Source organism: Tetrao urogallus, assembly GCF_951394365.1.
Source record: "Tetrao urogallus genome assembly, chromosome: 12".
NCBI classification, from domain to species: Eukaryota; Metazoa; Chordata; class Aves; order Galliformes; family Phasianidae; genus Tetrao; species Tetrao urogallus.
This window is the reverse complement of record NC_136825.1, coordinates 2,984,054-3,094,434: the sequence shown is the minus strand read 5'-3', so window position 1 is coordinate 3,094,434 and position 110,381 is coordinate 2,984,054. Positions and strand designations below refer to the sequence as shown.

At 43.0% G+C, this 110,381-nt stretch overlaps 3 protein-coding genes across 3 annotated transcripts; all 3 read left to right on the top strand.

The window, feature by feature from the left end:
* Positions 1-2,456: 2,456 nt before the first annotated feature.
* KLHL36 (kelch like family member 36) lies at positions 2,457-14,260 on the top strand (the record flags this gene model as incomplete). Its single annotated transcript, XM_079541664.1, has 4 exons — positions 2,457-2,516; positions 6,651-7,724; positions 8,544-8,701; positions 13,705-14,260. 4 exons carry the CDS (start codon positions 2,457-2,459, stop codon positions 14,258-14,260), a joined length of 1,848 nt encoding a protein of 615 aa, XP_079397790.1.
* A 7,492-nt stretch (positions 14,261-21,752) lies between these two features.
* On the top strand, positions 21,753-65,356 carry USP10 (ubiquitin specific peptidase 10; the record flags this gene model as incomplete). The annotated part of the gene is made up of 14 exons (XM_079541652.1): positions 21,753-21,773; positions 37,931-37,999; positions 40,545-40,594; positions 44,529-45,574; positions 49,832-49,923; positions 50,288-50,397; positions 50,829-50,884; positions 52,291-52,394; positions 53,094-53,193; positions 54,190-54,370; positions 58,304-58,469; positions 61,596-61,740; positions 62,715-62,780; positions 65,169-65,356. 14 exons carry the CDS (start codon positions 21,753-21,755, stop codon positions 65,354-65,356), a joined length of 2,394 nt encoding a protein of 797 aa, XP_079397778.1.
* A 10,115-nt stretch (positions 65,357-75,471) lies between these two features.
* On the top strand, positions 75,472-96,129 carry CRISPLD2 (cysteine rich secretory protein LCCL domain containing 2; the record flags this gene model as incomplete). Its single annotated transcript, XM_079541518.1, has 14 exons — positions 75,472-75,714; positions 80,780-80,898; positions 82,603-82,735; positions 82,844-82,959; positions 84,494-84,594; positions 85,725-85,883; positions 86,808-86,868; positions 87,474-87,540; positions 88,447-88,577; positions 88,724-88,767; positions 89,431-89,503; positions 89,888-89,963; positions 93,872-94,005; positions 96,075-96,129. 14 exons carry the CDS (start codon positions 75,472-75,474, stop codon positions 96,127-96,129), a joined length of 1,512 nt encoding a protein of 503 aa, XP_079397644.1.
* Between the last annotated feature and the right edge of the window lie 14,252 nt (positions 96,130-110,381).

Genomic DNA, 110,381 nt, shown 5'->3' with positions numbered 1-110,381 from the left:
AGGAGGAGGAGGAGGTGGAGGAAGGAAGGAGGAGCGCCGCGCAAGATGGAGCAGCGGCGGGGCCCCGAGCCGGGGCGGGCGCACGGCAGGTAGCCGAGCGGGAGGCACGGAGCGGCGCGGTGCGCAGGTAGGAGAGGGGCTGCCCGCCCGTGCCGGGGGATGCCGGCGGTGCCGCCGCGCTGTGCGGGATGCCGCAGCCGCCCCGGCGCGCTCCGGACCGCTCGGCACCGCGGTGAACGGGAGCCGGGCTCTGCCCGCTGCCGGCCGCTCGGGGGGACGGGGCCGCAGCGCTTCAGGTGCGGGCGGCGGGGCCGCTGCGAGCGGCTCGGCCCCATTCGGATGCGGAGATCTCCCCCTGCCGGGCTCCGCTTCCAGTGCTGGAAAGAAACCCGTGAGTCAGTCCGCTAAAGGGAGACGGCGATTTTGGGGCGCAGTGGTGAGGACTGACTGCACTGTGCACGCACAGACGGGTCCTTGGCGCAGCGCTGCTCGGCTTGGAATAGATCGCACCAGATGTTGAGGACCAGAGTCTTAAAAACCACTCCTTGCACGTCTCAGTGAGAATCCACCAAACCCGGGACGTTGGATTTTGCAATTTTAATAATAAAAGAGACCATTCCATGATAAAAGCATCCCATCTCTTTCAAATTGATTACAATTTTTTTACAGTTTTGGGGGATTATTTTTCTATTCGACGTATTGTCTGTATAGTCTGTAAATGGAAAGCCTGAACCGTTTAGAAACCTCATTGCCACTCAGCATTTCCAGAGTCCTCAGGGAGGATCACCTGTGTTACCTGTGGGATACATCACTGAATGCCACACAGTGTGAAGCCCCAATCCTGCCAGCAGTCTCCTCCATGCTCTGGAATGACGTGAGCTTTGCTGTGGAGTCGGGGCCCCAAATATGAGCTTATTGCTGCAGTGCATTGCTGTGATGAAGGTGATGTCATTGGGAACAGAGGAATCTTTGGGAAGGCAGCACAGGTGTAGCACACAGCATGTGGGTGCGTGGCACTCCATACTGTAGGCTCTGGATGATGCTATCACCACACATTAATAGGTCTGAATTTCTATCGATTTCCTTTTGGAACACATTTTCTGTACATACATATTTTTAAAGTCTTTGTGCTGACCATGAGCTGCTCATAAAAAATAGGCTTTTTTCTTAGTCTGCATTCATCATCCATTGGCACTACTGCTATTTATACACGTCCCAGCTGACTGTCCTTGTCTCATCCTCAGCTCCCCGCGTTTCCTGGGGGACGGTGGGTGACCAAAATGGCATTTCCCATAGAAGGAGAAAAGCTCCATCTCTATCAGCTCTGCTATGGCCCAGGAGCTGGAATGTTCCAATTGCATTCACTGGGTTGTATTCAACCCCTCGTATTCAATGCTTCCTCATAGGACCGACCCTTTCCCTTTGCTTCTTTTCCTTTAACACATTTTCACGGATTATTATTTTTTTTTTTCCTTTTAACGCACGGAGGGGGAAATACCCGCATTTCTGGCTTCAGCGAGCCCTGATACAGCTCCCTGATACAAGGAGACTTCCACCTTCTGCACATGGCTCTTTTCCAGCTGGGCAGGAAGCCGTTGGTTGGACTGGATATCGTTTCCAACCCTAACGATGCGGGCAACGGCGCCGGCATTCCGAACATCCGCGTGTCCCTTGCGCCCGGCAGCACCGCCGGCATCCCGCACCGCCGGCACCGGGGCCGCGCTGACGCCTCCGCGGCCGGGCTGGATCCCGCCCCTGCAGCACCCCGCCGCCATTTGCTCGCAGCGCGGTCTCCCCGCCCGCTCCGGGGTTGGAGCAGCCGAAGCTCTGCCTCCTGCCCGTCCCACTCCCGGCCCCGGCCTGCCCGCAGCGCCCAGCACGGCGCCCGCGTTTGCTGGGCGAGCCATGGCCGCGCGGGGCGGCTGCGCGGCGGCCGGCGGAGCGGGTTTTCCCCGCGGGAGCGCCGAGCTCTGGTAATGACCTCCTTCCTCCTCCCCTTCCCCTCGGCCCGGCGAGCCCAGCTGGCCCCGCTGCTCTCCTCCCCTCTGCGGGCCGTGGGAGCGGGGAGGCGCGGCCGCTCCTCCCTGGGGCTCGTCCTGCCGCCGGTCCTTCGCGGTTCCTCGGGTCGGGGTCGGCGCTGCTGGGGCTGCCCCACCTGTGGGCGTCGGGGTCCGGAGCCCGGCCGTGTTCCCCAGGAAGGAGCGGTCCTTACCCCGGGCAGCCGTAGCGGGGACGGGCGGTGCGGGTAAGCGCTCTGTCATCAGTATTTCGTGCACCGCTCTTCGGTTGTGCCCTATGGCGCCCAACTTGTTGACGCGATGAGCGTTGACGAGAAAGGAAAGAACACCCGCCGCGAATGGATCGTATCGGTGTATAACGTTGTTACGGCGCTTTGAGGTGCGCTGCTGACCGCTTCTTTCTGCCTTTGTTCCAGAAGCTCCGCGGCTCAGCCCGCCATGGAGAGCACCAGGCAGACCAGGATTTGCCGCCCGCACAAAATCAGCGAGTCCTCGAAGGTTGGTTTGTGTTCTGTGCCAATAAGTGAGGGGAATCTCCTTTCCATGCGCTGCTGGGATGGAAAGCGAGTGTTCTGAGCTGTTAGAAGGACGTGTGAGAGCAGCGGTGTGCCTGCACACCAGTCTTTGATTTCAGAAGCAAGTTGCTCTCTAATGGCTTTGTTTTTAAAAGAAAAAAAGCAGCAGCAGCGAATGAAGAGCTGCTCATCGTGACTCATAACTTAAAAAAGAAACCCACACCATCACAGCAGTGTTTGCTCTGCGCCAAAGCTTCACTCATTAATTAGATTTATTTTGGGAATTTTACGTATTGATCCATCTCACCAAATCAAAGCTAGGATTACTTTTCACATGTCACCTTCATTCTGTAGATGAGAGCCTTGATCCCACAGGCAGCTATTCTGAGGAACTCAGGGTTTCCTTAGGTTTGCAAAGGTAATTGTTTTGGTATGAGATCTCAGTCTGAAATAATCCATTGGCCCCAGTTGGGAATCTGCAGAAGGCCCTTGCAGGTGAGCTGAAGACGATGACCTCGGCTTTGCAAGCTGTTAACACAGCACTAATTACTGCGTTCACTTTGTTTCCTACCAGTGACATTTGGTTCTGGTGTGAGCACTGAGTGCTGCAGGCAATGAACCTTTCACTGCCAGCAATTGCTACAATTTCCAGTGCCCAGATCTGTGTTACCAAACTGGAATGAGACAGATCTCATGTCCTTCTGCGTCCCTCAAGAGTCCTGGTGCTGCTTTAACAGTCTGGAGGACGTTAATTACATCTTTGAATCCAAAAAGTTAACATTCTAAAAGCTATAATAACAAAAGATAAGGGATAAACAGAACAGATCTTTAAATGCATCCCTAGCAATGTCTTCTCCCGGGTGCTGGACCTGCCTGCCATTTTCGTGGTTTATTCTGAACGTACCAATGATTCATCTTATTAAAAATCAATTAACTTGACAGCACTGTTTTGTTTTCTTGTTTAGACAGCAGCTGTCACTCTGTTAAACTTGGTGTTACGGATGATGCTGAAGCTGTCCTGGGGCGTATATATAATATAATATATAATAGCTTGCAAGCTGCTTGTATTTATCATAAAATTTGTCTTGCTTTAGAAAAGTGCAGCTATCAGCTTCTGTCATTTGCTCACTGTACGAATGGAAGTGTGAAGCAGCTGCAGTGTGGTAATACATTCCGAGTCCCTCCAGAGCCACACGCAATTTTTATGCTTGCTTTCTGAAGTAGCAGCAGTTCCACACAGCAGCACGGGTTTGAGCAGTACAAGTTGTGATGTGTGTTTGTGGTCAGGATTATTGCTGCTGACTGCACAGCTGGTTTAGTCAATAGGAATCTCTGGCGACTCCTGCAGCCTGGTGTAATCTCGTTATGCACAATGGTGCCGTTAGGGAATATCAGAGGAATGATCAGCCACTTGCAAAGACTTATAAAAACATACAACTGTGCTTTAATCCGATAACTTTATCCTGTGAGTCAGACTCAGAACAGGGCGATGTTTATTGTCTCTTGTCCTCTGTCCTTCACCATGGCTGCTGCAAATGTATGGTCTGTCCTTTACTGCTTTTATTCTTCCCACCTCCTCCGCTCCCTGAACTCTGCTTGAGCATCTTCATTTCTCAAGATAAGAAACACGAAGATAAAACTTTCTAAAGCTTAAAACCTGTGTATTTTCTTCTGGTGCCGCTCTCGGGCAGTGTTACTGTTCCCTCAAAGTTACCACCTTAAGTTCAGAGAATATGATGAGGCAGAGTGTGAGAAAACTGAAGAGTTTAGGCCCAGAAAACTTAGAGTTATTGTAGCCCCATCACTTGGGTTGGTTTAACTCTGTGTGTTTGTGTGTAGAAAGTTACTCCAACAGAAGCTTTGTGGGAGCTTAGCCACCATTATTTAGACAAGAACATAAGCAAAACCCAAGGGAAACCACTTGGCTGTCACTGAGACATCTGGTAAGAGTTCCCTATAGTCGAAGTCTAAATAGAGAAGCAGACAGAGGTCTGGATGTACTGCACTTCCCTCTGCCCCGAGTGTCAACAATGACAGTGTGATTATGGAGAAACCCTCAAGTTTTGACATTTGGTGGGGATGTGAAAAGCAAATTCTTATATGAAAGTTAAATAGTGTGGGTTGGTTTGTTTGGATCAGCTTCGAGGCGAGAAAGTTGAAGCTCTCAGGGAGCAGCCATGGCCCTCGCAGGTTCTTGCTGAGGCTGCCAGGTGTATGTGGAGGGCTGTTCCATACACTCTGGACCTGAATTTGGAAGTAAATGACCAGGGTCAGTTTTACCACAGATGCCTGCTTCTGGGTATGTCATATTAGGGAAGCAAGCTTGCTGTTTAGCTTGGAAATGCTGTTGCACGGCTGAACAATCTCTATTGCAACACATTTGGTTATTAATTTGGGTTTAATCTTTGGCAGCCTGCCTGCTGCTGTACCACAGCTGCTAAAAGGCAGATGTAGGAGGTCAGGCTCCCAAAATTGGCATTAACTTTGGACGATTGGCTGCTGCCGTGTCTGGACAGTGGTGAGCTATGCATGTTAATCCTGGTTATCGTGTAATTTGGTAATCATCCTTTTGTACATACAAGACTGAGTATCTAGAGTAAGGTTTGAGCACAGGGGAAAGAACTTGGCCCTAGGGCTTGAACTTTTCTCATCCAGGTGGGTAGAGAAGTTGTTCCATTGCAATTGTCCCACATTAATGGCTTGGCCTAATGGAAATAATCATGTGATTTCTGCTTAGGATCAGGGAATGCCAAGGATATTTAGGATTTGCAGAGCAGAAAGTGAGAATCCGTAGCCTAGGAATGGAAAGGCTGAATGCCTGGGCAGCTTGAAGAGACCTCAGTCCATGTGTGACCACTTCCAATGTAGATAAAGGCTGAGGCACCTTTTCAAGGTGTCATTTCTATGAATGCAGGCTGAAGAACTGGGCAAGATCCAGCTTTACAGCCAGTGCTGTTTAGAACTCATGTAGGTACAGTGTAAAGACGTGCTTCCTTTCTACCTCCTTTCATTTATTTCACATGTTCTCACAACCATCTGTTTTGGAATTGGTAATTAAAGCTGTGAATTTGCTTTTAATTTAACCTGGCTTTTTTTAAGAGAGCTCATAAGGTAACTGACTGTACCATAAGGCATTCTGCTCCTTCGCAAGAAAGAGCCCCAGAGTGGTGTCACTCGATACAGCTCTTTCTGTAGCTGTTAGGCAGGGCATGCAAGGGTGACAAAATAACTCTGATTTGGTTCTTCTTAAGACTGGTGAGAAGGAAGGGAACGCAGGTTGCCTCCAAAGCTCTGTGGCAGGTACAGAGCAGTGGGAAGAATGCCTGGGGGCAGAACATTCCCAGATGGGCACTTAACAGATGTGTTCTGAGGGCGTTTTCCACTTTCTTTTTTTAAAAGAGAAATATTTAGCCTTGTTCATTACAACAAAAGCTACCTGGCTTCTGGAAGCATGTAATAGTCTTATGGGAGTAAGTTACTCATGTGTGCATCTTTGCACATAAATAAACAGCTATTCAAAAATGCAGTGTGTGTGTTTGGGATAATAAGGAAAGAGAGGAATCTTACCCTAACGAGCTTACCAGTGCACAGTGCTGACAAGGCTTGGGAGGGGGCAGCTGTCAAGCAAACACTAACCCAAACAGTGCAGGGGTTGAGTGAAAATTTGGCATACTGCTGTATGCGTGTCGTCTTTAGGCAGTAGCTTAGTTGTGAAGAGCTCTGTAAGAAGTCGTTTGGGGGACAGGAAAGAAAGGAAATGTCAGCATCGTATCTTGAAGACAATGAGTGGAAGAGTTTCAGAAAATTGTGCCCGTGTGAATCATCAGGGAGGCTGTTTGGATGCAGCACTGTGGAGGAAGCAGGAGTGAATTATAACTGAAATGGATAGTAGGACGTGGGCAGAGCCTGCATGGGCCATTCCAAGTGAGGAGAGGCACCTGGGCTTATCGTGTGCTGTGTGCCAACAGTTTCAAACCAGAATTTGCTATCAATGTACAACAGAAGTCACTTTTTCTTATGTGTGAATACATCTAATGGGAAAATGCTTGGTGAATGCTGAAATTCTTCTTGCTGAGGATAACACACCTGAGACTATGTGTAGTTTTTTTGATTCCAGGTGTACAGATGGGATGACCACTCTAGTCTGGTTCTTCAGAGTCTGAACGAACAGAGGCACCGAGGGCTCTTCTGTGATATTGTCCTCGTTGTGGATGAGCAGAGAGTCCCTGCCCATCGGAACCTCCTGGCTGTTTGCAGCGACTACTTCAACTCTATGTTCACCATTGGTATGAGAGAAGCTCATCAAAAAGAAGTTGAACTTTTTGGAGCCTCTTACATTGGTCTCAAGGCTGTGGTGGACTTTCTTTACGGAAGTGAGCTGTCCTTGGATGGAGGCAATATTGATTACGTGCTCGAAACAGCTCACCTGCTGCAGATCTGGAAGGTTGTGGACTTCTGTTGTGAGTATCTCGAGAATGAAGTCAGCGAGGAGAACTATTTGTACCTGCAGGAGCTGGCCTCTATCTACAACCTGAAGCGCCTCGACTCCTACATTGATTCTTTCATCCTGCAGAACTTTGGCACGCTGTCTTTCACTCCAGACTTCCTGCAGAACGTTTCCTTGCAGAAGCTGTGCCAGTATCTGGACAGCAGCAATGTGCAGCAGGAGTGCGAGCATGATTTGCTGCAGGCTGCCTTGCAGTGGCTTACCCAGTACCCAGAAAGGGAGAACGAGGCTTACCAGGTTCTGGATAACATTCACTTTCCCTTGATACCTAAAAGCGATCTCCTCCATCGAGTCAAGCCTGCTGTGTGCTCCCTTCTCCCCAAAGAAGCAAACTGTGAGGGCTTCATAGAAGAAGCAGTGAACTACCATAACAACGTCACTGCTCAGCCAGTGCTGCAAAACAAGCGGACAGCCCTGCGGACCTACGAGGAAAGGCTCCTCTTTGTTGGGGGGGAGGTTTCCGAACGGTGCCTGGAACTGAGTGATGATACTTGTTTCTTGGATGTCAGAAAGGGGCAGTGGGTAGCAGAGACCCCTCTGCCAGCCAGACGAAGTCACCACTGTGTTGCAGTGCTGGGAGGTTTCATCTTCATAGCCGGAGGCAGCTTTTCAAGAGACAACGGAGGGGATGCAGCTTCAAATCTCCTATATAGGTATGATCCCCGCTGTAACCAGTGGATAAAGGTGAGGCTTACGCTGTATTATTTCTCTGTATGAAGTTCTTAATGTTCAGAGTGTTTTCATCTTTTTGGTGGAAGGAAAGGACGTGTTAAAATAGCTAATGTGACAACCCTTGGAAATGGAAAAAGAGAGTTATTTTAGTGGAATCTTTGGTGGGAATGTTTAAATTCTGCCCTGAACTCTTGAGCTGCATACATATTTTCAACTTCACTTGGAATCTGGGTGTCTAAGCAGTAGAATTCCTGGACAGTATCCACCTGCAACTCTTTAGGTAACCTGTGGGAACAACGCTAAAGTAGACTTAGAGGTGACTGCACAGCTCATCTGAGCAGTAGCACATGTAACTAAACAAGAGATGGGTCCGATGCAAAGGGAAAACATCTCTGATATTTGCCAAACGTTTCTGTGCTGCTTTGGAGTGACTTATTCCCTTACAGTCCTGCCATAAAACCCTGAAACCAGTGCAGTATCTGTAAAACGCGATATTGTTCCTACGTTTTGAAGCAATCATCCTGTGAGGTTCAGTTGGGTTTTTTGGAGTGCTTCCAATGTACACTGCTTGCAGAGTTTGGGCAGGTCATCCATGTAAAACTGAAACGTTCACAGAGTGAGCTCAGGTGCCTCCTGCTGTCTCCTGTTTTGTAAAGAAGTGCAATGTACCGTGCTCCTGCAGGAAGAACCACAAGTGTTTTATGAATGTAATGGATAAAAAGTAGTAGCTTCTCAAATAAAGGGGAAGAAGCAATTATCCTCAGGCAGGAATGTACACTGTCAGCTTGCTTACCAGGTGTTTGAAGATGTCAACATGTTATTTCTTGGCAGGTTGCCTCCATGAGACAACGTCGTGTGGATTTCTACCTGGGAGCTATAACTGACATGCTGGTAGCTGTTGGTGGCAGGAATGAAAATGGGGCTCTTTCTTCAGTGGAGACCTATAGTCCTCAGAAGGATTCGTGGTCCTATATAGCAGGCTTGCCAAGGTAACAGAGATATGTGGAAGGCTGTCCTGTGTTTGAAGGATAGAGGGAGCTTACATGATGAATGGCTATCCTTAGAAGGGAAGCGGGAAGCAAGGGGCAATATGACCAGCATGTTACTGCAAGTAACAAACTCTATCAGCATGTGTTATTTGAGCAACCATCTCTTCCAAGCAATGTGTGCTTTCAATTTCTGTCCTGCGGAATATCTGAAGGACAGAAGAGATCTTGTAATTTTGCTCCAGTGTTCTTGAAACGTTTTTCCCAAGGTCTCTTGGAGTTGAGTTTCAGAAGGCACTGATTAGATGTTGGCTGAAGCCTTTTATAGTTTATTTGGCCTTGCTTTGTCACTTTGGAGTGGTGGTTGTCCTGTCAGATGTTTCTCTCTGGCTGCTTAGATTGGCTGTTGCAAATGAACCACATTTACCTATATTTCAAATACCAGATAACTCTGGCAGATGTGACCCTTCCCCCATGTGTGCAGAGTTACAAACTTAGCTGGTTTGCTTTTGGAAGGCTTTAGTAGTGCAACTCTTACTGTAAGTAACACCAGTTCAGGATATTGAATTGTTTGTGTGATAGAATAGTGTTTCATTTGCAAACAGCTACTGAGGTTTTGTAGTATTTCAGTCATCAAAGTTATAGGGGTGTTGCTGTATGGATGGCATTTTTGTGATGTCTGCAACCTGCAGTACCTGCTTTCTTAGAATCACTTAGAATCATTTGAATTTAGAGTTCATTTTTTTCCCCTATTCCCCTTGTTGCAGAGCCATTGGCAGCCACTGGAGGCACAGAAGCCTGCTGCCCAGTTCTGTTTTGGGCAGGTGCTGCAAAGCAAGTCTGATCCAAGCTAACAGTTGGGCTTGAGTGCTTTTAGGAAGCAGGATGCTTTCTGTTTCCTTCTGCTCACACAGGCAGATCTAGCAGTTGAGACTAAACACCACAGCCTTTCCTGAGAGGCTTCACTTGAGGAAAGCCTTCTGGTAATTGGGATGACCTGTGAGATCGCAGTAACATCTCATAGAAATTGTAGCACAGCTTTTTTTGTAACATTTTCGATGAAATGTGGACATGACCTGAATGCATTTTATGTTGCTGGAAAAACACTTTGTAACAGACCTGGGTATGTTTTTCCCAGCATTTAGATGGTCTGAGGGAAGCTTGCATGGCTGGTTTAAGGCAAGCAGGCTGTCTGAAAAGAGGCAGTCTACGTGTTCCTACCAGTACCTCTGTGTTGGCTTTGAGAATTTTGCAGCTGCAGCATTTAAAAGTGAACTTTGGTTTGGGGAGGTTTTCTTGGTTTTGGTGTTGTTGTTTTTTTTATATTAGATTGCCTAAGCAAAAGTTCCCCTCATGGGAGACATCCCACTTATGTTGATTTAGCTGGTTGATAAACTGCTGTAGTACTGCAAATATTTTAAGTTATTGCTGCATCCCAAAGTTGTTCTGTGTTTTCTCCTGCCTGCTCTGTCCTGTTCCTTCATGCAGGTTGCAGAAAGGAAAGTCAGGATAGAAGTGAACAACACAAAGATGCATTTCTTAAGGGAGGGACAAAAATATTGCTGGAGCTCGAGGAGAGGTGTGACTGGCAGTAGACTGGCTGCAGGAAGGGTTCTGGGCAATCCTTTGCTGATGTGCTTCAGATGCGTTTGCTGACAGCGCTGGAGGGATGAAAGACTTGTCTCTGCACAGCCTTTTGTTTCCTGTGTTCTTCTGTCATCTTCCCTTTGAAGAAAAAATCCGCAGGTTTTTGTCCTCTTAGGCACATGGCCAGCAGAAGCAGGCGCCCTGCCCATGGCTCTGGTGTTGTCTCTGTCTGCTCTCAGAAGAGGAATTGTCTTCCAGGCAGTTGCTGGAGGGAAGTGTTAAATCGTTCTAGGGTATTGGCTTACATTGTTTGCTTTGAGCTGTGTGACGTTGGACTCTCATAAGATATATTTGTCAAAGGTTCTACTCTGAACATACATAAAATGTAGGGGTTTTGTTTGTCTTTGTGATTACTTTTTTCTTCTTGGAAGGGTCATAGCTTGCCATGGCAGAGGTTGCATCCTTGGTACACAAGTCTCCATTTCCAAGTTCCACATCCATGTTACTGTGTGCAGGAACTGCAATGCTTCTCTAAGGAAGACCTTTCCAGGCTCTTTTTTGCTTCATATTTCTCCCCAACCCCCTTCCCATCCCAACATGGTCAAAACGTTTTCCCTCACCACGTCCTTGGAAGGAGCAAAGTTGTTTTGACTGAAGTAGTGCTGTCTTATGGAGAAGAAAGCACAGCATCTTGAGGCAGATGCTTGACATAGGAAGCATTAGCCACGCTAAATGATGGACCTTGTCCAAGTCTGCTACAAGTGAGACCTAAGTCTGTTCCAAGTGAACGTTGCCTGAATCTCATTAGGGTCTTGAGCTTTCCCATTCGTAGGAGAGGTCTCTATCTTTTTATGCACTTTCCCAAGCTCTTTGGAAGCAGTTGCTGCCATAGTTTCTAGCCCACGAGGGAACGGCGGTGACTGACGAGTTTGGCAGGGCAGAGGTTTGTGCAACGTGTTCTCATTTTGAGTAGACTTTGAAAAAGTCTGCTGTAGACATCAGTGTAATTAATTGAGTGGCTCCAGGTTAAACTTTGGCAGAACAACTGAAAGCAGTTGTGTGAGGAAATGTGTTGGAACAGGTTAATAAATGTTGGTGTCTGTTCTACTAGTCGTGTCGTGAATAATCTTGCATGGTTGCAACAGGTGGACATCAAGATTCTGAGCAACCACAGCTCACCAGGGCTTTGCTTGGAGTAGGGGATTCCCAAAGCTGTATCAACTTAGGCCAAGTGCGTGGGGTTTCTTCTGCCTAAGAACATAAATTGTAGATAGTGCTCACCAAATGGTGTTACTGTGACAGAAGCTGTAATTTTTGCAGCATTATGTCTGGGAAAGATTCAAAATTGGCAGTTGGCTCTAATAGATGTTCTGAATTGAAACTTCTTTCTCCTTAATGCCTTTATCTTTTTTCTGGCCACTCTTATAGATGGTGCTGCCAAAACACTCACTGCTTTCTGTCAGGGGATGTCTGGACCCATGGCATTGAAGTGTCCTGTTGTGCTGCACGCTTAGAAATACTGCTGTTGAAACCACATGGCTTTTAGAAAGGATTCTTACTGATTGTTCTCAATTTGTGCATTAGGTTTCATGCAGTTTCTATTAATGTAAAGCTGTGTATGTACAACTTTGAACGATCTTTTCATACGTCAGGCAAAGTGAAAACACCTCTAAGCTATTTCAACAGTACTATTTCCCTGTACTGGAAAATAACAAGTTGATGGCCAATTTTATGCTTCAGATATGATAGCCTTTTTCAAATTACTCTTGTAGCTATTGCAGTTCACTGGACGTTGCTTGATGGAGGCAAAAAGGAAAGCAGAAGTGCTTTTTTTGTAGCTGTCATTGCTAGACTGCCTTCATGCGCTTGAGAGTGGAGTGTGCCTGTTTCTTATTTGCATAGAATTCCTCTTACTTGGTACAGTAGGAGAATATTTATCCTACTTCTCTAAATGTCACTGGTTATTTTCTTAACTTATGGTCTTCTGTTTTTTTTCCCAAACATTGTCCATCCTTACTTCCTAGATACTCTACCTTTTAAGACCCATCCGTGTGTATATAGAGAAGCATCTGCAGCAACCTGATTCAATGCCACTGGAAGCTTATGCTGCCAGTTCTTGTCCCTAACAGACCACACACAAGGCAGAGATGCATCTAATCTACATTACACCTGCCACAGCATTTCTGGCAGGTGCAAAAGCAGGAACGTGTGTGCGCAGGGAATTTTGTGTCAAATACACATACCAAGCATGAGTGCTATTCTCCCAGAGTTGGGCAGATCGTGAGCTGTGGCATTTTTGAGTTGTCTTTTTGCATAACACCTTAGTCCTGTCCTTTTTTTCTGGGTGGCTAAGAGGCAGTATCATTCTGAAGTATCAGCCCTTGTTAGCTGTGGCATCTGTCCTGGCCACTCAGCATTCTTAGGTCAACGATTATTCTGTGTCTGTTCTGTAGGAGCTTACTAATATGTCTGATTCAGACACTGGTCAGGGATCAGAACTTTTGGTAGACGTACAGAATAATAAGCTTCTTGTAGCTGTTCTCCAAAGTATCATGCTTTCAGGGTAAAAGTGGGCTTTCTTTCTATTCCACCTATTCTCCTGGCATAACAGCACTTGGCATTTATACGTGGAAGAAGTTAGTGTAGCTGAGACAAACTCTTGCATTACAAAATAAAAACACCTTCAGGTTCTATCCACACTGAATTTTAAGCGTGTTGAGGCACAGTTCAAAAGCATTCCTGGCTAAAGTAATGCTAACATAAGTTTGTCTGCCATAGAGGTTGAGTTGTTGAGACCATGACTACAAAGGATGGTAGCAGAGGCTCATGAGTGCAGGGTGAAGTATATATTGCAGCCTTGGGTCTGTTAAATTGTTTGGGCTCTTCTTATCAATTTTGCCATGGCTGGTACCGCAGCTACTTCTTTTAGAAAGAAAAGAGAGAAAAAAGGCACGTGCAGGAAGGGTATGTTCAAGGAAGCCATGGCTGTCCCTCACTTAGCATTCTTCTTCTAAGAGCTCAAAAGGGTTTGGTTAGAAATATCTGAGTGTGAAGTTAAGAAAAGGCTCAAGAATTGATTTTGCAGCAGCTTTATTACAGCTGATCAAAGAGGTTTTCTCTGTGCCCTGTGGAAACAGCACGTCTGAAGTTGGTTTCTGTCATCTTGTTTCGTCTTACTTGAAAGGTGGTCTGTGATTGAAGCTTGTTGCCTTGTCTTGGGGCGACCAAAGAAGTTATCACCTGCTTAGCAGAAGTGGTAGAGCAGCAGGTAGATAGCTCATGTATCATGCCCATAAATAAAAGGAATTCTGTCTTTAGTTACTGCCTGTTTTCTTCAGCGCTGCTTCTGGTTGAATGCTTGTGCATTTTGCTAAAATCCTTAAGTACTAAGTCGGGCTGTTTCTGTTTGCCTGTCCTAGGTTTACTTACGGCCATGCTGGAACAGTCTACAAGGAATTTGTGTACATTTCAGGTGGCCACGATTACCAAATCGGCCCGTACCGAAAAAACCTGCTGTGCTACGACTACCGCACAGATGTCTGGGAGGAGAAGAGACCAATGATCACTGCCAGGGGGTGGCACAGCATGTGCACCTTACAGGACAATATCTATTCTATTGGTGGCAGCGATGACAACATAGAAACCATGGCTCGTTTTGACATTCTGAGCGTGGAGTCGTACAGCCCTCAATGTAACCAGTGGACCAGAGTTGCTCCTCTGCTGCAAGCTAACAGTGAGTCAGGGGTGGCTGTCTGGGAAGGCAAAATTTATATACTTGGAGGCTACAGCTGGGAAGAAACGGTCTTCTCCAAAACAGTCCAAGTTTATGATAAGGAGAAAAATAAGTGGTACAAAGGAACTGATTTACCCAAAGCCATTGCTGGTGTGTCTGCATGCGTCTGTGCACTGAAACCCAAAACAGAGGACAAAAAGAAAAAGACAAAAACAAAAAAACATCAGGATCGGGGAAGATGACTGCTTCTGGATAACCACCCTTTAATGGTGGACTCCCGAGGACCCTTGTATTTATCATTTCTTTCTAACCTTGATTCTTTATTTTTCTTTTTAAATAGGGGGAAAAGGTATCTTCTGAAGCCTCACAAACGTACAGTGAATGTGTTTTTTGGATTAAGCTCACATTTAAGGTCAAAAACAAGAAAAAAAAAAAACCAAAAATCTCTTTTACTTTTAAGGGGTGATATGGCAAGAGAGGTTATGCTAATCTCCTGAATGTTGAGGATTAATTTTTGTCACCTGTGGTTTTTGGCATTCTCACACATATTCTGTTATGCTGACATTTTAAAAATAAGGTTGAATCTTTGGCTGGGGTTATAATGACAAAGGTGAGAGGCGGAGTAGAAAGTGATGAGCTTGAAGTTACAGAGCAATTCAAAGGAGCTCAGAAGCTAAGAAGAAAATGAAATGGGTCTTCAATGTTGTAAATCTTGGGTTTTTTTTATTATTTCTTTCAGTAACATTAGATTCCATTTACAGTACATTTTTGAGTTTTCAGTATCAGATTTCTGGAACACTCGAGCATTCAAAGAAAGTATTTCTTTAGGTGAATGCAGGTCAGATCAGCTTGAACAGCAACTAACTCCTCTGTAGTCTTTAGATTAAGAAGGCCTTATTGTGTGGCCAAAGAATAGATGGGAGCTGACTGGGACTTGGATTGATAGCGTTGTGAACTTTGAAATCTGGGGAAGGTGATATGAATTTTGCACGCCTTGTTGCAACATTTTCCCTGTCTAGATACGAGAGCTGGTTTTTCTTAGGCTTTGAAACATGCCCTGCAGTGAGGAAAAAAAACTATTAAAGTAGTAGAAAAAAATATTTGAGGATTTGGATGGAAACTGCTGTGTTTTTACTGAGCTTTAAAGCAGTTGGGATTGGAAGAGTTCACCATGAGTTTGGGGATTCTTGAGTAGCGTTCCAAGGGGTGGGGAAATGACAGAAGGATTCTGTAGGTGAGCACAGAGCAGGAGTGTGTCCTTCCCCAGCCCTGCCAGCCTGTATGAGCTGGGATTTGCTTCGTTTGAATGGAGCTCGCAGTGGTCACGGCCAGTAGCCAGTGTGAGCAGGGGCCAGATTTGCCTTCTGACAAACAGCAGACCAACCAGGATGATGAATTGGGGTTTGGTAATCCTGTGGAAGAGAAACTTGATTATTTTTTTTTTTACCTTAGCTGTCAGCTCATGCTTTCCTTGTCTTTCAAATTCAAACTGGCTTTTCCTGAGAATTGCCTTTTCTGTTAGGCTTTGTCAGGATTCCAAGCCACATTTCATCAAGCTTGCAGAAGAACACCTTCCCCAGCGAGGCAGGTCCCATAGGAAGAAACCTAAAATACTCTCAGGACTGCATTTGGGATCTGGACAGTGGGACCAAACTGAAAATTGTCTGTTAGATCCTCTGTCTCACGCTGTTCTGCATACCAAGTGAAGAGATTTCTGACCCAAGTGTTAGTTCACCCTCTACAAACACAGCTGATTGTGCTGTAGATAGTAAAATTCCCCAACTGTCTGGCCGGCTTTCAGGCATTCACCCTGGGGCATTTTACAAACGCACCTCTGATTTACAAGGAGTTGATCACCAGCAATCTGATACAACCACTTCAGTTATTGTTATAATGCCAGGCCACAGATTAACATTTCTCCTTCCCAGAAGAGTAAGTTTTTAGAAACTTTTTAAAAACTTTTATACTTTTTATAACGCATTTTGCTAACTCAGTCTTGTTTGCCATGTAATATATGAGTAGGGGAACTACTGCTCTGTAATTGTGGCTGCCGTCGAGAACTCATAATTGGACGGCTCTTTTAGTCTTTGTGTAGTTGGTTGGGATGTGATGCAGCTGTCAGAGCAGCATTTACATTCCCAGCATTGTCAGGCAGTCAGCTATAATTGTAACCATTGTGTGGCCGCTCCACTGATAGTCCAGCTCACCAGACATGTTAATAAACACATTTTCTTTTCAGCCATTGGGGATCTGCTGAGTGGTTTGGTTTAAAATTCTGCTGGGGAAGTATTGATTCTAGTTTTTGTTTGTTTGTTTTTTTCCTCCTCACTTCCCCTTTCACATTATTCCCGTGCACCATAACCACGTATTTCGGATTTGCCTTTTTCTTTCCATACAGTGTACATAGAGGTGATATCCTGCTAATATCCTGCTTAACTCCCTGGTTTTTGTTCATGGGATTTCTGTTGGTTGCTCTTGGTTAGTTGGTTGGGCTTTGGGTTGTTTTGGTTTTTTTTTTTTTTAGCAACTATTTACCTCATTAATTGGAAAACACTAAGAAAACATTTTTGCACTTAATGTCATTTGAAGCTCTTGTAATTTAGAGAGCTCTTAGTTATATTACAAGAACTTCTTTGCATTGAAAGATGTACTTCTGAATGAACTTCTGGAGTGCAAGGAAGTGACCGGTGTCTTCTTAGGTGCTCAAAAATGATTGAGGAAAACTAGCTTAAATGACTTTTTGGAAACTCCTTGAGGTTTTGTTTTTCTTATTTGTTTAAAAGAAAAAAACCCGAAGTAGTTAATCTCATTTGCATTAATGAATTTCTTCTAAAGCCTTTGTACACTGCATGAGGTAATCATTTTTTGAAATTCTAAAACTAATTAAAATTTGGTTATGACAAACATTAATGAGTTGTGAGGCTTTTTTTTTATATATATATCTGAGATCCTAGCTATGTTGACTGAGAGCTATTTAACTTTAGGGGACATTTTCATGTGTAAGTAAAGAAGAAATGTCAAGGCCTTGCTTTGTTTTTGTTAATGGGTTGCCTGTTCCTATATTTCCTCTGCCCTCCCACCCATTTAATTGTGTTTGTGTAATACATTCATGTCTGGAAAAAAAAAATAAACCCAGCTTAGAATATTGTATTCATAACTGTCTGACCTGTGGATTGATTTAACTGTTCTTTTCCTTATTGACAACTTGGAAACAAGTAAATTTGTAAATATTTGAGCAATTATTTTAGGTGGCATTGGTAATGATGGAAACATTTCAGCAGGCAGGAGCTAAATATAACAGTTGGAAGTAGAAATGTAAATTCCTTGGCTAATCCACCTTTTCTGCATCGCGCTCCAAACCAGGCAGTCAGAAATTACTTTTTGCATCTTTTGCAATGCTTACAAAAACCCAATGCATTTTATGGTGCTTTCAAAGATTAGTGTTCAATGGGGATTAGGTCAACACGTTTAGGACTTCATAACACGACGCTTAATTGCATAGGCAGAATCTAACCTCGGTTCTCATCAAAGTAAGCTTTACTTTTCCTGGTCCATTTATCCTCTTTTCAAAATAAACAAAGGCTATAGATGAGTGTATCTGATACTACCAGAGGTCACTGGGGTATCCTACCTGTTGTTGCTGTAAATTTCATCACCGTTTGTACCTGCCAGACCCAGGGCAGTCTGCAGTGCTAAAAGCAGAGCCTGGCAGGGTGCCCCTTCGCTGTGGATGCTGTGTGCCTGGACTTGGCTCAGCATCACTGGGGAAGTGGTAGGAGCCTGTTAACTAAGAGCACATCATGCTTTACAGTAACTTCTGGTCCTGAGTGCTGATCTGCTTTGTGAAATCGGTGCGCTGCAGTTTTGCACCAATGAAATGGAGAATATGGATGAATGAATGAATGTCTGCTTTGATGCTCACAGTCCAAGCAGCCCTCTGTGCATGTGTAGGATGGGCAGAGCAGAGGCAGTATCCTACTGCTCTTACAGAATCAGCCTGGCTCTGGCACCTGAACATTCCACAGCCTTCATCCATAAGCTCTGTACAATGTTTCTGGTCAGGAAGCACAGCTTTCTTCCTGCTCTGGGGGCTAAAATTGCTGCTTTACCTCATTTTAAAGAAGGCTCCCGTTGCCAAATTCTGATGAAAACACATTTTACCTGACACAAAACATCAACCAAAACCCTCTGTTTCTCTCTTCCTACACTTCCACCACGCGTGCATCTCAGCATCAGCACGTCAGGGAGCTGCTGCCTGTTAGAAAACAATGCTAACGTTAGATAACAAAAATCTCTTGGGATACCCTGAGGAAAAATGATGTGAGATGCAGTTGTTTTGAAAGCTTGAGTACGAAGTATGAAATATTTTTGTTTTCAGGCTGAAATCTTACATCAAGAAAAATGTGCCTAAGTGTGTCTTTCCTCTGTAGGAGATCAGACTGCTTGTTTTTTCAAGTACTGGTGTATTTTACTTGCTGTTTGGGATTCAGTATTATTGAGTGGCAGCAAAAAAGGTCTCACTTCTAGAGAATGTAGAGAAAGAATTGAACACCTAGCATTCTTTCACAGAAACGATCTACCTTGCAGAATAAAAGCCCAACTTTGTAGATTCTAATTGCGATTATTATCATGAACTTACAGCTTTGGTTTGTCTCCAGACAAAGTCAGGGCAGACACAGGCCTTGTCCAGGTGATGATGCTGTCTCTGCAGTGCAGGTTTGTGCATAAACCAGCTTCAGCTCCTTTCTGAAGGTTTCCTTTCTGGCAACTCCACTCCTGATGAGAGAGGCACAGTCCAGTGTCAGGTTTGTTGATGCCACGTGCATTTTTTTACCATCACATGGGCTTTTTCTGGATCTCCAGTTTTGGAGAAAACATTTCTTTGTTTTTATTCTGGTGAGTTCAGTGACAAGTGTTGAATAGAATTTGAAAGGAAGGTAAGACAGAGAAGTGCAGGTCCTTTGGAGATTGCAGCCCTGAAGTAGACTATTGCATGAGAGGGCAGAAAGCTTGTATTTAAGACAAGGTTGGACAAGACACAAATAATGCAGCCAAAGGGTCTGCATAGGTAACTGAAACACAAATATATTGAGTCAAGCATCTACATGATCTGTCAAAGACTTGCCCAGGCTTGAAAATTGTTTCAGGCTAAATTGAACTAGTTTATGCTTAAGTTCCTTCCATCAACAAATGAAGTGCATTTGTAGCAGTTTTCTATATTCATGGGAATATGGATTTTGGAAGCAACATTTTGTTACTAAACATCCAGTAATAAATCATCCAGTTTTGTTCTGAACTTTATTCAGTAAACTGGTAGTTTACTCTACCAGTAACCATTCCTGCTCTGCTGCTATCTTGATTTCCTTTGGTAAACCCTGGGTGCCTGGTGCTGGCCCGTGCAGTTTAGGTCATGGAAAGTTCAAAAGTCATAATCATTCAGCTAGCATGTTTCAGAACTCGTGATATTCTGAAGCGTGATGCTTTGGGAAAAGCCTCAGGAGTGACTGCCCAGTAGAATACCATCCAGTGCACAAGCTGCTGTCCAAAAAAAGATGCTTGCCAACAAGGACCTAAGCAAGTTCTACAAGGGAAGAAGAAGAGCTTTATCAGGTCTGTCGGAATGTTTTATTATCACCATTAGCAGCAAAAAGGATCTGGTTTGGCAGAGACTTCTGTTTCTTCTTCATGAAGCACTATATCATGTAATTAATTTTGTGCCCCCGTGACCACTGTGAAAACAGATGGATTTACCTCTGGCAAAGTTCATGAGGTCTCTGTGGACCTTATTCTGTCTGGGGAAGGTCTGTCACAGCTGCATTTCACAGACCATACCAATGACATCTCTGGATAGTGACCTAGGGTGAGCTGATTTTCTATTGAAAACTTAAAGCACAAGGAGCGAATGGACCTAGAAGCAGATGAGAAGAGGTCCAATGAAAGTGCTTTATGCTACACAACTGGATGGATGGAACTGAAAGAGCTTCCTTCCCAACACTGTTTCTGTGCCAATTAGAGGCATGAGGCTGCTACCAGTATGAAACCTCACTCCTGGCATTTTAAGTAATGTTTCTAATTTTTAAAAACAAAGCAGACAATCCTTTCTGATTACCATAGCCATAATCTTCATTTGTGATTAAAAAAAAAAAATTAAAAAAAAATAACAAAATACTGTGATAAAATTTCAACAGACTTTACACCAAGCCTGTACTAAGATAAAACTGAGGGTGTTTTAGGTGCTACTGAACTGTCAGACAGTGACATCCTTTCTGCCCACGTCTCAGCGTTCACTGTCAGCAATGGCTTTCAGCAGTGATGGTATTTGAAATAAGCAGTTTCCAGGTGGGAGGCTCTGTGCTCATTTGTATTTTCAGCCGTTGGAAGGGGCAATCTCTCCAGCAAAAACCATCCGTTTACTCAGGCAGCATTGTGGGCAGAAGGGAAATTTTGCCTTCAACCAGATAAGCTCCTTCTGGATTTTCACTTATTCCATTATTCCATTATTTACCTTGTAAATTAGACTCCTGGGAGGGTTACAGATGTTGGAAATGCTGCATGCAAAAAACCGTGCATGTTTGTACGTTCGTCTCCTTTTCTTGTTTCTCCCTTTTAATATTAAACAGCCATTTTCACTGCTGGTTCTCTGCCTTAGGACAGAAAAGCAACACTTGCTAGAAACAAAAGAAAGGGAGTGGTAGCAGGGCGTGTCAAGAAAAAGGACAGAAACCGATACAGAAAATCATTGAGCGTGGTTCCTTCCCATTCCTGTCTCAAGCACGCTTAGCGCCGTGCTTCACAAAACGAGAGACAAATTTGTCCTTATTGAATAAAGAAGGGGTGATGTTTCCTTTGCATTTCTGGTCAACCTCAGCCAAAGCCACAAGTTTTACCTCCTCCAGCTTTCAGCCCCGTTAAGCTTTTTCCAACACTGCAGTGGACTTCTGCAGGACTCCAGGAGAAAAGTTAGTAAATTAGCGATAAATTTTGACAGATTCTTGCCTGGGGGGGAACCCAGCATTCACTTATGACTCAGCCTTGTCAAAATCACGCGATTAGCTTAGTCACTTGGTGATTTTTTCCCAAACAACCGCTGCCCTCATTCCCTGTGGTGATTTGGGATGAAGCTTTTGCTGCTCACACCTCTGGGGCGACGCCAGGCACGCGGCCTGCAGCCAAACGCAATCTGACGTGAACCCAAGCGCTTAGCTATCGAATTTAGTCCTCGGGGCAAGCCGGCTGCTTTAGTAGCTGTGTTTTTCCAACGCCGCTCCCCGTAGCAGAAGACTATTCAGCTGTAACCGCTCCTTCCCGCACGGACAGGACCGAGCGCCGCCCGCAGCGCTCAAGCCACGAGGCGCTGCGCTCCCCCCTCAGTTCCGGCCCGCCTGCCCCCGAACGACGCCGAAGGGCTGAAGGCAGAGCTTCGTCTCCATCTCGCTCTCACAGCGCCCACAGACTCCGCTTCCCGCCGCCCGCACCCCTTCCTCGCGGCCACCCCGCGCTCTCCTCAGCATCCACCGCGCATGCGCGCTCACAACCCGCCACCACCGCCCGCCGAACACGCGTGCGCACAAGCCGCCCCGCCCCGCCCCTCCCCTCCCATCCGGAGCTGTGCGCAGGCGCAGTGCGCGCCGCCTGCCCGCCCGGCTGGTGCGTGCGAGAGAGAAGATGGCGGCGGCGGGGGCAGCAGCGTGAGGCGCACGGGAGACGCTGAGCTCCCTAAGGAAGCGGGCCGTCATGGCCGTGAACGGCGCTCAGGTACCGGCAGGCCCCTTCTTTCCGGTTCTGGGAACCTCGGGGCATCCTAGGCGGCTCTATAGGGCGGCTGGGCCCCGCGGCGCGGCTCGCCGAGGGGGGGAGCGTGGTGGCCGGGAGTAGGCCCAGGGTGATTCTGCAGCTTCATTGAATCTCCTCGGCGCGGCAGGGGGCTCCGCTGGCGGCCGGGCCACGGCGCTCACACCGCACTACCGAGCGGCCCCGCGTGCTGGGGGCGGCCCCGGGGGGGGAGGGGGGGCGGCAGTGCTCGGGGAGGGGAAGAAGCGGGGCGGGGAGCGGGAGGCGGCCTGGCGGAGCTCTGGGCGGGATGGAGTCGGTGCCGATCCCCACCTTCGGCCACGGCGGGGAGGGGGATGGGGGGGACGACAGGCGGTAGGGAAGCCTCCGTAGATCGGGCTTTTTTTCGGAGGGGGGCAGAGAGGAGGACGGCAGCCTGGAAGCCATTCTATAATGGGAAGGGAATAAGAAGATTTGTAAAGTAATCCTTCCCCCTCCCCCCCGCCCGAACACGCCGCGCTTTGGGGTGCAAAGGGCCGGGAAGGGGGGTGGGGCCGCTTTCCGCCCCCCCCCCCCCCCCGCACCCATTGAGCTGCGCTGCCGGCCGGGACTCTGCGAGCTGCTGGGTGTGCGGCCAGCATGGCACGCAGCGACCGGGTGCGTTTCCTATTGCCTTTGTAACGCTTTTTTTTTTTTTCCCCCCTTTTTTTTTTCTCCACGCAACCAGAGGCAGCGTCTGGTGCGCTGCGGTGCGCTTACGGTGAACTCGCAGCGTGTTTGGTTTCGGTGAATGGTAAAGTTTAGGGAACTTGGCATGTAAAATGAATCCTGCTGTTAAAGCACGTGCTTTCCGGTGGGGAATTCTTCTGTGGAATCGGAGCGTTTGAAACATATCGATGCATCATCTGGTATTCTGTGTTTTAACCCGGGGTGACTGCAGTATGCACACAGTGGATAGCAGCAGTGTGTTAGCAGCACTGCCTGAGTTTTTTCCTCAAAAGAAAAACGTGTAATTGGTGAAAATTGTATTCGTGGTATTTCTTGTCCAGCTTCCTTCATGCTTGAGCAAGGAAGAAGGACCTGGGTCTTGTAGGTGGGTGTTTTCAGGGCAGCTGTGTGTCTGGAGTTTGTTTCAAACACAGTGTGATGGCCTGGAATTACAACATTTTGTGTCCTTTAGCTTTTCTTTCAACCTGGAGGAAGCACGGTGCCGTACATTGTCTGCCCTAATTAATGATAATTAGAATGCAGCGTCTACCAAAAAGATTGAGTGTCCCAAGCAGAGGCTCTTTTGCTCACTGCCTTCTCTCCCTTCAGTACAGGCAGCAGTGCCTGTATCGCTTCGATAAGACTGACATCTTTGTTGCAGATTTTTCTCGATTTAGAAGAATAAATGAAATTTTGGTGTCTGTACTTAATTAAGTTGCTGTACCTTAGATTGATAGAGGAGAGCTGAGCTGATGATTTGGTTTAGTGTGAAGCACTGCATAGGCGCAATTAAAAGTAGACGGTATGTTCATCTTCAGTAGCAACTTGCTGTGTGCTATTTGAAATCGAAGCACTTTCTAGGTAAAAAGAGATATTTTGGTCTTGTGAGGATTGCAGTTTAAGTTTATAAATAATTCAGGAAGTGAATCTGCCAGTTATCTTACAGTTAATGTTTTGTGTCATTATTTTTCTTTTTTCCCCTCTAATTTAAACAGCTTATTTAAGTGGTGCAAGAGGGGTTCAAATGGATATCTATACTAGAGCAATACACTGCTATTCTACTGGAGGAAGGTAGTAATGTTCTGGTCTCTGGGATGGAGAATCTGAACATAAATTTAGCAATTTTACATGTTTCCTTTTATTTTAGGATGGTAGTATTGAAGACCAGTAGAAAAAATGAAGTTGTTTTGCTGATGTGCTATATTCTAAGCACAAGACCACGTAGTTTTTTCTCTCAGAGGGTGGTGAGGCACTGAAACAGGTTGCCCAAGGAGGTTATGGATGCCCCGTCCCTGGAGGCATTTCAAGGCCAGGCTGGATGTGGCTCTGGGCAGCCTGGTGGTTGGTGATCCTGCACACAGCAGGAGGTTGGAACTAGATGGTCGTTTTCAAGCCAGGTCACTCTATGATTCTATAATTTAGTTGTTATGTTCGTGTCACAATGCTGCATTCTGGGCCAGAGTTTTCCCATGTGATTCATTGGAGCACACCGTTGTGGAGACGTTTGCTCTGCCACGTGAGTGAAAAGTCTCTCTAAATAGTTAAAGTGCACTGTAGGGTTTCTGCCAATGGATGGGTTCGTGTAACAGTATGCAGAAGCACTCGTCGGTCGCTTTGCACATTCTAAGAGATGATTCATGGAACATGACCCTATAGTATATTTTCAAAGGAGGGATTAAATGTGGACGGCCAGCTAGTCTGCAGGCGCATCAGAGTGAGGTAACACAGTTCAGATAATGCCGGTCGCTCGTACCTCTGTATTCCATGCCATTATTTCATAATCATTTAATGAGATATTTAAGTGTTGCTGTTGGTTTTCTGGGCGTATTCTGAGCGTATTCAAAATTCTGGAGGCAAGCAAGACACAAACCAGTTGTGTCACTACAGGTTCTGCGTGGTGCTGCAGAGGGGGAGCTGATTAACGCTGAGCGTAGTGGAGACCATTTCTCATGAAGGACATTTAAGAGAAAAACTGAAATGTTTCCCTGTTTGGAACAGTAATACTGAAGAGTTGTTTTAGCCTCTCTCCTATCGTTTTGATAGAGTGCATTAATGCAGACACTTCATTTGCAAATCTTGTGAAAACAAGGTAAGCAGAAGAAAGGATACCGTAGCAGAATGAATCATTTATGCTTGTTTTGCTCTGTCACTGTTCGGGTGGTGTCAGATTAACTCGGTGTCATTTGAAATGCCCCATGTTGCCCCCAGAACCAGCACCAGTAAAAACCAGTAGGACTTGTGTTCAGAGGGAGCCGAACGAGCTTGAGAGCTGCTCATGCTCACCCAGGCCTGGCAACCAGAATAACTGGAACCTGGCTCCTGAGTGCAGCCAGCTCTGCACATGGTGCTGTGGGATGCCTGAGGCTGGAGCTCGCTCTGGAGGGGTGAAAAAGTCTGCAGGCATGTATCATCTCTGCAGTGTATGGCCTGAGGTTTGTGAGTGGTGTTGATTGGGAAATCAGCATCCCTTCCCCCCCCCCCCCCCCCCCCCCCCCCCCAAAAAAAAAAAAAAACAACCCGTCTGTTCTACAGCTGGAGGAGTTCCTTGTGCTGTCCTTGTGTCTCTGCAGACGTGTCTTGTGCTGTGTGTCCTTGCAGGCAAAAGATTGGAAGAGAGGGCAGTGTGCATCCTGTCAGTTGAGTTCCTAAAATGGATGGAAAGCTGTGGCTTGGGTGGGGGCACTCGGAACACTGTGTTGCAGGAGGGGCATTGCCTTCTGCTGTCACAGCTCAGCTGAGTTTTGGTATTCTGAAGGTCTGATGATGAAGTTGGATTGGTGGCTCCTTTTTTCTTTTCTAGGAGCCTCTCTTCCATGACACAGGACTGGTTGGGAAGGTCCTGCTGCCAGAGCTGTTGCTGATGGAACCATCCTGGGCTTCCATGCTCCCAGAGCTCAGGCTGCAGACGGAGCTGAGTTAGGTAGCCAGGAGGTATCAGTTTTCTCTCTGAAATGTGAATGGTGAATCCCCGTAGTACGGCGTGGGAGAGTGGGCTGGTTGGCTTTAAAAAGGATGTCTGGGAAACCTGACATAGAGCTTAAATTTGGAAGTGCGTGGCGGGTGTGTGGCTGCATGCAAATAATAGCAAGGAATCCACGCTTTTTGTGAATCACTCCTATACATTCTGTGAGATTTCACTTACAGCACTAATAGTGAGGCATTTTAGAATGGAACCTAGTACTTGCTTATTAATAAATAAACTTTTGTTAGCAGTCGTGCAGTCAGGCTGCTTTCTCCATTTGTATAGCTGGTAAAATAGCTGTGAACTTAAGTGGGGTTTTGCTTATAGGTAAACTATGCTGTCTGATTGCTGCTCAGTGCTATATGCACAACGTGCTGTGTAGTACAAAATGGGCAAAGCTGTTGTAATAGAACTTGCTGGCCTTGGGCCACTGGATTATAGTCATTTGTCACTCTAATGCCATTTCAGCAATGTAGATGTTCATTTCCAAAGAATTAAACATGCTGGAACTGCAGTTTTCCATGGAGGTGGTTTATGTGTGATCATGCAACATGCAACTTGGGATTATGGAACAAAGAGTTATGCTTCATGGTGAAAAAAGTGTGTGTATGTACGTACATATGCACAGATGTTCCATAATGAAGAAGTTAATAATTTCAAATAGGATTTATAAGCTTTGATTTATGAAATTGTGATTTATAGGTTTAACTCTGTATTTTAAGCATTATTGCCAATAGCGGTGCCATGTGGATTGTTTTTAAAACACTTAAAGGATTTTGCCAGACCGGTGCTCATGGTGATATATTCATTAAGTCTCTCACAGTAAAACGTTGAAGTACGAGTCCTTTTCATTCTTTATTTGACTCCCTAACGCTTAATTTAATTGCAGATGTTCGTGACATTTTAAATACATTTAAGAACCTTTTTCTCCTTGTTTGACAGCGTAAGATCTGGGGGCCTCAGGACAAGAAAGATGCAGAGCTGTTGGAGTGAGTCCAGAGGAGGGCCACTGAGATGAGCAGAGGGCTGGAACACCTCTCCTGTGAGGAAAGGTTGAGGGAACTGGGCTTGTTTGGCTTGGAGAAGGCTCTGGGGAGACCTCACTGTGTCCTTCCAGTACTTGAAGGGAGCATATAAACGAGGGGGAACGGCTGTTTGTGAGGGTGGATGGTGACAGGACAAGGGGGAATGGTTTTAAACTGAGACAGCGGAGGTTTAGTTTGGGTATTAGGAGGAAGTTTTTCACACACAGGGTGGTGAGGCACTGGCACAGGTTGCCCAAGGAGGCTGTGGATGCCCCATCCCTGCAGGCATTCAAGGCCAGGCTGGATGTGGCTCTGGGCAGCCTGGTCTGCTGGTTGGTGACCCTGCTCATAGCAGGGGGTTGGAACTGGATGAACATTGTGGTCCTCTTCAACCCAGGCTGTTCTGTGATCTATTAATCCTCAGTACACATCACAAAGTCAGGTTCTTTCACCTATAGCTGGGCAATAGGTGGCTTAAATCACAGCAGTGCTGACCAAGTGATTGTGTGAGGCTCACTGTCAGCAAACACCTCATGGAAAAGCATAACAAAGGTTGACACAAACTGAAGAAAATCATTCTTAGGTTTTCACGATGGTCACAGAAGTTAGTATGGTATAAACTGAAATTTACAAAGGTGCATTTGGGAATTTGGCTGTTTGCAGTATTGTTTTTGAATTAATGCATGGTAGTTTTAAGGAAGCGTTGCGTGTTGTTTGTCTCGGGATTTGGTTTGGGAAGAAAGGCACGTGGGTCAACTTTGCTGAATGTAAGGTTAGCATCAAGTGGAAAATCACTTAAGGGTTGGGTAACAGTTTGATACAGTGATAGGGGTTTGGCTTGGAGATGGAAGAGGAGGATGTCCTATCTGTGAAGAGCTAGATAGAGGAACATCTCTAAAGGCTCTGAGAAAAGATGCATTTTAAAAAGTCTTTTTTCAAAGAATTCTGCGCATGGAAGACTTTTTTTCCCCTTTTTGTTTGAACTGAACTGAGCATAGCAGCAGAAATAGCAGTGCTGCATTCCCTCAGTGCAGCAGGCATGTTTTTTTTGTACATTCAGAGCCTGCTGCAGTGATTCACGGGCTGCCTGCATCGCTTCTCCCTACCAAATTTTCAGGCTGGCGGGCTTACAAGTGTAATTTAAAACCCAGAAATCATATATCCTTCATGCAGAGAGGCAGAGGCTTTTGTCATGAAAATGTTTTGTCTTGTTGGAGTCAGGATTCCTTCATAGGTAGTGTAGCAACATGTTTCCCAGTGGTCTTACAGTGTCAAGGTAATGTTAGCAGTGTTGTGGGTGCTCAGTAGCTTTGCCATATGCACATAGCTATCTCAGTGGGGACCTCTATATAGTTTGCTCTTTAGACTGTTGCAAAAACACACGTGTTTGAGGTTGGCTTAAAACCAGCTGATATTAGCAGCAAAGAGCCCCGAGATGCAGAGTGGATCCCTGCTGTCACGTGGCAGGAGCGAGCCCTTCGCTCACACTGACCTCTGTGCAAAGGCAGTGCTCAGCGCTGTGGTGCCAAATGTGGGATCCTCTCTCCTGGTTTTCTGCCGAAGTTCCTGCAGCACCTGCTGCGTGGTTGGTCAGGATCACATGAGTTTTAAAGGGGGAAATGAATTCAATGCTAACTCTCTTCACAGAGTGGGAGTAGGGGAACTGCTGGCAGGAACAAAGGGGAGATGGAGGTGAGATAGTGACCTTCTTGTATCTTGCTGCAAGAATTGGGATGGGTGAAGAGGCAGATGGAAAACACTGTGTGGCTTAAAGGTAGCAATAGACAATTAGTTTGATTATACTCAATGTTTTTGGACCATGGTGAGATAAAAAGAGAGGGGAAATAGAGCAGAGAGGGAGAAAGAGTCATGGTCAGCACAAGCTAATGGCTGAATTGTAAGAGCAATCTATTTCTCTTGAGTTCAGTCAACCTTGGTCTACCCATTGAATCATATGGTCTCTAATAATAGCTGGTTGTTACTAAAGAAAGAACTGCTGTAACTGTCCATAAAACATGGAAAACCTCAGTTGCTGTTCTTTTGCTGCCTTCAGGATACAAAACCAAAGCTGCCACTGTTCAAAAGTTTCTATGGAACACAGTAGTTAATGGTTATAAAAAACAAAGTCAACGACAACTTATTTAAGCAATTCTCTGTGTTCATTTTCTTGGCTATAAGCTGTGATCCCTTCACAGGTTGAGCTTCTGTGAATTGCAGATAATGAAAGGTCCTCATGAAAATGAGACACGAAGGCGTTTGTAAAACTGTTTGCACTGTTAATATACTTCAGTAGTGAGATACATAAAGTTATCATCCTGCATTTGCAACTGGCAAAGAATGTTGGCAAGGCAGAATCCTAAAAAGGGTGAAAGAGGAATTGTCAGCTTTCAGAGCAGAAATAAAGCTGTTGGCTTTGCCCATGTTGACAAGTTGGCATTGTCAGGCTTTTGAATTTTACCCATGTCCCAAGCATCACACTGCATTGAGGTAGTCGCTCTTGTTGCTGTGTGTCAAAAGGGACTGCAAAGGGCAGAGCTGGTGTTTCAATGTGGTCTTAAATGGGGTGGATGAGGGTGATGGGTGTGTATTACACTTAGAGCTAACGATTGTCATCTAAAGGCCATTATTTGCCATAATTGCATCCTTAAAATAGAGATCTCTCAGACTTTTCATCGGCACTGACTCCTGGAATGAGGAGGGCAGTTGTGCATGATGTTTTTAGCGTGCTTTGTGGTGCTGCTGGTAATGGCTGGTACTGTGCTTGGAGGCTGTGCTGGGCTGGGGAGATCCCACTGCTGCCCTAAGCAGCTCGTGGCTGTTTGCTGGGCTGCCTTCAGTGTGGGCATGGATTCCCATGGCAGCATGACTTCAGTTAGTCTGAATTCTGAGTTTTGTAGCTTAAAATCTTCAGGCTTAGCTGAGAGCTGAGGTGTTTAATAGCAGTTTGCTTTGCGTGCCAATTTTTTTTTTATTACTGTTTGTGCTTCAAATTCATTTTATGACGGCCCTTAAAAAATGCCTGTGATTAACGCACAAAAGCTTATTGTGTTATCTTTGAAGGCTGCCTTCAAGTTTCAGAAACCAACACACTGATCTGCTCACTGAGAAGCCAAATTGCAATATTTGATAATGGTAGCCCAGTAATTGGAAACTTGGTTTGTATTTTCTGTCTGTATTTACGAAACAGCCCATTCAGACAGTAGCGGAGTGCCTAGTTGTATTTACTGAATGCTTTTATGATTTCCAAGCATTCTTTTTTACTGCATTTGGCACTGAGGAAGTCAGTGTATACTCACGTTAGTGCATTCTTTCTAAAACTGCTTAAATTGATGCTGTTGGGAAACGGAAAGTACAATAAATGCACAGCGTGCAAGTTGCAGTGTGAGGGTTGGGCTTCAGCGTGCTGCTGGGCTGCTCCAGCACTGCTGATCAAGTGGCACCCGCTGCTCTTCTTGTGGGGTTCCTGAAAGTGTTTCACCTCCTTTGAAGTGCTAGGGAGAGGATGGAGATGCTGAGGTTGCAGAGGTGAGGGCCTGAGCAGGGCTGTGGGGGTGCTGGGTTGGTGTTCTGCTCATTTGTGCAAAAGGGAAGCTGGGCGCTACCAGGAGACTTCATGTAAGGGAAGATGTGATGGCTACATCACTGCCAGTGATGTTCTTTTGATACAAGCTACCTAAAAATGGTTTTAATATCAACAGTGTTATTATCACTCAGTAAAACTGCTGCCATAGTTGCATCCACTGGATAAAAAAAAAAATCCAGTTTTCAAGGCTGCCATTTAAAAATAAGGCTGTTTCACATCCCTACAATCCGTGATTTAGTTGTAGTGTTATATTAGTCTGTGAATTTGTTTTAACAACTGTCTTGTATATAAAATTGTGCTGCAAGTACTTAAGCAGTTAAACCGTCCCTGAAGGAGGTGGCACACTCATGGTGTCCCAGTTTTCTTTTTAACTTCGGTACTCCTGCAGAATAGAAGTTGCTGCCATGGGCAGTGCTGCATTCTCTCAGGTTTCTGCCTGCCACTGCTCACATGTCAGGATGGGAGAGGAGATGGATGGCTGCATGTGCACTGAGAATCAAAACAATAGTAGTGTCTTCAGTTTCTGTCTGCCAGCAGCACATTTGTCACCTGATGAGCTGATGGAAGGGACCTGAGCTCCTGCAGAGAGACAACCGAGTAAGAACCTCTCTGCTCAATTACTGTCAAACGTCAACAGTTAGAGAGCTTAAAAACACTGGAGAGGTAACATTTTTAATGTGGTTAGTCATGTTTTACTTTTATAAACACCTTGTGTCATTTACTGATTTTTCTTTTCTTTTTTTTCCCTCCACATTGCTGTTTCATTTTCAGCTGTTTCCCTGTAAGGTTACAACCTGTTTTTGGCATTGTGCAGCTGCAGAGGGCAGAATGTCACTCCTTGCTCCCAACCTCTTGGGTCTTCTACTTTGTACAGGCTCCTCACCTCTGATCCCCAGTACGAAGAAACAGCCTGGATAGCTTTCTCTGGCTGAGGAGAATCATCTTGCTGATCTGTTCAGTGTGTGCCAGGGCTGGCTCAGGAAAAAAGGTTGGATTGGGATTGTGGCAAATGGAAGAGGAGAGCAAAAGCTGTGCCTATGGAGAATGCAGTGCAGCAGATGGTACTTGGTTTTGATGGTCAGGCAGTGCTTTCTCTTACTGCCACTGTTAAATGCGTGGTGCCTTGCCAGGTAGTTACCCCTATGTAGGCTCAGTATCATTAGCTTCTGCGTTGTCTACTGTCTTATTTTTGGTGGCCAGTGTGGTTTTGGTTGGACTTTGCATGGCGTGTGTAGGTTCATATTAAACTTCCCAGGTGAAGTCTCACACAACCACAGTTGCAAGTGCTCAGCATCACAGCCTGCATCACTGAATGCTATGTCAGGCCTTTAGAGGAGTCCCAGCAGCCCTGCTGGGTGGGCTCAGTTCCCTTCTGAAATGCTAATCTATGTTGCTTGTCAGGTTAGAGTCCAGACAGCTAATTTTTACCTTGCCTAATCTTAGCCACCTTAAATCCTGCCTTGAGTAATTGCTTGTGAAAAGCGTTGTGTAGGTGACTTGTTCAGTTCTGCTGCTGTTGAGGATAGGTTGTAGTTTTCCACCACAACAGTTATGAAGAAGCTGTCCATTCTTTTCCCACAGTTCTTTATTTCCCTGTGTGTTTTTTAGCTTGCTTGACAAATTGGAAGAGCAGTGCCTGGTGTAACATCATCCCCTGGGATGAGTCCGTATCGATCCTGTGAAGTATTATTCCTTTGAGAAGACGTGAACGGTAGAAATGAGCAAAGAATGTATTGAATGCACATAAATGAGTAGGACTCAAGATACAACCTGTCTTCGTTTTTATGCAGCTTTGCATTTGAGCACTCTATTTGAGAAGCGTAACCTTTTGGTGTAATTTCCTTACCTTAAATAATAGTGTGCCACTGGAGTCCTACTGGTAGTGTTCACAAGGTTAGCACCTGTAACTGCATTGTAAAGGGCATCGGCTGTTTGAGCTCATAGAGCAATTCACAAGAGAAGGAAGCACGAGCTGAGATGCAGGCTGCTGTGGTTGAGTTACAGGCACTTCTGACAGTCGTGCCTTTGTGCAGTTCCAGAGTTTTGGGTGATACTTCAGCTTTTGGAGAGGAGAATTTCTGGCAGGCACAGATGAGTTCTTTCCATTCTTCTTCTGTGCTGTCCCCACTGGTAACTTCTGATCCTGTGATCCATTTAACACTTGTTTCCTCCTCCTTGGCCTCATCAAGCCAATTGTAATCTCCTTAAACCACTTCAAAATGTGCTTATATCCAAACACGTTTAATTTCATAAAACTAGGGAGATTTTCCTCCCATATCTCTACCTTAAAATTCTTTAGTAACCTTAACAACCTTGCTCAAGTTTAGAGGTATCGAGTGTTTGTTTTTTTTATTCTTATTTCAAATTGCAAGTTTGAAGGATAAGAGTTGCCTACGAGGTAAGAGCAGGTACAATAAGCACAGAAGAAGAACTTTCTGCTGCCTGGGTGCTGTCAAGCATCTTTGATGCTGGCTGGCTAGCAGCCCTTCCAGGGTAGCCTGCCTTTGTTCTGGTAGCCACGGGCATCCTGCCTTGCCTGGCTTGGAATGTGCTGCTTCCTCCATGCTACAAACTTAAGCTGGTAGGAGGGAGAGCACATGTGCTGCTTGTTCTTCCACAAGTGGAAAGAAGCTTGCTGGAAATGATCCTTCCAAAAATCTCAGTTGCTAAAATACCTGCTGAATAAAGCTTTTGTAAACTTCAGGGAAATACCAATTTATATCGTATGTCTGGAATTTGGGTGGGCTTGTGTGAGCTGTTCAAAGACAGTTTGCTATTTAATGTGGCCAAAACATCATTCTCCAGATGTAAAACCAATTTTACTGTGCGCTCAGAGCTTCGTTCTGCTGTAGGTATCTTGCACAAAGGTTACAGCCTTAATGATTACAGTCTGGCAGAGAAGAACAAGGGCTAACACTGAGGCATTTCTGCTGGGAAATATTAGATAAAATTAGTAAGAGATTGTTTTGACTGTCTCACAAGAAAATAGTAGTTAGGCTGGCTGTGTTCTAGAACAACTTCATGTTCCAGCTTCACTTTGCAGTGCTTGTTGTGCTGTAGTAAATCAGATTATTTTTTGTTTTCATTATTGGAAAAGTTCAGAATTTGCATGCTCGTGCAGTAACATGTTTAGTGCAAGCAGAGCATTGGACTCAGTGTCTGCTAATTGCTAGCAACCAGCTTGGAGCTGGTGTTAGCAAAGGAAGAGCTCTGTGAAGCTATAGCTCTCCTGTCACTGGGTGATTGCTTTGGGTTCCCAAGTAAATGATAAAAGCGCATTGCTCTCATTAAAAACAAAATCTTCACCTCTGTTCTAGCATTACTTAAAAAGTAAAGTAGTGGCTGTTGGTTCGGAGCCTCCTCCTTTTTTGCAGAAGGAAAATCTCCAGAGGGAAAAGCTGTGAATGAGAAATATGGAGGTGGCATTGCTGAAACTGCCCTGCTTTGGAGGATGGAAGATAATGAGTCTTCCCATGGGCGTGGAGGGTATGCTGCTCTCATAAAGTAAATGATGTCTGTGGAAGGTGATGGGATGATTTTTATTCTGCTCCACCTTTTCCTCCCTAACTATAGCCAGCTTCTTCAAGCCAGTTACTCTTTGTGGCAGCTGCTGTTTGTTTGAAATGGAAGAATTCCAGTAAATACCTTATTTTTGGTAACAAAAAGAGGAGAGTACATAACAGAATTGGTTTTGGTATAAGGTGACAGACTTTTGGCAGATATCTTTATGATTATTGATCAGTGCACTGTTCTCACTTAAAATGGTCCATCGTTGATGAAAGCTAGTGGTAATGGAAGGGCACAGCCTGTTCTGCTTTTGTGCATATTTGAAATAGAGTCTTCATGATAAATTGGTCTGCTTGTGTTCATACTAGTCAGAGATGTGTGAAAAATGCCAAGCTTCCTTTAGCTGTAGGGGTTCTGTAATAAGGTCCAAGAAATCCTAACTGACAAAAAAGGGAGAGCAGAGTCATGCAGTGTTGGCATTCTTATTTATTTATTTTGTTAAGCCTGTGATTGCTTAAATGGAAGGAAGGCAGAGTTGCACTGACTCATTGTCTGTGCTGACCTACATTTACCTAGCTCAGATCTGTCTCCAGGCACTGCCTGCATTTGTTCATGTTCTAGTTCCAAGCTCCAGGCTAGTGATAAAGGTCTCAAAGCTGGGCTAAGTTTGCTCACAATTCATTGGGTTTTCAACTGTTAAAAGCATTTATGTGCTTCCTCCCCCCCCCCCCCCCCCCCCCCCCCAATCAACCTTATTTCTGTAGTTCTTTTTTACAAAAATGGACAATTTAATATTTAGTAGTTTGGGGGTTTTTTTGTTCAGTCTTTTTAGGGGATAGCTTAGCATTTTTCTTTCCAGAAACTTATCTGCCTAAAATACTGCTGTTTTGGCTGTGATACAGCCGTGAAGACAGCCAGTGGTCGATCTCAGCTCCTGGATATGGGAGCTTGCCCATTTTGCGTTGTGCTTTTTAAGCACCTTAGCAATATGTTTCATGGGGTTTGAAAGACCAGAAGGCTTCGTGTCAAACAAGCGATGGTCCATGTGCTAAGGTAAGACTTAATGGATTTCAGCCTCAAAAGGAAGGAAAGCTGAAGAAAGGTTGTCTTTCCCTTTTCAAGGAAACTTAACCAAGTGTGAAGTAAAGGGTGTGAGAGAAGCACTTGATGTGCTGCTGGGACGGCTTTAAGATTTAAGAGTATTTTCTCTACTGATGACACCCAGGTGTGCTCATACGCACAGCTTTCTGTTGCCAGCACTGTCTGCAGGGGTCAATTCCTTCCTCTACTCCAGCTTATCCTGAGAACTTCCACAAAATATGCTTAGACTTAAAGACATCTTCATGAGCAAGATTGTGTAGTTCATGGTATACGTGAAATAGCTGAATAGTTTATGTATATGTGAACTAGTCTTTACTCGTTATGCCTTCTGCTTAGATAGAGTTGAATTATTTCTTGCCACCAGCAAGTAAAAACTGCATTTTTTATTATTATTATTTTTTTTTACTCCAGTGGAGAAGCAGTTGAAGTGGGAGCGTTTGCAATTGGAAAACTAATTTGACTGCAAGATCTGAAGCTGTTGGTTATCAGATGAAAGCCAATTCAGTGCTGCTTGAAAGCAAGAGTTGACACTTCATTTTCCTAGCTTTCTTACTGCACAGGTGATGCCAAGATAATGATGCATGAGCAGTGCTATTTCTACCCACTTTTCTAGGACAAGAGCTGTGTAATGTGTTCCTCTTCCTCATGCTCCTCTGGAGAGGGTTCATGTGGCTGCGCTGGAACAGCAGCAGAGATTGCATTGCAGGCAGGGGGTAACATTTTGGAAGTGCTTAAGGGAGAGCACAGCAAAAACACCCGACAGTCCACATGGAACGAGCTTGCAGGTCAGGCACTGTGATCCTATGGGGTCCTCCGAGAGTATTTTTCCCCTTGTTGCAATGAGTTGTGTTTCTGCTGCTTTTGTTTGCTTAGTTAAGATGTTGGTTAGTTATGGTAGAGCTGGAAAAGTGCTTCTGCTTTTATTACTGTGCTATGGAAAACAAATTTTTTTGGTGAGGATTTATTTGGTTAATTGTCATTCTGTAATTTGTGGTACAAACACAGGCAGTTAGCATTGAGGATTTAAAGATGATGTCATCGATGGAACTCTTTGTTCAAAATGGCATAAAATTTGCTGGAATGCAGACATATTTCACACTATTGTAATCAAATTATAGGGATTAATTTAAAAGGGCATTTCAGTTTTATTGTCGATTTTATTGGTGTTTCAAATGACTGTTAAGAAATCCTGGGGGTGTTGCTGTGAAAGAGGTGTTTGACAGAACTTTGGGAGGCGTGTACTTGACACAGGGGAATTCAATCCCTGCCAGCTTCAGTGGGCTCATCCAGTACTCTCAGCTTGTAGGAAAGAAAAAAGTGCACTGGGAAAGTGGTAGACACTGCTTTTGAAAGAAACTGCATCTGCAGTGTGTTTGTATAATGTTCTAATGTGTCACAATTATAGTTAAGAGGGAGGCAAAGGGAAGGGTCTCTTTATATTGTGATAACAGGAGCTCAGAACTCCAGTTGTATCTGATTCTGGTGTGTAGCAGCTTTTTTATATTACATAAGGATGTTTTGAGTTTAGTTCTGGACCTTTAATTACAACATTTGGATAGGTTTAATAACGTATTATATGTGTCTGGCATATGGTCAGATTTGGTTGCAGTTGTGAATTGCAAAATGGAACGGATCATCAGTACTCCCCAGGTTTACTGCCTTGTTTTTCCATTCTAGGCAGAGGTCTGGAAGCAGTGGAAAGGTGATAGAGATGGATTTGTTTCTCCCAAGAGTTCCCCGAAGTCTCTTCTTCTTCAGCCCCCTGCAGGAGAGCCTGTTGTTTTCCATCTGCTTTTCTATTATTAGCTACAGGTGGAAGATAGTTGAAATTCATAATTTGAGAGTATTTTCACACTGTTCTTTATCTGTGGCAGAAATGGAGCTCACCGCCAGGCTTTCGAGTTATTTGAAGGATCCTTGAGTGCTCTTAATGCCAAGTTGATGGTTGTTCTTTAAAGGTGGCTAATCTGGAGAGCAGCAGGAGAAATGCAATGCGAAATTCGTACTGCTGGAAAGAGAGAGGATTGCTTCTTGGGAGCTGGAGCAGGAAGCTTGTGCGTAGGTTGCAGGGTAGTTGGAAGGTAGATCAGATTTAACTCTGAATTAAGCCTCTTGGGGATTATATATCTTCAAATGTAGGTCTAGGGCCAACATTACAATAGGAAATTTTCACAACTCTGTGATGTCATGACGGAGCTTTATTCCCAAATCCAGTGTTTGTAGAAGACCAGGCTCTCCTCCAAGCATTATTCCTGCTCTACCTTGTGAGTTGCCATTGACATCATTGATTGCTGCCTGGCATGCTCTGCAAGCTGATGCCCATGTTTGTCAGGGGGTGTAGATTTATTGATTTCTGAAAAACAAAAGCGCTTAACTGTAACTTGCTGTAATTTTTAGGTTGGATGTCAGGGGGGAAGTTCTTTACTATGAGTGTGGTGAGGTGTTAGAACAGGCTGCCCAGAAAAGCTGTGGATGCCTCATCCCTAGCGGTGGTCAAGGCCAGGTTGGATGGGGCCCTGGGCAGCCTGGTCTGGTATGAGATGTGGAGGTTGGTGGTCCTGCTTGTGTCTGGGGGGTTGGAGCTTCGTGATCCTTGAGGTCCCTTCCAACCCGGGCCGTTCTGTGATTCTATGTGATTCTGCTTGGAAGCAAGCTTAATTTTTGTCCTAAAAAGAAATTTTGTGAATTTCTTGGAGTAATGAAGTTTAGCTTTTCACTACTGTAATCTTGTAATTTTGGGAGTATTTTTACATTGCCATACGTATTTTGGTTTATGTAATATCCATACTAATATATGTGGATAAGAAAGCAAGATCCCGTCTCATCTCCACGTGACTCTTTCATCGAAACTTCTCTCAGTAGTAGTATTGCTCAGGGAAGTGATGTGTGGGTATCTGTGCTGTTCTAGAAGGTAAAACTGATGGTGTGTGGGGCTTATGTGAGCTGACACCACTCCAGTGTCTCACTTGTTTGCTGGCTTAGAATTGGTCACGGGTTGCGCTGGAGCTCATGCTGTGGCTGCCTCTCTTGTCTGAAGGAAAATGCAGCGTGTAGAGTTTTGGTGGCTGAAATAGTTTGCTAAAGACTTAGGGAGAGTGAGGGCTGGGATGCAAACAGGTACGTTTCTGGCTTTCAACATATGAGCCATTCTGTTTGTCAGTATCTTAAAATACAGGGTACTTTACTATGGATATATGAATTGCACAGAATGTGAGTCCTTCTTTAACAAAAATCTTTTTTTCTCTTTCATTTGTAGTATATTTTTGGAGAGTTCAGCCCTGATGAGTTTAATCAGTTCTTTGTGACTCCACGTTGCTCTGTTGAGGTAAGATCTACTTTTCCTTACCAACATTTTAAAGCTGCACCTCTTGGCATATATTTGAAATATAACTATGCAATTTTTGTCATTCTCTTAGCTTGCTAATTTACAGACTGAAGGTATCGAACAGAAGTCTTCATGTATGTGGATGTTAACTCAATTTTTAGAAATAAGAAATGGATTATTCTGCCTTCTTCCTGTCATCTTTCAGAGCTGCAGTAGCTGACGTTGTAGCGATAAGATGTGGAAAATGAGTTATTCATCCCTACCATCCCTATTACCTCCATTTAATTGCCTTTCTCTTTCCTATTTCTTAAGAGGTGAATGTAGGTAACTTTCAGCAGTGTTCTTAGTTGTGAGTAAGGTGCTCTTCTAAATCTTTTGAGCCTTTTGAAGCTGTTTTTTGTGTGTTTTAAGTATTTTCAAAAGAAACTCTAATTATCAAACCTACTCTAAAAACAAAAGGGCTGGGCATGAGATCTGAGAAATGAGAATGTGTAACTGGTGTAGTATACCTCTGTCAGCAGTAAAGATGCTTAGAGACTGTAGGCAGTGGGTCAGAAATTGAAAGATAACTTCTACTCGCCTTTAGGGATAGTTTTGTATCTTCTGTGGGAGATGGGAAACAGTGTAGAATGGATTTTCAGGTAAAATGTTTCTTCTGGTTTTTATTATGTTTCCTCACCATTAAATACAATAACAGCAGGGTGATGCTTGTGTCACACAGCAGGTATCCTAACGTGAAAATGTTGGATTTCAGCTTCTTTAAAGCTACTCTCACAAAGCATGTTGAGGAAGCATGAACCTTCAGTGTAAAACGAAGCAGGACTGCTTCAAATACCTGTCTCAAGAGCGAGCACTGCTTGCTGGTTAGCTGTCGAAAACAAAAACTGATGAACAATGTTCCTTAAATTTGTCCTTGATCTGGTTCACTTCAACGTTTTAATTATCTGGATGATGGAAAAGAAGAGCTAGATTATAGAACTGAGGTGGTATTTGACATACATTCTGTTTGAGGACAGTGCCAGCCCGGGGAGTCCCAGCACCTGTTGGTGCTGGTGTCCTTCTGAAGTCCCTTACTTACCTATTGTCGGAGGCAAGAGACTGATTAAAGCTAAAAGTTGTCTGTAATTCTCTTCTGAGGTAACTTTTTGAACATATGTTCTCTCAGATATCAGTTGCTTGAATTTATTCAGATGACCCGGTTGCATGAAAGAAGTAAACTCAGAAATCTCTTCTGTACACGTGGTGGTGATTAACCAGGTGTATATAGTGACCAGGAGGTGGGCTATTGTATTTTTTAGTCTTTTTTTCCCACTTGCTATTTTAGTAAGCCATTGGAATCAGAAAAAGGAATGGATTACAAGTTTCATCGTGGACTGAGGAGTGTAGATTTAAATGGTAGTTTTTTTTTCTTAACTGTAAAAATACATATAATCTGTGTTCAGTGCTAATTTAGATTATAGATTCTTAACAGCTTGGAGCCTCTCTTCCATTTTGATTTTTGATGTGGAAATTTGATGTACTGATAAGATGTTCTGTTGTTTACAGATGGATTTTACAATATATGTCCTTGTTATGTGCATTGCTAATGATGTAGTCATATAAGTATTTTCTAGCTAGCTCTGATAAATCACTGTCCACATTGCTTTAAATAGGTAGCATGTAAGGATTTTTAGTTCTGTGGAAGCAAAGACTTCACTGGATGCCCTTGAAACTTGTTGTGCTGTTAGATCAATATTATAGCCCCATCAAACTGCCTGATGTCTCCCACTGGAGAAGGAGTTCAGCTGTTCTCCAGGCAGCTGTGGGGCTCCTATGTAGCAGTGGCAACCAGTGTGTGGCAGGCACAAGAGAAGGAAGGCATTCAGCTGCTGGGGAAGACTAGGGAGAGGCAGTGGAGGAATTAGAAATTGCCCACCTCTGATTATACAATAGGAAAGGTTCTATCAATCTTTAAGTCCATAAAACGGTGCCAGTGTTTTATACTGGAGTAGTTTACAATCCAGATGGTTTCTGTGTGCTGGGATTATGTTCTGCTTAGATTGGTCATCAGAAGTACTTGTTTTTGTTAAATGTAATTACTTCAATGTTAGGTAGAATGTTACCCTTGAAGCATTTCAGCTAGTAGCTGAACCAGGTCAAGAGTCAGAAGATATTCACACCTAAACTTTTTGTATAAAGCTCTGTTTTTATTCTTTCTTGAGTGATATGGTCTATCTTTGCTTCAGCTTTTACTTGAAAGGAAGATTTTTTTCTTGTTTTCAAAACTGCAGTGAGTTGACGAAGGAGGATCTTGATACTGCGAGGTGAAGTGGTTTAGAAGTTGATGAGCCTATGGTGTGTAACCAAGATAATCTTTATCTTTCAGTAATGGTGGTAATCTGCAAGGACACTTGAAGCTACAGTAAAGGATTTTCTAAATATAGAACCATGAGTTCAAGGCACACTCTCAGAAAATTAGACCTTAACAGCGGGGTTATTCTTGAAGTATCCAGATGTTTCAAATGGAACTGTTATTAATGAGAATTTATTTCATTTCTTTATACAGCTTCCCCCTTACAATGAAACAGTTCCATGCGGCATTAAGTCCACAGGTAAGTGTTTCATCGTGGTGAGAATTCAGCATCCACTTCTGAAAACGTAGTTTTGGAACTTTCCCTAAAACTATGCAGGTTCTCTTTAGTTTTTTTCATTAGAACTCAGCAGTGTATCATCAGGTTGCTTTTTTTTAAATCCCATATGTTGTAAGGGACTGTTTGAAGATGTCGTGTTAAACATCAGCTGATCAGCGTGGATGTACTTCTCAGTTGTGCTGCCACAATCTTAACATCTTGCTCAAATAGTGTAGAATGTAACTGTAAAACTGTGAAGTGCTGGTCTTGCTGGTGAACTTGTACAGAAGGAACTACTGGAGTTTCTTTTGTGAACCTTAGGGAACATAAAGGAAGCTGGGATTTACCCAGACATAATGAGAATGACACAAATGTCATCTAGATCTTCTTCCATTTAATCCAGATGTTTAACTGGACATTTCTCAGAAGTACTTACAAAGACCCAAATGCACATTTTTAAGAATGAGGTATTATGCTTAGCAACTTTGGCCTTGCATTTAAAAGCAAATAAGATAGTTATAAAAGGGACAAGAGGCCTTGCTTGAAAGCACTATTGGAAATCAGGCAGCTTTATATGTAGTGTAAGACTAGTTTTAGGATCCCGAGTAATTTTAAACAGGAGTTTGACAAGTTCATTAAAAGGGCTTTATGGTGGTCCAAACTGGTACTGGTGGCAGGGGTGCCCAGTTCTTTTCCCCTGCTTTGTCTAACTATGGATTTAAACCATAGATTTTGATGTTAACAAGCTGTACAGAAAGTTGGTTTGTACAAATGTTTTTCAGATCATTCCTAGATCCTGAGAGAGTCCCTCCCAACCTTGAGATTAGGTAATGACAGTGAATTAGGTTTTGCTTGAGAAGTGTCTTTAATGGGCTTGCACTGTACTGTGCATGCATGTTATCGCTGTGGTGGCTGCAGAAGAAACTGTGGCAACTAAAATGGAATGCTGTGCTTATGCAGAATATTTGTAATTACATTGAGACGACACGTACTGACCACGTTGTCACTCCATAGCCTAATTTTTTCTACTTATCTCAGCATTTAATTTTATTACATAATTAGAAGACTTGTTAATACTTACTAGGAATAATCAAATCACAGCTGAAGCTCTAATATTCAGACTAATTAGTACTAAGTGTTCACAGCTTTGGTTATTGTACATAGACTTTGTCCTGGAAGCGTTTGCTGATACTTGTTTCAATATGCTGTCATGTTGTTCCTGACAGATGCATCTGTTTCAGTCCATTCTCCAATTGTACTGTGAACTAGATTGAAACAAAATTGCCCAGAAGCCAAGTGGAAAATCAAAACAAATAGAAAAAAATCACCTCATTTTTCAGAGGAGTTTCACACGATCTTTTGGCAAATGAGCTTCTGCCAGGCAGCCTGTAGACTAACTGTAGGGTAGCTATTGCTGCTTATTATTTAATTCCTGCTTTAAGGTGTGAAGTTAAATTCCTTGCTTGCGATCTCCTAATTTGTATTTAATGCTGGAATATCAGTTGTGCTCTTGGCTAGATTTTGTCCAATGGAGTTCATGTTGTGCCTTCAGCTAAATTAACCTTCTGCTCAGTGATAAGCCGTATTTTGTTTTCTGCTCTCTTCTTGCCCTGGGTTGGCTCTTGTGATTGTCTAGTCCATGGTAAGCTGATTAGTCCACCAGAACAGAAGAAAATACTCTCTTGGACTATTTTTCACCAGGTTAGTTTTGGGCAGCGCAGGTATGGAAGCTTACAGGAGGAGCTGGCGAGGAGGATATACCTGAGACCTCTCACTTTGGGCTGTGGTAGAGTTAACTCACAAAAGGAATCCACTGTCTTTCTTTCAAAGCAATTATTGTTTTTTTTTTTTTTTTTAAACTGAGATTTTGAAGAAGAAACAAGTCCCAGATCATTTGAAATTGGTAGGAATTTGAAATGTGCAGCCATTCGTTCTTACCATCGTTGAATATTACACGTCACCAGTGGTAGAGAACTAGCTCTCAGTTTATATGTGAGCTAACAAGTTACTACAGAAGCAGATGAACTAATCTGCAGTAGTGTCCCTTAAAACCTATGCCCTGCATTTGCAAGCAGACAAAGCAGTAAATGGTTGTGAGCAGAGTCACCCTGTGCACAACCCTGGTGAGCCAGTTAGTGCTGCTGCTGAGCAGAGTGAGGTGATGCCCGAGATCTCCCAGCCCTTCCCTGTTAGGTGGATAGCAGCAGCATCTTTCCACCTCCCTGCCTCTGAGCCGCTGATTTTAGAGAGAATTGAGCCCTCTCTTCTGGTGACAGGCAGTGACTGCAGAATTAATTGGTGAAAGGTGGCTTGACAGGTGTGGTGTTGGAAAATGCATTCACTCAGGTGTGAGGGGAGAGCTGAGCAGGTCTGAAGTTCAGGCTCTTGTTAGCACCCTGTAGGAAAGTAATCAAACCATTATGATAAGAGACTTTTCTCTCTGTTTTCAAGTTTCCTTCTGTCTAACTGGCAGCAAGATTGAGACATCAGATGTGTTTACTTCTCATTTGGTTAAATAAAGCATTGAGAGAAAAGCAATTAACATCTGTATTTACGTTTTTATATTGGCATGAAATTATATTTGGAAATTGTGTGAGATATTGATCATGTAAAATGTTTATTATTACTTGATTTTTTCTGTTTGTTTGTTAATTTGTAGTATTGTTACTGCATGTATCAGACCTCAGCACACGTTGAATGTGTGTTACTCTTCATTTGGTGTTATATAAAGCTGTGCATTTCACTTTTTTTTTTTTCTCTGGTTAATATTTTTCCCAGATGATTTCTCTAGATTGCACTTGAAAGGTTTTGGAACAGTTTTGTTGACAGTTATGTATCAAAATATTCTCCAGACACTGTCCTTCCATAGGAGGATAACAGATAACAGCCTTAGATAACAGTCTTAGAAGTTTGAGATGTGCCTTTTAGCTTCACATCTTTTGAGGGAACATAGGATGTAAAAATGTCGTTGAAACAGCGACCTTTGTATCATAGAAAAACCTGCAAAACTAAATGACCAGCAAGCACTACGGTGTGGACTTACCTTTAACAATTCTGAGGTGCCAAAATTTCATTGATTTTTATCTCTTCATGGAAGTAGTTATAAGTTAGGCAGTAGCTGGAACATGTGCATTGTAAAACTGAATTCCATGAAATTGCGACGCTTCGTGACTGACAATATGTAGTGATACTGCAGCTTACTGTGGGAGTATTTGTCTCATTTCTTTAAAGAATAAAATGCAACCCACCAATTTTTCAGCACTGGCTGTACGTATGAGTTGAATGTTGACTTACAGCGGGGTTTATCTGTTGTATGAGACTGATCTCAAGGTGAGAAATACATCACAATGTCATAGCTGTGGATTTGGCTGTCATAAAACGTGGTAAATTATTGATGAGCAGAGAGTTCAAAAAGCTGCAATCACATCGTTTCCATACAATTAAAAGTATTTTTCAATTAGTGTTGGTTATAATAAACCTTTACATGCCAGGGAAAAGAAAAATTGTGAGATAGCTTTTAAAGACTTGTGCTTTCTAGGTTTCTGTGGAAAAAGCTGACTTTGGAAGAAATGTGGGGTTAAATATTGCACTATATTCTGTACGAACTTGTTGAATAACTAATTTAATTCAGAATATTTCTAATGTCATTGGGTTTAAGTTGCTCTTAGTGGGTCAGTTTAACAGGTGCTCCTTGCACAAACAGTGCAGCAGTTTTGAAAATTACAAACTGCTTAAGAAGTGCTCCATAGATTTCAGGAAAATGATGTTTTGGAAATGGTCTTTAGGCTTGATGCAAAGAATAAGAATGGTTATTGTTCGAGAGAGGGTTGCTTGTTTTCTGAGTTGCAGGAAAATAATTTTTTTTCTTGATTTTTTTTTTTTTGTTTTTTTTTTTTTATGGATGTCATTCAGTAACTCAGGTTTACTTTCTTTTATTCAGGGGAGGAATATCAGAGAATTGAATTTGGTGTTAATGAAGTTATTGAAACGGAATCTTCTGTCCTAAACAACACCGACTACAGTATTTCAAGCACTCTGAATCCTCAGGCTCCAGAATTCATTCTCAGTTGTGCACCTGCTCAGAAAACCCCTGATGACAGCCTGGGTGAAACAAACTACAACTCAATTGACTGCCAGTTCTCTGAACCAACCCTCACTCTGGATAGTGGTTCTAATGCTGAAAATGACGGCTTGTCTGGAGGCCTTGGACAGAGGGAGCGTAAAAAGAAGAAAAAAAGACCCCCTGGATACTACAGTTATTTGGAAGATGTCAGTGATGGCATGGCTCCCACAGAAGCTCTTGTAAATGGCCACGCAAATTCCTCGGGACTTAACAGTATCAGCACTGAGGATACGGAACTGACGGGGGACATCCCCTCTCTGGCCACCCCAAGGACTTGCAACAGCCCGGACAATTCTGTGGACTTTGTTCACGAAGCTGTTTCTGATGATTCTGTTTCTAGCGCACTAGACAATACCAGGACTGCAGGGCAGCCTGAGGTATGCAGGGTTACTAATTCTGAACAGTTTTGCATCCCCTCAGAGACTGGCAGAGATAGCCCTTTAAGGACAGCTGTTGTACAGCCTTATGCTGGTACTGATACTACTGAAAGTCATGGCGTTACTAATGGACAAACACTTGAATCCTCTGGTGAGGACACAGCTGCCAATGGGGTAGAATTGCACACTGTGGAAAGCACTGACTCAGACCAAGCTAAGCCTGAGGAAGCTTCACCTACTACTGAGGCAACAGCCACGGTTGCAGGATCAGTCCCTGTTAATCAGCCTGCGAAGTCGTGGGCTAGTCTTTTTCACAATTCCAAGCCCTCTGCTTCCACATCTGTGGTCTATGTTGAGACTAAGTATACCCCTCCTGCCACATCTACTCTGGTCCCTGAAAAACAGGTTGAAGTCAAAGAGGGGCCTGTTCCAGTTTCAGAGGATCCTGTAGCCATAAAGATTGCAGGTATAGTTATTACACACGAGTGGATGTTACAGTTAGAAGAGTACTATTAACTTTGCTTGTGAACAGGAGTGTACAGTATTGATAGGGAAGGTTCTTAGGGTGACTGTTAGAATGCAGCTATGGCAGGTGTAACTTTAAATGAGCTGTTTACCTTAGTAAATATTGCAAGGTGTTATCATTTGAGCCAGGTGCAGTAAAAATGCTGCCGCTTTTCAAACAGTGTGTTTAAATGATCTGTGATTTCTAAAAAAAAAAAAAGAATAGTTGCATCCAGCTGTGTGATATTGTAGCAGGGAGGGCGTGTTAGAAAAGCTTGTGTCATATTACCCAGTACAGATCGTGTATAATGCCTTGCAGCAAAATGTGTTAATGTATTTATTCCAAAGTAGCTGAAATTGTTGATTGCTTACAGTAGCATAAGTGTGATGGCTAAACAGGTTCTGCTTCAAAAATTCCAATTCAGGAGACAGTCATTGGGTTTATTGACATGCTGTTGGAATGATCCGTCTTCCAAATATTGAGGAATTGTCTTTAACCATTTGAAAGTATATTATTTTATTCAGAAACAGTGCTATCATGGCCTATTAAAAGGGTAATGATAAGAAACTGTCCAAAGGGTGCATTTAGAAAGATTATGTGATATAAAGGCTTGGACTCTTGGTATTGTCTGTGGTTGTTATGAGAAATACTAGAACACGAATGTGATTGTTTTCCAACTGAAACTGCAAAAATATGAAGAAAAATAGCCTGTTACTTGTGCTTTGTCACTACACAAAAAAAAAAATTATTTAGAAATTGTGAAATAGTCAATGTGGAAAACCTTGTGTGAAATCCCACTGATTTATGCCAGAAGTTAATTTACAAGCACAGCAACAGCTCACATGTGACAACATCAAGATGAAGCTCATTCTTCTACTGCAACTGGAAGCTGATGGGGAGATTTCTGTTCAGAACAGCCTGCAGCGTGTACCTGCCTCTCATCCACTTGTTCACTCAGTAGTGGTTTCACAGCTTATGACTGTCTATTGAGGGGAAAGCTAATTCTGTGTCTCTTTCACTTGGGTGTCACAAACACAGTTGACTGTATCAAAGTATGGTGGTTTGTAAGAACCTGAGCGTGCAGAGTACTTTGTGCTTTCAGAAACTTCAGCTGTCAGATGGTGATGAATCTTAAGACTATTTTGTGGCAATCATAACAGTAGAACTGCCTACCACAGTTGTAGGCTTGTCTGGGCTGCTGCAGCTTTAGCTTTGTAGACATTGACTGTTTCTGTACAGTTTTTTGCCACCAGGTGGGAGCAGTGCCTTTTCTTCTGTCTCTAGTATATTGACATAGCAGTATTCCCATGCAGTTTTCTTTTACACCTTCACTGATGAAGAGGAATAATATGATTATCAATCCTTTCTCAGTGGAAAGGAATCCATCTTCTCACCGTGGTTAATTTAGGTAGGAGTTACACTCTAGATCACATGCACCTGATTTCACTATAAAATGGTTCCTTGATGATCTGTGTTCCATGTATACAGTGCCTTGCTCTGTGGAAAGAGGGGAGTTTCTTCATTTTCTTTTTTTTTTTTTTTTTTTTTTTTTTTTAATGTTAGTCTTGCTTGGGAAGAAGTACATCAAGGGCTTTGCTTATACATAAAGAAGTACAAATCAGATATAAATTGAGTTCAACAAGCAAAAGGAGCAAGTCTTCTGCTGGAGCTCTGAGGCCCTTCTGTACAGCTTTTATTTGAGAACAGGTGCTTGAGACACAAGAACAAAAATGTCTTTTCCACAGACAGATTAATTTCACCAGTGATTACATGGGGATTAATGGTTCACAGGCACCTTGAAATTAATTTGCTGCTATTTCGTTCAGCCTGCAGAAGCCTGTGGCTTCTTAATCCTCAAATGTGAATGAAAGCTCACAGGATAAAGAGGTGAGAATCAGGGCTAGTAGGTAAAATACTTGAATAGACTTCATGTTACTCAGTTTTAGTAAGTGGCTGAGATGTGCTGTGTGCATCTGGCAAGGAGTCAAGGGATGGTCACTTAACTGAAAATGCAGGAAAATTCAGTGAGGGAATCTAAAAAGATATTTGAAGTCCTGTTTCCTTGCAGTGCTTCTGTTGTGTAGGTGATGGAATCAACAGTGCGTATAAAGTTTGTTGTGCTTCAGGCAGAATTTCTCATGAAGAACACAAACATTAAATCTTGAATTAAATCTGGAGTGCTTTTAAATTAGGAGGTAAAATCCAATAAAGATAAGTGTGGAAGGATGTGTCAGAACAGAAATCAAGTGCATGCAGACAGTATGAAGGAAAAGTAGTTGGGAATAGTAGCAGAGTGTAAGAGGATCTGTAAATTCTAGAGAATTCATACGTGTCCCTAGTAAAGTAGAAGAAGGCTAAATGATATTTCCAGTTTGTGTTAATACCAGCTCATGTAGGAAAGATTGAAGATGGCTCTTAGAACTCTGTTGTTACTGCTGGGGACTTGAAGAAGTTGGTACATCCTCAGGCTTTAGTTCTGTAGGGAGATGCAACTGTGGTGGAGAGAAGTAACATTCAAAAACCATGTTGTTTCAGCAAGCATGGGAAATTTGGATTTATTTGTTTCAGAAGAGACCGTAGGACTGACTGTGGCTCTAATGTCAAATATCTGAAAGAAATTTGTGAAGGCTGCAGTGATTCATTGCTTTCCCAAGACTGTAGCAAATAAGGCAAGAATTGCTTCATTTGTCACAAAGATTCAGTGCTACAGTAAACATGGAAACATTGTTCTAGGTTTGTTTTCAAACCAAAGCCATGTTTCATAATTACGTACAAAACAAAAGGGATGTGAATTCCTTCTGGTTGGTGATTTGTGCTTTATAGTCAGTCCTGACTTTAAGAGACTTTTCTCGTGATTGTAAGTGTATTTTGCCTTTTTATGATGCTCCTGTAAATATTACTGCCTAATTTTAGATGTGGTATAAAAATGTGGTATGGAATGTAATCATGAAAAACAAACATCTTTGTGTTGGAAGAAAACTCACTGCAGTTGCTTTAGACATTGTTTAGTTTTATGACCACAAGAGGATGCTAAAATCATGGTAATATTTTTATTCGATGTGACAGGAGATGGGGAAAGATACATTTAACCTGCAAAGCTATTGGTTGATGTTAAGTAAGAGTTATTTTCACTGTCTTTGTCCTTATTTTAAACAGTGATTAATTATGTTAAGATTGAATGGTGTGGACAAGATATTTAAAACTTTGCTGCATTAGTAGTGTATTCTGAAAAACTTAAGTTTTAATAACTTCATGGCAAATGTGTCTCACTGTGGAAGAGTTCTCATATGTAGCTGTGCTGTGTGCCCTTTCAGGTGCCAGGTTCCATGTATAACAGAGCACTGAGAACTGTCTTCTGGTTTTAATTAGAATTACTGTCAGCAGGGACCACGGTGCAGTGTGTAGCATGATGGCTTTAGAATCACAGAATGGCCTGGGTTGAAAAGGCCCACAGTGATCATCAGCTCCAACCCATGCTGTGTGTAGGTCGCCAACCAGCAGCCCAGGCTGCCCAGAGCCACATCCAGCCTGGCCTTGAATGCCTGCAGGGCTGGGGCATCCACAGCCTCCTTGGGCAACCTGTGCCAGTGCCTCACCACCCTCTGGGTGAAAAACTTTAGAAGCCCTTGTGTTTATTATAAAACCAAATAATCCTCCCAGTAGGGAGTTGCTGTGATTATTTGATTTTTTTGGTGTGTGTGTAGTTGCACATGCTGCTTGTCCATCTTTCCCAAACTTTAAATGTGCCAAATCCAATATTTTCCTTGAACAAGTTCTATTTAAGTACCCAAACAACAGGTCAAACTTCTAGGAAAAGCTCCCCTGGTTGCTTTCCACTTCATAACTGCGACAGACTTAAACTTAGGTGCTATGATTTCTCATTTTTAAACTTGCATTGCTGATCTATTCAAAAGTGTGAAAACAGTGAGAACTATATTATCATATAATCCTGTCAGTTTGAGAAGCAGTAAATAAAACACTGTTCAGAAAAGTGTGCTAATACCTGTCTATGCTGTTTGCACTTAAGATATTTGTGCCATAAGCTAATGTCTACTGAAATCTGTAAGCCAATGTTTCCATATCAGCTTTACTTGCTAAAGTTTCTGGGAATCTTGTTGACTGATGTGTATTATTTTGTAATGCCTCAGCAAATGTTTGTTTTTGATTGCTAGCATGTGCATTTAATTGCTGCTAAATGTACCGTTTCTTATTCTGCAGAATTACTGGAAAATGTAAAACTAGTACATAAACCAGTGTCTTTGCAACCTCGAGGGCTGATCAACAAAGGAAACTGGTGCTACATCAATGCTGTATCCTTACCTTGAGAAAATGAATATATAAATATATAATGTGCTTAATTTTTCTAATTTTTTTCCGGGTTGGATCTGGTAAGCTTTCTAGAAAAGCCTTTGTCTTCACATACTGTGCTACTGTTCAGGTGTTTAATGTCAGCATCTACAAAGTCCAGGGGCTTGTTGGATCACTGAGCTGAGCATCCAGGGTTCCCTGCAGCTGTTGCAGTCTTCTTCGCTGTGAAGTATTCCACCATCCAGTGTTTCCACTGTAGTTAATGGATTAAGAATTAAGTTTGCATATAATCTTTAATATTACTTGAATGTGATTTGGTTGATACACAGGTTGCTTTCTGAATATTTCCTTAATGCCACTGCATAGACCCTGCAAGCCTTGGTTGCTTGCCCTCCAATGTATCATTTAATGAAGTCCATTCCAATGTATTCAAAATCACAGCGGCCGTGTACGTCAACACCAATGATAGACAGTTTGTAAGTAGCTCCTTCTTTTAAACAAAATCTGTGATCTGATTAAGCTCATTAAGAATTATTTAAGAAATTATTGCTTACTGTAGTTGATGAATGCTATTATACATACAGAAGACTGTTTTTTTTTAATGACAGTTGGCTTTCATAATGAACTTAGTATTTTATGTTTGAGTTGTGAAGGCAGATACTTCCTGTTGCTTTAGTATAGTTTTTAATTAGTGTTCTGTGTGCAAAAGTGAGCTGTGAGAACTGGTTTCCCATCTCAGCATGTTAGCAATGGTCTGGTTAGTTTTTGTCTGAACTTTATTTGGATTTCTGTATTGGTAGTCTAGGATTTTTGGCTGTCAGTAATAAAAATGATCTAATCTTATGATTTTTCCCTTTAAGTCTTAACATGCTGCTCATGTGTAGTTGTTCCTTCCGTTCTGTTTCAGTGTTCGTTTAATGAATGAGTTCACTAATATGCCTGTACCTCCTAAAGCAAAACAAGGTGAGTGGGAGGAGGGGGGAAAAAAAAAGGTCTTAAAAGCACAATTGGAAAGTTTTGGGGTAGGGATCCATGCTGTGTGGTGTACTTCAGACCTTAAATGCTGATGCTTGATCCCCCTTGTGGGTCTTCAGCCCTTCAGGTTTTCTTGCTATCTTTCAGTTTACATTTAGTTTCCTGCCAGTGGCTTGTTTTTCTTTATTGGTGCTTTGTATAAAGAAATCATGTGTGTTAGGCCTAGCGTTTGGTATACCCAGGGTGCAAGCACAGTAAGAATAGGGCTTTATTTAAGGGTTTGTTTGATTGTTAGCCTGTCTTCTGAGAACATATCCTTCCTAACAAAATTGTTTGGTATTCACTGTGTTTATTCCATTTCCTTCTTCATGCATTTCCAGCTGTTTTGTTTAACAGCTTGCTCAATTGTGTTTTCTTAACTGTTCAACACTCACATGACTTCAGAAGAAGGAAGGACCAGAGTAAATCTCTTCAGCAGTTAGGGAATGCCTGCAGACAATGGCTTTTAATTCTTCTGCATCCTATGTGTGTACTATAGCAATATGAAAACTTTGAAAGTATATCATTCTTGATAACATATGTTTAAGGCCAGTGACAGTTAAATAGTGAGGAATAGAGTATTTTTCAATGTAAGTACATTCTTAGAAGTTTCATTCTTTTGTCTCTAAACCAAATCTGTTACATTGCAAACTTATAGAAATAAAAATCAGTTTCAGGAATGTGTTTATGTAACATTATAAGAAAATGCCATGAGGACTTGGTTGCTCCAGTGATTTCCAAACAGTTCAGACATTTCTGTGGTTTGTTGTTTTAAAGTTTTGTTTCTGTAAAACAAATCTTACTGTCTTATGCAACTTACTTTACTTCTAGGTCATTTTAATTGTGTTTTAGTGTTCAAGTATTTTTTCTGATGCGTTTTATTGCCATTAGGTTGAACTTTTATGTCAAACAGGTCATAGTGTTTCTTGGTTGGGTTTTTTTTGTCGTTTTTTTTCTTCTTGCAGGAAGGAAAAGTGAGCCATTAAATTATAAACACTTTAAAGCAAAAGAACTGAATAGAAAAAACATGCATAGAAGGAGAACTGTTTTGTGTGTGTGTGTGATGTTATAGATACTCTTGTGATCTTCATAGTGTTGAATATAAAAAGAGAGTTTTGAGTTTTCCAGACCATGAGTAAGTCAGTGCAGAATGCTGCTTTCTGAAAAGTGTTGTGGATAGGAGTTGTGTCTTAAGGATCCTGAACTTGAGTTACTTGGCTGAAACTGTAATAAAACTGTTTATAAAAGATGATTTTGGGTTCCAAAATCTGTGATGTTTATTTCACACATCACTAGCAGAATGTAGTAAAGCTTCTATATGCTGCCACTTATATGTACTTCTCTTTATCTTGCAGCTTTAGGTGATAAAATTGTGAGGGACATCCGACCAGGAGCTGCCTTTGAACCTACGTATATCTATAGGCTTCTGACGGTTATCAAGTCAAGTCTGTCAGAGAAGGTGTGGCTTCAAAATCTTTGACTTCTGTAGTTGCATCACAAGACAGTTGCTATTGTTAGAACAATGTAAAAGCCATACATCAGTTTCTGTGCCAAAGTATCTCTAAAATGAACCAGTTGGCAGTTCATTGTAATCATACTGGACTACCACGGGTCGTACATTGTATGAAGGTGTTTATCAGATAAGTTTCACAGTTTGGTGTATCAGAATCGTAAGAAAAGGGGAACAGGGCAACCTCTATTTTTGTAGAGGAGATAACATTGCTTCTTATTTTAGCAATGTGCAGTTGTTTGTTTCTGCTTGGCTTTCAGCATGGGGTGGTTGGAGGTCTGCTAAGACACTGCTTAAAGTTTAGTTTCAATTTGGATGACAGATAATGACCCAAAATGTCTTTTAGTTTCGGCTTGATTGCAGCTGTTGGTGTTAATTCCAAAGGAAGTTGCACAAATATGAACTTGCTTACATTTATTATTTATTGTCCTGGTAGGTTACTAACTCATGTTGGGTTTTTTTTGAAGTAGGAATGAACAGATATTATAGTAAAACTTAAATGTTCTTTGTTCTTTCATATAAGCTACTTAGGTTACAGTGTTTTAAGCTTGCAAAATTAATAGGGAAGCCAGGAGTTGAATGCCTCATCTGCTTTTACATTATATGGCATTTTCATGCTTTCAATTACTGAAGAAACATTTTATTCAGGGCAGGCAAGAGGATGCTGAAGAATATTTGGGATTTATTCTCAATGGACTACATGAAGAAATGCTGACCCTAAAGAAACTTCTCTCTCCACACAATGAAAGTTAGTTTTCTTTGTTGCAAATTTTATTTCATTCAAGTATTTGTCTGTAAAAATGTTTCCGCTGTTTTTATGTTAATTATGTAACACAGAAAAGTTTTTAGGTTGGATGTTAAGGTAGGGATGGAATGCTGTATTTTCAAGGATTCATTTTGATATAAAAATTGTTCACGGGGGATTTGGCTCTCTCCATGGTAGATTTGAAAATAGAAACCCGTTTTGCCACTGTTGAAGAAGATCTCTTTTTGGAAGTAGAGACTCTAAACTAATGGCTGATTCAACACAGCATAGTAAATGATTTCAAAAGTCTTACTGACAAAGAGGGAGAAAAGTTTTCTTTGAAGTAAGTGTTGGATTTGTATGTAGTCTAAAACACCATTTTATTTTCCAGAGGCTTTATGTTTGAGTCCCCGTTTAAAAATGAAACAAAACACAGCCTTAGACAAGTGCAGAGTTCAGGTCACCAGTTACCAATTTCTCTTCAGCAGGGTAGAAATTTTTAATGATATAAAATGATCATTCAATATTTTGTTCTCTGGCTGTGTGCTAAACCTTCTTTAGCCTCCTGACTTTGGCACTTGAAAAGATAATATTTGCTAAGCCTTGGGTTCTCTGTAAAATATCTGTGCAGAAAAGGAGTTGTATTTAATAATGCCATAATTATGCTTCCAGAGTAACACTTCACTTTCTATTTTTCTACTCCATAAACTTATAACTAAAAATATATGAAGCTTTATTAGAAAACTGCATCTGTTTACATACAGTCATTAGTGAGCTGCATTCTGTTGATGCTTGGATATGCCCAGATGTGAGAGGGCCAGGAATATATTCATTCTCATTTATGTTTTCAAATCTATGGCCTATGAAATCTGGGTAATCTCTGAAAACGTTTTATCTTCTGAAAATAATTAATATATATTTTCCTTTTAAGTTCTGTATCGGTTTGCATGTTTTATTTGAAAAGAAAATAAACACAAAACTATTTTTCTTCACTTTAAGAACTCTCTGTTTCCAATGGCCCTGAGGTTCAGGCTGTTCACGAGGAAGAGGAGCAAGATGAGCAAGGAGAAGGCAGTGAGGATGAATGGGAGCAAGTGGGACCTCGCAACAAATCCTCAGTCACTCGACAGGCTGACTTTGTTCAGACTCCAATAACTGATATTTTTGGTGGTCACATAAGGTAGTACTCTTATTAAAAAGCTGTTGAGACTGTAGCTTGCTTTGCCTTTGCAGATAATTTCTTCCTCTGCTTTTCTTGCTCTGTTTTTCACAATGGATGAAAACAATTTCTTTAGGCTTGAAAGATGAACATTTCTACTGTGAAGCATTTGTTAGCAAGTGAATCAAAGATTGGGATAATTAGAATAATTAAAAAAAAAAAATTGATTCAAAAGATTCTTTGAATTACTGTAGAGTCTGAATCAGTTTAGTGAACAAAACTCCTGAATTGTTTATTGAGGTGGAGTTTGAAATGTGTGCTTTGTATGTTGATATTAACGTTTAAAGAGTTCCAAAAAATTGTGCACCAATTCTTGTGACCACACTCCATGGATAGTGAGATTAGCTGAGGGTTGAACCCCATCCGGAAAAGAATTTAAATAATAAGAAATAGTTAACCTGTGGTTGTTTAAGCACATGTGCTTCCCAGAAGAACAGAAGTTACGTATAGTAGTTAATAAATAAAACCTTCAAGGCCAGAGAAGTTTGGAAAAATGTAAATCGCTACAAGATGGTACAGGAATGAAAAGAATGTGGGCCATTGCTTACCTTCAGGTCTGTTTCCAGAGGAAGGCAGAAAGTAGATAGTGAAAGAGTACTTTTTGAAAGGCATGCCTCATTACTTGCTTGGAGAAATGTATAATTTAATACGAAAGCAATGTAAACACATAACTAAAAGCATATTCCAAAACAAAAATGCTAGACTTGAAGAATTATTTTTAAATTGGAGGCAGACGCTTAATTGCTGGTGTTTGACTCCCTGTGTTGCCAGATATTCAGTTGAGAGGTGTGAATAATGTGGGCTCATACCTTCTGACTATGAAACGCACTGAAATTTTTCCTTAGGGATTTGAGTCAGACAGCTGGCAAATAAAATGATATTTTCCGTAAAAAATTGGCAGGCAACCATTTTATGTATTGCAATTCCACATTGATGGTATCTTCATGCACCCAAGGTATTGTTAACACTCATGGTATTTTTTTTTATCACGATTGGAATCTTCGTCTATGTATGATTCCATTAAACTCGGAAGATGTAGAGAATGCTGTCTTCTGTAGAAATCCAGAACAAATAATGTGAAGGTAATACTGAAAAAGGCAAAAACTTGCAATGAGCAGCAGAACCACACGGTCCACTGCAACATCTGTTGTCTGCTTCCACCACACCCATTTTATTTAGCCTCCAAACTAGGTCACACCATTTGCGGCAGAAGCAGTATCTCCTGCTGTGATGCTGGAAAGCTTCCTCTGCTGAGGCTGAGGGTGGAGATAGGAAGGGTTGAATGCAGAAATGTTGGTAGAAATCTACCAAATGAAAGCATCAGAAATTGGAAGGAACGAAATGGAAAAAGCCTGGAATGGAAAATGTGTGGATTGGCACCTTCTGCCTGGGTGACTTTAAGCACTCTTTGGGTCTTCGTTTGACCGTTTGATGCCTATCAGGGTGTAATGGTTTAAAGAATTTATTGTTTATAGCAGCGTGAGGTGTAAGTGTGATGCACAGTTCTGTCAGGATCTGATTTGTTAGTATGCACAGTCCTTTTTGCTTTTTCAGCTTGTGTGAATTTGAAGTATGTTATACAAACTAGTTCACAAACCAGTTAGAGGCCTGCTAAATATTTCCATAAGTAGTACTTGTAAAAGAAAAAACATATATAGTAGGAGAGCAGTGCCTGTTTTCATTAAAAAAAAAATTATATATATATCCTGAAACAATACTGCTGACTGCAGAGCTCTTGCAGTATGTGAGATTGACAGCAATGTATTTTCCTGTGACTAATAGAAATTTCTAATTATTCTACTAAGTAATTGATCATAGAATGGCCAGGGTTAAAAAGGAGCACAATGCTCATCCAGTTCCAACCCCCTGCTATGAGCAGGGTCACCAACCAGCAGAGCTGGCTGCCCAGAGCCGCATCCAGCCTGGCCTTGAATGCCTGCAGGGATGGGGCATCCACAATGGAAAACCAAAGTCCAATAAAGATTTTGCTGTCAAATCCATTTCTGTATAACATTTTTGAGGAAACTGCCATTTCAGTCCTGGTAACTAAAAAGAAAAAAGAGCTTTTCCTTAGTATTGTCTTTTCAGAATATCATCCGTATTAGTAATTGAATCTTTAATACATGGATTTGGTAGCAGTTTTCTAGTGATCATTGCACTAAATAATGGTTAGCTTAAAAAGGAGCTGGGGAACGTATCCAAAAGCAGCAGGACTTACACAGTGCAGGGTTTGTTTATTGAAGCACTGCTCTTGCCATGTTGAAGGTTTTGTCCTTAAATATAGCCAAGGAGGAAGCGTTAAGTGAAATAAACATGGTGCTGTTTTTCATATGCTGCCTTTCCTCTGAAGGATATGCATTTGCCAGTCTAAAGATGCATCGACTGTGTGTTGCTGCTTTGGGGTTTGGCCTGAATTGCAGGGGCTCTTTGGATAGGAGTTGGCAGTAATCACACCTGTATGTTAGCATTTCATACATGATTGAGAGAAATTTCAGCGTGCCTACAGGAATATGGCTGTGTTAATTATCTTACTGCTTTCAAGCTTTGTGAGGCACTATCATTAAGAATAAGCTTAAGAATATAATAAGCAATTTATTTCTTCAGCTGTGTAAAATCACATTTTTTAACAGCTGGGACTTTTCAGTGCAAAGTACTGCTTTCAAAAGAAAATAAATTCTTGAGTCATGCTTGATAGTTTTCAGGGAAAACAGGAAGAGTGCACTTAGTGCAGTGATGTGGTTGAAGAGTGAGCTATCTCACTGCACAAAACAATCTTCACCAAGCCACCCTGCTGAAAGGCTGCAGCTGAGTGCCCTACAAAAAATTATCTCATGCCCTGTGTTGTTAACATGGTTTTTCCAAGAGTCTCCCATTTCTGTACAGAGGAGTGCGTGGACAAAGTCTGGACATGGAAAATGTCGGAAGGAGAAGGAAGTGTTGATCCTCAACAGAGGATAGTTTGTATTTCATGTGGCAAGATCTAGCCAAACAATTCAAAGTGACTATGAAACTGGACACAGTCAAGTGACTGAAATAATCATGTGTTTTAATTGCACAATCTGGTTTTGGTTGTAATTTTTTACAACAAAACATAAATTGGAGATGGATCAGTACTTTGCATTTCTGATCATGTGTTCATAAAGCATGATTTCAGTAATTTGCTGTGAGCTGAGATGATTTTAAAGTCTCCCTGCAATAAGAGCTGGCTTTCTTAACATACTTGCCAGAAGTATCTGTTTCATAGAGCAGAGGTGTTTTTTGTGCTTAGCAGTAGAGAAGCAAAAGATGGAGACCTGGGTAGGAATGCAGTTAGGTATAGTTTCAACTTGATTTTAAAGCTTTGTTTTTACAGTTTTTACAAAATGTATATATGTAAACTGTTCCCAATTTTTGAGACTTCTTAAAATAAATCAACTTTAACTGTGCTGTGAAATACATAATTGTTGTTTGTTGTTTTTTTTTTTTCAGTTCAGAATAAAAAGTTAGAACCTTCTGAAAGCTCAGGTGGAATTCAGTAAAGTTGATTGTAATATGTTTTAATGTGTCCCAAGTTGAAGGCTTTTAAAGGCATGGCCAAAAACTTCTTTGCTTGAAGCTTTAAGTGACTGATGCTTATCCAGAATTGTTTAAATCCTTGCATAAATAAAATAATTAAAATATAATTCCATGCAGTGTGCTCTAAGGAGTTATGAAACTAATTATAAATGCATTAAAGCAGATTCAAGCTGCTGAATCAAGTGGATGCTAGCTATTGAAGCTAGTATTTGTATGTTTTGTTCAGGTTTAACTGTCAACTGAGTTAGCAAGGTGGACAGTGATTTCTTCTTACTTGAAGATTCTGTACTGTTGAAAAATACTTTCCTTTTTTACATTCAGTTTTTTCTCTCTCCATAGATCTGTTGTTTACCAGCAGAGTTCTAAAGAATCTGCAACGCTGCAACCCTTCTTCACCCTGCAACTGGACATCCAGTCTGACAAGATACGCACCGTCCAGGATGCATTGGAAAGTCTGGTGGCAAGAGAGTCTGTCCAGGGTTATACCACAAAAACCAAGCAAGAGGTGTGTTCTGTTGACCCCTTTTTACAGTCAAATATTAAAACAACTTCTTTCAAGGGTTTTTACTCAGCTCTTGGTTTACAAATAGCTTCTTGAACTCTTGCTCCTCGTGTTAATAAAAAAGATGCTAACCTTTTTGGTGTCTTGCAGCAGTAAAACATAATGCGTCTGCATACATACAGTGAAAGGCATTCAAGGAAGAGAACCAACTCTGAACAAAACTCTGCCTGTGAATTACGTTTTCTGAAGATTTTACTTGAGTATATTATTAATTTAACAGAGTAAACTGTGATAATAATATGTACTATTATAAGTAAAATGCCTTCAGCTAATCTTAACATACTGATTCCTGGGGATTGCCAGGAATCTTACTAAAATGAGCAGCTCTTCAGAGCATTGCTTGAAAGCACGCTGTAGCCTTGGAAGAAGAATCTTGCAGCAGTTCTGCACTCCTGTGCATCTCTGCTGATGGCTTATTATATTTTACAAACAATGTAATATAGAAAAGTAATAATTACAATAGAGAAATACTACATGGGAAGAAAAACATACTTCTGGCATATACCTTGAGAACTTGCAATGCAGGTTAATAAATCAAACATCACCCATATGAGCTGTTGTCTTGCTGCTTAGAGCATATAGTAGTAAAAAAAATCATCTGCGGTGTGCGTGGATTTTAGAGGCTGCATAGAAATGCAGGCATTCACTGTGTCTTTCAGACTTTTTTCTAAAGAAGTTAAGTCAGAAGAGCAGTTCTTATGTTACAAATTGTAGTGAAAACAGTGAGTGCATTGAAAATTACTATCTGCATAGTCTTGAAAGCCAAAATATGTTGTGAAGAAGCATTTCATCTTCATTTTCCATATGGGGAACTCAGAAAGTGTTGACAAAGCTAAAAAACAAACGAACAACCTATTATTTTATTACTCTTTTTGTTCTGATTTTTTCTTGTCAAGTTGTGGGCATAAGCCATAGTGTCAGCAAGAATAATCTTCCAAATGTGTGAATGAGTTCTTAGCTTATTTTTTTAATCATAAGAATTTTGTGTTAATATAAGGAGGAAATCATCAGTTTCTCCTGCAGTGTTTGGAAATAAATAGGTGTCTTATATAAGTGTTTCCTTAGGTGTTTAAAGAGGAATGACATTCTCTTGCTCTGTATGCCATTCTGATTCTTTCTGGTCTTGCAGGTCAGTTCGTCTTGAACATTTCAACAGCAAATATATATAAAAACTTAATTTTTAACTTGAAGTGACTTTTTTCTTATTTGCAGACCTGTTCATATTTTGTAACAGCAGTGAAGACTTGAGTAAGAAGCTAGCCTTTTCTCGTTTACTTTTCCTTCTTACCTTCCACAAACTCCTTTGAAGGAGTCTTCACTCCTTCACATTCTCTGCAGTTCTCAGACTGCTTCTTGAGGCTTACACAAATATTTTCTCAGGAATGACTCAGTGTTCACTAAACAAACGTTTGAAGCACTTTTTGCTGGTGATGTTTCTACCAGAAATCAGGTCTCCTGGTGGTCAGGGTAACAGGATGTGTTGGGTCCTCAGCTGCTGCTCCTCAGCCTGGCACCAGAGCACAGTGCTGCTGTGATCTGCAGTATAAGCTGAGATTCTAGGTGAGGCACAGCTGAAGTGCAGGCACACATTCCCAAACACCAGCTCTGACTGAGAGAGGAGAACAGCAGCTGCTTAAACCACTGCACTGGTATTCTTCTGTATCTTCCTGTCTTGGTTGGGCTTGGACCTGTGAAGTATTTGGGGTTGGTTGGTTTGTTCTGCACAAAGTTGAATCAAATTTTGGATTTGAGAAGCCTCAATTCCAGGAAAATCTTCAAATAGTGATAAGTTTCTGAATCAAGAATATTTTCTCTCTGTATAAAGCCTCTCCAGATTTGCTCCATAAAAACAGCAGCTGTTCCATGCTAGAACGCATGGAATATGCAAACTCTCCTAAGTTCATAGGAGAATTGTGTGCACTTCTTGTCACATCTTCTCTTTCAGAGTCTGCCTTAGAGCTTCTTTTTCTGCGTGTTATTCCTGGAAGATGGATGGGTGGGTGCCAGCAGGCACTTATTGAGTGGAAAAGAACAGGGCCCTGTTTGGCCTGCTGGTTTAAAAAAAAACAACAAAAAGCACAAAAAAACCCCTCTCTTAAGACTCAGAGAAGCTGCCACTGTTGCCAGTGGTTAGATGTTTTTTGGATGCAGAAAGGCATATTTTGAACCCTTAAGATGTAGGTGAAATTTTACAGTTTGTAGAGACTATTTCTGTTTGAAATGTTAAATTATTTCTTGTAAAAAGTATCAGCTCAAATCCCTGAGGAAATGATGCACCCTGCAAAACCTGCTTGCTTCAGTATCCTGAAGTTTTAGTATGCAAGCTTAGAAGAGTGATAGTTTTTCCTGGTGATTTTCTATTCCACTCTCTGTAGTAGAATTGGGTCCTCTGTTGGAGAGGAGTATGCTGATGATTTACCATAAAAAGGATGCAGGTGCTTTTTTCTGAATCTGGAAACTTAGAAAAGCCCGAAGCAGTTACTTGGAGAATTTTTTTATTTTTTTATTTTTTACTTCAGAATTTCTAGGAAGGGGAAGCATTTTTGTTCTGCAGTTCTGAGCCCAGTTTTACATTTCCAGGCAGTGACTTTTTGGGTTACTGGGTTGTAACTATTAAAAAAAAAAAAAAAAGTCAATATTTAATAAATAAATAATGTGTAACTCATAGTTTTCTCTCTGTATTTTCTTCAGGATCTTTACAGAATGTGGTGTATCTTAAAAAAATAAAATAAAAAAAAAATAAAAAAATCATTCATTACTGAAACCTTCCCTAACTCCTGACCATGGTGATGCTTGTTTTTAGATAGCTTATTTAACAGCTCACTTTGTTTTTCAAGGCAATTCTTGAATATCAGAGATCTCATTGATTTTAAATGATTTTTAAACAGTTACATCACTGGTCTCTTACTGTCATGTGTCATAAACTGGCTTCTAAACTATCTTGTGCTATACAGACTTCTTTCTTTGTGCAAGTGTACTTAAAGTCAACTATTTCTTCCTCTTTTAGAACAGTATTTTTGAGCAGTCAGCAGAAATCATATTTAATTCATCTTTGTTCTGTATTTTTAGGTGGAGATCAGTCGAAGAGTGACACTAGAAGAACTCCCCCCTGTCCTTGTTTTACACCTCAAGAGGTTTGTGTATGAGAAGACTGGCGGATGTCAGAAGCTTATCAAGAACATTGAGTATCCTGTTGATCTGGAAATTAGTAAAGGTAAAGATGTCTTTAACAGAAGTTTCCTCTGTTTTGGGAAAGGATAACGTTAACTCCTTAGTGTCTTTCAGTTCTCTTCTTTACTTCCAGCTTTGTGCACAAGATTTCTTTCTCCATGGAGGGTATTGCCACCTAGAAATGTAGTAATTTTGCTGAATATCTTTTGTGCTTTTTTTTCCTCTCCATAAAAAGAATATATTTAGCTATCTGAGTTTCAATCTTGACAAATCTCATGTCGCCTGTATATTGGTTTGGGCCACTGCTGTGCAAAGAACATTATGATGAAAGATCTTACAACCTTTGTCACATCCTAGACATTGAGTTGGCCAAGTGAGAGCTTCCTGCAGACCTAAGGAGTAAGGATGTAGGCTGGTGAGAACAAATACTGGGCAAGACCACTGAATAAAGGACGTGTCCATTCTTAGGGCTGTTGCCAAACTACTCTATGTATTTTTATGTCAGATTTCACTTGGAAGCGGCAAATCATTGTAACAAACAGTGCCTGGTGAAAGGAGATAGACATTTTATGGAAGATAGAGCCTGAAAGCAGGCTAGTGATGGATAAAGGTCTGTCTTGATATCTTAAGAGCTGCTGGTTTTATGAAGGGTGATAACTTGTGTATATCCAGCATCTGAAGTCTGCAGTGTTAAATGCATTTTCTTTTCATCTGGCAACCAGATCAAGAAAAAAGAAAATTAATGATTACTTACATATCAAGCAAGACATATACTTTGTCATTTTGCTTACTATCTAATATTAAAATGTCTTAAAGAATGAATATTTGTAGATTCTGCCATCACTGACAACAGCAGTTGCACCATAACTTGGGACCTGAAATTGACTGTTATGTACGTTTTAGATGAGCTTTCTGTTTATACTAATGTAGATTTCTGTTAGAAATAATTGATCTCTCTTGAAACTGAATTTCTGAATTTGCTAACCGTTGCCTTTGTGACTCTTTTTCCTCCTCCAGAGCTACTATCTCCTGGTGTGAAAAGTAAAATTTTTAAAGGCCAAAGAACCTACCGGCTCTTTGCAGGTATTTTATCTATGTGCCTCTTGTCCCTGTATTGCAAATACAAACTGTACATGTAGAGTTCTAGATTACATAATATTTTCGTATAAATTATAATTTCTTATAAATTACAAAATTATTTTTAAACTGAAATAATTTATGGGTGTCAGATTCTCTTATTTAGTGATTTTTTTTTTTTGTGTGTGTGTGTGTGTGTGTGTGTGTATGCACATGTACCCGTGTAATGTTGTATCTGTATTTACATGCTGACTATTCCAGCTTGAAACTCAAACAAAAGTTCTCTTGCAGATCCACCCTGAAAAACAGCAGCAGCTGAAATACAGCTGCAGTATAACTATGCCTAAAACATAGCCCAAGTTTTCAGAATAATGTTTCATCTGTGTATTGAAATTGTTGTTTGAATGCTGGCATCGTGTCCCGTTGAGCCCTCAGGATGAGTTGCTGGCAGTCTGTGAGCAGCATGCTGTGGGTGGAGAAGTTTAGCTTGGAGGAGATGATGATATTTGTGTAAGGAAATGATGTTTTTAAGTCTGCAACGTATGTGAAATACCTTAAATTGGTAGTTAGGGTTGGAAGCTCACGTAAGTATGCAGGGGCAGGATTTTCATACTGAACAAAGCGGTCTCTGGCAGTAATGAATTTCCTGGGGTTTAACACTCCTCCACAGTTTACGATTTGCACCTGCTTCTTTGTTGACACAGGAGAACATAATAAACTGGAGATTCCAGAGATTTTAACTTCTGTGTCACCAAATCTGTGCCAGTAATGGTGGCCTTATGTGACTTGGTGATTTGGATCCACTTTTGTGACCGCTGAGTTTACAGAAGGAAAAAAATGCACCTGGCTCTCAGAACTGTTTTGGGCAGTTTCATTTTATTTTATTGGAAGTTATTTTCATGGGGCAGATTTGGAGACCGTGTTTAAAATGACTTCAAGAAGTTTGTTTGCACTCTAATTATTTCTAACTCCCCCTATGGAAAAATACAGTAGAGTTTTCTGGCAGCTGAGGAGTTCTCATCCACAGACACTGAGCTTACATGATCTGAACAAATAAGTTTCAGGTATTGTGAACTATCCAGTGATTAAAATAAATTTTAGAACATGAATAATTCCAGATTTATTTTGTAAATTTCTAAAAACTTTGTCTCTTTGATATTACTGTAAAATGTTTGGTTTTGTACAAGTGAAGAAAACTTTGGGATAGGTTTGAAGTGTCTTTTAGGACAGGAAGACTGGGTCTGTTGAAGTTTGAAACTGTTTTGTAAATGCATGCTTTTGCTGATAGAATATGGCAGTGCTTTCTGTGTGGGCTTGTTAAGTGTGTGGTATGGGCACATGCTCTGAGAAAGAATTAGATGCAATTTCTTCCATGCATCCTTAGATTTACGTATGTAGAAAGCCTCTTCCATTTGGGGGCACTGTCCATGCATAATGCTGAATGCTCAGTGTTAGAATTGGGGTTTGGTTTTTGGAAGGACTGCTGAGCCTTCTGTTCTGAAAACATTTTGGATGTGGAGGTAATCGAGGAGAGAAGACAGTTTGGTGCTGTTTTGGGAGCAGCAGCAGTTGTGTTCCATTCAAAATTTGAAGCAGATGACTGAGAACTAATAAATGGGGAATTTATAGATTGGTGCTTCAACAGAACCTGTTTTCAGAATAAAATTCTAGTTAAGAACAGAATGAAAGAATGATCGTGGGTGGACTAATTGGCTTTACAATCGCCATGATTTGAACAGTGCCCTGTTCTGCTGTGTAGCTTTAATGCCCTCTGGTTTTTATTTTCAACTATTTTGCTGGCATATAAAAATGCTCTACAATTGTTTGCCTTATGGACTGTGCTTTAGTCTTTGTTTATGGGCTTTCTTAGACTATAATCTATAGTCTTTCTAGTTTTCTTTATAGACTGTTCTGTAGATTGTTTTTAATAAGTTGCTTAATGCATTATGGCGCTTTTCATTCTTAATTTACTTCAGTGTCCTTCAGAATCATTAGATTCGGTATGGTGGAGAGGCGTTACGTAGTACTGCCTGGTTGAATCATGAGTATGTTATGAAGAAAGCAGAATGCGACTTTAATTCATGCTTCTGTGTGGCAGTGGGTATTCATAGAATCATAGAACGGCCTGGGTTGCAAAGGAGCACAGTGCTCATCCAGCTCCAACCCCCTGCTGTGTGCAGGTCACCAACCAGCAGCCAGGCTGCCCAGAGCCACATCCAGCCTGGCCTTGAATGCCTGCAGGGCTGGGGCATCCACAGCCTCCTTGGGCAGCCCGTTCCAGTGCCTCACCACTCTCTGTGTGGAAAAACTCCCCCTAATACCCAACCTAAACTCCCCTGTCTCAGATTAAAACCATTCCACGTCGCGTACGATCACAAATATCTCTTTTCACAGTTGTTTATCATCACGGAAACAGCGCAACTGGTGGCCATTACACTACGGACGTCTTCCAAATTGGGCTCAACGGCTGGTTACGCATCGATGACCAGGCAGTGAAGGTGATCAACCAGTACCAGGTGGTGAAGCCGTCTGCAGAACGCACAGCCTACCTCCTGTACTACCGCCGAGTTGACCTGCTGTGAAACTTCTCCCTCTATGCTGTGTGTGCAAGATACCTGCTTTGTAGAACGCCAACTATCACTAACTTTTTTTCCTTCTCCTCTGTAAATGCTCTTTTGAGTGAATCTCTTTTTTTTTCTTTTTTTTTTTTTTTTTTTCCCTTGCAACTATGGGATAGAGTGAAAAAGGAGGCTACCGTGGGTTTGTGCACAACGTAGTTTGTGTTGACTTTGACTTTTGCAAAGTGGAGTCGCTGGGTTGAAAGACTTGAGTCTCGTGAATGACAAAAATTAAAAAAAAAATTAAAAAAAAAAAAAATTAAAAAAAAATTAAAAAAAAAAATCTGAATTAATGCTGAATCCTAAGATGATAAACAGGGGATTTGCATTTGATTCCCACTTTCTAATTGCGTAGTAGAAGAAAACGCTGCACCAGCAACAGAACTTGTAGATTTCTGTGAAAATGTTTTATCTTTACTTAATTAAAATAAAAAAAAATAAATAAAAATAATAAAAACAAACAAAAATAAAAAAGTGCTCTCTGCTCCCCCAATAGTTTTTGATAAGTGGTAAAACATGAGCCAATGTGTATGAGATGGAGATGGTCCTGCGTGCTTCAAAAATGGACAAGCGTACAAAATGCAGAGTTGCTGGTTCCTAATAGGAAGACACATTTTAATAATTGTGTGATGAGAAACTGCTTAAGTACACATTGCAGATCAAATATTTGGAGTTAAGATGTTAGTCTATATAGATGGGTGATTGTAACTTTATTGCTATTATGAAATTTCAAACTGCATTTATGCTTCTGTGTACATGAAATTTAAGAAAAAAAAATGGGCAAAATAATTAAGATTGATATTTCTTTAAGTCTGCTTTGTTTAATTTTGCTGTCTGCTCTCCTATAATGTTGAGTTCCTAATTGTACACAGTTTAGTGATATCTAGAAGTATAAAGTTGTCGCCCATCAATAAAAGTCACAAAGTTGGTTTAAGGTGTGTGTTTGTGTGGGTTTTGTTTTTCCTCTGGTGTAAATTCTAGCCTTGAGCTCCTAAACATTGCCTTGTGGCTCTTTTTACAGGGCACAGGTGATGTTGCTGCAATGAAGTGCAGGTGCTTTTTGTCTTTAACAGCTCCTTGGAACTTCAGGAGTTCCATTTGTTGGCATCCAGATGTAACCAACCTCGGGGAGGAGAGGCTGCAGCCCATGGGGAGTGAATCCTCCCTGTGTCCTACATGAAGGGCTGACTGGATGCCAGCCTGAATGGTTCCATGTAAAGTGATGTAAGGTTTTTCAAGAGAAAGGAAGCAGCTCTGTAAGTGCCTTAGGTTGCAACACTTGTCTGTTGACATGGGCTTCCCCTTTGCGTTTTCTCCCAAACAAAGCAAGAATTAGTCACCTTGCAAAAGACAGGAAGCTTATTCATGGCTGCTTCCTGAAAGAGTAAAGTGATGGTGAGTCCTGGGTGCATTTAAAATGCAGGGCTGTGCTGTTACATGTGTAGCTCCTGCAGCAAGAACCAATGAGCTGTTGGGGCAGGGCAAGCCCAGCTGGCCTGTACAGGACTTTTCTATGCTGTTCTCTTGTAGGGACGACTGGTGCTGCTCAGTTGTACTGCAGAACTTCTATCTTTGTGCTGCCAGAAGATGGAGGCCATTGATCTGGTGTTCACCTGCATCTCCAGCAGGTTGTGAAATGGGCATTTCTGGTAACATAGACTTGTGCACCTCTTAGCATTGCAACAACTGCTTCAGAGACACAACAGCAGCAGCTTTGTGCAACAATTGGTCTTGCAGTGCCATGGCACCATGAAAAATGAGGGTTTCACACATCCTTCCAGCAGAAGGGGCAGGTGGTTGCTAGTTGGTAGAGTGTCCTTGCAACAAAGGGTGATTTTGACCAGTGTCACCCAAAGCTTTTGAGCTTGTGGGTCCAAATGCTGGATGCCCTGTAGCTTTTCTGTTCAGAAAAGACCCACATAGGCCTGTTTTCTAAGTTTGGAGCCAATATAAAGGAACTGGAGCTCCCCTTAGGTGTTAAATAAATAAATGGAATTGGAAAATATGGAAGGAACAGAGAATGCTGGAAAAAAAAAAAAACAACAAAAAGCCTGCCTAAGTGCAGTTTGCTCTCTCTGTGCATTTGGTTGTTACAGGCAGGTTGCAGGTGTTGTTAATTACGCGTGAGTAATGGCCAAGTGTAAAGGCAAGCATTGAAATCCTTGGTAAGGAATGGAGGTTGCTCAGATGGTATTAATTGTTGTGATTTTCGGTAAGGATATTACGAATGCACTTATTCTGCAGTGGATTACTCAAAAGGGGAAAAAGCAGTACGAGCCACGGGGCAAGTGTGATCAACACACACCACCACAGTTTCTTTTCCTTATTAAATCCTTCCTGACTTTGCAGCCCTCTAATTATTCGCTCTGTCTGCAGTTATGTAAAAGAAGGAAAATCACCCCAAACTCCCCCAAAATGAAAATCTCATTGGCTGAGATGCTGTTAGAAAAATCTCAGAGCACGAATCAGGGATGGCTTGATGGGCTGGGGTGAGAAAGGCTTCCGATACCTGGAGCTTTTTGGGGGCGGGAGAACTTGTGCTTTTCATTTTTTCACTTACCTGAGAGATTTTAGCTTTTAATAATGAAAGCAATTGTGTTTCTTTTTCACTCATTGCCAAGCAGATCCCTTCCAATAGGGCTCTCCTGTGTGTATATGTATGCAGACCACTGCAGAGGGCAGTGGTGGCACACCCAGATGGTTCCATGTGTGGATGACTCCGTGCATCTGACCGTAGCTCCTGTGGCATGCTGTGAGTGTTCTCAGGGTGTTCAGGGGTTCCTGTGTTACAATCCTTGGCTTTTATGGCCCCAGGGATGCGTGGAGAGCTTTAGCAAATGCACAGAGTGGGCTTGGTGGTTGTGGTTGCAATTCAACTATTCTGGGGTAGGATCTCTGAAGGTGAGAGTTTGGTTCATGCTTCTGAGCTGGTTTGGGCTGAAGAACTTTAGTGGTTGCTTCCTTTCGAAAGGAGAAAAAAGGGGGAAAATGGAAATGAAAAGAGGGGAGTACGGGGGATAAATGGGAAAGAGAAGGAGGAAAAGTGGAGGGGGGAAAGGAGAAAAAAAAATGAGAAAAGGACCCCCCCAAAAAAGGAAAGTATAGGGAAGAAAAGGAGAGAAAAGGAGGGCAAACGGGTAACAAAAGAAAGAGAAAAGGGGGGGGGGGGGGGATGGAAGGGAAAGAAAGCTGGCCCCCCACATTCAGCAATCAACTTTTTGTGGCTTTTCTGCTTGTTTCTTCGTCTTGCTGACTGATGTTTTTGTTTGACCATTGGCTGTGTAGCACAGGGTTTGAAGATTCAAGTCTCGAGATGTTTTCTCTTATCACTGCTTTGCTCCAGCTGTGTTATCTCACTGCACCCTTCAGTGCTGGAGCCAGATGTTGCAGGTCAGTGCCATGGCTTTGAGTCTATTCCCCATTCTTCGCTTTGCTGCAGTCCTGGTATTGCTGAGCTCGTGTTGGAATAAGAAATAAAGGGGGATTTAGGTTGAAAACCAAGACGTGCTGTCTGCGTGTTCAATTAGGGGTGAATAGTGAAATCTGTGTTTTTCCCTACTCATTGGATATTGCATTAAAAGCATCTTCTCCTAATATATACTTATGTACAGCCTGCTTTATGTGGCTTTTACCACACATGAAACCGAGACGTTATAATCAAGGCCGTAATAATGCTGAGTGACTGAAAGTAACTTCTGATTGTTTTGGCTTTGGTTGAATGTAGGACCCGAAAGTGCTGACTTGTAACAAAATGGGATGAATGAAAGCCTCATGTAGAGCTGTGCTCATACCTGAATGCTGCTGGGCATGGGGAGACTGCATGGGTGTATGGTAGAAAATACCCCAAACACCAAATATTTGCATGGCAGCGGGGCTGATGGAAAATTACATAGGATGGGTGAGAACTGTGAAGGCCTCAAATTGGGTTGGGAGAGGTTCGTGTTGGATATTAGGAATGATTTCTTAGCCTGGAAGAGCGGTGATGCAGTGGTACAGCTGCCCAGGGAGCAATGGAGTCACTGTCCGTGCACGTGGGGATGTGGCACTGAGGGACGTGGGCATGGTGGGGTGTGTTGGTGATAGCAAAGGTCTTTTCCAGCCTTCATGATTGTATGAATAATTTCCGATAGGAACGTTTGTGGAGATGACAAAAAACCGCATTCCTGAGAGAGCTGGAAATTGTGTTGCTGCTATGTGAGAGGTTAAATGAGCAACTCAACTTTCTGGCAAGCACAGTGAGAAGCACCTCCAGAGGCCGTGAGTCAGCACTGCTGGAGCAGCAAGAGAGCAGCAGGAGGATGCAGAGATGTCAAAGCAAAGCCCTGTTTTGTCCTTAGAACAGCCCGCAGTTGGGACAGCATCTCAACCTTATGGGAGAGAGCTGCCCAAATGGCACCGAATCGCCTGTTGGGATTGATGGAGCGTGCTGTCAGTTTGTAATTTGTGCTGAAATACTCTCAGTAAATACGTTTGTGAGAGCAAGCAGCAGGGGTCTGGTGTTGTACTGAGTGGGGACACTGGGATGTGTGTGAGCGATACGGTACTGACATGGTGAGTGGGCATGGTGGGGTGAGATTGGTGATCTCAGAGACCCTTTCCATCAGTGATTCTATGACCCAGCAGCACTGGGCGTAAAAAGCCTCGACCCAGTGCTGAAGATCCCCAAGCAATGAGAATCTGCTGCTGCTTCTGCAGAAGTTCTTGGGACGACAGTGCATGAGATGAAATCAACAGCGGTGGCGTGGATGTGGCTCCATTTTGGGGGGCGTTCTGCTTTGCTCATGTGATAATGAGCAGCTTTGATAAACAATTGTGCTTAGTGGCAGAATCTTGGAAGCCCGTAAACTGTACATCAGATTGGCTGCTGTTTTGCATAAAGAAATAATTTGTTGTTTAGAAGAATGGGAGGACTCTCTATCCCCAAGAACCATGCAGGAAGGACTGGGTGCTGTCGTGGTAGCATCCCACCCCACTCTGCTGCACGGAGTGCTGTGATGCACTCGTGTAATTACTCAGGGTACCACTTTGCTTTTCCTGTTTGTCTGATTAAAACAAAAAAAGAAGAAGAAAAGAATAAGATCTTTTGCTCAGTCATTTCCTTTCTCAGAGTATAAAACCACGTTTCAACAGTGCATGTGGGCTGACACCGCAGGGAAGGATCGTGCTGGGAGGCTGCACTGGGCTCTTGGGGTGTCCTGCAGCAGAGGTGAGCTTGCACCATGCTTTGCTTGCTCCTGCTGTTCCTGCTGACAGCTGCATTTGTGTGCAAGGAACGTCAGTGCTGGGTGAGCTCTGGAAACGGACCTCAGGGGGACAGAAATCTGCCTTTGCTCAGCGGATGCCCAATTGGGGAAGACAAGGAGTGATGCTGCCTGGCTGAGGCATGGCTGGGCTTTTCCCATGGAGTGCTGGGAATTGCTGAGCCAGCAGCCGAGAGGACGAAGCTGGCTTCTGTCCCATGCAAAAAAAAAAAAAAAACCCTAATTTGGGTGTTGTTTTTTTTTTTCCCCCAAGCTCATCACCACTGAATACCCGTGGCAGAGAGCAGGGCTGGGCAGCAGCTCTGCCTGCAAGCTGCTTGAAGGGAGAATGAGTGTAACCCCGCTTATATGGGGCTGCTGCCTCCTCCTCCTCTTTTTGCTGGGTGTTGTGTTACAGCCTTTGGGAGGACGGTCCTAATTTTCCTCGCCCCAATGAGTGTCTTCCAACAGCGGTGCGATGCAAAGCGACACTCCTCTACTCCTGCCTCCTTTTTTTTCTATTTTTTTTTCCCCTTCTGTTTTACAGGCCGATTGCCAAACGGGATGATCCGGAGTTGTGTCCTCTTTGCCTGGAGAGCATAAATACCACTGGGGAGCTCTGCGAGACCGCAGTTGGTGCTCGCTGCTGAGCCGAGACCTCGCGTCCCCACACCTCCCTGGGCTCCCTGCATCCTTCCCCCCTCCTCGCTGAAATATTGCAGCTATATAATTTATTTCCCAGCAGCAAGCTTGGAGGAGCGACTGCTTCCTGAGAAGTGCTCGGCAAGGTGAGTTTGCATGCATCTGAATTGTGGTTTGGGGTGAGTGTTTGGATGCAAGGAGGGTCTCTATGCAGTCGAATTGGCACAGTGTGAGTAACTTCTCCATCAAGCCATCTGAGTGTATGATTTGCAAAGGGTGATGAAGGACTGATGTGCGTTTATCTCTAATGAATGGGAAGGGTTCGTGTGGAGGGGAAACTGACCAACATAAGGGATGATGAATTAATTGGCTGCCCATAGGCACATCCATTCTGTTCCAGGGAGCTGGAGTTGGTGTGGCTCTGAAGTCCCATCTAGAAGGAATTTCACGGTGTTGTCACATGGTGTGTCTGTTTCTAGTGGGTTTTTCATGTGGTTTTGCATAGAATCTCAGCCACTTGGGCTGCATGGGAGTGGACTGCAGTGGCAGAGCCAGATGTTTCCATGTGGCCTTGAGGATGCTGAATCCAAGGATCTTGTCATCCCCCTCTTCTTTTGAAGCTGGGGTCGTTCTGTAAAGCATTAAATGTGTGCATCTCAGTTCCTGCATGAAGTGCATTAGGAGTTGGATTTATGGGTCCCTTCCAACCCAGGTTATTCTATGATTCCATTGTGGCTTCCTCACTTGAATTTTTTGTACAGGGATCAGTTTGACCCCAGGCAGATCCCCCACTGCTTTGCTGCTTTTGGTGCTAGCCCGTGTGTTTCACTGCAGCATCAGCCTGTCCCACACATCACTCCCAGCTCTCGGGATGCTTTGACTGCATGTGTTTCCCATATGGAGGATCAGAACCCACTTGTGTGCTCCCCAGGAGGCAGCTGAAGATCAATAGCTGTGTGAGGGTGAGGCAAGGACGTAATGAAAGGCAGAAGGCAGCACTCCTGCCAGCCCCCAGCTCCTCTGTTCCCTGTGACATGCAGCTCCAGCTCTGAGCTGGGGAAATAGCTTTCTATAAATACTCTTTTCCAAAGTCCAGTGCTGCTTTTTCACTTCCTCGGAGCCCAGCAGAAGCTCCTGCTGTCCCAGCTCGGATTTGCCTTGCAAAGTATTTGGGAGCTGCTTTCTGCCGACTCACCCATTTCTGAGCACTCCCAGATGTGTCCCTGGCACCAGCATCAGGAGCCTGGTGCAGTTAAAGGGAAGCATAACACTGCTCCTAAAACCTTGAAAATAACAGCAGAGCCTCGCTCAGCTGACTGTCAGCTGAACATTCTCCCCGAAAAATGTCAAATCTCATCCCAAAGGCAAAATATGCTTTTCATCTTCCTTAATGAGGAGTTCCTAGTGCAGACTGGAGGCTTTGCCCAGCACTGGGCTGGCTGAGCTCTGACACATGGCCCAGTGTTTGGTTGCACCTGGGCATGAGGCTGTCGGAGTGGGGAGGGGGGTGTGAGCAGATGGATGTCTGAACTCAATGAAATGTGAGCATCTCTCTGCTGCTTTCAGTTAACCTTTGGCACTGCAGCTCTTTCAGGTTGGATATTAGGAAAAATTTCTTTTCCAAACGAGTGGTTGGGCATTGGCACGGGCTGCCCAGGGTGTGGTGGAGTCACAGGCTCGGGGGTGTTTCAGAACTGTGGAGATGTGGCACTGAGGGACTTGGTCAGTGGGCATGGGGGGGTGGGTTGGGATTGGACTTAGGGATCTTAGGGGTCTTTTCAAACCTTCATTATTCCATGATTCTCTTTGCTCCCATCTCCTCACCCTCCCCTTGGATGTTCCCTGCTCCTCACCTGCAGCCAAAGCACGGGAATTGTCTTGAACACCCAACCTGAATAAGGCTGCTCAAATGACCCATTTTTGGGAAGGTGCAAAGCAAGATACAGGGAAGAACATCACCAGGAATAATGCACTGTTTGTTGCAAAGCTCCGGTCAAACCCAGCCATGTTGGCTCGGTCCTGGGGCTCTGCGATGGAGCAGCAGCTGGCTTTCCAGGCTGCCCTTTCTGTAAGTTCAGTGTTTGCCTTAGATGGGTGGTGGGTACGGGCTCCTGTTTAGCTGAGGGCACCCGGCCAAATGAAGGGGTACAGCAGCAGCATATGTTGGCTGTCTGTTCCCTCCTGCTCTACCTACAGGGCAGGCTGCAGGGAAAATCGCCGGTGCTAAATGGCTGCATTGTAAACGGTGGTGGCAGAGCATCTATTTTTAAACTCTTAGGGAAGTGCCTCAGAGTAGGAGCTGTTGCTGGGATTTGGGTCAGACAGTCTAGCAAAGCGACGGCTCTGCTGCACCGCTGTTAGAAAGTCGGGGGAAGGCAGCACTCAAGGCTGGGACAGGAATGAGTTTAAAGCTGGGGTTGCCCCCAGGCCACCAAACGTCCCAGTCTTTAGATGTGCCTGGGGACAAGGAGCATGTGTTGGGCTTGCTCTGCAGGAAACGGCAATCAGCTGTTACCTAAACTTAGTAAATATATTCCTATGTTGTTCTACCACGGCAAGGGCTTAATGCTCTGCCTGAAGGCAGGCTGATAGAAGCTGGTTTTCATTCTGCCTTATTACAGTCAAAAGCCATGAACAGAGACTTCTGCTCTTCTGTGAAGATGTCCTGCATATTTTCAGGTCTTCTGGATGGCTGTAGATTTTCTCCACCTGAGCAAAGCTGCTCTGCTTTGTGGATGCTGTTGGTTGTGGGGAGGAGGGGATTTGGGACTGTGTTCAGCCCCGTGTCACTGGGTTGAAGCTTTTCTGATAGATCCCGATGATCTGGGTACACTCTCAGCATCTTTGTAATGGCGTTATCAAAACCAAATCCTGACGTAAAGGCAGAGATAAGGAAGCTTTCTTCCAAACTTTAGCCTGAAGGAGAGGGATGCTGTGCTCACACACAGTCTGCATGGGTACTTATTGCCTCTTGTGGACAATAAGGTTTGGATATTTGGAAAAATTTATTCTCAGAGCAGTGAGGATCGGCACAGACTGCCCAGGGAAGTGGTGCACCATCATCCCTGGAGGTGTTCAGTGTGGAGATGTGGCACTAAGAGACATGGTTAGTGGGCATGGTGGGGATGGGTTGGGGTTGGATTACATGATCTTAGAGATCTTTTCCAGACCAATGATTTCATGATTCTAACTCTGTTCTGGAGGCTCTTAGATCCCCTCCTAAAGAGGCCACAGAGCCATACAGCAGCCCATGCTCTCCTCCCTGAATTGCCTGCAATCTGAATAAAGCCAGCCGAGCTGCGCAAGCTTCATTGGACAGAATGTGGGGAAGGGAGGGAGAGGAAGGGAGGAATTATTGGGAAATGGCAGGTGGAGCCTCACAGATCCAACATCTTGCCAGAAAGTGAATGGGAATAAAACACAGCCATCAAACTGAGCAGGTCAGCCCTAGGAACGCCTAATCTGCTTGGGAGATGATGGGTGCTCCGTCTGCTTTTCACCACACCACAGCTCACCCTCTGGCCATGCTCCCACCTGCTGTAATGCACCACGGCAGCGTCAGCGAGCACCCCAGTGCGTCATTTGTCAGCAGGAACTGTGAGCATTCGGAGTTACGATGACATTTCACATAAACAGCCGCTTGCTCGAGGTCTGGCAGCTGCTCGGCTGCAGTCTATTGGCAGAGCAGGGCCTTCAAATAGCTCCTGCTGCTCTCTGACCTCGGCGATCCGCCTCCCTGGGAATTATACTTTCCCTTGTATTCAGATCTGTTCTCCTCTTTTACAACTGCTCTCGGGGGAAATAGCTTCAAACATCTCCTTTTTGCGTCTGCAGAGGGTCACAGATGGGCTTTGCTGGGTGCTCCCCAATGCTTTTTGTGGATGAGCGCCCAGCACCGTGCCTGAGTGCTTCCCAAGCAATGCTCCCAACCCAACACCACTGGGGAAAGAAACTTGAATTCCCATCACCCACGTTGGTGCTCTGTTCCACTGGTCCTTGAAGAGAATGATAACACTTACGCATCTTTTTAAAGCAAAAATCTGTGTTGTGTGGCTTCTTCAGTGGGGATCATACCAAGAGCCTCTGTTCACGCTGCCTGTTTCTCCCCCACGTCCAGATCCGTGCTGAGCCACTGGAGACCCTGAAAGGAAACTCTTCTGCTGCCTTCATTCTAATTCTGCCCGCTGTAGAAGAGCCATGGATCCTGCCCTGCCTTGGATCCTGCCTCTTGGATGTGTCCTGCTCCTGGCAAATGCAGCCCACTGCTTTATCTTGCCCAACTCGAGTCACCTGGAGAGCATTTTGAGCAAATATCAGGATGGGGAAGCCCACTCCAGATCCAAGAGAGCCATTTTGTTTTCAGACCGACAGGAGATACTGATGCTCCACAATAAATTAAGAGGTCAAGTGTATCCATCAGCCTCCAATATGGAATACATGGTGAGTACAGCTTCTGATGCCTGGCTTTATTTCTACATTTTTTTTTTTTTTTTTTTTTTTTTTTGGTCATAGTGCAAGAGGTGCAGAATTTCCTCTGAAGCTAGCTTTTCTCAAGAGGTTTCCTGGTGCTGCTTCATTCCAGAGTGAGCGATGCTTTAGGTCATTGGGTTGTTTTGCTTGGAACAGGCAGCAATAGGGTCATCTCGTCCATCCGCTGCATATTTTCAGGACTGGTTCCATTATTCATAAACTAACGTCTGGCCCGGCCCTGGACACATCTCCAGTGATGGCAATTCCACAGCTTGCCTCAGCAGGTTCTTCCATTACCTTAATGTCATAAAAGCATGATTTTTTCCCTATGATTTAACCCGTGTTTTCCCTGTTAGAGCTTTCATATCGTTGTGACTGGTGTTCTGGGATGGCACGACCATGACACTGTTGGGGATCTGCTCAGCTCTCAGGACAGCAGTGCTTAAAGGATGTCGTCTTTAGGTCCTTTCCAACCCAATCCCTCTGATCATTCATTTCTGTGATTCCTATTTGTCTCCATCTGCAGAGCTCAGTCCCTGGAAGTTGCTGGCACGGCTCTGGGGAGTTGAGGGGTGGATGGGTCAGCACTATTGGCTTTCTGTAGCTCAAGAAACCGAAATAAAAGTTTGGTCAATGGATTCTCCCACTTCAGAGGGAGAACTTAGAAGTATTGGTATGAAACATGCCTTTACCGTCAACAATTCAGATGAATAGTTTTTTCTCACCTGATGCCAGAGACCCTACTTTGAGCTATTTTAGACAAGCCCTCCAAATGCTGTGGGGCCAGAAAATGATGTAGGCAAATAATTTTCTTTTTTTGTGTGCGCCTTTTCCCAATGTGCAAATATAGTTATGACTGAAGCTAGCCTGACTTCAGCCATGTGCTCCTGCTGACAGATTGGATGAGTAATGATTTGTTAAGACCGCGTTTAAAAGGGTAGGAGAAATAGCACTTGTAATGTGAAGTCTCTTGCCAGCTGCGCTGAAATGAATACTGCAAATGGAAAATTCTCCCTGTAGTGACAGTAGGGAAAAGGGAAAGAGAAGAGCGAGCAGAGGGCAGTAGGGAAGGATGATTGTTCTTCAGTGGCTTCTCCTGAGCAGTTGCACCGCTGGTGCTCCATCCCATGTCAGAAATCACATGTCTTTCGAAGAACCGCTGCCTTGTGCCTCTCCTCCTCGGCAGGCGCCCATCCTCCAGCAGGCAGCCCAAAGGATGCTGCCAGAGAAGAGGTGATTTGATTAATTTCCAGAGAGTAAACACGAGGCATGAGAAAGCCAAGCGTGTTTTGGTTGGCTCGGAGGATCTGAGAGGGCTGCAGTTGCGGGCTGCACACTGGCCGACTGCTATTTACGCTCGCAGCGCGGTCGCGCTTTTATGTTTGTCTTTGCTCAGTGTGCTTTTCTAGTGGCTTCATGGCCGATTGAGGGCAAATGAAAGGGCCCTATATGCTGCGAAGAAAGAAGCTGGGTATATGGCGGTGCTCCTTGGAAAGGCTATAATCAGTCTTTCATGTCATCGTGTTTACCCAACGTTACTTGGAAATGCAGCGTGTATTCTGAATGTGAATTTCACTTTAATCCTTTGTTCTGAGTAGGACATTTCTCATTTGAACTTGTTTAAGAGGATGGTCTGTCTTTAGCACTGTATATAAACTTTTCTCTTTCCCTTTGGAGCCAGTGTGGAGCGTCACAGGAGACATGCTGCTCTAATTTGTGGATAACGAAGTAGAACTGCCTGTCAGTCTCCAAACGCTGCTTTGTGAATGTCCCAGTTCTGTATCTGATGTATTTGAGTGACAAAGGGAGCTAATATAAACCAGGAACAAGATCTATTTTTCTACTGCCGGGTGAGCTTCAGTCAGAGGAGGCTATTAGTAAGGAAGCAATGCACAGTAACTCCCATGACTCACCCAGGGATCAAAAGAGTTACTGCATATGCAGGTAGGATAAAGGTGGAGTGGAGAAAGAAACAGTTTTGCTGCTGGGTTTGCATAGTTAATTTAAAGCCAGCACATGTATTCAGCATTGATGGAAACTGAAATACAGACTTTGTCATGGGCCAGGCGTGAGCAGTGTTTATCTTCCCAGTGCAGTTGCTCAAATCCTACAGCAGCTCTATGAGCAACTCTTCCATTGTGGCTTTGGAGTATGCAAGAGTGGTGTGGAGGAGCCAGGACCGTAGCAAACTCCTTGTTAATGAAACTGGAGTAGAAAGAACACAACAGTTCCTAAGACACCCTGACCTTTTCAGATGGCTTTCAGCAGTGATGAAAGGCAGAAATCTTTCCTCTTGTGGAGGCCCAAAGACAGATGGTTAAAACAAAATTGTTCTCAGTACAGACTGCTGGAAGAAAAAGAGTTCTTTGTGCACAGGGTATTCATTCTTCCTCTTAACAGCAGGGTAGAGGCTTTAAATTGCATTATAGGATTATTGCACTATAAGATATGGATGCAATGTATATATTTTACGCGTATGGTGCATACCAGATTTTGAAAGTTAGCTTCAGATCTGCAGGAATAAGGACAATCCATGTACTAAATCACTTGGATCTTGTATACCGACAGGCTCTTAGTAACCCCTGCTTGAGAAGTCACTAATGGGCTTGGTGGGTGTCTTCAAAACAAGGGAGCTGCTTGTGATCAGAGTGGTCTGATAGCAGAAAGCCTAAGTGGGAAAAAGGAAGAATTTGAATGCAACCTTGTTCCCCAAAGAGTGAGAAGCTGCTTTGCCAGATTGTTGCAGAAGGGGTATAAGATACTGAGTGTAGAACACACAGTTCCTCTGGCTTTGGTGTTCTTCATAGATACTGCTTTGAATATTGGCATAAAGAATTCCTGCAAGTGTAGCTGGAAAAGTCTGAAATCTTTTTATCATTATTATTATTATTTATTTATTTTTAATGTTTATTAAGCTCTGAAATTATTCCAGGCTCCCGACCGCATTCACGTCTGAGAAGAAATAGGCAAATAACAGCTCTAATTTAAATGGGATGGCTTTGTAATCTGACGCCTGCAGAAATGAGCTTCCCTACTCACCAAGCACAAAGCCATGCAAAACTGTAGCTCGCTCCAGATTGCCTGTTGAGTGTCTTTTGTCTAACCTCATTTATTCTACTCATAGGCATCAAAGGAAGATGTAACATATGTTCACATCAATTTCCACTTAATAGCCTGTTGCTCATAAAGTCTCTGCGTTAAATTAGGAGACTTGGAAGCCTCCGCCTTTGTGGCTGCAGGGAATAGGGCTCTGCTAGAAAGTCTGAAGTCCCAGCAGCGTGTAACGTCTTGGGAGAGTTTCTGTGGCTTGTGTGTTGGATGGGAAGGCGGACTGTGGCCGGCCATTGCCTGTTGCACAAAGTGGGAGACCACAAAAGGCTGTGTGTCTGGGCACAATTGCAATAGTCTGCTCCGAACAGAGGTTTGGAAATGTGGATGCGGTGGGTCGGATCTCATACACCTTCAAGGAGTTGGAGGGCTGAGATGGAAAATGGTTTCATTCCCACTGTCGGAGCTGTGTCCACACGGGGTTTTGCAGAATTTGCTTGGCCACTGCTGAGTTCAAAGCCAAGCTGCTGAGCTCAGAGCAGCTCTGGATGTTGCTGGAATTCAGTTTGCTGAGGAGGCTTAATGATAAGATCTTCTCAGAGGTGCTGTTAGCTTTGTTCAGTGAGCTCAACTTTACCTTCTGAGGATGGTGTAGACACACCGAGCTCCAGGAGACAAACAATTTCCTATCATTCCCCATCCCAGTTGGAACTGCCCGAGACTGTGCTCGATGCTTGCTGAGTATAAACACTCAATATTTTTCAAATGTTAGAGAACCTAAATGCCTTCCCAGTGGTTTCTGATAGCTCCTTTCATATGGCTGAGATGAGAAGTTGCTTTTCTTATGCAGAAGGTGGAACTGGAAAGGATCAGCTGGTTGCAGCATCTGAAGGGGCTGTAATCTGGCCCTGGAGCTGAATGGTCTCTCTTCCTTTCGGTTTTATTTGTAGGAATGTGCAATGATATTTTAACCCCAACAAATTATCCTCCTAGGACTGCTTTGAATAGAGCAGCTGTCAGAGATCACACAATGAATTCAGAGCATTGTCTACCAGATCCAGCAAGTCTGGCCTCTAAAACAAATGCACTCCTGGATAGTGAAGCCAAGGGAGACTGCTTTCATATTTGCTGTTGGATAGCATCTGAGCTCTCGTTTGGCATGTAACTGGGTGATACTCAGTGACGTCTGAGGCCTTTTCCTCAGTGGGAGCTTCAGTGGGATTTGTCAGTTCTAACCTGATGTCAGTTTTAATGAGGGTGATCCTGGCTTAGGAGTTTGGGGATTTTGCCACCTCTGATTTCGGCTGCATCCATCGGTTGGCTCAACAGTTACTAGGGGTGGAGGAGATAGGAGCAAGAGGTTCAGCCCCATGATGGCACAGCAGCTATGTGCTCATCCCTTGTTTAGGGGTGTGGGCTGTGCCCGTAGTGGGGAGCAAGAGCACATTCACTGTTGGAGTCCCAGGGGGTGGAGAGCAAGGAAATGTCCCAGTGTTATGGCTAACAGATGGAAAATCCTACAAACTGAGGCACTTTGTGCTGTAAATCTTGCAGATGTCAAATATAGGTGCCATGAGGAAAACACTAGAATGTCCGATTATTTATTTCTGTATTTTTTGACTGGGTTAGAAAACCATGTGCCAAGAATGTCTCGCTGTATTTTAGGGTGGATTGTCTAGTTGAGTTCTTGAGGTCTTGCCAGAGCTATTTGTTACGTTGACTTATGCAGAGTACTTCCTAAGGAGCATGTCGTTGAGGAGGAAAAGTAAGAGGCCCCGTAGAGCCCTGTGCTTCTGTGGTAAGCAGCTGTCTTTAAAAACGTGTTCTTAGGTATGAGTACATCACTGAAAAGTGCTGACATCGCAAGGCTGGGCACCAGGGATGAGCTGTACTTCAGTCTCACTTTCCCTACTCATTGATGCTGGTTGACTCTCTCAATCTAATGCTCTTAAGAGGATGAACTGACCTGTTCTTTTCCTTCCTGTAGACTTGGGACGATGAGCTGGAAAGATCAGCCCACGCCTGGGCTCAGCAGTGCATCTGGGACCATGGGCCCAGTGCCCTCATCAGATCCATTGGTCAGAACCTGGCAGTTCACTGGGGCAGGTAAGAGCTGGGAAACTCCTCGCTAATAGCCACTGCTGCTGGTTGAGAACTCGTCTAAATCTTTCCATTTTTCTCTTGCTGTATTTTCTATAAATATTTGCTCAGCTCTTAATTTGTCTTTATTGAAACCACTTTGCACATTTATTTATTTTTTTCATCTTCCTGGGGAAGGTTTTGAATCTAGACTTGTTAATCTAGCTGGGAAAGATGAAGTTAAGACTTACAAAGGGATTTGCTTCTTCATCCTATAGCGAAATTTGCTTATTGTTACGCCCCTGTCATTAAGTCTTTATAGGCCAAGCCTACTTTGTAAAGCAAACATTTTGTATGTGCATGGAAACTTTAATGGATCAACAAGTTATGCTATTGTATATCAGGTACAACTTGGTTGAAAGTAATGGAAATTTGCTGGTGTGAAATTGGCCTGATATGAAAAATATCAGGCTCGTTTGTATTGGCAGAATTAAATAATGATTGGAAAGTTGAGTGGTTAATCCATTGGAAACAAAATCAAAAGATCAGGCTGTTCTTGGCTGTCCTACAGAAGCTCAAGATTGCTATGGGTTATTGATGGTGGTAGATCCAATCTTGCTCCCACTGCAATCACTGGGAGGAAAAAGAAATCAGTTTTATCTCAGCGCTTTCAGGAACGGGCCTTAACTTGATTGCCTCAATTTCCTCTTTTGTAAAATAGAATTCGGAAAGTATTCACTTAATGACATCACGAGATTTGTGTTTTTAAGACACTTCTAATGAATGATTTTTAATGAAGAGTTGGCTGGAAGAGCAAACTACAGTTGGTAATGATATCATTTGTATTGCTGGCTGCCTGCTTCATGTGAGCTGATGAAAGCAATAAAAAGTGTTTGAAATGCTCTTCTCCTTCGAGACAGAATTTGCAGATTGCTCTGCTTGCTCACTGTGTACATAGCATACAAAATGCCAACACATTTCTCCAGATAATTTTAACACCATTCACGTTCTCCTGAACAGCACAAGCAACATCAGTGCTGCCTCAGATTGCAAAGCATTGTGCATAGTTTGCACCAAGTACATGCAGCACACGCAGGAGCTTACTGCATAAAGAAATAGCTGCAATAAAGTGGGGAGCACGTGCAGAGCCCCAAGTGCTCTGCATTACCTTTTGGTTTGATGGGAGGGGGAAAAGCTTGCTTCCTGTCAAAGGTCTTACAGTAGGAACTGCTAATGGACATCCAGATTTAGCAAATGGCCTGGTGGTGAAGTCGGTACACGGTGGCTTTCAGGTGAAGCTGTTTGGCAAACCTTCACTTCTGTTTACTTTCAAAACACAGCTCTCTGCCAAACGAGAAGTTTTATGTAGTTGGGTGGAAAAGGCAGGAGGACATCTCAGGTCAGCGGTGTTTGAAGGACATGTCAAACCTATAAATAATACAGAAAGTCAGACCGAGCTGTGAATTTTGGGGAAGAAATCATCTTTAACATTTTCACTGAGATGTTTTTTTTTTTTTTTCCCCACATTACTGAGTTTTTTAAGCAACACCTTCTCAATGAGACAAACTTGCCTTAAGAAACCGTAGTATAAAATTCACAAAGCTTGTGTTAAAAACTGAGGTGCTGCCTTGCAGTAAGCCAGGAGTGCACAAGTGCTGTTGGATGACAAAGGGGCTGGTGATAACTTGAGGGGTGGGTGTTCTCAGCCATGCCTGTGCTTTGCTCCTCCAGGTATCGCTCTCCTGCTTTCCATGTCCAATCCTGGTATGATGAAGTCAAGGATTACTCGTACCCGTACCCACATGAGTGCAACCCATGGTGCCCAGATAAATGCACAGGCCCCATGTGCACGCATTACACTCAGGTAAAAGAGATGTATTTGTATCCATACTCCACATCCCCTCTGCATCCTGTGTCACTGCAACACGTGCCCGTGTCTCGCGGGTTCTCAATAAGCACGTTGTCCTTGCAGATAGTCTGGGCCACAACAAACAAGATTGGCTGTGCTGTGAACGTCTGCAAGCAGATGAATGTCTGGGGAGAGATCTGGGAGAACGCCGTCTACCTGGTCTGCAATTACTCGCCCAAGTAAGGCGGATGGGCTGGGCCCTGCTGCTTTCCCAGACCCTGTGCTGGAAGGTTACTTAACTAGCCCAGGATCTGGGGAAGAGATTTCAGGCAGTCTAGACTGGTGTTTGTGGCTTTAAATTTTTACTTTAGACTGCAGCACGGAGCTGGTTCAACATTGCTGAGCATTGCCTGGAAAAGTGAAGGAGGGGCTGGGGCCAGGCTGGAGCTTTGATGTTGCTGCCATGGCAAGGAGAGCAGGAGATGGCGAGGTTGGAGTGGAGCTTGCTGCCAGGCGAGGCTCAGCAGCTGGAAGGGATGGGGCTGATTAATGCTGCTGCCCGTCCTTCCAGCAGCGGCCTCTGTACCCCAGCTACAGAAGGAATAGTAGGGTTGCTTACAGTTTAAAACTTACCAAAAAAAAAAAAGAATAGGGAAATTGCTGTGTGTGGCTCAGAGCCACTGGAAGTCATAAGGCAGAATGATGCTGAGATAAAAGGTGTGTGAGATAGGGCTGGCAGCCAAAGCCAGAGCTCGCAGCACAAGCCAGGCAGTGCCCGTGGGTGTGTTGCTGAAACCTCCTCCCCACATTGGCTACCGATGCTGCTGGGCGGTTTGGGATTCAGCGACCTGCTCCTCGCATGGAATCCCACTGTCTCCTGCAGAATTCCCATTGCAAGTTGCGATGCGCTGCACGCCATCCTGCTGGATGGAAAAATACTCTCTTTCTGCCATTTTTGCTTAATCTCTTCTCTCTGGCATCTGTGTGCATTGTCCTCATCTAGCCTTATAGGTGGAGACGGCTGAAAGAGCAATAACCAAAGGGTTGAGAGCCACAGGCTGAGCTCCAGCTCCATTAACCTCCTCAGCCCCTAATGCTTGCAACAGTGAGGGCCAAGGAGGGCCTCTGTTATTGGGTACTTCCTTGAGAAAAAGCAGTAATCTGCTGAGCTACGTCTGCTTACTAAATCACAGTATTCACAGTGGAGTTTAAAGGTGATATTTCACACTATTCATTAGAGGAAACTCCTAAAATCATCATCTTGAAGGTGAAATGAGGAAGACTGTTTTCCTCACAAGGCTTTGCTGGGCTGTTTGGTTGCTCTTTGCTCTTTTGCTCCAGACTGCGATGATGTTGCTGCAGCCTCAGAGGAAAAATTGTTTGCAGGGCCGGGCAAAAAGGAAGGTGCAGTGCTGCTCTGCTCCTCAGACTCGTGCAGTTGTGCAGGGGGTGAGGTGTGGATTTCTGCACCTTGCTCTTGGGGATGGTTCCAGATGGAAAATGGAGCAGCTCCTCAATGGCAAGAGTTGTGCTCCTCCCTGGCCTGTGCTGCTGCATGGGGGCTGCAGATATTGATGGGAGATTGGTACCTTGGACGGACAGGATTGCTGAAAGCAAGTGTTGGATGGAAAAGGGGACAAGCTGTCTTTTCCACACTTATCTATGCATGGAGAACAGAAACACCCCTTTTCCCCATGCCCTTAGTGTCAGTGGCTGAAGAATGTGGGGCTTGGAGGGCTATCTGATGAGCATGCATTGCTCCTGTGCTTGCAGAGGCAACTGGATTGGAGAAGCCCCATACAAGAACGGCCGCCCCTGCTCTGAGTGCCCCCCCAGCTACGGGGGTGGGTGCCAGAACAACCTCTGCTACAAAGGTACGTGGGGCTGGGGGTCAGGGTGCTGTGCAGGGGCCAGCTTTCACCCGGAAACGTTTCATTAGGAGCAGTCGTGGCTTTTAATTACCCACCTTCAATAACATCGTGGTGTAATGGTAGATCATCAACTGAAAGGCTCTGATTTGCCTGGATTCAATGTGAAAATGTGAGCGACTGCAGGATGGAGGAGCTGCATGGGTTTGGCTTGGAGCTGGGGCAGGGCTTGGGGCTGGCAGGCTGCGGGCAGAAGCGCTCCCATCCTCACAGGGTTTGTTTGGGAAGGGAATGTTCCACCAGCGCTTACTGGAGGCGACGTGGGTGGGCAGGTCCTGGCCAGGGACGAGCGATTCCCTTTTCTGTTTTATTTTTTTTTCCCTACTTTTTTTCCTCACTTTGGTTTTCACGGCTGCAAATCAAACACAGCGATTCGTGTCTCTGGGAGGAGAGGAGGAGCTCTGTTGGAATAGTGGTCGATAGACATGGAGTGAAAAATATTATTGCTGCTGGGAAATCTCCAGTGAAGCAGCACTGCTCTCAGAGCAAGTGGGATTTTCTGGGGTCATGCATCAGGGGCTTTTTTTTTTTTCCATGTGTTTTCCTTCATGAAGAGCTGGGATTTTAGAAGCAGGCAGCTCCATGCTTGGGAGGCTTGCCCAAAGCAGAGGGTTATTTTGCTGCATTCATTTCTTTCTACCTGGGGCTGGGGGTCGTTGGGGTTCAGATGGGAACTGGAGTGGGTCACATCAGTGCTGTGTTGGGAGCCTCGTTATCTATTTCTTTGCATCATCCCCTTCCTCACTGATGAGAATGAAAACAGCATAAGGTTTTGCAGAGGAATGGCCAAGTGGAATGAATTCCTCTAGCTTCATTTCCCAAATCCTCTCGCTGGGCTGCAACAGCAGGCAGTTGGTTATGCAGTGGGAGGCTGTGAAAGATGGGGGCACTATGGGGGGGTGAGATCTGAGAGTGATGGAGGCACCGTGGACAACTGAGCTGGGACTCAGTGGGGGTCATGCAGGAGCTGTGCTTCACTGGAGGACTGGCTGAAGCTCCATTCTGATAGAGAAATCTGATTTCCCACTTGATGTGAACACTGCAATGATTTTTTATAATTTCTCCTTGCTAACAAGATTATCGTTACGAAGACCCCTACATCACTGAGACGGATGAGACCAACGAAGTGGAAACCCCACAGCTCGCAGAGCACAAGCCTGTGTGGTTCCATCCTCCAGAGAATGAGCCCAGCAAAACCATCAAGCCCAAGAAAACCACCTCCAGCTCCTACATGAGTAAGGCAGTCTCTTGCTTTTGTTCTTTCAGAAGTAAGCAGCAAAACATTGAAAAGCCACCTGCACATCAATGTGCAATACTCATCTGTTCTTGAAGGATCCCAGAACCACAGAATGGTTGGGTTGGAAGGGATCTCAAAGGCCATCCAGCTCCGACCCTTGGACGTGGGCTGGGTTGCCAACCACCAAATCAGATTGCACCTCAGATAGCACATAGCCCCATCCAACCCAGCCCTGAACACCTTCAGGGATGGAGCATCTAAAGAAAGTATTGATGTCTTCATACCAGTAGTCGATTTAGGAGGCATTGGTTTCATTCCTCATTTACAATTTTATGTATTCAGCATTTAACCTTTTTGCAGTTTTCTGGGGATTTTAGTTGGTTTCCTTTCTATTTCTTGCTTGTAAAGACTTTTTGTGACAGGGGTTGGAACCAGATGATCTTTGAGGTGCCTTCCAACCCAAGCCATTCTATGATTTCTGCAGTGATATGCTCTGTTGGTAGTACTTAGTCGTGTTCAGTTCATCAAACCAGTCATTCTGAAAACAAGGTGAGACAAGCAAATGCATCCTTTTCAAGTTTACCCACCAGCATCTGGAGAGTCTGTAATTAAATGGAGAATGAAAAGTAGTGTCTGCAGAATTCAGGCTGTAAATCAGCCTTTGGCTGTCAAATGTTTCTTTGCTGTTAATACTCCCAAAAACACCTGTTTTAGGTAAATAGATCAAAAGGCACCAACAGCTCTAGGCTGTTAAGATTTAACCTTGCTACACCAAAGACTTCTTGGAAAGGTGCATGGTGCCCAAAGCAGGATGTGGTGGGCTCTTTCTTCTTACAACATAATGTTTTTAATTTGTACTGTGTTTTTTGTTTGTTTGTTTGTTTTTAATTTAAATTTTTGGGTTTTTTTTTTTTTTTCCCAGCACAAGTCATTACCTGTGAGACCAAGATGAGAGACAAATGCAGAGGCTCAACATGCAACAGGTAATGTCTTATTGATACCTATTGGAGCAGCACAGGAAAAAATGGGCTAAAAATGTTGAGGTCCATGCAAACAAGACATAGCCTATACTACATTTATTTTTGTAACTAAATAGATCTCTTTGAAAAAAGCCTTAATTTTTATTTTTATTTTTTTAAATATAAAGCCCTCAGCCAAGCCTAGCTGCAAAGTGACTCAGTTTTTTCTGCAGCCATCATGACCCACAGTTCCAGGTGTCCAAAATCATTTAATAAATGTTGGCAGAATCTCTTCTGAACCTTTCTTGTGCGTTCCACTGCTGTCTAAGCCAGACCAATAATTCATGGCTCGTCCCCTCCCAGGCAGTCGAGAACTTCTGGTTAAGGTTTCTGCAAAGAACGGGACAGTTTATCACTTGGAGAAAAACCAAATCCACAGAATCTAAATATTGGTCGGGTTTTTTAAGGAGGGTGGAGAAACCGTTCTAAAAAGTAGTTATTTTGCAATCTTGTTTTTAAATGGAAGAGTTACGTGAAATGAATGGAATGACTATTAAATGAAATAGAATCAAAGTCTGTTTTTCTTGAATTGTTTTCTCGCCACCCTCAAAGATATATATCTTCACTAGGTATCTGTGCCCAGCTGGCTGCTTGTACAGTAAGGGAAAGATCTTTGGAACATTTTATTATGAGAGTGTAAGTACTTTTAAAAAAGCTTATAGATGTAATCTGTGGGAAGTTAGTGGTAATAACAGAAACGGGAAATGCCAATGATTTTGATGTAATTTGGCTTTTTGTGTTCTCCGGTTGTGCTGCTATAATTTGGGTGTTAATAAAGACTATCTGTATTTTCCTCATCTTAGTGATGAAAAAGAAGCTGTCTGGAAAGGCAAAGTGATTCCAGTCTTGATTCTGTCGTAAATGCCCTTAACAATAAAAGCCCTGGGAAGTGATGGATAGGGATCACTAGGAGGCTCTTCTAAGGGTCTCTTTTAGTGTGGTCAGTCTGAACAGAAACTTCACACTACAAGCACTGAAACAATGAAATATTCTGGGTTGATTTGCCAGATCTTGAGCTAGCACTGTTTTCCCATCAAAACTACTTTTGGAGCAAAGGAAGGTTGTGAATATAAAAGGCTATTTATGCATTTTATGGTTGCTTTCCCCATTCTCGCTGTTGGGTTGTGACTACAAGTCATATTTTTGCCTTGCAACTTGTGTGATTGCAGATATCCTCCTCCTGCAAGTGGTTTTAGCAGAAATATCTTGAGTTTGAATGTTCTGTTGAGAAGCGGAAAAATTTCATGCTGGTTGTGAATTTCCAGCACTGCTTTTCTTCTAAATTATATCTAAGTGTACGGTTTTTTACTTAAAAATATTTTGTCATCCAACCAAGCTGTGCTTAAATAATAGTAATAATAGGAATAGACGAAGGTTGTGTCAGGAGAGTAAGATTTAACAACCAGATTCCAAAGGGTTTTATCAGGTTATTTTCTATTTGGCATTTGGTGATTTTGTTTCTTCATGCTTTGCAGAGCGGTTGGTCAGTGCTGCTCTGTGAGTGAGATTTACTTCATATATTATTTGCTGTGCTCTTCTCAGTCATCAAGCATATGTCGGGCTGCAATTCACTATGGCATCCTGGACAACAAGGGAGGACTTGTTGATATTACAAGGAAGGGGAGGACGCCGGCCTTTGTGAAGTCTACCAGGAATGGTGTGGAATCTTTCAGGTTAGACCTTTGGGAACAAGTTTTTGTATTTGCTTTCAATACAAGCAAATGTTCAGTTGTCTTTGTTACTCGTATATATTCACAGTGATTCAAGTAAATTTACGTTGTGTATTTTTAATACTTTTCCCTGCTTTCCTTTTTTGCAGGAAAAATAAACCTTCCAATGCATTCATGGTTTCCAAAGTCGCAAGTAAGTGTGGAGTTTGTCAAGTTGAGAGGAAATTGTTGTTGCTGGAGTTTTATGAAGTGCTTGAAGATATCGTTCATGCAGTTCTCTTTTTCATTTTAAGCGATCATGTGGAATGGCCCCATACCACAGCTAAACCCCAGAAGGGTGATGATCCATCACCCTTTATGGGCAATTCCACCATTACATATTAAAAATTTCTGTAGGGATCTAAGAGGAAAGAAGGTGCAGAAAATGGTCATAACTGGCCATTTCCAACAGCATTTTCTGGTGATGGATCATGGTCAGATCCAAACATCAGCTGCAATGTGGTGAGATACTGGTAGTAATATGATAGAAGATGAGCCTTCCTTATAAGAAAGCCTGAGTCTAATATGTGAACCGTGTATAAAAAGTGGGGAAAAAAAAAAAAAGTATTTAATGTAATAAGTGTAAGGAAAGGCATAATGAATCACAAAATATGTATGAAATTGGTTAGTAAGTGTGACCCATCATAATTACAAAAATTTCTTATGATGAGTACATAAACAAATACAGTAGAGTTCTACTTTTTAAATGTCCCCAGGTTCTGTATATTTTTGAGTGAATCTTCTTCCTTCAAAGAATCATAATTTTGATTTGGCTACTAGGCCTAGTGATTTTACCTCTTTGTATTTATTTCCACAGCACAGACACTGGATTGCTACACCACAGTAGCTGAGCTGTGCCAGTTCAAAAAGCCTGCGACCCATTGCCCAAGGTAAGTGTGCGCTGTGAGCAAGCCTGTGTCCCATTGCAACCCACCCTGCTTGGGAGAAGGAGAGGTGGTAGGGAGAGCAGGGCTGCTGAGATCCCAAATCTGAGAACCAACGAGAGTGGAGGTTTTTTGGCCAGATGAGTCAGGAAGGGTCTGGGAATTATAAGAACTCCACTTTGAAAATGCCATGGAAGATTAATCCCTCTTTTACTGTTCAAATGCCCTCCATTTGAAGCTCTACACTACCTCCCAAAAGTCATCTGAGGGGAGCCAATAATTAGATTCACTGTTGCCACCTGCAGACCAGATGCAGGCACTTGAAATCTCCTAAGAATGCAGCTTGCTTTCCTGTTGAGCCTGAATAAATCTGAATAAATTGTTTTCTAGGATTTATTGTCCAGCCCACTGTAAAGACGAGCCATCCTACTGGGCACCGGTTTTTGGCACAAACATTTATGCAGATGTGAGTATGCTCCTTTCCTTGATGGCACTGTGTGATGCGATGTCTGAGGACGGGTTACTCTGCAACAAAACTTGTTGTGGTTATCACAGTGTGGGCATGGGGTCAATGTGCATGATGGAAGAAATGGCACCAGAAAAGCTTGGGGATCCCTTCCAGTGTTTGTCAATGACTCCTTCTGGGATTTGATGAGTCATTTAACCTCTCTGTGACTGGGGAGTGATGGATGTGAAATGGTGGTAGTGTTTGTCTTGTCTTGCTGAAGTGTTTAGAGACCTACAGATAAATACCATAGGATATTATATCATATAGGCTTATATTATATACCCTACATACTCAGCTATGGTATGTTGTTGGCAAAAATAGTCCATCTTCCCCCTCCTGTCCTCTTTCTGGGAGCTGAACAGTGTTTTTGAGTAGTCAGAACACAGCACGGAGCAGTGGAAAGAAAGCATGCAAGTTGGTTTTATTGGTTTGTTTTTCTAAACTCTGATCATGGGGATGAGCAGAGACTTGATGCTAAAACTAGGCAGAGAGTCATTTTCTTGAAATCTCTTAATATTAGGCCTCTAAAAACTGGGTTTCAACATTTTTCCATCTGCGGGTGCCTCTTTTTTTTTTTTTCCTGCTGAAGATTGCCTTTGGAAACGCCAGCTCTCCCAGGCTGGTGTCTGGCCTCAGGAGCGTGCTTTGGGGCCGATCGTGGGTCCCAGTGAGCTCCTACATTCCCTATGTGGGGTGAACGTGGAGCTGTGCACATTCCTGAGAACTACTTCCTATGGAAATCATACAATAATTAGGGGAAAATGTGTTTTTTTTATTCTACTCAAGCTGCACAAACTGTTCTGCTCACATGGAAAACCATTGTACAGTTGTTGCCCTACCCCTCCTTGCATGCTCTGGCCTGCAGGAAATGGGAAATAGTTGTCTCTTTCTTTCACTACCTCAGATTACCCCTGAACAGGGCTTGCAATGACAGGGTTTTAGGTGAGGACCAGCATCCAGGCATTTCTTCCTGATCTGTGCTGACGCAAAAGGATTAGTGGCCTTCCATGAAGCCCAAGTTCCATTTCCTACCGTCCCCTTGGGGATTCATAAACTGGGTCATGGACCATGATATGGGGATGGGTAAAAAAAAAAAACAAACAGAGGAAGAGAAAGACTATTTGGTCACTCCTTAGAGGGCTTGGTTAACCTTTTTTTTTTTTCTGGGCTCCTGTGCTAATAGTGTGCTGTGGGTATAAAGAGGAAAGGACTTTGGATTTCAGGTGAATGAGTAGAAAAATGGAAAAAATAAGCCAATAGGAGAAAGGAGTTTGAGGGTGGTGTAAAAGATGTATTGCAAAAGGGGGGAGATGTGGATACTGCTAAGTGCTCAGGCTGGAAATCTATCCAGAGAAAGAAGCAGGGGGAATTTGGGCCGAGTCTTTTGCCACTGTGTGCAGGTATAGCAGGATGCAGGATGCACTCCAGGCAGGGATGCTGTGAGTTTACCCCAGCCCTGGCTGAGATGTAATTAAAGCAGACAGTGAGCTGGGTGGGACAAGTGCTTGTCTCCAGGGCCGCAAATGTGCACATCTGGAGTGGCACCTTCATGGCCCTGGGGGAATTGTGCTCCAGTTGAGTCAAATTAAATGAGTTATCTAAAAGAAAATGATGTGTTTTGCACTGTCTCTGATCAGTGCTCTTCCAGGTGCTCTCTGGCCTCTTAGCATCCAGTGCCTGATCCAGTGGTTGAAAACACTGCCCATGGCAGGGGGGTTGGAACTGGATGACTTTTCAGTTCCCTTCCAAGCCACGCCATTCTATGACCATGCATGGTCAACCTCATGGTGAGGCTTCTGAGTTAGAAAAATGGGGGAGAAAGGACAGAAGTGTCTATCAGCATGAGGTTGTGCTGAAGAGCTGCCCAGTTCTAAGGAGATGCTGGAGCTGTGTGAACACCCAGGGAGCTTTATCAGGGCTATAAAACAGCTTTTAATTTCTGCAAGACACTGTCGCTGGTCATTCTGCCTGACTCTGGAGTGCGATATCTCCTCGTCTCTGCACAGGAGCCCTATGGATCTGGGAGGGAAAACGGCTCTCTGCTCTTGAGATAAGGCCCTTTATCCACAACTCCGTGGCAATTAGCTGGATTGATGACTTACATAACAAAGGAGATGTTTATCACCCGTGCTAACCAAGCTGGGTGGCTCAACCCTCTTGAGATAGGAACTTAATGATTAAACCAGTCCCACTAATGAGGAAATTATGAGTGAAGGCACAGTCTCAGTCTCTTGCTAATGGCCCACTATAAAGAAGTATTGTCATTTTATGGTGGGTGCTTCAGAGTCCACTTCAGCGGGAAAAGCTCTCAGAGCATCCCAGGAGACCTGCATGGGTGTTGATGAAGATGCAAAGGGGGCCACGCCATGGAAAACCATCGCGTTGTCTGTGCTGTTGTCGTACTTCTGTCTTTGAGGGGAAAAACCTTTATTCTCGTAATGACTCATCTTCCAAAAGCTCTGTGTGCAATGCATCAAAGCAAAACTTGGACTGGGATGGAAAAGGACAGTGATCCAACAGAGTGATAAGAGGAGGATTTGGGAATGCAATAAAAAGCCTTCTGGTCAAAGCTTTGAGCAAGCAGCAGAACAGCAAGTCCTGGAAAAAAACAGAAGTACGTCGTTTAGGATATCTCCCAGTGGAGAGTGTTGCAAATTGATTCAGGACAGCTTAATTTTATGAGCCGATTTTAGATTTGCAGATTTCCCACTGCATACTTGGGCAAATTTGCAGCGTATCTTCTAAACAGAGTGTTCCCTTGCCCATTTATAGAAGTAAAATACCAAATTGGCACTCAAAACTCGGGGATCTGCCAGGAGATAGGCGATCCAAAGTGATAAATATATAGGGGACAAGGCAAACCTGCCATATATGGCTGCAAGAAGGAACGATCTGTATTGTACATAAGCGATGGGAAGGTTTGCCCTTGGCACTGGTTTTGTGGTAGTTCGGTTTTTAGCCATCAGAGAGTTTATGGAGTTGGGATTTTCACCTGCTGCAGTTCCCTGTGCAAAGCTGATTTTTGTTTGTCGTTGATCCAGCTTGCTGTATGTAAATCCTTTAGAGAGTTGATAGCCAAGTTTTATACTATGCCTAAACCTCCTCTGCTTTTGCTCTGTTTCCTGGATGCTTTGGGAACTTAGTCATCTTTTGTTCATGTTTTGTATTCCTCCTACTCTTCTGACTCTGCACATTGAGGAGAACAGTGTGATGGAGAAATCTTAATCTTTTCATCAGCGGTGTGTTAACATCCCCCTGAGCTCAGTGTAGCCCTGTGGGACAATGGTTTATCCAACCAGTGGGACACTGGGACACTGAGCTACACAACTATTGGGGCTATCCAGGTACCCAAAGCCTACGCGTCTGTGGGTGCAGCCATTCTGTTTTTCCTAGAAAGAAGAACATGAATTCTCTGGGATAATTTGAGGTCATTGAGCTTAATGCAGGAAGAGTGTCTACTTTTCAAGAGACCTGGTAAATAAGCTGTGCCAAGGTGGCTGGTCAATAGGAAAGAGGTCTCACCACTGTGGTTTCTCCGGTACAGACAAAAAAGTCACTGGCTGGAAATCTGCCCTTGAGTCAGCTTTGGCCCTGGACAGTGTCCCAGGCACAGCTTTGCTGCAGGAACAGCTGTTTGTCCTCTGCAGCAGTGCTGGATCTTCTTGCAGCCATTTCACTTCTGCATTTGAGACCTGGACCCACAAGATCTGGCCCATGACCATCCCTAAGAATGACAGAATTGTTTCACAGCTTTTTGGCTCCGCTCTTTTTTTATTCTCCTCTTACACGTGATATTAATGAGGAAGGTAAATCTCCAGATGTAAAACACAGATTTTTGTAAGTGAAAATGCTGGCATATTTTTCAGAGCTCCAGTATCTGCAAAAGCGCAGTGCACGCAGGAGTCATTGCAGATGAAGAAGGTGGCTTTGTGGATGTGATGCCTGTAGAAAAGAAGAAAAGTTACGTCGGATCCTTAAAGAATGGAGTCCAGTCTGAGAGGTGGGACATTTTTCTTTGCACTTTTGTCTTATTCACAATGGTGCGTTCGATTGTACGTTCAATTTTATGTCAAAGTCAGCAGATAACAGCCAGCAAAGCTGGTGGGGTGGAAACACGGCTTAGGAGCATCACTGTGAATTTCAAGATATTTCAAGCAAATAGAGCGTGTTGTCCTGCCCTCACCTTCCACAAGTGAAAGACTGCTCTCAGATCAGTGTGAAGGGTGTGAAATACTGTTAAGCAATTTTTTATTTAAGGATGCAACACTGTTTATACATCTTGCCATATCATTAAGATTCACTGTCGTAATTAGTCCAGCAGTTAGTATTGGACAATGCTTACGAGGTAAATTCTGAAGAAGAAAGTTTCCAAACCTGTTTATCTGAAAGATAAACATGGGTGTTTCTGCAGCGTTCAGCCTGGGTAGTGCTTTGATCTCCATTGAACTCTGGTTTGTGGGACGTGTTAATTAATTTCCTTAATTCTCACCAAAAGCAGGATGACTAAATTAACACCTACAGAGGTGATCAGGCAGGTTTTGAAGATGGATTTTCTACCCTTGTAATTTTTCAGAGCTTATTCTGGTCTAACCATGGTGTTTGGGTGAAAAATGTCAAATCAATGCCTCCAAAACTCTGCACTTCCAGAGAGATCACAGCTATGTCACTGTAACTCTTTCAGTCCTATCTCATTTTCTATTTCTGGTTCATTTTGTGATGCACTTTTTCACACATTGATGTGATGGTACTGATTTCTCTATCTTTGTAAACATAACTTCTGCCACTGCTGTGTGTTTTGGTCACTGCTGGTGTGGTTCTGACTGCACTGTGTGGTTCCTCTTTTATTAATCATAAGCAATCTGAACAAGTTTGATATTTTTTTTCTAACAATGAATACCGCAAAGTGCTGTGTAGCATCTCAGAAAAGAAAAGCCAAAGCAGAAAAGCTGAGACAGGAAAGCATTAGGCATAAAATATGAGTTTAGCTACCAGGATCAGCATTTTGATCATCAGATCTGCAGTCTGGCAGATTTGCTTTCAGCTTGCATTTACATCACAAAAACTACAGTTACTATGAGTTTTCTTCCACCTTTGTCCTTCTTTGGCTTATCTTTTACACTAACAGAGAACTTCTTGCTTGCATGAAAAGCTCTGGCAAAACTAAGAATGGACTCTCCCTTTAGCAGTGACACATCATGTGAGCACCAGCTGTGATTTAGGAGGTGAGGGAAACCAAAGATGCTCTAGCAGTAGGGATGAGTATGAAGATTTGGAAAGTGTTATTTCCAATCAGTGATAAGGAGCACCTCCATGCTGTGAAACCCACAGGATGGTGGAATCATTTCAAAGATCAAGGTGAGAACTTGGTACTTCAGGATGTAGGATATAAGATTTGGTAAAGATATGCATCCAAAAAGGTAGTGGACAGGGTTGCCTACTGGGCAAGATCTACTTTTGTACAAGGGAAGATCTTCTGAATCTTCACCCTTGTTAGTACATGCACTTTGCAGGAGGTAGGACATTTTGCCTTTCTGCTGGAATTGTGCAACACAGCAGGGGCAAGAACACAAGCAAACCTTTGCTCCATCTATTGGGGGGCAACTCTGAAGGTGGAAAATGAAAATACATATTGGTTGCCTCTCTGCTCCCACTGCTGGCACATGGAGATGGGCCAGATGAGTCTTGGGAACCTGCCAGCCTAATTGACTACTGCTTTTGGTGAAACATGTTTCTCTTTATGCACAAACCATAGGCATCGTAATGATCCCCAGATAAAAGCTAGCATTGTAAGAGAGCTGTTTGCTTCCCAGCCCATTTTGTGGGCATTTGAATGTAGTTTTTTGGTTTTTTATTTTGTTGAAACCATAAACCAGATGTGAACAGATAGATTTCTGCCTCTTCTTTCTCACCCTTTGTCTTTCTTCTGCCTGCGGCAGTTCCTGCTGAGTCTGAATCAGTGCACCTCAAAGAAATTCAGAGATGACTGCAGGTCTTTTGCACCACACGTCCTGTTGTTACCATGCCTGTGTTTGGTTCATTGCATTTTCTTTTCTTTTTTATTTTTTCCAGATTGAGGAGTCCTTCAGATGGAAACGCTTTCCGAATTTTTGCCGTGAAGCAGTAAATTCCTAAGGAAGGTGCAAGTTTCTTCAGGAGAGCTCTCCGTTGATCTCCAGAGACAGGAAAGCTCCTCTGATAGCATCGGCTCTGAACATACCCTCCTTGCCAATCTCTTTCAGGGAATTAGAAAAGAAAAAAAAAAAAAAAAGAAAAAAAGAAAAAAAAAAAAATGGACACCAGGTTCTGACTCAGCTGTTTGCATCTCATCGCACCGTTCAGCGTTGTATCTTTTTGTTTTGCATTTTTTTTTTTTCCTCTAGGGGCATTCAGCAATGATAAACTGTTCTTACTTTCAATTTAAGAGAGAGGTGTGCTGCACAGAACTGCAGTGGCTCAATGTACAGCAGCCATAGGGATCTCGACCTGGCCCTGGATGCCTTTTTTGGAGTGTGAAGCGTCTATTCCTGTGGACAGGATGACATACGGACTCAGAAGTGAGCAACTGTCCATGCGCTGGGCCTTCTGAAATGAGAAACTGTTTTAAAAGCTGCATCTTCTGGGGAGAGGTTGGGCTGCGATTGAGTAGATTGAGATTTGTTTATGTTTGGTGATTCATGTGCAAAAGAAGAGAGCATTTGGTATTTTCCTAACGAGGTGAGATGCAACGGTGCCGCCATGTTGGCTGCTGCGGTGTTGCACTTGGCCAAGTTGTATGGAGGGGGAGAGAATGTTTCTGTCGACCAGACGTCGGGGATTTCTGGGCACTGGAGTGGGACATGAGATGGTGGCAGAGATCCTTGCTGCAGAAAATGAGGCCACCCCATAATCGCAACAGCAGGTTTAGTGTTTGCTGGTCAAACATTTGCAGGTACTTTGCAAGTCTGGTAACTCATGAGAAGTCAGTGAACTGGGGCTCCTGTGCTGGCACATCTCATATTATATTACATGCCATTTACAATAAAATTTCAGTTAAATGCAGTGTATTTATACAGCAGTGCTGGTTGTTTTATCCGTAGTAGTAGAGTAGAGACAATGTTAATCTTATTTTTGCTAGGAATGATTGCATCCGTAGGAAGCATGTTCACTGTACCTTTGTGAAGCTCTTTGTTGTTGTGTGTGCAGTTCTGAGATTTGGAAGATATGACGTAAGTTGGGATGGATGAGTTTTTTTACACTGTTTTTGACAATGATAGATCCCACCTTTCAGTATAAATGCTGTACCCTTGAGCATTTAACATCCACGATGCTGTTCTGCAAAACCCATAGGTATTTTCATGACATTATTTGATGTTTTGTTAGCGATGTCTGAGCACGCATCCAAATGCATTTCAGAGCCAAGAAAACAGCCTGGCCTGAGCTACTCTTTATGGCTAGAGAGTATTCTTTGCTTCACATAAGAAATTTACTTCAGGCTTGATGTAAACACAAGGCTGATTGTCTTTTGATGCACAAAATCCAGTAACCTCACTGCTCATGAGAAGGCAACATAAACTTTAGTTCTTCAGTCCTTGTAAACAGAGAGTCTCTCTGCTTGTTAACTTGACTGTAGTATTGTATAACAAATTGGGAAATACTTCATGCTACTTGGCAGATGTCTCCTAGCCATTCTTAGGCTCAGGCTGTGTTCAGTTTAATCAAGGAAGATCTAAAAGCCATGTCTTCAAGCTGTTTCAAAACACAGACCAAAAATTAAGCACTTCTTAAATTGTGCAAATGCCGTGAAATCAGCAAGGAAATTACATTTATCACTCAATTTGTCTCTCCGTTGGGTTTCTCTGTGAAATCTGACCTTTTGCAAAATAAGAAGTTGTAATTGCTTTGTGTTGTCTCCGAACACAAAGGCTGCACAGCAAGCCTACCTTCGGAGAGATACAGAGAAATGACTTTCTTTCACCTTTGTTTCTACGGCGTTGCCTTCCAAGGTGTACAGCTTTAGATAGGAAGAAGTAATACTTGTGTTTTCTCAGTAGGTAAAATGACGTTAAAAACAGCTGGAACATATAATAGAAAAACTGCTGATTGGAAGCATTTGAGATCTTGGCAGTGAGATAAGGCTTCCCTGTTCGTGCCCACTGTGATTAATTGTGCTGTATGCAGTCTAGCTCGAGCCCGTTAAATGCTGCAGCGTGAATCTATGACCATCAAAGGCCAAATGGTAGCCACAGGGCCATTGACTGAAGTGGAAAGTGTAAGAGATGACATTAGGCATCCAGGGGCCTCCTTCCCACTGACTTCATGCAGATTGCAAGAGCACATAAAATGCCTCAAAACCAGTGTAGGATCCCACCTCTAATATGTTGTCCGTGACAATTGTGTATGCTGTAAAATAGTGGAAATAAATGTGAGGGCTCTTGAAGAAAAGCCTAGAGGATTAATGTAGAGCACATACAAATCCAAATAGCTTGGGATGTATCTACCTGATGGAAAAAGAGAAAGGTAGGAATTATCATTCCAACAGAAATATCTTAAAATGCTTAATTCAAGTTAAAGTTGCATATTTTTATCTTCAGCCAACTGGTTTGGGTTTTTAGAAACTGGTCTTAATTTAAGTCTGTCTGTTTATTTTTGTATTTGTTGTACAAAAGAGAAATTGTGACTTTACTACGCAAATATTATTTGAGGTCCTGGGTGCTATTAATTTAAACATACCTCCACCAGAATTAGGTGCGATCAGGTCCTCCAAGACCGTAATGATATATCACTTGTAATCACGTGTGCTAACTATTCACCTATAGGTGGGACAGTACCAGTTTTTAGCCAAATATTTACTGATTTTACTTCTAATACCAAAACATTTCTTAGCCTAACATATTTCTATGCAGCTTAAAGACACAGCAGGTCTTTACATCTCCAGACACATTCCTCCTTAGACCCTAGCTCAGCAGATTGGTAAGCACAAGCCAACTAACGCACCTGGGTGCAGCCATGCTGAAGCATTTGGTTAAACTCATGGCAAAGCTGATGCTGTGTAGTCGTTCTAGCTAACCCAGCTGCCAGCATGCACTCAGGCCTGCTAGCTCCATTAACTTCTTCATTTTAAGTCATCGGCAGTCATTCAGCCAACAGATGGTTGAAGAGCCTCCAATCGTATACTTGGTCAGTTGTGCAGTCTATGTATTTAGGGCCAGTTCATAGAGTTGCTTTTTTTTTTTTTTCTATGAAAAATGATGTATTTTACTACTTCCTATGTATAAAAGTTTCTTGTAAATTTTTGTGTGCCTTTGCATGTTTTTCGAGGGGCTGTGTGTTTGTTTATAAACTATATATATTTTTTTCTAAATACAGAATTGTAAAATATCTGTTCCCTCCCTTCTCCCTTCCCCCCTTTTTCTTTTTATTTCTGAATTATTTGTGAAATAAAACCTCCCCCAAATGAATGCCACTCTTGTCATTAATGGTTGTATTGAGAAGACTGAGCCTGAGCTATTTGGGATTGCTGGGATCCTGGGAACTAGAGTTAGAATTCCAGGAGATGTTAGATTGAGATATTTGGAGGCTGTTCTGCAGACAAACAAATAAACCTTTCTGATGCCCAGGCTTTAAAAGTCAATCTTTACCCTATCAGGAATAAGGCGTATCCTTTTTCGCATCCTAGGAGTAAAGGAAATTGCATGTCTGTCTTTTGAGTCCCTGTAATATACAAGTTGAAGTAAATGGAAGTGTTGGATAAGAGTGGTTAATGAAGTTATTCTGCAAAATAAGAATGAGATGAACTCTCTTCTTCCTGATCAGGCTGTTAATAAATGATTTTTTTTTTTAAGGGAAAAATATATAGATTTTTAAGATCTCCTCTGGAAATTTTCTCTGAGCTCATCCGTGCCCACAATCCCACAAATGAAACCAAGTTGTTTCATACTCATTCAATACTATCTTGGTTAAAAGAATAAGATGACAGGGAGGTTTATAACTCAGATTCCAAGCAACGAGCACCAGATGGCTTTTGACCAAAAAGGCAGGCTGAGCCACTGGAGGGAGTCCTGATTGACATGAGGGCCATGAAAACAAATACTTTGTTACATATGGAATAAGATCAGCATAAAATACAGCAGTGTTTGCAGTAGTCCAGGGCTGGCCTGCTACAGGTAGGGCTGAACCAATTGTCTGCGCTGCTGGGCTGGTGATTTCTGCAGAAGGAAAGTTGTAGAGATAATCTACAATTACAAACTGCCCATTTGGACTTGCTCGTGCTCAGTTTCTGCTTGCTTTCTTGACTGCCTCTGTGGTGAAAATCTCTTATTTGAATCTCTTATGCTGGGGAAGATTAATAGTAAGCAGAAATTGGTATTAAAACTCATGATAATGCTTGGATTGCAGAGAGCATCTTGCTGATTATGATAATTATTCCAATTCCAATTTGCTAGTGCTACAGAAAGCCCCACAATAATTTTTTTTTTTTTGGTCAAAATTTAGCTTCTCATTTTCCTCTGGAGCAATGTATTAAAACTGAAGGCTGATATTTTCTGTGTATTGGCACCTGACACTGTGATGCTCTTTCTGATTTTGCTAACTGTTGTCTCTTGTTTGAGCAGCAATGCTTAATCCAGTGCTCATCCACCAAACAGTGGTGTGACTGGGAGTGCCATGTGGGAATGGCAGTGCAGGCAGCTGTGTTCTCATTCCAAACATCAGATGTGCAAGCCAGGTAAGTGAGCACTTGGAGCAGAAGAGGAAAAAATATATGTTTGCATTCAGTTGGCTGTAGGGTTCAGGTCCATGGTTTAATGGAGAAGTTGTGAAAGATGGAAGGCTGAATATAAGTGATAGGAGAGGAATAACCCCGTTGATCCAAGAGAAGGTAGAGGTCGAAAGGAGACATGGCACTCCTGGTTTCCTATGTTGTACTTCTGATTTGGGGCTAAATGCTGCCTCAAAGTTTATTCCAAGGTGCAGAGGCTCTCCTGCTCACCATTCTGGGAGAAACATCTTGTTACCTGTCTTCCTGCCTGTCCCTCATCGTGCAGAGCTCATCAGAGGCTATGTATAGCATGGGCTTGGGATGGGTGTTCTTCCAAAAACCCAGAGACATTTATAGGATGGATGCAGGCAGTGTTTTCACAGCCATTTTGAAAATGACAGGGTTGGTTCTCATTTATACTAAGGACCTACTTTAAGGCACTTAGAAGACATTTATGCCACTTCAGGGTGTGGATAGAGCAACGTAAAGGAGCCTCAGTGTAAATAGAAACCTCCCTTATATCTTGTTGACAGTGGTTAAAATAGGGTTATGGAGTTAAATCAACAGACAAGGTCTCCCTTATGCAGCACTCTTCTCTGCAGTGTTTGCTCCCCACCATCAGTGCCATGGGAGCAGGCCAGTGCTATATGCAGCTTCCCCCTCATCCACTGTGTAGCCAAGCACTTCATAGTGCTATTAAGTGTCAGACTGAATACAAGCTATTTATAGAGAGCTAAAAGTCAGGAGGCTCAGGTGGAATATTATAGCCAAAAACTGAAGGAGATGGGGGCACAGGCTTGTAACAAAAATTCAGTGCTTAAGAATGCCTTACTCATGAGTGTTGCTTCTCAGAGGCTCGGGGCTCCTCTGGTTTAGGGGCTGTGGGTGACCCCAAGAGAGGATGTGTCAATGCACACAGCACTGACAAGTGCCTGGCAGAACCTCAGGTTTTTATTTCAGAAGCTGCTCTTTCAAGGCACATCCATCTTTTGCACATATGAAACAGAGCAAGCTAAGAAAACACCTTTTCTAGCTATGCCAATGGGCAAGAGAATCAGGGTTTTTTAATTTTTTCTTTGTTTTTTCCTTATTTTTCTTTTTCTTCCCCTAAAACCTGCCTTCCAAGGCAATTTTGAAAGTGAAACTTCTCTAAGCTGGTAGTGCCTGCCAGGAATTCCCCAGGAGCCATCCTTGAGCCCGGCATGCCTCTGTGCTGAGCAAAGTAATCACTGCTCCTCGGCAACTAGGGAAAACACACACTGCAGGATGGTGCGAGCTGATCGACTCAGGCTGAGGAATGAGAGATGAGCCTATAAAAGGGAAAAACCTAGAGCGTTGGGCAGATAGCAGAGCTGTGGGCAGGTGATGATGTGCCTGTTGCCAGAAACAAATCATAAAAGCAGCCTAATTCCCTTTTCTACTGGCTTAGCAGGCATGCAAGTAGGACAGAAGGGATAATGTCTAACCCAGATTGACTGGATGAAGTGTACCATCTCACCTGACATGCTTGTAATCAAAATACGGTCCCGATGAATGCGAGGCAGATCCAAAAGTGCGTCAGTAATTGTATGTCTGAAGAGTAATTCTCTGTGGCTTAGAGTTTAAATCTTTTTCATTTAATCTGCTTATGTCTACGGAGAGCGATCCTCTGTGGATGTGATTTCAGCCTGATTCTGAACAGTGTTTTCATTAATAATCTTTGTACTAGAACAGAGATGACTGTGGTTATTAAATTTCTACTGGGCTGGAAAGCATGGTGCTGAGAAGGAGAGCATGCTGAAGGGTAAGGTTGGAAATCAGAGATCAGCCTGCGAGTTGGAGAAACAGTCTGCAGAAACTGCCTGATGCTCAGAGGATAGCAATACAAAGAATTATGAAAGATGGAGACCAAAAAGTAAGGCAGTGACTCAGCCCAACTGAGATAAATAATCACTAACAGCGTCACACTACTGCCAAAGAAGCAGTTGTTGTATGAGATGTGCAAGGATGGATATAGCCTGTAAGATGTGCGAGAATCCTTTTAGTTTAGCTTTGCTAAGTTCTCTAGTGAACTATGATATCTGCTGTCAAAAAAAATACAACAGACTGCAAGAAGTATGGGAGGATGCAAAGAAAGTGACCTGAGAGCTAAAAGCAAGCCCTAAGGATGGAGCAGAGCAAAGGAAAAGTGGAAGACTCTTGACAACTGTAAAAATACTACGGGAGGGGAAGAGGGCATTTGTTTTTCATGTTCAAAGGTCTTTTAGCAGAAATATGAGTCATTGGATCCTGCGATGTGTTCCCCAAGGGACCCCTGGGCCTCTTCCTGCAAATTCAGAGGTAAAGTACTGGTGGAAAAACCTAGAAAGACTGATTGGAAGTGCTGGCAAGTGTTAATTTAGGGCATCCATGTAGGGGTGTCACTGGGTGTACAAATAAGACCAAGTATTGGTTGTTGCAGAAGATGGACTGCTAAAATGTGGTGGAGGGATCTGGTCCTGCCCCAGACATGTAGCACAGTCTGAGGACAAGGTTTTGATGGGAAGATGAAGACCGTGGATATTTTTCCCATCTTCAGAGTCATGAAACAATCCCAAGTGTCTGAGGGCATCTGGCCAGCTCAGCAGGCTGTTTGCCTTTCCAAATACACGAATGAAATTAAGCTGCCTTAAATCATGACAGCAAAACAGACGCACGAAGCTGAGGAGCCTACTGCTAGTCAAGAGATTCTCGGGGAACAGATTCTTTATCAGAAAAAGATGATTTTTTTGAAATCCCAAACCCTCAATCGAAGTTTGGGTGCCAACCATTTTAACAAGAGCAATAAAATTACGAAAGCACTTGAGTTTTTATAAGGTCAACCCTCCGGTCTAGACGAAGACAAGGAGTTTAAAAGTCAACTCTAGTTAATATTGTGGGCAGCTCAGGATACAGCTCCAGAAAACTCACATGCTCCTTCTTCTTCAGGATAACTGCTAGATCAGGTCACATTCTGTTCCCTTGGCAGCTGGGGGTGGCACTTGCACAGAGTGGCCTGACTATGAGTCCTTTGTACAGGGAGATCCCTACTTCCCCCTGGCAGTCTCATGCTGATGGAGAAGGAGCTTGTGTGAGGTCTCTGCTCTCTTATATAATCCGTGAATCAGATAAAATTAATGCCAAGTATCCAAAAAAGGGATTGTGTGTGCTCTCTTGCAGTGTGTTCCCGTAATCTCAACACAGCGTTCGACTGACAGTTTTGCCAGTAAAAGAGAGGTTTTGCCTTTGCCTTGAGAATCCAGATTTAAAATTAGCTGTGTCTCAGCAGAGCCATTGGAAGAGATGCTGGCAGCCTCAGTACTCAGTGTCAGAGGTTTAGGGCCATAAAAGTGCCCCATAGCCCAGTTTGAACAGCAACCAGAAAAGTTTGTTCAGGGAGGGCTCCCTGGTCGTTAACAACAGGAGTCTCCATTAACTCCTACATCGAGAAAACTGGCCAAACTTTATAAAAATACTTCTTAAAGTAAATGTTAGTGAGTCACAGGTACTAAATATTAATAATTCATACACTGGGGATACTAGCAGGTATCTTGTGACACAGGCCTTTTATACATGCAGTATTACAGAACCGGGTATATGTTCCTCTTTTTTTTTTTTTTTTAAATTTATTTACTTATTTTGTTTATTTATTGCTTTGTGTGAGCCAAGCTTTCACATCTGAGATTCAGCCTTGGAGTTGTTCTGGTGTCCTGGGTCAGCAAAGCAGCTTGGCTGAGTGCCGTGAGGCTCCATACTTGCAAATTGCAGATAGATGAGGTTTCTCACTGCCAGGCATATCTTTGGGGGACAAAAAAATAAAATAATAAACACATTTCAGTGAAGTTTATGCAACTGCTCCATCCCAAAAGCACTTTGGTCACATTCAAGAAGGAAATGGAATGAGAGCAACCCCCTCCTCATTTTTTCAAGTGAGGTGGTTTTAAGAGAACAGTAGTTTTTGTTGATGAAAATGCCAAAAAAAATCAACATCTACTAATTGAAATTACAGCCCTTTCAGCCTTTTTTTTTTTTTTTTTTTAATGTTTGAAAGTGTGGCTTTTTAAAAGTTTGTTGGCACTGAGAAACATTAATGGAAAATTTTAGGGTTTTTTTTTTTTTTTAATTAGCCATGGTACGTAGTTGGCATTTGCTGGCTCATGGTGGAGTCTGAGGTGTTGTCTGGGTGTGGAGGGAGGAATTTTTCTGCCGAAATGGAGCAATCTCAGGGCTGTCAAAGAGAAAGAATTCTGGAGGAACGGAGTGGGAGGGCTATGATGTAGACTCAGACCGGAGTCTAAGACCTCATTTTTGTCAAATCTGAGGGCAGTTTGGTGATGGACATTGAACGCAAGCCAGTCCCCAGAAACCAGAGAGGTGAGTGGAAATCAGGATGTGAGGTGATCCCACTGCTTTGAACCACCACAAACACATTTTCCTCTTCCTCCCAGAAGTAAAGTATTTTATTCTGCTGGTTATGAAAGGCTCAGTCACTGTCTGAGCCTAGTGGTGCTGGCCTAGCATGGCGGCAGGGAGCCTGCTGCTGCTTAGGTGGTCCCCAGTCCCATCTTGTTTCTTGTTCTTCAGCTTCTTTCAGCCAGCCTCCAGCTTTGTAAGGACTCATTGTGGGAACTTTTTGCTCTGAGCAGTTGGTGCACACGTAAGCTCTTCCATCTGTAGATCTTGGCTAGAGCTTCCTGGTACGGCGTAGCAATGCAGGTGGAGGTCCCTTTCTGGGGTGGAGAATGGAGATTTCTCCTCAGATTTTGCTTTTGAGCCTAAATTTTTTCCAGTGTGAAGAGGAAGGGCACATTGTTTCTCTATGGTAAATATTCAGTACTGAGCTAAGAGCAGCATCGGCACTGAAAAGGCAGTAAAGACCCGTTGAGATGGTTTCATCTTCCCTCTTAATCTGGGGCCACTAGGGGATTAGGAAATAAATCTGTGTCTTCCAAACTTGCTCCAGACAGTTACTATTGAAAGGTCTCACAGGCGAATTTCTGTTGCTGAAACTGTAAGCAAAATAATACCTCTCATCCTTTCCATGAAAGCATTTTCTCCCAGTTAACTGGCAGTAGAATGAGGAGAAATGGCCTCAAGTTGCACCAAGGGAGGTTCAGGTTGGATATTAGGAAAAAATTTGTCTCTGAAAGAGTGGTGATGCACTGACATAGCATGCCCAGGGAGGTGGTGAGGTCATCATCCATGGAGGTATTAGGAAGAGTAGATGTCACTGAGTGACATGGTTAGTGGGAATGGTGGGGATGAGTTGGGGTTGGGCTTGGTGGCCTTCTTGGTTGTTTTTCAACCTGAATGATTCCTTGATTCTATGCTTCATGTGGATGAGTATCACCATTTGCACTGCCTCCAATGAGGAAAGCCATCTTCTGTGAGATACCACAGCTTCACCCAAATGCAAAGTAATGGGAATATCTCGTGAGGTAGAGAGCCACGAGCAGCCCAGCTCATCCTGAGCGAACATTTAGGCTTCTGGAAATTAATGTGCAGCTTTCCACCTCGACGGGTGGGCAGACAACAAGGTCATTGTTTCTACTGCTTCATACTGAGGGCTTCCCACTGGGCCTTCCTCAGAGAAAATGAAGTGGAACAGCTCACTCAGCTGATCAAATAGCACTGAGACATGAACAACCTGGAAAACTGCCATGGATTACAGGCCTGGACAAAAACTCAGCTTCTGCTGTTATGTCAACGGCAGTTTCCTTAGTTTTATTCTTTATTGCTGATAGGCAAATGGTCCTCTGCCACTGCTCTGTGCCCTTGGGACTTGAATATCCTCCCTCATTTTGCACCCCTCCCTCACTTTATCTCCCCATGGTGGCAGGGAGGGACAGGTGGAACAGGTCTACAAGTTTTCAGGCACAAGCTGTGCTCGGGGAGTGCACCATGTTAACAGTTGGGGAAATACATTTGTGGAGAATAAGGTGGGAGAAAAGCTGCTAAAGAGGAAGTAAAAATGAATCACCATTTCCTTTTTAATGAGTCTACTGACAATTAATACAGATTTCCATATCTGTTTGGATTGGGAAAGGAAGCCAGCACTGTACCAGGTACAAATAAAAGAAAGACTCACAAAGTACTGTCAGGATATCATTTATGAGACCATTTTAAGACAGAGTCTGGGCCAGTTATTACATTTCTGCTCCAGGTTTAGCTGCTCATCTCTGGCATGTGAACACAGTGGTGAACAAGTGGACATGGGGAAACACAGGCACAAAATGTTATTATTTTTTTTGTTTTGTTTTTTGTTTTGTTTTTTTCTCTCTGCAGCCAGAAAAGTAAACACAACAAGGCTGAGCAAATTGCAGTCTTGCATTCATGATCTGAATTAGCAGCCATGTAACAGTCAAGCCTTGATTTTTTCTTTCTAGGAAAATGCAGATTTTCTGAAGTGTTGCTACCCTGATGAGGATGTATTTACAGGACAAATGCTGTCCATCATAGAAAAAGCAGGATGAAAGATGACATCAAATCTCATGCATATAGTGGTTGTGCAGCTGAAGATGGCACTGAGGAAAAGGTATGAACAGTGTCTCCTGCATCTGCAGATCTGTGGAGAGGGATCTGTTATAGGGGCTCACCACAAGGTTCCTTAATTAAAGGGTTGTGAATGGTCCTCACAATTTGTTATGGGATATTGCACGTAAAGAAAAAGTTCATCAGGTGTCATAGGAAGTACTGGTCTGCAAACTGCACTGCCTCTGATTCACGTACACATGATGCACATTTTCATAACATCCGCTTACTAAATTGCAACTGTGTTGGTAATCATTTCCTCATTTATTTTATTGCTTTCTGCTTTAGACTTATTGTTAAAATAACTGCAGAGTGTTGGTGGGCTGCTGTGGAGCAATGTTGGGGCACTGAGTCATTTGGTCTCTGAATGGAGTATCTTGCACAGATGGTACCCTCAGGGCATGGAAGTACCTCTTCCTGAGCACAGTCACTCCTTCTAGTTGGCAATGTGGTGGCTTAGATGCCAACCCTCATGCAAGTGAGTCAGAGGGTAATGGGGTGCTGTCATGCCTTATGCTGCAACCCCATCACAAAGCATGAGCTTTCAGTGCTTCATGGCAGGAATAAGAGGTACGGGTCATGGAAAAGCATTTAGTAGTCCAAATACACAATCAAGGCCTGCAGAGAACAGGATATGAGTGTGGTGGCTATGACAGTTGGCTGCACTCAGATCTTTAGTCACTATTTTGCCCCATGCTGACTGGGACAGAAAGCTGGATTTTTGATCAGTGGATAGGAAAGCATGTAGTAGCCACTGTGTGTAGCACTAGGCAGAGAAGTACAAGTCATCAGGGAGCTTTGGTGCCCACATTAACATGGTGTGAGGGATAACAATTTCCTTATTATATATTTTTTGATGGGAAAGTTGAATCTCTGTCTTTTGAACTCCATGGCATTTTAAATAAGGAATCATCTTTTTCCCTGGAAAATTTTAGTTTTCTCATGGGAATATGAGAGCACACTCAGTCTAACCACTAAAAAAACTCATGTTTTGCTTGGCAGACTTCTTCAGTTTGTCTGGGGATGGTTGTTTTTTGCCTCCAACCTGTCTTGCAGATGTACCACCTTGTCTTCTGGCATTTCATGGTATGAATTCAGGCAGTAGCAGACAATTACCAAACTGGGGTATTTCTGATCTAGGCACGTCCTTATTAGACGCAGTTTCTCTTCCTTGTGATAAAACTTTCGGTCTGTTTTGATATCTTGGAACATCTGTATAACTGGTCTCTAGTGTCTCAGAAATACGATTGGAATCTTGGTTCAACTTCTTTGCCAAATGAATGAGAATCTTTAAGGAAAGTTTCAATTAAAAAAAAAAAAAGCTTCATGAAAGAAAACTGGTATTCTGCTTTGGGTTTTTCAGTACTTGAGTACATGGCTCAGACTGTGTTCTTGCTCATGAGCTGTGAGACTGAAAATGTAAATGACTTGTTTGGTGTTTGAATAGGACAATCAGTTTTTCAAGGCACAGTAAACCCTCTTTTGCAGTATCAGTGGTGGTGTAAATTGACACAAACTCACTGGAGTTGATGTATCTACTTTCCTTTTTGGCCGCAGGTGTTTACAGACAAAGATGTATGATACTATATATATGATAAACCCAACCCCATATCTGGGACATTAAGACTAAAAACCAATCTCATCACTCTCCAAGGTCCAGAATATGACCTGGTATGGCTTGCAAGACTTAGCCATGAGTTATGCCATTGTTGATGGTAGTTTGCTGTTACAGTTGTAAAAGTGGCAAGGATTCAGCTAGAGCTGTCCTCTCCCAGGGAATTGCATGAGCTTGGAAGCAGAAATAAACTTCACGTGGTATTTCTTCTAACTGGCTGCTTGCTCCTCTGAGATATATGATGTATCAAGAGGGCAGTGTCAACAAATGCATCACTCCTTACTTACTATGATGTTATTTCTAGAAGTTAGCTTGGCAACAAAGAACAGAAATCTGATAAAACGGTCAGATGAAGCACAGGATAGATTCAGCTGTTCTCCAGATGTGAAATTACAGAAATCCACTTAGTTCTGGATTTTTTTAGAACAAATCAGCTCCTTCGCTCCACCTTGCTGTCTGTTAAGCCCCACCACAGCCTCTCCACCTCAACAGAAAGAATGAATACCCCCCATATACTGTTGGAAAGTCATCTGCAAGGGATGAGTTTGTACATGAACGTATTTTTCATAGTTCTAGACCTGAATTTCTGTGAAGAGACAGACAAACAGGTTAAAGGATTTCCTGTGTGCATTTGTCCATTGAATGGACTCTTCTCTTGGCCTTCATTTTTCTTCACTTTTCTTTGTTTTTTTTTGCAACTGGATTGCATGCAGAAGTCTTGAGGCTGATACGAAACCAATGCCTTGTATCATGAGTATTTAAGATACACTTCAGTCACACAATTGTCCTTTACCCTTTTTATCTATTGCAATCCTTCTTTATCTAGTGACATGCTTCTTGGAATAGAGTTCTTGAAACTCTGCTTTCTCTTCTGTTCTGCTCCCTACATGGTCATACACTGGAAGATATTAAAAAAAACAGAGCAGCAAAGAGGATATGTTTCATATTATTTTGTTTATAAGAACACTCTTGCCTGGTAAATAGCTACACCCTTCATAAGTGTTCTCAGTTCTCTCTTTGAAATATGAAACAGTGATGCTTTCAAAAAGCAGCCCTTCTTTGTCAAGCATTTTTTTGTTTTAGGATACCCAATTGGTTTGAAACTCTCAAGATCTTTCCAGAAAACATGAAAGTTTGGTCAGGCTGTATTATTATTTCTTCTAAGCAAGCCAGGCAAAGTTCAAGCTGTGACTATACAGAAATTATTTTTCATGATGGCAAATGGTTGTTGCTGAGTAGAGTGCTTGTCATAGAGTTTGAAGCATAAGAGCTGGAGCTGATGTTAGAACCCTCCATGGCCACAGCAATTGCTGGAAGTTCCCATGGAGGTGAACTGACAATGACAAGATGCAGAAATTCTTGGCTCTTCTGATTTAGAATAAGTTTTTAGACTCTAGAACTCAGTGAGAACTGAATTTAGGGATTTCTGCAAGCAGAGTGTAATTTGTAAGAGCAAATAGCCAAGGACTCAGTGACCTGGGAGCAGGGCCCATGTATT